General features: G+C 48.3%; 1 protein-coding gene across 2 annotated transcripts; it reads right to left on the minus strand.

Annotated features, from left to right (window-relative positions):
* Window positions 1–6,019: 6,019 nt before the first annotated feature.
* Window positions 6,020–120,901, minus strand: LOC147097028 (transmembrane protein 198-like). 2 transcript variants are annotated; one of them, XM_085972767.1, is made up of 6 exons: window positions 120,243–120,901; window positions 116,354–116,463; window positions 32,424–32,655; window positions 17,286–17,861; window positions 15,806–15,954; window positions 6,020–12,100 (listed from the first exon to the last, which is right to left on the minus strand). In XM_085972767.1, exons 3-6 carry the CDS (start codon window positions 32,578–32,580, stop codon window positions 11,957–11,959), a joined length of 1,026 nt encoding a protein of 341 aa, XP_085828893.1. In that variant the 5' UTR covers window positions 32,581–32,655; window positions 116,354–116,463; window positions 120,243–120,901; the 3' UTR covers window positions 6,020–11,956. The 2 variants fall into 2 exon arrangements, with proteins under 2 accessions (XP_085828893.1, XP_085828892.1); XM_085972766.1 differs by lacking the exon at window positions 116,354–116,463.
* Window positions 120,902–144,179: the final 23,278 nt, after the last annotated feature.

Here is a 144,179-nt window from a genome sequence, read left to right on the forward strand (position 1 = left end):
TACATGCAGTCTAAGGATGGAGCCCTGCTATAGTATACAGAACATGGACAGGGTACATGTAGTCTAAGGACGGAGCCCTGCTATAGTTTACAGCACATGGACAGGGTACATGCAGTCTAAGGACGGAGCCCTGCTATAGTGTACAGAACATGGACAGGGTACATGTAGTCTAAGGACGGAGCCCTGCTATAGTGTACAGAACATCGACAGGGTACATGCAGTCTAAGGACAGAGCCCTGCTATAGTGTACAGAACATGGACAGGGTACATGCAGTCTAAGGACAGAGCCCTGCTAGTGTACAGAACATGGACAGGGTACATGCAGTCTAAGGATGGAACCCTGCTATAGTGTACAGAACATGGACAGGGTACTTGCAGTCTAAGGATGGAGCCCTGCTCGTGTACAGAACATGGAGACGGTACATGGAGTCTAAGGATGGAGCCCTGCTATAGTGTACAGAACATGGACAGGGTACATGTAGTGTCCGTGTGTAGATAAAGACACTGAAGACAGGAGTTGGTTCATAGGTATTTACTAAGCAAGTCTGGCGGGGTGTTCTAAAGGATATACACAATACACAGGCTTATATAGCCCAAGTGGCAATTACCGGCATTACGCACACCTGGGGCTCTTAAAGGCACATACACCACAATTCCTCCCCTTCTAGCTAACTAGTACATCATATTTTAAGTAATTATTAATTACATGTTATATGCAAAATAATATAAATTGCTGTATTAATTAATTATAAGTTAGTCTCTCAGGAGGCTTCCTGACTCGGTCCGGATAACGCCTCGGGGGTGTAGTAGTTTCTGGTGGTGTAGTAGGTTCTTCTGGCAAGGCTGATTCGGCTTGAAGGCCAGTGTCGGGTTCATCGGGCTCCAGTTTCACCGGATCGGAGGTAGATATGGGTATCTCTACTTCATCGTTAGATGTATCGAGTGGTGGTGTAGGTTGTCCCTTTTCGGATGACTTGATGATTTGGTCAGCATGGCGCCTTATTATGCTGTCTCCGATGTCCACGGTATACATCAGTGGTCCTAATCGTGTGCAGATAGTTCCAGGCTGCCATTTCTCGGTACGGTAGTCCCGGGCCAAAACCGGTTGGCCTATCTGGAAGGCCCTAGTTGGCCTTTCATTCATGCCCTGAAACTACCGGTTCTCCACGTCCCTTCGGATGTTGGGCTTGACCAAATCCAGCCGGCATCTTAGGTTTCTATTGTAGAACATCATGGCGGGAGTTTGGTTAGTAACCATATGCGTTGCATTCCTATATGCAAATAAGAAGTTATCCACCTTGTGCTGAAGTTTTATGTCTTCATTACCCATGGCCTTGATGGCCTTCTTGAAGGTCTGGACAAACCTTTCAGCCAATCCATTGGTGGCGGGATGGTATGGGGCGGACGTGTAGTGCTTTACCCCATTGTTCTTTAAGAACTTTCTGAATTCTTCGGACACAAATTGCGGTCCATTATCAGAACATATCTGCTCCGGCAGCCCATTCCTGGCAAATATGGTCCTTAATACTGTGATGGTTTTTTCCGTGATGGTGGAGGACATCTTTATTACCTCCGGCCACTTGGAGTGTGCATCAACCGCGATTAAGAACATTGAGTCCATAAATGGACCAGCAAAGTCGATGTGCACCCTTTGCCAGGGAGTTGAGGGCCACTCCCATGGATGTAGAGGGGTCTGTGGCGGAGCATTTTGGACCTTCTGGCATCCTAGGCAGCTCTTGGTTATGCCTTCGATGTCTCCATCGATACCTGGCCACCATACAAACGCCCTAGCTAGGTTCTTCATTTTCACTCCACCCAGATGCCCCTCGTGAAGCTCCTTTAGCACTTTATCCTGGAGTTTGGGTGGAATCACCACTCTGGATCCACACATCAAGGTTCCTCGGCACACTGACAGCTGTTCTCTTCTTTGCGAGAATGCTGGCAACAGTGGTTCGCCATGTGCTGGCTATCCCTTCATTGTTAAATCGTAGACCCGTGAGAGAGTAGGGTCATTTCTGGTCTCCCTTTCAATGGCAGAATTTGTCACCGGTAGACATTCCACTATGGTAGAGTGGAATATCTCTACTGGGTCTACTGTTGGTGCCTCTTCTATCGCTGGCAACGGTAGGCGTGATAAACCGTCAGCATTCCCATGCTGTTTTGACCCTTTGTATTCAATGTTGTATTGGTGTGCACCTAGAAAAAGGGACCACCTCTGTAGTCTTTGTGCCGTCATAATGGGGACACCTTTTTTAGGGTTGAATATGGAGATGAGGGGTTGATGGTCAGTCAGCAAGGTAAATTTTTGTCCATGTAGGTAATGGTTGAATTTCTTCACTCCCCATACCAGGCTGAGTGCTTCCCTGTCTATCTGGGCATAGTTACGCTCAGCTGAGTTCAATGAGCGTGACGCAAAAGCTATCGGCCGTTCCGAGCCATCAGGGAATCTATGGGACAATACCGCTCCTATGCCGTAAGGGGATGCATCGCATGCCAGTCTGATTGGTAGTGATGGGTTGTAATGAGCCAAAATTTTCTCGGATGTGATTAAGTCTTCACATTTATGGAAGGCACGTTTACAGTCTTCGTTCCATTTCCAAATCACTCCTGTCTGTAGAAGATCATTAAGAGGGTGTAGAATAGTTGATAAGTTCGGTAAAAATTTATGATAGTAATTTATTAATCCCAGGAATGACCTTAATTGTGAAACATTTTCAGGTGCTGGGGCTTTTATAACTGCTTCAATTTTTTCAGGTGACTTATGCAACCCTTCCTTATTAATTATGTGGCCACAATATGATATCTGATTTTGGAAAAATTCGCACTTGGGGCGATTTGCTCGCAGGCCCCGTTCTTTCAGACTAGTGAGCACCTGCTCCAAATTGGCAAGGTGCTCGTTGTCGTTTTCTCCTGTTATAAGGATGTCGTCTAGGTAGCATTGAGTCCCCGGAATCCCTTGCAGGACTTGCTCCATAGCTCTTTGCCAGATAGCTGGAGCTGATGCTATTCCAAAAACCAGTCGATTGTACTGGTACAGGCCTTTGTGTGTGTTTATTGTGAGATACTTTTTAGAGGTCTCCTCAACCTCCATCTGTAGATATGCCTGTGCCAAGTCAATTTTTATGAAACGTTTCCCTCCGGATAGTGAGGCGAAAATATCTTCTATCCTCGGAAGAGGATACTGTACCGTGTGAAGGACCGGGTTTACAGTCACCTTAAAGTCCCCACAGATGCGAATTTTTTTCTGTTCCTCAGAATTATTTTTCAATGTTTTTTTCATGACTGGAACGATGGGTGTTGCCCATTCGCTCCAATCTATTTTGGATAATACGCCTGCCTTTTCCAAATTCTTCAGCTCTGCCTCGACTGCCGGACGTATTGCGTATGGCACCGGTCTTGCCTTAAAAAATTTTGGAATTGCTGTATCTTCCACTTTTATTGAGGCGGTGATGCCTTTCAAGGTTCCTAGTTTCTCTTGAAACACTTCTTTGGCGTTGGCCAAGATGTCTTTTAATCGTTCAGGTATGATGTCATCATTGTATTTTTCCTTACTGGTCACCGTCAGTGCCTGAATGGAGTGCCAGTCTAAACGTATCTTCCTTATCCATTCACGTCCCAACAACGGTGGACCACCATCTTGTAGAATGTATAAATACAACTTTTGTATTTCTTTGCCGTTGTATACCACAGGCACCCTTATTTTTCCTTTGGGGTAGACTTTCTGCCCCGTATATGTTTTTAAGATAATGGATGTGTCTTTTAGAGGTATATGCGAAAATAGCCTCTCGTAATCTCGTCGATTTATTACGGTTAGAGCTGATCCTGTATCTAGCTCCATTTTAATTGGGGACCCTGCTATTGTGAGGGTAACCCAAATGGTTTGGTAATCCTCTTTGGCAAGTACATTATGTAATTTGAGACAGCTTAGTCTCTTGTTTCCGGAGTCGCTATCGCTATTCTGGTCTTCGGAGCTATTGTCCGTCATCATTTGTACCTTCCTGTACTTTTCTTTATTGATTTTTTGTTTTCTGTCAGTGGATTTATTTTGTCCAGATTGGCATACCCGTGCAATGTGTCCAATCTTACCACATTGCCTGCATGCTTTGCCCTTGAACCAGCAGTCCCTCTGGTTATGGGTGGATCTGCCGCAGCGATAACATCTTCCGAACTCCTGTGTCATTTTATGGGTGCCGAAGTCCTGTGTCTCTTGTTGTATCTCTGCAGCTCCTTTTGCTGCTGCTTCGTATGATACAGCCATACTGAAAGCTTTGTCCAATGTTAAATCTTTTTCAGAAAGCAGTCTTTTTTGTGTTCCTTCACTTAAGAGACCGCAAACAAATTTGTCTCGAAGATAATCCGATAGTCCTGCTCCGAATTGGCAGTACTTTGATAGCTTTCTTAATTCGGTTAGGTAATCAGCGTTACTTTCATTCTTGTGTTGATTTCTCTTGAAGAACTTGAATCGTTCCGCTATCAGTAGCGGTGTTGGGTTTAAATTCTCCTGCAGGGTATCAACAATTTCTTTAAAAGTCTTGTCCTTTGGTTTGGCTGGAGTGATTAAATTTCGTAACAGCCCGTATGTCTTCGCGCCCATTAAGTTCAGAAGTACTGAAGCTTTTTTTTCATCTGTTATTCCATTTGCAGTGCAATAAACCTCTATTCTTTCCACGTATGTGGTCCAATCTTCTATTTCGCCATCAAAAGCCTCAATATTACCAGATTTAGGCATTTCAGAAAAGATATGGCACTTCCCGCGCTTTTTTTTTTCTCTCTGTAGCAACGATATGGCGCTTCCCGCGATTTTCCGCCGCTACTACCGATAACAACGCTGTTTTACTGCGGTTTCCGTTTATTCACTGTTGGAGACTCGTTCCCGATGGAGGTCTAAACGCTGACCTGCTTGCCGCGCTGGCCGTCTCTCGAGTGCACCCTCCCAGTCCGTTATTGCTTGCCTCCGATTTCGCTGCCTGTCTCAGCTGTAGAGCCCGCCGCTGGAGCTCCAGCCTGACGCCCAGGAAGGATTAGCGCAGTACCTGTCACCAGCTTGGCCAGCTGGTGAAACCACAGTTTCTCTTACTTCCTTGAGTCTTCTGGACGCTGGAGGAATCGATGTCCTTGAGGTGCTGCCGAATTGCAGGTAAGTCCGTTTCCACTTCGTCGCCACTGTAGTGTCCGTGTGTAGATAAAGACACTGAAGACAGAAGTTGGTTCATAGGTATTTACTAAGCAAGTCTGGGGGGGGTTTCTAAAGGATATACACAATACACAGGCTTATATAGCCAAATGGCAATTACCAGCATTACGCACACCTGGGGCTCTTAAAGGCACATACACCATAATTGCTCTTAAAGGCACATACACCACAGTACATGCAGTCAAAGAATGGAGCCCTGCTATAGTGTACAGAACATAGACAGGGTACATGCAGTCTAAGGACGGAGCCCTGCTATACTGTACTGAACATGGACAGGGTACATGCAGTCTAAGGATGGAGCCCTGCTATAGTGTACAGAACATGGACAGGGTACATGCAGTCTAAGGACGGAGCCCTGCTATAGTGTACAGAACATGGACAGGGTACATGCAGTCTAAGGATGGAGCCCTGCTATAGTGTACAGACCATGGACAGGGTACATGCAGTCTAAGGACGGAGCCCTGCTATAGTGTACAGAACATGGACAGGGTACATGCAGTCTAAGGATGGAGCCCTGCTATAGTGTACAGACCATGGACAGGGTACATGCAGTCTAAGGATGGAGCCCTGCTATAGTGTACAGACCATGGACAGGGTACATGCAGTCTAAGGACGGAGCCCTGCTATAGTGTACAGAACATGGACAGGGTACATGCAGTCTAAGGATGGAGCCCTGCTATAGTGTACAGACCATGGACAGGGTACATGCAGTCTAAGGACGGAGCCCTGCTATAGTGTACTGAACATGGACAGGGTACATGCATGGTGTGGAGATGCCGGTGTTGTACTGGCGTGGACAAATGTAAGAAGTCACACAACACCAGGTTATAGTCCAACAGTTTTATTTGAAATCGCTAGCTTTTGAAGCGCTGCTCCTTCGTCAGGTGAAGTGGAGAGATGCATAAAGACACAGCTTATATAGTCAGAGAATAATGCCAGATGATTACAGGTAATCTTTCCAACTGCCATTTATCACACCTTGGCAGAGAGATAATCACAGCAATCAAAGGTGTGAATGGTGTCCAAACAGGTTAGTCAGGAAAACATTACATCAAAGAACAATGAGGTGGGGTCACAAGGGGTCAAATGTTGCAGATGCTGGGGTCTGTATGAAAAATGAAAAGCAGACAAAAAAACATTTTTTTTGCTGGATATCACAGCAGGTCCGGCCGCATATGTGTAGAGAGAACAAGCCAACGACGACTCGAGTCTGGATGACCCCACGTCAGGTGGGGTTACATGTAGCGTGACATGAACCCAAGATCCCGGTTGAGGCCGTCCTCATGAGTGCGGAACTTGGATATCAGTTTCTGCTCTACGATTTTGTGTTGTCGTGTGTCTCGAAGTGTACAGAACATGGACAGGGTACATGCAGTCTAAGGATGGAGCCCTGCTATAGTGTACAGAACATGGACAGGGTACATGCAGTCTAAGGATGGAGCTCTGCTATAGTGTACAGAACATGGACAGGTTACATGGAGTCTAAGGATGGAGCCCTGCTCTAGTGTACAGAACATGGACAGGGTACATGCAGTCTAAAGACGGAGCCCTGCTATAGAGTACAGAACATGGACAGGGTACATGCAGTCTAAGGATGGAGCCGTGCTGGTGTACAGAACATGGACAGGGTTCATGCAGTCTAAGGATTGAGCCCTGCTATAGTGTACAGAACATGGACAGGGTACATGCAGTCTAAGGATAGAGCCCTGCTATAGTGTACAGAACATGGACAGGGTACATGCAGTCTAAGGATGGAGCTCTGCTATAGTGTACAGAACATGTACAGGGTACATGCAGTATAAGGATGGATTCCTGCTATAGTGTACAGAACATGGACAGGGTACATGCAGTCTAAGGATGGAGCCGTGCTAGTGTACAGAACATGGACAGGGTCCATGCAGTCTAAGGATGGAGCCCTGCTATTGTGTACAGAACATGGACAGGGTACATGCAGTCTAAGGACGGAGCCCTGCTATAGTGTACAGACCATGGACAGGGTACATGCAGTCTAAGGATGGAGCCCTGCTATAGTGTACAGAACATGGACAGGGTACATGCAGTCTAAGGATGGAGACCTGCTCGTGTACAGAACATGTACAGGGTACATGCAGTCTAAGGATGGAGCCCTGCTACAGTGTACAGAACATGGACAGGGTACATGCAGTCTAAGGACGGAGACCTGCTCATGTACAGAACATGTACAGGGTACATGCAGTCTAAGGATGGAGCCCTGCTTGTGTGTACAGAACATGGACAGGGTACATGCAGTCTAAGGATGGAGCCCTGCTATAGCGCACAGAACATGGACAGGGTACATGCAGTCTAAGGACGGAGACCTGCTCGTGTACAGAACATGGACAGGGTACATGCAGTCTCCGGATGGAGCCCTGCTATAGTGTACCGAACATGGACAGGGTACATGCAGTCTAAGGATGGAGCTCTGCTATAGTGTACAGAACATGGGCAGGGTACATGCAGTCTAAGGTTGGAGCCCTGCTATAGTGTACAGAACATGGACAGGGTACATGGAGTCTAAGGATGGAGCCCTGCTATAGTGTACAGAACACGGACAGGGTACATGCAGTCTAAGGATGGAGCCCTGCTATAGTGTACAGAACATGGACAGGGTACATGCAGTCTAAGGGTGGAGCCCTGCTATAGTGTACAGAACATGGACCGGGTACATGGAGTCTAAGGATGGAGCCCTGCCAAAATGTACAGAACATGGACAGGGTACATGCAGTCTAAGGGTGGAGCCCGGCTATAGTGTACAGAACATGGACAGGGTAAATGCAATCTAAGGATGGAGCCCTGCTATAGTGTGCAGAACATGGACAGGGTACATGCAGTCTAAGGACGGAGCCCTGCTATAGTGTACAGAACATGGACAGGGTACATGCAGTCTAAGGGTGGAGCACTGCTATAGTGTACAGAACATGGACAGGGTACATGCAGTCTAAGGATGGAGCTCTGCTATAGTGTACAGAACACGGACAGGGTACATGCAGTCTAAGGATGGAGCCCTGCTCTAGTGTACAGAACATGGACAGGGTACATGCAGTCTAAGGATGGAGCCCTGCTCCAGTGTACAGAACATGGACAGGGTACATGCAGTCTAAGGATGGAGCTCTGCTCTAGTGTACAGAACATGGACAGGGTACATGCAGTCTAAGGATGGAGCCGTGCTAGTGTACAGAACATGGGCAGGGTACATGCAGTCTAAGGATTGAGCCCTGCTATAGTGTACAGAACATGGACAGGGTACATGCAGTCTAAGGATGGAGCTCTGCTATAGTGTACAGAACATGGACAGGGTACATGCAGTCTAAGGATGGAGTCCTGCTATAGTGTACAGAACATGGACAGGGTACATGCAGTCTAAGGATGGAGCCGTGCTATAGTGTACAGAACATGGACAGGGTACATGCAGTCTAAGGATGGAGTCCTGCTATAGTGTACAGAACATGGACAGGGTACATGCATTCTAAGGATCGTGTCCTGCTATAGTTGTCAGAACATGGACAGGGTACATGCAGTCTAAGGATGGAGCCGTGTTAGTGTACAGAACATGGACAGGGTCCATGCAGTCTAAGGATGGAGCCCTGCTATAGTGTACAGAACATGGACAGGTTACATGCAGTCTAAGGATGGAGCCCTGCTATAGTGTACAGAACATGGACAGGGTACATGCAGTCTAAGGATGGAGCTGTGCTAGTGTACAGAACATGGACAGTGTACATGCAGTCTAAGGATGGAGTCCTGCTATAGTGTACAGAACATGGACAGGGTACATGCAGTCTAAGGATGGAGCCCTGCTATAGTGTACAGAACATGGACAGGGTACATGCAGTCTAAGGATGGAGACCTGCTATAGTGTACAGAACATGGACAGGGTACATGCAGTCTAATGATGGAGCCCTGCTATAGTGTACAGAACATGGACAGGGTACATGCAGTCTAAGGATGGAGCCCTGCTATAGTGTACAGAACATGGACAGGGTACATGCAGTCTAAGGATGGAGCCCTGCTATAGTGTACAGAACATGGACAGGGTACATGCAGTCTAAGGATGGAGCCCTGCTATAGTGTACAGAACACGGACAGGGTACATGGAGTCTAAGGATGGAGCCCTGCTATAGTGTACAGAACATGGACAGGGTACATGCAGCCTAAGGATGGAGACCTGCTTTCGTGTACAGAACATGGACAGGGTACATGCAGTCTAATGATGGAGCCCTGCTATAGTGTACAGAACATGGACAGGGTACATGCAGTCTAAGGATGGAGCCCTGCTGTAGTGTACAGAACATGGACAGGGTACATGCAGTCTAAGGATGGAGCCCTGCTATAGTGTACAGAACATGGACAGGGGACATGCAGTCTAAGGATGGAGCCCTGCTATAGTTTACAGAACATGGACAGGGTACATTCAGTCTGAGGATGGAGCCCTGCTATCGTGTACAGAACATGGACAGGGTACTTGCAGTCTAAGGACGGAGCCCTGCTATAGTGTACAGAACATGGACAGGATACATGCAGTCTAAGGATGGAGCCCTGCTAGTGTACTGAACATGGACAGATCTTCAGTTACTGTGGACGACCAAATGTCTCTCAGCCATCTCCAAGGTGACTTATAACTGATCTACTTGTGAATTGTTTCACTACGGCATAAAAAGGTGGGTGGATTGTAACATACTGTCCTGTATATGTAAGTTGCTTTGGTGTCTAGGCCTCCCCCAAGAGACTTTAATATTAAACCCTGAAAATCATTGACAACCTCTAAAGGAGGCATTTAACCCTCTGAAGACTTCCCCAATATTTATTCATGTTCAAATATGCATCCAGCACTTTCCAGACTATAACCATGTGCTGTGCACTCTCCGAAATAGATCCCAAAGTTGGCAGTGTGCCTTTAAGAGTCAGACGACCGACAGATTCTCCCCACCACCTCTCATTTAAAACCTCCATGTTCCAAACCTTAAATGAAAGGCTTCATTCATTTTGCCAAATTATTATTGCTATCCCTTTGTCAAATGAGTGGCCGTACTAGACACGGTCACGGCCGCCTGCCTATCGGAGGACAGTGTGCAGAGAGCAAGGAACATGGTCAAATTTGGTAACAGAAGTTAGATGGTAGGATTTGTAAACACTCAATCTGTCAAAACAAAAAGTGGCAATCGGGTTTGATGTTTTTCCGTCTGGGCAGTGGGACCCACCTGGGCACCGGGCAAACTGAACCCTTCTCCTTACCCCATGCTAAACCCAGGTCCCATTTGCACATCATAGACGGGAGGGGTGCATTCATGTGCTGGAACACTCTGCCCTCTCACTCTCTGAGCAGGTTAGCTACAGTTCAAAGTCACCTTAAATTGCCCACTTAATTTTCTCACCTATGTTGCGCTGTCAAATAGAAATGAGAGCTTATTTTCTATAATACACATACCTGTAATCTTTTCACTGTGGAGACTTACATTTTCAGCCTCCATCTACCTTATGTCTGGCACATCTTTTGTGTAACGATCTGCGTACATATAAACAACATCAGTCCATCCCCAACAGATTCCTGTACAGAGTTCATCCCAGTGCAGAAAGAATGCGCGTGTCCTTCACCCTAAACCTTCACCAACTGTGAGCTGGTGGCAGCTGTGGTCCAGGGTGTGAGGTCCACTGGGAGGATATCTGCTGGAGATATTTACACTGGTCAAAGAATCGAGGGAAGGACCTGCTCCTTCGAGCAATATTTCAATCCCATGTTTATTGATTCACACAGATCTGGAATTCATGCGGCTTTTGAAAAGGTGAGGACAGGGGAAATGGAAAATACTCATCAACAACAAGAGTTGTGCCGCCAGTGTTAAATCTCTGATCGACTTTAGGTGGAGCACAGCTTAAGAAAGCCGCAGTACAAAATCAAGGGAGCAATTGTGTTTTACATTTAACATTTGGCCATTTACTCTGCTGGATTATAGTTACAGGGGCAGGTTTAGTTGAACAATATTAAAGTGAGACAATTTGTTGCTTAAAGGCCTATTGGACTGAACAACGACACATTAAAAACTACGATAGGCTTAGAAGGGATTTAAGTCATTCTGGCTTTAAAAGCAAACAGTTGAATACTTTATACACAAAATGGCACATTCAAAAGAAATAGTTAAAGATGAGTCTTGGCTGCGTAAAAAGCCAACAACTATAGGTCCATAGGTCCTGCTGTGAGTGTGTGGCAAGCTAATCGGAAAACACGTTGCTAGCACACACCCTGAAACGGGGTGGAATTCAAGAGGTGAAGTCCATCATTTCACAAACGAGCTGTACACTTGTCCTGATTATTCTTCCCGTGCATGGGGCACACGGTTTTATCTGCTGGGTCACCATGGCACACATTTCCCTGGCTGGCGATGTGCCATGTTGGTCCGCTTCCCATGACAAGCCCCTTCCATTAGCAGAGGATGAGGTGGAGCGGTTTGCATTGTGTTCGATGCCTGTTCACTGAGCAGAGGCATCATTTCTTCTGGCCAGCAAGCCCTTTCAGTCAGGCTGCTGAAGAACTATTCAGGCAGGTAACAAACCAGGAGACTTGAGAGATTTCTTCATAGTTGCATTGCAGGAACTGTGATTCCTAGAGAGAGACACAAACAGACCATGGTGTGCAGAGACTTCAGACTAGAGCGCCACATGTTATCTACTAGTCACCTGCTAGGATCTATATAAACTGGTTGTTCACTAATACCCTTGACCAGTACTCGCTGTGCGACGGTGACTAGCTCACGCCGTGACGACTGGGGTTGTGGCTGTGAGTGGGACGGTGGAACCGCAGTCATAATCCAGATCCACGATGGTGTGAATGTTTGTGTTCAGACTGCTCATGGATGTTCCTGTCTGTCGATCTCGGATACTCTGGATGTAGCTCTGGAGGGGAAAGGGAGAAAAATTAATTACTACAGAATCATCGCACAGAAGGAGGTCATTTGGCCCATCGTGCCTGTGCCGGCTCTTTGAAAGGGCGATCTAATTAGTCCCACTGCCCTGCTCTTTCCCCACAGCCCTGCAAATTTTTCCCCTTCAAATATATATCCGATTCCCTTTTGAAAATTACTATTGAATCTGCTTCCGCCGCCCTTTCAGACAGTGCATTCCAGACCAATGCAGCAGGAGTTCCTCAGGGCAGTGTCCTAGGCCCAACCATCTTCAGCTGCTTCATCAATGACCTTCCCTCCATCATAGGGTCAGAAGTGAGGATGTTCGCTGATGATTGCACAGTGTTCAGTGCCATTCGCAACTCCTCAGATAATGAAGCAGTCCATGTCCGCATGCAGCAAGACCTGGACAACATTCAGGCTTGGGCTGATAAGTGGCAGGTAACATTCGCGCCACACAAGTGCCAGGCAATGATTATCTCCAACAAGAGAGAGTCTAAGCACCGCCCCATGACATTCAACGGCATTACCATCGCCGAATCCCCCACCATCAACATCCTGGGGGTCACCATTGACCAGAAACTTAACTGGACCAGCCACATAAATACTGTGGCCACAAGAACAGGTCAGAGGCTAGGTATTCTGCGATGAGTGTCTCACCTCCTGACTCCTCAAAGCCTTTCCACCATCTATAAAGGCACAAGTCAGGAGTGTGATGGAATACTCTCCACTTGCCTGGATGAGTGCAGCTCCAACAACACTCAAGAAGTTCGGCACCATCCAGGACAAAGCAGCCCGCTTGATTGGCACCCCATCGACCACCTTAAACGTTCCCTCCCTCCACCACCGGCGTACCGTGGCTGCAGTGTGTACCATCTACAAGATGCTCTGCAGCAACTCACGACCTCTTCCGCCTAGAAGGACAACGGCAGCAGGCGCACGGGAACACCGTCACCTCCAAGTTCCCCTCGAGTCACACACCATCCTGACTTGGAAATATATCGCCGATCCTTCATCGTCGCTGGGTCAAAATCCTGGAACTCCCTCCCTAACAGCCATGTGGGAGCACCTTCGCCACACGGACTGTAGCGGTTCAAGGAGGCGTCTCACCACCACCTTCTCGAGGGCAATTAGGGATGGGCAATAAATGCTGGCATTGCCAGCGATGCCCACATCCCAGGAACGAATAAAAAAAAATAACTCGCTGTGTAACATTTTTGTTCCTCATGTCGCCTCTGGTTCTTTCTTGTGTGGAAATTGGGATAGTAACCATTTCCCAGAATAAACCGGAGGGATTTCTTTCTTCTTTGCCAGGATTTTTGACTGGAGTTGCTTCTAACTCCAGTAGATGTGGGTGGGAAATTGGTTAAGGAACCATTCCCTTCCCCCCTCCCCTCACCCATCCCCATCCTCCACTCCCCTCCCCATCCCAATCCCTCCCTCCCTTCCCCCATCCTCCCTCCCCATCCACATCCTCCCTCCCCCACACCATTTCTGCGATTTTCCACTGGAAATAAGGGGAAATCCAGGCCGGCAGCAGATATTTTCAAACCCCTCCCCCATCAGGCTTCCCGACAGAGGTGGGTATGCCACCAGGGAATTACCCCGATCGCAGAAAATCGGTTGGGGTCAGGGCAGGCAGAACTCCCGTCCCACTGACGCTGCACTGGGATTTCACCAAAGCGGAAAATTTCAGCCTCGTTGCCTAGGCTCACACATGAAGAATGGCAGAGGACAGTCAGTGTCCATAAGAACATAAGAATTAGGAGTAGGCCATTCGGCCCCTCGAGCCTGCTCTGCCATTCAATAAGATCATGGCTGATCATCGACCTCAACGCCACTTTCCCGCCTGATCCCCATATCCCTTGACTCCCCTAGATCTATCTATCTCAGCTTTGAATATACTCAACGATTCATCATCCACAGCCCTTTGGGGTGGAGAATTCCAAAGATTCACCACCCTCCGAGTGAAGAAATTCCTCCTCATCTCAGTCTTAAATGGCCGATCCCTTATCCGGAGACTGTGACCCCTCGCTCCAGACTCTCCAGCCAGGGGAAACAACCTCTCAACATCTACCCTGTCAATCCCCCGCGGAATCTTATATGTTTCAATGAGATCACCTCTCATTCTTCTAAACTCCAGAGAGTTTAGGCCCAATCTCTCCTCATAGGACAGTCCTCTCATCCCAGGAATCAATCCAGTGAACCTTCGTGGCACCGCCTCTAAGGCAAGTATATCCTTGGAACCACACCCCAGCAAGGAGTCAGCACCTTCAGGGGAGCAAACACTGGGTAAGAGAGGGCTGGATGAGTAGCAGGCATTCTGGTCTATTGTGCCACTCAATCACCAAGGGGCAGCATGTAAATGAGAAATAGGAGGGGGCCAAGGATAGATACTTGTGGGGGGGGGGGTAACAGGACACCAGAGGTAACGATGCGGGAGCGGGAAGAGAAGCCATTGCAGGTGATTCTCTGGCTACGATTAGATAGATAAGAATGGAACCAGGCGAGTGCAGTCCTTGTATCGCGCTCCACCCACATCCCCCTTCACACCCCCAACTGACTTCCTTCTGTGCCCGCCTATACAAAAACTCTCTTCCCAATTCACTTACAACTGCACTTTCAAAATCCCAACTGTCCAGCCTTTGGCCCTCCATTCACCACGACATTTCTTCAGCTACCGATCTGCTCAACCACACCCTCACCACCACCGTTGATGCCCTAGTCCCTATTAAAACAATTACTCTCTCTCACCCTGGCTGTTCCCCCGGTACGGCCCTAATCTCTGCTCCCTTAACCCCAAGGGATGCAGACTCGAACAGATATGGCGGACAACTGGTTTAGCCATTCACTGCCAGATCTGGCTGGACCACTTAAGCATTATCGGGTCCTGCTCTCGTCTGCCAAAATTGCCCACTATTCCAGAATCATTCTGGAATGTTAAGATAAACCCCGGCTTCTATTCTCCACTGCTAGCCGTCTTCTTAAACCCCTCTCCCCTGTCTCCTCCACCCTCACCTCCGACAACAAGTGTGAGGAGCTCATGGACTTCTTTGTCTCTAAGATTGAGACCATCCGTTCAGCTGCCTCTGCCACTTCCCTTCCTTCCCCTAGCCCACCGAGCCAAACTTCCTCTAAGGTTCTCCCCTGCCCTAGCCCAGAACTCTCATCTTTCTCCAGTTTCTCTCCGATCTCCCCTCATGACCTCTCCGCGCTAATCTTGTCCATGAGACCCACTTCCTGCTCCCTCGACCCAATTCCCACCAAACTGTTGACCACCCAACTTCCTTTTCTGGCTCCCATGTTAGCTGATATTGTTAACGGTTCTCTCTCCTCAAGTACTGTCCCCCTCTCCCTCAAATCTGTCGTCATCATCCCTCTCCTCAAAAAAACAACCCTTGACCCCTCCGTCCTTGCAAACTACCGCCCCATCTCCAACCTCCCTTTCCTCTCCAAAGTCCTTGAACATGTTGTTGCCTCCCAAATCCGTGCCCATCTTTCCCTCAATTCCATGTTTGAATCCCTCCAATCAGGTTTCCGCCCCTGCCACAGTACCAAAACAGCTCTTGTCAAAGTCACAAATGACATCCTTTGTGACTGTGACAATGGAAAACTATCCCTCCTTGTCCTTCTCGACCTGTCTGCAGCCTTTGACACGGTTGACCACACCTTCCACCTCCAACTACTGATACTTTACCGGTGAAAGGATGTCTCCCGCGTACCGCTTGACTGGGTACGGCTTCCTGCGGTACGTGCCCTCCGCCTGAGACGCCCGCTGTCGCTTCTTTGCTTCCTTCTGTCGTATTCTCATCAACTGCACTCGTTTTTGTCGTTTACTGATAATAACTACAGGAAGAAGCAAGTATTAGTGATGATCGAATGTTTGAAATAGCTCTAATTCCTTCTCCTCTTCCCCCCCCCACCCCTCCCCTTTACAGGTTGTCTACATCATTGCTCAAGAGTATAACAATTGGGCCAAAGCAAGCTTCTGTTATTCCCATTTTCTTATCCCACTGGATTCAGTACCAAACAATCATGGCAGCAAGAAGTTTGGACCTAGCAATGTTCCTAGGCGAGAAACTGGGCATCAAACAAACAGCAGAACAAATGAGCCCAGGGCAGCATAGTTTGGCTCTCTCTACCTGCTCCCAAAGTGATTCCCACCATGTTGATTACTGGAGATCAGCATCAATGCAGCAACTGGGCAGGACAATATGATGAGTCCATCGAATCCTCAGCCAGATCTACTCCAAAGCACTGACTGTACAATGTGAGAATCTTATCATTCAAATGGTTCAGTGGGTCAAACCATCATCCAGTGTGTTCCGAGCCACACAAATTGCAACGTGTCAGGCTTGATCCCTGCTCTGTGCTGAGTTAAGTGGACACTAGAATTGGTCTCAGGCTAAAGGAAGCGGGGGGGGGGGGGGGGGGGGGAAAGAGGTGGAAATAACCACCAATGCTCCTCCTCCTGATCACTATCCAGTGACCTCTGCTGAAAGGTGCATGCATGCGGGCACTGGAAGACAGCAAGATCAGGCTCACCTAGGTGGCAAGCGCCCATTGACTCTCATTGCCTTGACTTATAAATGAAGAATGGCAAGTTGATTAAAAGTTCCAGAGTTGTCAGCATCCCTGGAAAAGTACCCCAGTGACAGTCTGTTTGATTAGGGAGAGGGAAGGAGGGAATCCTTTCAACAACAGCAACAACTTGTATTTGTCTAGCGCCTTTAACATAATAAAACGTCCCAAGGCGCTTCACAGGAGCGTTATAAAAAAACAAATTTGACACCGAGCCATATAAGGAGATGAAAGGACAGATGACCAAAAGCTTGGTCAAAGAGGTAGATTTTAAGGAGCGTCTTAAAGGAGGAGAGAGAGGTGGAGAGATTTAGGAAGGGAATTCCAGAGCTTAGGACCTAGGCAACTGAAGGCACGACCGCCAATGGTGGAGCGATTAAAATCGGGGATGCTCAAGAGGCCAGAATCGGCAGAGCACAGAGGTCTAGGGATTATAGGGCTGGAGGAGTTTACAGAGATAAAGAATACAAAAAGAAAACTTTAATAGAAGTTTTCCAAATGTCATTAATGTAAAAAAAAATCTCCCCCCGCTACCCCCTTCACAGAGTTGATGCTCACAGGACGAACACACAATTATGGGTTTGAGGTGACCTTACCTTCAGTGTGTGAGTAGCCTTCCGCTGTCAGTTTCCATTGGACCAGGATTCCCAGAATGCTCAGCACCGGCCAGATGCCAAGGATCACCCAACTGTACCAGCAAACGGACAGCGAGGGAGCAATCTTGAGCCTCTCGTAGACGTACTGCGCCAACAGAAACAGCTCAATGAAATAGTCCACAGTCAATGTAATGATGGCGCCACCAAAGACTGCAGTGGAGATAATGGTGAGGAGTTTTTGCCACTGTAAAGTTAAGACAGCAAACAGCATCCCGACGCCAATAAGAAGCCCCACTGGAACCCAGATGGTGTGTGGGTGGTAGAACTGCTCCATCACGATGAGGGTGACAGTTGCTACCAGTAGGCCAAGCACCAGGCCAATCATGAAGAGGCCAACACTGCGGACAAGCATGGTGACCAGTCCGCACAGAATTCCAATGCCTAAACCAATGCCTGCACTGGCCTCCACGCTCAGCTGAATGTCCAGAACTCGCTCCTTATAACACAACAGGAAAATGATGATGGAGCCAAACATCAGGCCACAGAGGAACATGACAGCCTTGAAACAGCGATAACCTGCAACAAAGATTTCAAAAAGTTACATTAATAACTTTTACATTACAACCCAGGGACAGAAACAATAAAAGTCATGTGACCCATTGCTTAATTATGGGTTAACACCTCAGTTACAATAGCAGACAGAGGAATGACTACAACAAATTAAGTTGTTCATTTGTTAATTTTACCAACAGTAATTTCTATCCTTACCATCGGACACTAGCCGCTAACAAGTTTTCTTGTTTTTAAGGCCAGCACAATGGTGGAGATTGGGTTCATTACTACTTAATCATTGGGTTCATTACTATTTAATCATCACGACGAGGCAAGTTTATCAACAAATTCAAAAAACTAGTTGAGAAACTGGTCACTTAAAGCTGCCACTCATGTCCAACAGGTGTTGACCAATCGTGGTTCCGTTTGGGGGCAACCATTCATCACTGGCCTCACAAAGCTCCAGAATGTGTCAATACTCGGAGATACGTCAGAAGCTTGTCAACGTTCTTTCAAGAGTTTGGAATCTTGTCAGATTTAAGGAGAAATAATCTGCAACAACTTGCACTTATATAGGGCTTTTAACACAAAAAGCAACCCGAGGCGCCTCACAAATAGCTGTATGGAAATCAGACAGGAAAGGAGAAGTAGGAGGGGTGACCAAAAGCCTCATCAGTGAGAGATGGGTTTTGAGGAGGTTTGTAAAGAAAGACTTGCATTTCTATAGCGCCTTTCACGACCTCAGGACGTCCCAAAGCGCTTTACAGTCAATGAAGTACATTTTGAAGTGCCAGTGCACTGTTGTAATGTAGGAAAACACAGCAGCCAATTTGTGCACAGCAAGCTCCCACAAACAGAAAAGAGATAAATGAGCAGATCATCAGTTTTTTTGGTGGTGTTGGTTGAGTGATAAATATTGGCCAGGAAAGCAGGAGAACGTCCCTGCTCGTCTTTGAATAATGCCATGGGATCTTTGACCTGAGAGGGCAGACAGGGGGCCTCAGTTTAACGTCTCATCCAAAATACAACACTTCCGACAGTGCAGCACTCCCTCAGCACTGCATTGAAGTGTCAGCCTAGCTTTACGTGCTCAAGTCTCTGGAGTGGGACTTGAACCCACAACCTTCTGACTCAGAGGTAAGGGTGCTATCCACGGAGCAACGGTTAGCACTGAAAATGGCAAAAAAATAACCACTGGCCCAGAAATTCCGTTCACAGGCCTCCCGCGGGCGGAGGGCTGCGATCTGGAAAAATCTGCGCCCTTACCCGAGGGCTCCCAGGACGCACACACTTCCGCTGCTGGGCCTCTCCAAACTGTCGGTGCACAGGGCCCACGTATCCCAGAGGCGCAGGCGGTTCGCAGCGTCCCTGGGATCACATGGGCCATGGGGAGCCAATCAGAGAAGGGAATCTCCCTTCATACACTTGACAGGAAGTCAAGTATGTGAATGGAGATCACCCCCAAAACATAGTAAAACTTTAAATAATTTTTTTTTTTTAAATCACATTTTTAAAATGACTTGCAAGTACAATAAATTAACTATTTTAAACAAAACTTTAAATTTTTGAAAAAAAATTAAAAAATTTTACGGGGCCAAAAATAAACTTACCTTTTTTTTAAAGTAGCAGGCCTTGCGCCTGCTTTTACCAGGCTTAAGAATTGTAAGTGTTTTCTGCGGGCGGAGGGTCTCCAAAAAGCGGAACTCTCCACCCACAGAGGCCCTTCTCCAGGGCAGCTGGAGGATCTGTCAAGAGCATTCTTGATAGATCGGAAATGCTGGTTCCAGCGCATGCGCAGTGCACGTCTGAAACCGGCATTCCCGATGTCCCTACGGGTGGGTACACAGCGCGTACCCACCCGTAGGGATCGGAATATCCGGCCCCATTATTAACTTCACACCAGTAAGATTGATGAACAAAAATCAGCTCCAGGTTGTTTTTTAGTTGTCAGTTCAAAAAAGCACATTGGCAACTTTGGGGCCTGGTTAAAAAAGGACAGTGAGTATGAAAGTGTGGATCAAATCAGTGAAAGCCACAGCATGCACGATGCAAATACAGACAGACAGAATGGGGGCTTGTCTGCCCAACACCCGGCTTCACTCTTCCCAAATTAAAACCATCTTCTGCAGGACCTAAGTTAACTTGGAAGCAGGAGATGTTCTAAGCCCAGTCAGATTCTCGTTAACAATTTTAGCCTCTGGTCCTAGTTTCAGGCCAAGATAGCAGATGCAATTTGAAGCTGCACAAATAATCCCAACGTGGCTATTACCGGCTTTCTTCAACTTTCAATGCCTGTTCTGGATAACAAATGAAAGCCAGACAATATGAATACAGGTAGCCATGCAACCTCCCACAGCGACAGCACAGCCACTTAAAGCATTTTTATAAAGTCATTCAGGCCATCCAGCTCCATTTTGACTCATTTCAATTTTGACTTCAGCACCAACTTTAGTTTCCTAGTTTCTAGCCGCTGTTGGGTGTTTAATAGTTTGCCTGTGGCTGTTATTTGCTTTCATTTTAGGAATTTTAATCGTAACCTTGGAAACCAAACGTGAGCAGGCTAATCTTTTAACACTTCAGCTAACCTACTGAGATGTGTTTAAAGGAAAGAATAATATTTTATTGAAGGCATATTTGCAAAGCAATCTCAAATTTCACAGTCACAGCATTCTTCTTCAAGAATAAGTTTTTTTTGCCAGAATGGTGCGTAGTAAATGGTCTGATGCAAATGGGCTGTGGTACCAAGGTCTATTGCCAGAGGGAGCCAGTGTACCCTGGCCGAAGCTAACTGACCAGCAGGATATTTGAAGCAGGAACACCGTATTGGGTCAAGAACAATGGCGTCCTTAGTGACTACACCGCCATTGAATGTTTTTTGTGAAAACACCTCACCAAAAAACTTGGGCAGCCACCTTAAAAACTCCTGCTTGGCATCTAACTCCGACCTAATTTACTTCATCTTCACATCTGCCCTGTTCAACCATGGTGATATCACATTTTCGGCCCCAGCCTTTCACCTAGTTTTCCCCAATTAAAAACTGACACAGTGCCTCGCTTTGACTGCACGCCATGAAATTCTCCAGTCACCGCACTCTGCTGTGTCCTTTCGTATCGCTGACACTTCTAAAATAATCATCGAGGTTCCTAACGTCACGGCAGCATGGAATATACAGTAACAGCTCAGTACAATAAGAAGCCGTGTAAAGAGCCAAGAGCAGGATGAAGTGGACAGCATCTGCTCTGAAATGGAAAAAAAAGTGTCCAATTTCTGCTTGTAGATAATTCTGGCACATCAGATTGCTCTGCAGCTGTGAATGTTAAAGCTGTTCAACATTATCCACAATTAAGTTCCACATTTTTTCTCTTCCCTTCTACTGCGCCCATATTAATTGGCAGCAATAGCACCTGTTACTATCCCCAGCAGACTTGATCCAGATCTATATGCATCGGACACTGGGCACATAGGGCTGTGGAGCCTTAAGCTTAGTTAGGAATCCGAGAAGATTATATGAATTTCCTCTATTTGGATGGGAAGGGTCTGACCAAGTTGGCTTCCACTGGCTCATTTCTTGCTGGCTTCTTATTTTCATGAAGTAATCGGAACATTTAATCCTTCGCAGTCTCGGCCATTTCAATAAATTAGAGCATCAAACTTCCTGTAACAGGTTTAACTCACAACTGCCATTTTGTAAAGCTCTAGCTTTCAAAATGGAGGCGTTAAACACCACCAATGATTTATTATCCATACCTGTGTGTTGAAAATTCCTTTAAAAAAATGAATCAGAAAACTCCATTTAGAATGTTTAAATGTTTACTAGTGGCTGGTTAGACATCAGTTACAGGCTCAAGTACAGCTGACAATAAACCCTCACACTTGTAAATGTCAACAACCCGACCCTCACTATTGGAGCTGGTTTAGTGTGCCAGTTGACCAATTAAAATGCTCAGACTGAGAAGGAGACCCATACTGACATCATTCTGGCCTCTTGCGCATCCCTGATGTTAATCGCTCCACCATTGGCAGTCCTGCCTTCAGCTGCCTAGGCCCTAAGTTCGGGAATTCCCTCCCTAAACCTCTCTACCTCTCTTTCCTCCTTTAAGACGCTCCTTAACACCTACCTCTTTGACCAAGCTTTTGGTCACCTGCCCTAATATTTCCTGATGTGTCTCGGTGAAAGATTTTGTCTGATATCGCTCCTGTGAAGTTTTACTACGTTAAAGGCGCTGTATAAATACAAGTTGTTGTTGTTACAGGAGTGATTCTATGATCCTCCTGAGAGGACCTCAGTTCAACATCTCATCTAAAAGACAGCACCTCTGACAGAGCAACACTCCCTCAGTAAAGTCCCCACCACTTAAAAACGCCCATGTTTAAAACGGACAGTCACTTATATTGGCCAAAACGCTGTAACCATTAGCCATCTGCATTAACGCCAATTTCAAAGTTGCCGCTTATAGTGGGTCGCCCGAGTCGCTGGAAATCAACAGACTGCGAGACTTTTGTAGCCTGTTGATTTCCAGCGACTCCTACAATAGCGTCTTAAATGCTCTGTTTATTTTGGGCAGAAACAGCTGTGCTTACTCACCTGTGATATTGTAAGAGTGAAGTACACATGACAAACTGATGCTTGTTTTTAAAAATATATTTATATTAGCTTTTAAACAGTTCATTGGGAGAAGTTGCGCTAAACACCAAAAAATGAAGATCAAATCAGGCAACGTATTATCTCAGAGAAATTCTCCAGAGTTTAGCACTTTTACAATCTCCAGAGTTTAGCACTTTTACAATCTCCAGAGTTTAGCACTTTTATAATCTCCAGAGTTTAGCACTTTTATAATCTCCAGAGTTTAGCACTTTTATAATATGCAGAGTTTAGCACTTTTATAATCTCCAGAGTTTAGCACTTTTATAATCTCCAGAGTTTAGCACTTTTATAATCTCCAGAGTTTAGCACTTTTATAATATGCAGAGTTTAGCACTTTTATAATCTCCAGAGTTTAGCACTTTTACAATCTCCAGAGTTTAGCACTTTTACAATCTCCAGATTTTAGCACTTTTATAATCTCCAGATTTTAGCACTTTTATAATCTCCAGAGTTTAGCACTTTTATAATCTCCAGAGTTTAGCACTTTTACAATCTCCAGAGTTTAGCACTTTTACAATCTCCAGAGTTTAGCACTTTTATAATCTCCAGAGTTTAGCACTTTTATAATCTCCAGAGTTTAGCACTTTTATAATCTCCAGAGTTTAGCACTTTTATAATCTCCAGAGTTTAGCACTTTTATAATCTCCAGAGTTTAGCACTTTTATAATCTCCAGAGTTTAGCACTTTTATAATCTCCAGAGTTTAGCGTTCTTACAATCTCCAGAGTTTAGCACTTTTATAATCTCTAGATTTTAGCGTTCTTACAATCTCCAGAGTTTAGCACTTTTATAATCTCCAGAGTTTAGCGTTCTTACAATCTCCAGAGTTTAGTGCTCTTATACTCTGCTGCCGGTGTATCAGCAGGCTGCCGGAACTGGATTCCTAACACGACCCACAGACTGTGTATGTGTTATTCTGACAATTGCATATAACAGGCGAATCGCGTTTATAGTGTCCGCGTATCAATAACACACGGACTGCAGGAGAACGGTAATAACAGGTACTTTACTGAACAGAGGGTATGCTGGAACTGAAACTACAGAAGCCTGCTACGGCTTTATATACAGGTGTGGTCACTGCCGGTACTACAGTATAAAAGCAGTTCTCTCTTAAAGGTACATACACAACAATTCCTCCCCTTTTAGATAAACAGTACATAACATTCATTTAGCAACTAAATAATAACTAATTACAATTACAATTTTCTCTGTACTATATACATCAACTGAAATAGTCATTTATAAGTTCAGTCTTTGAGGAGGCTTCCTGATCCTGACTGGATAGCGCCTTTCTCGAGTATCCTGTTCTGGCGGTGGAGCCAATTCTGGCTCATTGTCATTGGTTGGTTCGTCAGCTTCCAATACCCCTGCTTCTGAGGTAGACGCAATCTGTACTTCGGGCTCATTACCAGGTGCACATCCTTGTGGTACAGGTTTGGCTTGTTCCTGTGACTCTAGAATCTGGTCAGCATGGCATCTCACGATGCTCTCTCCAACGTCCACTGTGTACATTAGTGGTCCCTGCTGTGTGCATATCGTGCCTGGCTGCCATTTTTCTGTTCGGTAGTCGCGGGCCAAGACTGGTTGCCCTATCTTGAAGCTCCTGGTTGGCTTCTCATTTATGTGCTGGAACTGCTTATCCTCAACATCTCGTCTTATGTTTGGTTTGAGCAAATCCAAGCGACATCTTAGTCTCCGGTTGAAAAACAGTACGGCTGGAGTTTGGTTGGTTACTGCATGTGTGGCATTCCGGCAAGCAAACAGGAAGTTATCCACCTTGTGTTGCAGTGGTATGTCGTCATTATACATTGCCTTTATGGCCTTTTTAAAGGTCTGAACAAACCTCTCAGCCAATCCATTTGTGGCTGGATGATATGGGGCAGATGTGTAATGTTTCACCCCATTATTCTTCAGGAACCTCCAGAAATCCTCAGACACAAACTGTGGGCCATTGTCGGAACAGATCTGTTCTGGCAACCCATTCCTGGTGAAGATGGTCCTTAGGACTGCAATAGTTTTCTCCGTGGTGGTGGAGGACATTTTGATGACCTCTGGCCATTTCGAATGTGCATCCACGGCGATTAAAAACATTGAGTCCATAAATGGACCAGCAAAATCAATGTGTACCCATTGCCATGGAGATGAGAGCCACTCCCATGGGTGTAGTGGGGCCTGTGGTGGAGCGTTTTGGACTTTCTGGCATCCTGAGCAGCTCTTGGTCATTTCCTCGATTTCCTTATCGATTCCCGGCCACCACACAAATGCCCTGGCTAGGCTCTTCATTTTTACCCCTCCCAGATGACCCTCGTGAAGCTCATTGAGCACTCTATCTCTCAACTTGGGTGGAATTACCACTCGGGATCCACACATCAAGGTCCCCCGGCATACTGACAGCTGTTCTCTCCTTGGCGAGAATGCTGGCAACAGTGAGTCGCCATGTGCTGGCCATCCCTTCACCGTCAAATCATATACCCGAGACAGTGTCGGGTCATTTCAGGTTTCCTTCTCTATACTTGAGTTTGTAACAGGTAGACATTCGACTATGGTCGAATGGAATATCTCAACAGGGTCCACTGCAGGTGCTTCCTCCACCGTAGGCAGCGGCAGGCACGACAGCCCATCAGCGTTTCCATGCTGTTTCGTGCCCTTATACTCTATGTCGTATTGATGTGCCCCTAGAAAAAGGGACCATCTTTGCAGCCGTTGCGCCGTCATCACCGGCACGCCCTTCTTTGGGTTAAAAATGGAGACAAGAGGCTGGTGATCAGTCAGTAAGGTGAATTTCTGCCCGTGCAGATAGTGGTTGAACTTCTTCACCCCCCACACCAGGCTGAAGGCCTCCCTGTCAATCTGGGCATAGTTACGCTCGGCTGAAGTTAACGAGCGTGACGCAAAGGCTATTGGCCTCTCTGAACCGTCAAGGAATTTGTGCGACAGCACCGCTCCAATGCCGTAGGGAGACGCATCACATGCCAACCGAATCGGTAGTGATGGATTGTAGTGGGACAATACTTCTTTTGAAGTGATTAGGCATTTACATTTCTGAAAGGCAGGCTTACACTCATCACTCCATTTCCATGTTACACCAGTTTGCAGCAGGGCGTTCAGTGGGTGCAGAATTGTGGACAAATTTGGCAAGAACTTATGGTAGTAGTTCACCAACCCGAGGAACGACCTCAGTTGTGACACATTTTCCGGTGCTGGAGCCTTGACTACTGCCTCAATCTTGTCTGGGGACTTATGTAACCCCTCTTCATCAATCACATGGCCACAATACGAGATTTGTTTCCTGAAAAACTCGCATTTGGGGCGGTTGGCTCGTAGCCCATATTCTTGTAATCTAGTGAGCACCTGCTCCAGGTTGGTAAGGTGTTCACTGTCATTTCCGCCCGTAACCAGGATGTCGTCCAAATAACACTGGGTCCCCGGGATCCCTTGCAGGACTTGTTCCATCGCCCTCTGCCAAATAGCCGGAGCTGATGCTACCCCGAATACCAGTCGGTTGTACTGGTAAAGACCTTTGTGAGTGTTTATCGTGAGGTATTTTCTAGATGCTTCTTCTACCTCCATTTGTAGATACGCTTGGGCCAGATCAATCTTCGTAAAGCGTTTCCCTCCAGATAGTGAGGCGAAAATATCTTCTATCCGCAGAAGTGGATATTGTACTGTGTGAAGGACTGGGTTCACAGTTACCTTAAAGTCCCCACAGATGCGAACCTTCTTTGGTTCCCCAGGCGTGCTGCTCAATGATTTCTTCATTACAGGAACAATGGGTGTGGCCCACTCGCTCCAGTCCACCTTGGACAGCACACCCGAACGCTCCAGACTCTCCAGCTCTGCTTCGACGGCTGGGCGGATCACATACGGTATCGGTCTGGCCGTAAAAAATTTTGGGTTTGCGTTATCTTCAATTTTTATCGTTGCCGTTATGCCTTTTAGAGTCCCAAGTCCTTGCTGGAACACCTCTTTTGCGTCAGTTAGAATTTTTGACAGTCGTCCAGGTGTGACGTTGTCATCCTTTTTGTCAGCCACAGTTAGCGCCTGAATGGAATGCCAATCCAATTGTATTTTTCGGATCCATTCACGTCCCAATAATGGTGGTCCTCCATCTAGTAGTATATATAGATACAGTTCCTGTGTTTCCTTGCCGTTGTATTTAACGGGCACCCTTATTTTTCCTCTGGAGTAGACTTTTTGCCCCGTATATGTCTTCAAGACAATGGACGTATCCTTCAAGGGAATGTGTGAGAATAGCCGCTCGTAGTCTCGTCGATTCATGACCGTTAGGGCTGATCCTGTGTCCAATTCCATCTTTACTTGGGACCCTGCTATCATGAGGGTGACCCAAATGGTTCGGTGATCCTCCTTTGCGATCACGTTGTGTAACTTTAGACAACTTAGTCTCCTGCTCCCGGAGTCATTATCACTCTTCTGATCTTCTGAACTACTGTCCGTCATCTTTTGTACTTTCTTGTACTTTTCCTTAGTAGTTCTTTTAGTGTTGGTTTTCTTTCCCAACCTGCAGACTCGTGCTATGTGTCCCATTTTTCCACATTGCCTGCATACTTTGTCCTTAAACCAGCAATCCTTCTGGTCATGGGTTGTTCTGCCGCAGCGATAGCACTTTTCTGCTCCATATGCCATTTCATTGGTGCTATATTCTTGCGGTTTCTGTTGTATTTCCGCAGCTCCCCGTGCTGCTGCTTCGTAGGATACTGCAACGCTGAAAGCCTTTTCTAGCGTAAGGTCCTTTTCCAAAAGTAGTCGTTTCTGGGTTCCTTCACTCTGGAGCCCGCAGACAAACTTATCCCTTAAGGTATCTGCCAGTCCTGCTCCGAACTGGCAGTGTTTCGATAACTTGCGTAGTTCCGTAAGATAGTCAGCATTACTCTCGTCTTTGTGCTGGTTTCTTTTATGGAACTTGAATCTTTCTGCTATCAGCAGCGGTGTATGGTTTAGATGTTCCTGTAAGATATTGACAATCTCTTCAAAGCTTTTCTCCATTGGTTTAGCTGGGGTAATTAAATTCCGCAATAGGCCGTACGTTCTCGCGCCCATCAAATTCAATAATACCGACGCCTTCTTTTCATCGGCCACCTCATTTGTCTTGCAGTACACTTCAATTCTTTCCACATATGTGGTCCAGTCTTCTATTTCGTTGTCGAAAGCAATGATGCTGCCACTCTTCGGCATCTTGGGTGGTTTAAAATGGCGCCCCCCCGCGCTTTTCCTTCTTCCCCAATGGATTAAAATGGCGCCTCCCGCGCTTTTCCTTCTTCCCCCTGCTGCCAATGCTGCTCTTAGCGTTCTAACTAGTAATGGCGGCGCCCCGCGGCTTCCTGCGCGTCTCTCTTTGTTCATTAATTTTTCTTAGTTTTATTCTTCTTCGACGCTGTCCACTGCGCGTCTCTTTTCCTTCCCCTTTTTTTTTTAAACGCTGCCCGACTCTTGAGCACCGGCCGCGCCCTGTGCGCTCCACCCGCTCTCTCTTTTTCTTTCCGACGACGCTGCTCGGCCCCCTTGCAGAGCCGCTCGATCGAGCTCTAGCCCGCTGCAGTCCGGGAAGGGTCAGCGCACTACCTGCTACCAGCCCGATTTGCTGGGACACCTTGACTGGAGAACCAAGCCCAGCTCTCCACAGCTTCCCCTGCGATTCTCTGAACTCCGATGGATCACTGGGCGGTTGCCCACGGTCGACGCCCGTTGCTCTGGCTTCGACCTCCAAGAAGCTTCTTTTCAGGGATGGATCCCCGTGAGGTGATGCAGTACTGCAGGTGAGTTTGAACCTGCTCGTCGCCACTATAGTGTCCGCGTATCAATAACACACGGACTGCAGGAGAACGGTAATAACAGGTGTTTACTGAACAGAGGGTATGCTGGAACTGAAAGTACAGAAGCCTGCTACGGCTTTATATACAGGTGTGGTCACTGCCGGTAGTACAGTATAAAAGCAGTTCTCTCTTAAAGGTACATACACAACAGCGTTCACACGGACGCGTCTGCTACAAGCGGTGGGGCTGGACTGTCAGCCTAGATTTGGTGCTCTCTGAAGTAATAGAACGTGAAGCCCCTGAACTGGGAAAAGATCCAAAGTAAGCAGAGAACAAGTAATTGGATTGAATAAAAAGAGCAGAGGAGAAAACAAGTCTGCAATACTTATTAATGCTTTTTTGGCTCCATGGTGTTGCAAGTTAAATAGAAAGGCAAAGATTATAATGACCGGATAAAACTGTCAACATTCATTTTTTTAAAGTGACAAATGAGTGGAATATAATCCAATAAAACCCTCATTGTGACCTCCGATTACATCAACTCCCTTTATAGAGGGAAAGAGTCCCACACACTGGAACTGAGGGATGGCAGTGATCGACAGTTAGGTCAGAGTTCAGATAATGTTATAAACAGAGAGTTGAGGAAAATCACCTAGAAGTCGACAGGCTGCAGATTATTGGTGGCTGGGTCTCGTGGGCACTGACAGTGATAGAAAGATCACGGAGAGCTGTGGCAATTATTAACATTGATATCACAGGAAGGGGGTTTATACTTACTACCCCCAGTGAACCAGTGAACTGGCTTTACAAGTACAGGAAATAACACCCACGATTAGAGCAAAATTTGACATTTGTGTGTGCGCCTCCGCCCCTGCCTCAGTCCATCTGGCACTGAAACTCTCATCCACACCTTTATCACCTCCAGACTGGACTACTCCAATGATCTCGTGGCTGGCCTTCTATCCTTCACCCTCCATAAACTTCAGCTCATCCAAAGCACAGCTACCCACATCCAAGGTCCACTCGCCAATCCCCCCTGTGCTTGCTGACCGCTCCAACAACGCCACAAATTTAAAATTCTTATCTTCGTGTTTGAATCACTTCATGGCCTCGCCCCCCCTCCCTAGCTCTGTAACCTCCAGCCCTACAACACCTGCACCCCTCCCCCCAACCCCCCTCAACTCTCCATCCTTCTGACTCCGGACTCTCGAGCTTATCCCCTCTCTTTGTCCCACAATTGGCAACCGGGCCTTCAGCTACCTAGGGCTCACTCTGCAATTCCCTCCCCATCTCTGGAATTTCCTCCCTAAGCCCTTCCTACTCTCTCCCTGTCTCTCCTCCTTTCAGACCCTCCTTATTTCCCACATTACAACAGTGACTCCACTTCAAAAGTGGCTGTAAAGCGCTTGGAGACCTCGGGAACAGGCTGCCAGCTAGGAGTCCTTCAAGAGTAAATTGGGCCTGTTCCTGGCTGGGGTGGAGATCACCTCTTACAGAAGGTAAGTACTGTAGGAAATACAGGGACAGAGTGATCTCCTGGACGAGTTTCGATCGCCTAGATGGGTCGGAGAGGAATTTCCCAGATTTTTTCTCCCAAATTGGCACATTGGGCTTTTTATCTGGTTTTTCGCCTCTCCCGGGAGATCACATGGGTTCGGGTGGGATGGAGAGTGAAAGTAGATTTGAGGTTAGGATCAGATCAGCCATGATCTTATTGAATGGTGGAGCAGGCTCGAGGGGCCGATTGGCCTACTCCTGCTCCTGTTTCTTATGTTCTTATGAGACGTCCAGTGGTCGTGAAAGGCGCTGTAGAAATGCAAGTCTTTCTTTCTTACCACCTCTTTCACCATCCTAATATCTCTGAGTTCAGTGCCTATTTTTTCCTTACACCTGTGTGAAGCGCCGTGGGACATTTTCCTATGTTAAAGGCACGATCTAAAAGCAAGTTGTTCTTGACAATTAGCACTATTCCGGTCATACGGAGCAGAATGGTGGTCCGCAGTACTTATGCTTGCCAGGGAAAATCACCGGCGGGCACCAGAGGTGAGTCACTTATATTACAACATGGGAGCCTACAGCTCCAGAGATATAAATTTAGCAGCTGATTTAGAGTCTTTACATTCTGGCTATTGAGTGAGTCTGCAAATTCAAATTCAACTGGCTGTTGACTGACACAGAACTTGAGGCCATTGCTTTTCCAATTGGAAACATGATCCGTCAAGAACAATTGCCCAGTTGTTGATAGAATGACACATCACGGCAAACAACCAGAAAAGGATTGCACTGTTGAGTATGTGCGGAATTCAGTTCACATCTGCTGGGGGAAACATCTCAGTCTGAAAAACAAGTAACTTGGGCCAGTGAGATTTGACAAAATCTCACACCACTGACATGACAAATAAGCATAATGGGCAAAATAAGTGCAGTTAAAAATGAGCTTGGGGTGGGTCAGTGGGAGACGGTAGTGTCTTAGGACACTGTCCTTTCACCTCTGGGGATTGAATCCAGCCCTGGCTGATGGGACTACCTTTTGAATTACATTATGTGAGGTTTGTTTGAGACAAAAAAAATTCTCTTCCTCAAAAACGTGGTGCTACATCTTACTGTTTATCCATTTACTTTTTAACTGCACTTTCCCCACAGGTACTGCCTCAATCCCTGTCTATCAAACCACGGCCTCTTAGCACAAAGGAAGATGGTCGTGGTTGTTGGAGGTCAATCACCTCAGTCCCAGGACATCGCTGCAGGAGTTCCTCAGGGCAGTGTCCTGGGCCCAACCATCTTCAGCTGCTTCATCAATGACCTTCAATCCGTCATAGGGTCAGAAGTGGGGATGTTCGCTGATGACTGCACAGTGTTCAGTTCCATTCACAACTCCTCAGATAATGAAGCAGTCCATGCCCGCATATAGCAAGACCTGGACAACATTCAGGCTTGGGCTGATAAGTGGCAAGTAACATTCACGCCACAGAAGTGCCAGGCAATGACTATCTCCAACAAGCGAGAGTCTAACCACCGTCCCTTGACATTCAATGGCATTACCATCGCTGAATCCCCCACCATCAACATCCTGGGGGGTCACCATTGACTAGAAACTTAACTGGATCAGCCACATAAATACTGTGGCAACAAGAACAGGTCAGAGGCTAGGTATTCTGCGGCGAGTGTCTCACCTCCTGACTCACCAAAGCCTTTCCACCATCTACAAGGCACAAGTAAGGAGTGTGATGGAATACTCTCCACTTGCCTGGATGAGTGCAGCTCCAACAACACTCAAGAAACTCGACACCATCCAGGACAAAGCAGCCCGCTTGATTGGCACCCCATCCACCACCTTAAACATTCACTCCCTCCACCACCGGCGCACTGTGGCTGCAGTGTGTACCATCTACAAGATGCACTGCAGCAACTCACCAAGGCTTCTTCGGCAGCACCTCCCAAACCCGCGACCTCTTCCACCTAGAAGGACAAGGGCAGCAGGTGCATGGGAACACCACCAGCTCTAAGTTCCCCTCCAAGTCACACACCATCCTTAGAAGTATATCGCCGATCCTTCATCGTCGCTGGGTCAAAATCCTGGAACTCCCTCCCTAACAGCACTGTGGGAGCATCTTCACCACACGGACTGCAGCGGTTCAAGAAGGCAGCTCACCACCACCTTCTCGAGGGCAACTAGGGATGGGCAATAAATGCTGGCCTTGCCAGCGACGCCCACATTCCATAAGCTAATTGAAAAAAAACCACTTCAATCCTCAGGCCACCCTACATTTCCCCAAAAGGATGCAATTTCTATGCTTTCCTTTCCCCTCCTCCAGGCCAAACACACACACACACGATGCTCAAGCCAATTTACATCAGTTCAAACAATGCTCCCAACCTCTTCCTCTGTTTTCCCAGGAGGAAGGACTGCTTCAGCCTTCAAAGATTTTTAATTCTAAAAAAAAATGTCCCCAAGATAAGAAACATTTACTTCAACCCAATGAACTATAACACAACAGGGGGGAGGGGCACCAACATTTAAACAAACTTGTGGTATTGAGCAGACCCAACAACACACTTGGGATTTCCCTCATTATGCTCTGCCTGAATAAATCCACTTTAAAATGTGCTATTACTCACAGTGCAGCATCCTCCACGAGTCTCACACACATTTGTCAATACCTCACTCACCAAAGAAGCAGTAGATGACCCCAAAAAGGCAACACATGGCACAAATAATGGATGGAATGAGTTGATATTTCCTTTCCACCTCCAGGTCACAGCGGTTCACATCAATGTCCTCCTGGCCTGTGTCCATGAGGTTAAAGTCCAGCAGTGTAGAGGTCATCGTTGTCCAAAGTTCACAGGAGAAGGAGCAAGAAGGTTAGGTGGGTCTGTCCATTCAATCAGAGCACTGCAAGTCCTGCAAGAGAAAGACACAAAACAAACAGAATTAGATCAAGAGCAAAATACCGTGGATGCTGGAAATCTGAAATGAAACAGTATCAAATTTTCATTAAACCGGTGGCTATTCCATTTTGCCCATGGAAAATCAGGACGGAAGCAATTAAATTTCCCTCAGTGCATTTGTGATCTTGTAGGCATAGGTGTGGGGCTCTGCAGCTTCTGGAGCATATGAAGTGTGTCTAACTGCAGGGCAAATCCAAAGAGACCCCAACTGAATGATTTCAGGCTGATTAACTGATTACACAAATTTGGCCCAATTCAGGATTGGATGCAGTGGCTCTTTATAAATGCGCCAATATGGTGCCAAAATGTCCATCTACAAATGGAGGGACTGTGGCAAAAGTTTTTCCCTCATGTACCTAAAGCCACACTTGCAATAAGGTACAAATAAATCCTTCCTGGCAGCTTGTGTCTTCAGAATTTCCAAATTTTAGGGCATTCAATACAATGCAAAAGAAAAAAAAATCACCCGTTGCCTAAAATCTCACATACTTAGTACCTGCATAAGCGAAGAGACAGGAAAATAAATATGGTCTATTATGATTAATACATAACTAAATGACAGTGACTACACTTTAAAAGTAATCCAATCATTGTAAAGCGCTTTGGGTCGGCCTGAGGACATGTTAAGATGCTACGTAAATGCAAGTTCATTCTTTCTAATATGAACAATTGTACTCATAACACAGGTAATTTGATGAATATATTGGCCAGTAATTTGCGGTCAGCACCGATGCGATGGCGCTCGCCGCTGACCTCGAAGAAAGCTGCCCACCGAGATCTCGCGATCTCTGTGGCGAAAATGTTAGATTTCTCGACGTGTAATTGATTGCAGCGCTGTGAATAGGAGATTCCTAGCGCGATGCAGCGGTGACGTCATCTAAGCAGCCAATCACATTGAAGAATTCTCACAGACGGCAAACCAGGAAATGAAAAGCACTGATTATCTGCACTTTTTAAAAATCTTAGAGAGCGAAATAAAGATTGGGACATAAAGATTGGGTTAAGGTAGAAGCTGAAATATCATGAACAAACTTTTTTTTAATTATTTTTTTAAAATATAGTAATTTTTATCATAATGGAGAAATTTGACACTCCACAAATATAAAAATTATTTTGTCAGGGCCAGAACGGTTGTTTAGCCGTCAATACGCTGCTAAAACACCGGTTGCACCTATTCCAACAAGGCTTAACAGTGATATTAGCGCTGAAAAGCCCAAGTTTTCATCAGTTCCACTGATGTCACTGATTGCTGGCTATGCGGGGGAGGTGTCCACAGCGCAGCCAGTGGCGGAGCAGTGAATGACTGGCCGCAACTTCAGAAATTCCGCGTTTAGATGCGCATGCGCTAAATCCTGAAGTTACAGTCAGTTTCAGCGGGGTAATGACGGCAAACACTGACAGTTCGCCATCATTACCCATCACAGAATCCGGGCCATTAATCAAACATGAATGTCAACTGAGTTGTACAATGCACAAAGGCACAAATTTATGCACAAAACAGAAATTAATTTGCATAGGCAAAGGTTTGGGACCAAAAGGGGATAGTGTTACTGCCGGAACCTCTCAGCCCACATGCTGACACAATTTACTGTAGCAGATCCAGTAACAGAAGACAAAGTCTTGATCTTATTTCTATTACTTTGGAACATTTACACATTGGAGGTGAAGCATGGTTCAGGGTCTAATAAATAAATCTAACTAATTCTATGACTAACAGCCCATATTCAAAGCCTTAATTCCTGATACTGTAGATGGGATTAGGAGTTTTATTAGCTTGTTGAACAACACACATATTGTTGGGGGTCAGAATGATCAGCTCTGAGTCTCAAAAACTGGCCAGCATAGTGAGCAACTAATATCTCTGCTATATAAATGAATCTTAGCCCTAGATACACTGACGCAATTAGCAGCTTTTCCTGCTCTGCTGCTAAACAATCATCTCATTCATCTGGCTGATCTGATTAGTACACTGTGTGCCATCTTGTTATCGCCAGAGCTGTTACACTACACCTTAGTCAAGGCCATGGCCAAGTCAACAAGCTTGTTCCTCAATGGTCTCAATTGACTCTTTTTGTTCCCCTACCCCCAGTCTTCTACCAATGCTGAAGTGTTAGCCTGGCTCAGTCAATAGCACACTCACCCCTGAGTCAGCCATTTTGGGGTTCAAGCCCCACTCCAAAGACTTGAGCGTATAAACTAGACTGACACTAGAGTGCAGTACTGAAGGAGTGCTGCGCTGTCGGAGGTGCCATCCTTCTGTTGAGATGTTTAAAACGAGGCCACTTCTGTCTGTTCAGGTGGGAGTTAAAGATCCCATGGCACTTTTTGAGGAAGAGCCGGGGAGTTCTCCCCTGTGTCCTGGCCAACATGTCCTCCTCAACCAACACCAGAAAAAACCTCGATTAACTGGTCATTTCGTTCATTGCTGCTCGTGGGATCTTGCTGTGTGCAAAATGTGATTGCCTGCACAATAACGGTCACTGCACTTCAAAGTAATTCACTGTATGTGAAGCACTTTGAGAGAGGTTGAGAGATGCGATAGGGTACTGCATGAATACAAGTCTTTTATTCAGTGCAAGAGTGGTCCCTCCTGGCTGGAATTACCTTCTCCCCTCTAACTTTCTCACTTTGAGCTGGCAATACCTACAGAAAATTATGCAAGTGCACGCCAGTCAAATAAGTGTAGATTTTGTTACGTGTAGGTACACAGGGATTTTGGCTTTTGTTCTGATGGGAGATTTGTGCGAGACGGGGATGGCACAGTTTTGACACAAAATTGAATAGACATTTATAATGCCAAGGCATCTCGCATTCCCATTCAGAATGCTGACAGATGCCTAAAACCATTAATAATAAACGAGAGACTATCAGCACAGCAGAAACAAGCAGTTTGACAACGTGGACTCCTCAAAAAACAATGTATGCATGGAATGTTTTGACCTGAAGCAAAGATGAGGGAAAAAAAACACATTGCAATGGGTAGCACTTCCCCAATGAACCCTTCAGGCTCGAGTAACCATTAACTCGATCTCCAGTGAAATCATTATTGAATGATGAATGGAATGTCCAAAAGACACAAAGCTGGATGGGCGTGTGTGCTGCGAGGAGGATGTCATGAAACTCCAGTACGATTTGGACAGGTTAGGTGATTGGGCAGAAACATGGCAAATGCACTATAATGTGGATAAATGTGAGGTTATCCACTTTGGTGGCAAAAACAGGAAGGCAGATTATTATTTGAATGGCAATAGATTGGGAGAAGGGGAAGTGCAACGAGACCTGGGTGTCCTTGTGCACCAGTCACTGAAGGTAAGCATGCAGGTGCAGCAGGCGGTTAAGAAGGCAAATGGTATGTTGGCCTTCGTAGCAAGAGGGTTCGAGTACAGGAACAAGGATGTCTTGCTACAGTTGTACAGGGCCTTGGTGAGACCGCACCTTGAGTATTGTGTGCAGTTTTGGTCACCTTACCTGAGGAAGGACGTTCTTGCCATGGAGGGAGTGCAGCGAAGATTCACCAGGCTGATACCTGGGATGGCAGGAATGACGTATGAGGAGAGATTGGGACGATTGGGCTTATACTCGCTGGAGTTTAGAAGATTGAGAGGGGATCTCATCGAAACCTATAAAATTCTGTCAGGCCTGGACAGACTAGAAGGATGTTCCCGATGGTCGGGGAGTCCAGAACCAGGGGTCATAGTCTAAGGATAAGGGGTAAGCCATTTAGGACTGAAATGAGGAGGAATTTCTTCACCCAGAGAGTGGTGAACCTGTGGAACTCTCTGCCACAGAGGGCGGTGGAGGCCAGGTCATTAAATATATTCAAGAAGGAGTTGGATATATTTCTTAAGGCTAAAGGGATCAAGGGATATGGGGAGAAAGCAGGGACAGGGTACTGAATTTGGATGATCAGCCATGATCGCATTGAATGGCGGAGCAGGCTCGAGGGGCCGAATGGCCTACTCCTGCTCCTATCTTCTATGTTTCTATGTAAGAGGATGTTACAATAAAATTACTGCAACGGGCTTACCCGTCAGCTCAGCGAGTTTGTCCAATGAGTGCCCGAGACCTATAGACCAGGAAGGTTCCATTTCTGATCCCCAGTCCATGCTCAGTTAGTTGCCCTCAGACAAGGCGGAAGTTGGGGTTCTACAACTGGCCTCAGCACCCATGGGCTATTTCAATCCCCTCCGGTGTGCGGCATCACACACAATCCTAATCCTGCGTTTGACCACTGGGGGGCATCAGAGACAAACCTAATCCTGTCTTCACCTGATGTGCACAGATGTGCAAGCTAGTTTTTACTGCCATCAAGCTACTATCTAAATTATCCAAGTTCAAAGGTCAAATGCTAATTTGAAATGAGTCTAAATGGATTTGGGTTGGACTGTTGAGTGTAGAATGAACATTGCTGATGTTCGATCTATAGTTAGGTGTCAGCAAATGTTACATAAGAAGGTAAGAATTAAGATTCGGCCCCTTGAGCCTGCTCCGCCATTCAATAAGATCATGGCTGATCTTCGACCTCAACTCCCCTTTCCTGCCCGATCCCCCATCCCTTGATTCCCCTAGTGATCTCCTTCAGCCCCACAACCCCCCCCGAGATATCTGCGCTCCTCTAATTCTGCCCTCTTGAGCATCCCTGATTATAATCGCTCCACCATTGGTGGCCGTGCCTTCTGTTGCCTAGGCCCTAAGCTCTGGAATTCCCTGCCTAAACCTCTCCGCCTCTCTTTCCTCCTTTAAGACGCTCCTTAAAACCTACCTCTTTGACCAAGCTCTTAGTCACCTGCCCTAATTTATCCTTAAGTGGATCGGTGTCAAATTTTTTGTCTAATAATACTCCTGTGCAGCGCCTTGGGACATTTTACAGTACTATGTTAAAGGCACTATATATAAATACATGTTGTTGTAGTGCCCAAAAATCTATCGACCTCAGCCTTGAATATACTCAACAACTGAGCCTCCACAGCCCTCTGGGGTAGAGAATTCCAAAGATTGTGTTTAAGCATTTGGAAGGTCACATCTAGTCAGGTGGCCTGTGTGATGCTGGCCTTGTGAAGAGTGCATACTGCACGAAGACATGTCCATCTTAAAGTGATGACGCACATTTTGAAATACATTAACATTGAGAAAAGTACCACGGAGTATATTTAAGAAAATGTGTATGTTCAAAATGAATGAAATTCACAGGAGTGCAGAGATCTCGGAGGGTTGTGGGGCTGGAGGAGATTACAGAGATGGGGAGGGGCGAGGCCATGGAGGGATTTGAAAACAAGGGTGAGAATTTTAAAATCAGCCTGTTACAGATGGTTATCACTGTAGAGAGTCCTTTAAACTCAGGGCTTAAGGAAAAAACAAATTCAAATGATCTAAACATTACTCCAGGAGGAGCTCTCTGTGCCAAACCTCTCAGTAAATATCAGTAAATGGGAGGGGTAAACATACGTGTCACACAATCCCACCCTCACTCCGAGTGGGGCAAAGCGGTTCAACCCCCATTTGTTAAAAGCCCCAGGAGATCTACTAAACAAGGGCGCCACGTGTCAGGAGGGCACTCCCTGTGTAGAGTGGATAATGGATTTAGTGCATCCAGTCCATTGAACCCTACCCTGACCTTTATTACTTTGCCATATGTTGGGGTCAGTTTGTATCTCTATTAGTGACAAGACTTTTCTTCTAAAATCACATACCACATGTTGGTCGGTTCACAGCAGGGCTAAACAATAAACCTTTTGAATGCATTTAAAAAAAAATGTAAATTAAAAAAGGCCCGGTAAATGATGACTGTGTGTGAAATGGCGCATGAGCGACTTTACATCCAAAATTCGAGCGCTTCCTCCAGTTACTTTATGTGCAGTTACATACGTAGTTCGCTTCAATCTGCAATGAAATGTACATTTTAGGTTAGCTTATTATTAGTGTACAGGTTGGTTGCTATTAAGGGACCAGTCTTTCGTTAACCAAGACCACATGCTTATTTTAGTGGGGTCCCATTTTACCAGATTGACAGTTTTAAGGGCTTTGGCTAGTTTAGTGTTGCTGGCAGTATAGTGACCACCACAAGGGCAAGCTTGATCTCAGTTCTCTTCCATTTCCTGTCTCTGCTGCCCATTCACCCACACACACAGTTTCTTTTGACTTTAAGGCACGATGGGGGAAAACCTTCCGTGCCCCCCACTCCTGGAGCACGCCGGGGTAGAGTATCGTGAAACTTCCAGCCTGTGATTTTCCGTTCATTAACTTTTATGGATGCAAAATCACAGACAGGGAGTACGCAATCTCCTGATATATCTGGGCAAACAGCCTCAGAGTAGAACTCCTTTTCTTTAAACCTTGTTTGACTCATTGTGCCCTGATTTCTATCCAGTGCCCCCTGCTGGAAAGTGTACGCATGTGCACATGGATGCTGGATGACAAGATCAGACTGCTATCAAGCCCATTAATATACTGTTGTTGAGATACTGCGGCAAACGTGGGAGTCGAGACCAGAGCTATTGAAAACACAACTGCTTTATTCCATCCACATGTCAAACAGGAACTAGAAAAGCCCGCGCATCCACTTAAATACTTCCCAGACAGGAAGTGCTCCCGGCAGCCTGTCCCTGCGGGAAACAAGTTGCTGGAGGAAAGGGCCCCCGGCTGGGGGCTTCTGCTTAGACTGTCTGTGCCGCCGTGAGCGGATTATGTCCAGTGGTGGCGTGTCGCCACAGAGCTCCCCCCAGAATCCGCTTAGGAGGAGTGGACGAGTCGTGACGGTGGTCTAATGGTTCTGCCGCAGCGGCTCTGAGTGGTCGCCGGTCTGGTTGGTTGGGTTGGGCGGTTCGCCGCCGGCTGTGCTGGCTTGCCGGGGGGACGGCCTCTAGCTGGAGGCTGGGCCACGGGGACCTGTTCCCCTGGTTCTGTGTGTGCTGGTTTGAGCCGGTCGATGGAGACTGTGTCGACCCTGTCGCCGAGTCGCAGCTTGAAGACCTTGTCCCCGGTTTGTAGTACCTCGTACGGTCCGTCGTACGGGGGTCGCAGGGGCCCGCGGTGCGCGTCGTGTCGCACGAAGACGAAGCGCGCCTGCTGTAAATTTGGCGGGACGTGAGGTGCGAGTTCGCCGTGTCGGTTGACCGGAAGTGGGGCGAACTGCTGAGCGGAAGAGAAAGAGTTGAGCCGCTGCTGTTCGGCCGACCAAGGCTTGGTAGGCTCCGGAAGGAATTCGCCTGGGACGCGCAGCGGTTGTCCGTAGACTAACTCCGCTGCCGAGGACTGGAGGTCTTCCTTGACCGCGATGCGTAGGCCGAGTAGCACCCACGGCAGGCGGTCAGTCCAGGTACTGTCCTGCAGGCCGGCGCGGAGTGAGGCCTTGAGTGACCTGTGGAAGCGTTCACAAAGTCCGTTGGCCTGCGGGTGGTACGCTGTGGTGCGGTGGAGCGTCACCCCGAGGTTGCGTGCTGTGGCCGTCCAGAGTTCGGAGGTGAACTGGGCGCCTCTGTCGGAGGTTATGTCGGCCGGTACGCCGAACCTCGCAACCCAGGTGTTAACGAACGCCCTGGTGATGTCGGCTGTGGTGGTGGAGGACAGCGGCACTGCCTCAGGCCAGCGTGTGTAGCGGTCGACCATCGTGAGGAGATAAGTTTGGCCTTGCGATGGCGGCAGGGGACCGACGATGTCGACGTGTACGTGGTCGAAGCGGCGGCTGGGTACCTCGAAGTCTCCCAGGGGTGCTTTGGTGTGCAGCTGTACCTTAGCCCATTGGCAGGCGAGGCAGGAGGTGGCCCAAGTCCGAACATCTCTGCTGAGGCCGCGCCAGACGAAGCGCTTGGAGAGGAGTTTGACGGATGCGCGGGAACCCGGGTGAGAGAGCCCGTGGAGCGCGTCGAAGACGCGGCGGCGCCAGGTCTCAGGGACGACCGGCCTGGGGTGGCCGAGTGAGACGTCGCAAGTGACTGCCGTGGCTTCGGGCCCGTGCGCGACCTTGGCTAGGCGTAGCCCTGGCAGGCTGGTAGCCGCCGAGAGGAGGTCTGGGTCCGTGAGCTGGGCCGCTGCTAGTTGTGCGTAGTCGACCGTGAGGTGATTCGCACAGACGGCAGGACGGGAAAGGCAGTCGGCGACCACGTTGTCTCTACCGGAGACGTGCTGAATGTCCGTAGTAAACTCGGACACGGCCGCGAGCTGGTGTTGCTGCCTAGCGGACCAGGGTTCGGTGTGCTTGGCCATCGCGTATGTGAGTGGCTTGTGGTCCACATACGCGGTGAAGGGGCAGCCTTCCAGGAGGAACCTGAAATGGCGGACCGACAGGTGGAGCGCGAGAAGCTCGCGGTCGAAAGTGGAGTATTTGACCTCCGGGGGGCGCAGTTGGCGGCTGTAGAAGGCAAGTGGCTGCCACGCGCCATTGACCCGCTGCTCGAACACGGCCCCGACCGCGTGGTCGGAGGCGTCGGTGGTGAGCGCGACCCGGGCATCGGCCCTCGGGTGCGCGAGCAGAGTGGCGTCGGCGAGCGTGTTTTTGGTGGCGTCGAAGGCGGCTGCCGTGTCAGTGGTCCAGGCTACGTCCATCTTGCCGGATTTTCCTCGGAGGGAGTCGTATAGGGGCTTCATGAGGGCTGCAGCTCTGGGGATGAACCTGTTGTAGAAGTTCACCATCCCGAGGAACTCCTGGAGGCCCTTGATGGTTGTGGGGCGGGGAAATTGCTGGACGGCCTGCACCTTGTTGGGCAGGGGAACGGCCCCAGCAGGGGTGATGTGGTGACCGAGAAAATCGATCTCGGTTAGGCTGAATTGGCACTTCGCCGGGCTGAGGATGAGCCCGTGTTGGGCTAGGCGCCCGAACAGGATGCGAAGGTGTTCGAGGTGTTCCTGTTTGGAGGAGCTGGCCACGAGAATGTCGTCTAGATAGACGAATAGGAAGTTCAGGTCCCGGAGGACTGAGTCCATAAGGCGCTGGAAAGCCTGTGCTGCATTCTTGAGGCCGAAGGGCATCCTCAGGAACTCGAACAAGCCGAATGGGGTGATGACGGCCGTTTTGGGGATGTCCGCGGGGTGTACGGGGACTTGGTGGTAACCGCGCACCAGGTCGACTTTGGAAAAGGCGGTTCGTCCGGCCAGTCGGGCCGAGAAGTCCTGGATGTGTGGCACCGGGTATCGATCGGGGGTGGTGGCGTCGTTGAGGCGGCGGTAGTCCCCGCAAGGGCGCCAGCCTCCGCCGGGCTTGGGGGCGATGTGGAGGGGCGAGGCCCAAGGGCTGCTGGAGCGGCGGATGATGCCGAGTTGTTCCATGGTGGTGAACTCGGCCCGCGCGATTTCCAGCTTGGCCGGGTTGAGTCTGCGGGCGTGGGCTGAAACTGGGGGGCCGGTGGTGGGGTTATAGTGTTCCACACCGTGCTTGGCGGCTTTGGCCGAAAAGGTCGGGTTAGTGAGGGCGGGAAACTCAGCTAGGAGTGCCGAGTAGTCGTCCGTGGCTCTGGCGAGGCAGTAGGTCGTCAGGCCGGCCGAACGGGCCGGGGTAAATGCGCCGGGGATGGGGGCCATAGTGTTGATGTCGACGGGGCGGTGCCTCGGAATGTCGACAAGGAGGCCGTGGGCGCGTAGGAAGTCGGCGCCGATGAGTGGGCAGAGGACCTTGGCTGTGAGGAACTCCCAGCGGTAGCGGCGGCCCGTGAGGTCGAGCGTGACCATGCGGGTGCCATATGTGCGGATGTCAGAGCCGTTGGCTGCAGCCAGTGTGATACCCCGTGTGCCGCGTTGGATCTCGAGGGCGGAGGCGGGGGTGGTGCTGTGCTGGGCCCCTGTGTCGCACAGAAATCGGCGGTTGGTTCTGTCGTCAGTGACGTACAGTAGGGGCTCCTTCTGCCCCGCAGCCATCGCGGGGGCCGGTGCGGGGGGGGGTTTGAAGGTACACGGTGGCATGCAGCGTTGAGCCCTAGCGCCAAAACGGGTGTGGTAGTAGCAGTGACCCGGAGTGGTAGGGCGGTCGGGCCTAGCGGCCCGGGAAGACCGCGTGGTCGTTGCCGTGAGGTCGGGCGCGACGTCGCGAGCGGCCTGTGCAGAGAGCAGCCGGTTGGCCTTTTCGGCTATATCATTCAGGTCCGTGGAGTCAGACTCCACAATGAGCGGGCGGATGCTGGCGGGGAGCTGCCGAATGAAAAGCGTGCGAAAAAGGGCGCCGGGATTTTTGTCGTCTGAGAGGGACAGCATGTGGGAAAGCAGGTCTGATGGTGAAGCGTCACCAAGGCCGGGGAGGTCCAGGAGTTGGCAGTGGCGCTGGTAAGAGGACGTTTGAAATTTTTTAAGTAGCGCAGCCTTCAGATGTTCGTACTTGCCATCCGTTGGTGGATTCTGCAGCGCTGCCCAAACCTTGGGGACTGTAGCGTAGGTGAGCGAGGCGACGAGGTAGTCGTACTTCGTGGCGTCGACTGTAATGCCTTTCAGCCGGAATCTGGACTCAGCTTGAACGAACCAGGCTTCGGCGAGGTTCTCCCAAAAGTCTGGTAATTTAACCGTGACTGCGTTTGTATCCGCCATGCTAGCTTAGGATTCGTCCTGAGCGTCGGGGTCACCAGTGTTGAGATACCGCGGCAAACGTGGGAGTCGAGACCAGAGCTATTGAACACACAACTGCTTTATTCCAACCACATGACAAACAGGAACTAGAAAAGCCCGCGCATCCACTTAAATACTTCCCAGACAGGAAGTGCTCCCGGCAGCCTGTCCCTGCGGGAAACAAGTTGCTGGAGGAAAGGGCCCCCGGCTGGGGGCTTCTGCTTAGACTGTCTGTGCCGCCGTGAGCGGATTATGTCCAGTGGTGGCGTGTCGCCACACTGTCTAGGCTCACAAATGAGGAATGGTGCAAAAAGGGCACCTGGCACCCATTCAACAGGACCCCAGCACCAGACAACGCCTTCAGGAGACATGATTTAAAGTCCATCATCATCATACAATTTTACGGGCACGGCTGCTAGAAATTAAAAGCTTCAAACAGAGAGCACTTAGTGGAGTTTGAATTTATAAAAAGGGACATCAGTTAATTTGAAAGCAACATTGAACATTAACACTGCAAACAGGAACTCTCCTTTACAGTTTGCCATGAAGATTTTGCCCCTTTAAATTGTCAGGTAACTTTTTTAATTGTTGTTTGAGACAAGATACAGAGATATCACAGTGATCTGAGGTACAAGTGATGCAAAGGTGCGTTCTGACACAGCGTGCTGGACTGCGTCATGCATTCGTAAATAATAAAACTTTCCCAAACACGTGGCCTCTGCCCCTTTTCATAGACTGGTTTCAATGAAATGAATCCGGCAAGAATTGGATCTCTATCCAAGAGGATGCCAATGATCATTTCTCAATTCAGAAACCATGTTGACCTTTTCCGCCATAGTCCTGCAAGAGTTAAGGAGGGCTTTCCTGCCTCTCCGATAAGTCTGGCACCCTTCAAAGTTCACAGCACATTCTCCATCAAGACAAACACATCCATCTCTTTCTGCCAAAAAATAAAGGAGGATTCCTTCGGTGACTGGGCTGCCTTACCTCGGAGAGTCGGTGTGTGACATTTCACATGACCTGCGAAATCCTCACAGCCGGCCGAGTGAGTCATTGCAGAAAAATCCTCCCCTTCACATCTGGTTAATAGTCTCCAAATTGTGGCTGCAACAGACTCAGGATGAGGCTGGAAAGTCTGGCAGAGGTCCATGCACCATGTGAGAGACGAGGAGTTTCCACAACTGCTTTCATCCAGATCTCGCCACAAACAAAGTCTGTTTTCCATTTCCCATTTACGGGTCTGTCATGTCATGGAGGGAGTAGGGAAGAGGAAACCAACAGAATTGCTGAACTCTTACCCAACATAATAGTGCCTTGAGTGTCAGTGGGCAGCACATTCGCCTCTGAGTCAGAAGGTTGTGGGTTCAAGTCCCACTCCAGAGACTTGAGCACAGAAATCTAGGCTGACACACCAGTGCAGTGCTGAGGGAGCGCTGCACTGTCAGAGGTGCCGTCTTTCAGATGAGATGTTAAACCGAGGCCCCGTCTGCTCTCTCAGATGGACGTAAAAGATCCCATGGCACTATTTCGAAGAAGAGCATGGGAGTTCTCCCCGGTGTCCTGGCCAATATTTATCCCTCAACCAACATCATTAAAACAGATTATCTGGTCATTATCACATTGCTGTTTGTGGGAGCTTGCTGTGCGCAAATTGGCTGCCGCGTTTCCCACATTACAACAGTAACTACACTTCAAAAAGTACTTCACTGGCTGTGTAGCGCTTTGAGACATCTGGTGGTCGTGAAAGGCGCTATAGAAATGTAAGTCTTTTTCTTTTCTACACAGCATCACAGTGGCATCATCCTATGGAGTATTATTTCTGACAGTGTTTTTCCTAACCCCTTGGCCAATACACCGAGGTGACGTTGCTGTTAGACATCGGATCTTGGAAATCTAACCACAGTTTAACAGAGCTAGATACTTGTGGCCCTTTCTATGTTTTTAAGAACTTGCTGGCTTAAGAATTAACCACAACACACAAATAGGAGCAAAGCTAATTCTACTCGATGAAACACAGGGAACGACAGTCAATGAGTCATGCCCCAATTGTATTTCCATTTGGTCCTATTCATGAGCTAACACTCAAAAATGCTCATCTAGTCACCATTCTCTATACTTTGTGGTTTAACTCACTAGTGCCTTGTCCACCAAAAAGTGCTTTATAGCCAAATGAACACAGGAGACCGTGAATTTGCACCAATACTTCCATATATTTAAATGATAAAACAATGTTTCTTCTTCTGTGAAGGACATGTTTACGATGGCACGACACAGGGCAATTCCACCCCGCAATGTCATCTATATAAGTGCAAGTTGTTCCTCTTTTGATTGGGTGGTTAACAAATCAACTGTAACTTAAGAAAATATCAAACAAAACATAACAAGTCAAATCAAGATATTGTTGGCCGGGGTGATGATGCACTCCAGTCCCCGTGGTGCCCTCCGGTCGCAGAAGGCCTCAAGCGTGCCGGCGGACACCGCGTGCTCCATCTCCAGGGCCACCCGGGCGCGAACATAGCCGCGGAAGAGAGGCAGGCAGTCGGGCCGAACGACCCCCTCAACCGCCCGCTGCCTGGACCAGTTAATGGCCACTTTGGCCAGGCCCAGGAGCAGTCCTGTTGTTGTGACCTCATTCTTTGATGAGAGCAGATGTCTGCACCCATATCCCAGTTCCTTTAAACTATTTCAGTGACTGTCAGATACTTAACCAGTTAAGCCAACAATGCATGGAGCGTTATCATTTCTGACGTTACTCAATTTTGTACATCCAAAGTTTCAATGTTTGACTTTGTATGGTCTGTGCTTACAAGTTGTCCCAGGTACCGCAATTAAGAGCATAATGAGCTCAGCTGCATTTTTACAAATAAATAAAGACTTGCATTTATACAGCGCACAGCAAGCTCCCATAAACAGCAGTGTGATAATGACCAGATTATCTGCCTTAGTGATGTTAGTCGAGGGATAAATATTGGCCAGGACACCGGGAGAACTCCTCTGCTCTTCTTCGAAATAGTGCCACAGGATCTTTTACGCCTCATCTGAAAGACGGCACCTTGGACAGTGCAGCACTCCCTCAGTATTGCATTGGCGTGTCAGCCTGGATTCTTGTGCTCAAGTCTCTGGAGTGGGATTTAAACCCACAACCTTCTGACTCAGAGACGAGAGTGCTGCCCACTGAGCCATGGCTGACAGCAGATTGTACCTGTTGATTATTGTCCCATGACAAAAGTAACAAGCGTACCTCCGCTTTGTCTCCAGAGGCCCAGCCGCATGCGCGTGAAGCAAAAGGTCATGCAGTCATTGGAGGCCAATTACACTGCTGTAAGGGAGTCACTGTCCATTCTGTTGGTCCCAATCTGTTTCAGCACCTTTGCTACCTCACCAGGAAGGCATGTTCCATACGTTTGGAAGCTGTACAAAACTGTGACACAACCAGCATCAGCAGATGCCGCACTGGTCTTCTTAAAGTAGACATGCACCAGTCACAACACTGCAGGCACCAACTCGCACACTTATACCTCAGCACAGTCTGGAGAGAGGATCAGGAAAAATCGCTTAAGTGAGGCATCGAGTGCAAGTGAGGAGGACCAAGTGTGAAGGTGGCAGATGAGCAGCACAAGGGGGACCAGGTACTAGATGTGCGTCTGCTACAGAAGAGGCAGGATGGGGACAGGAGCAGCCAGCCTGCGCAGAGGCCCAAGTGCTGGCAGTCGTTGTAGGGTCTTTCCACAATCCAGCAGGAAGAGAGGAATCGCCACACCCAGGTCAGGAGGTCACGATTGAGGAGCAGGTGTAGCTGCCACACTTGTCCTTCCTGTGGTGTATGTAACTTGTTCCACCTTAAGAGAACTTAAACCTGTTCCACCTTAAGAGATGTACTACTTTCTCTGGCTGCTGTATACGGTAATACCGGTGGTGACCACACTGGTATATAAGTGCTGTGTAGTAATTTGCTGAGTAGTTCAGCCCTGACCTTCGACTAGTAAAGACCTGTTAAAGTTATTCTTGTGGTCTGTGTGCAGTGATTCATATTAACCATAACTGGAACACACAGACTTAACAGTGGCGACGAGTACGATCTTACCCTGTGGCAGAGATACATCCAAGGCAGTTTAACGGGCGTCGAGAAGAGGCATCCGCCCTCATCATCCTGCTGAGAAAAGACTCGGGTCTGAAGAGCAAAGGAAGAATCCTGACACGAAGCCTTCCATCAGCGACAGGCAGTGATCATCCCTTCTACCACGGTGGTGGGTGAGCCGATCAGCGACGAGCAGCAAGTCGGCCACGTTGGCTGTGGAGTAGGGGAGGGAAAACGGAGGATATAAGGGCGGAGAACTCGACCACGGCCGGGGAAAAGAGCCGGACAGAAGTCGGGGCCAGAGGCGCTGAGACTGGGGCAGCGTAAGGCACGGGAGCCGCGGTGAATGCAAACGCAGCCGGTGTAAAAGACCGGGCTGCAAGCGGGCTGGGAGACGCAACAGCGTCGAGAGAGAGCTCGACCGCGACCGGTGAAAAAGGCCAGGCAGCTACCGAGGCCGCGAGGCGCAGCGACCGGGACAGCGTAAGGCGCGGGAGAAAATTTAAAAAAAACGCGGAGAACTCAGCCGCAGCCGGTGGAAAGGACCGGACTGCAAGAGGGGCTGGGAGGCACGAATTGAGAACCGCTGGGGAGGCGCGAACGGCAGCAATACGGCAATCGCCATTACAGCCAGCGGGGGAGAAAGGCAAACGCGGGAAGCCGCCATTTTCGTAGGCGGGGGAAGAAGACAAGCGCGGGAAACCGCCATTTTAAAATAAAAGAAAAAAATAAAAATAAAAGAATTTTTTTTTTGTTTCTCAAGAAGATTGCAAGGATGCCTAAGCGTGGTAACATCAACGATTTCGATGCCGATGTTGAAGATTGGGCCACGTATGTAGAACACATAGAAGTTTATTGTAAAGCAAATAAGATAGCAGATGAGGATAAAGCACTAACCTTATTAAACTTAATGGGTGCGAAGACATACGGGCAATTGAAACACCTTCTATCACCAGAGAAACCGGCGGATAAGACTTTCGCGGATATTGTTACCGTCCTGAAAAATCATTTAAGCCCCACGCCGCTGATGCTAGCGGAACGATTTAAATTTTACAGCAGAAAGCAGCTGAAAGATGAAAGCAATGCTGAATTTTTAATTGAATTGCGTAAGCTAGCAAAGTACTGTCAGTTTGGAACAGGACTAACAGATGCGCTAAGAGATAAATTTGTGTGTGGATTGTTAAAAGAAGAGACACAAAAGCGACTGCTTGAGGAGAATGAGCTGACGCTTGATAAAGCTGTCGCTATGGCAGCATCGCACGAAGCCGCAGCGAGAGGCACGGCGGTAATGCAGCTACGGTCACCAGAACTCAGCACAAATCAAATGGTCTTGGGTACAGTAAAATGTTATCGTTGTGGAAAGACAACGCACGATCAGAACCAGTGCTGGTTCAAAAATAAGGAATGCAGAAAATGTGGCAGGCTTGGTCACATAGCTAAAGTATGCCGGTCAGGAGAGAAGACCAGCAACAAAAAGTCACCGCAGGGAAAGTACAGAAAGGTACACAAGGTGACAGAGAACAGTTCGAACGAACAGAAGTCAGATTCAGACGCCAGCAGTAATGAACTGGGTAGCTTAAGAGTACACAACGTTGGTAAGGAAGCAGACCTCCAGACAATTTGGGTCACACTTCAGATAGCAGGAGTCCAAGTGAAGATGGAATTGGACACTGGATCGGCATTGACGGTCATGAATAAGAAAGATTACAAAAGGTTATTCCAACATATTCCCCTACGGGATACGGAGATTGTATTGAAAACATACACGGGGCAAAGAGTATACCCCATCGGAAAGATAGAGGTAAAGGTGGTCCACAAGGGCAAAGAAAGCCGAGGAATGGACTTATATGTGCTACCTGAAGGAGGTCCACCACTACTGGGACGGGAGTGGATTAGAAAAATGAATATGGACTGGCATTCTTTAAAAGCACTAACGGTAGATGCCAGGGAAACAGATGTCAAACCTAAACGATTGTCCAGAATATTGGACGATGCTAAAGAGGTGTTCCAGCAGAGACTGGGAACACTGAGAGGAATTACGGCAAACATCAAGATTGAAGAACATGCACAACCAAAATTTTTCAAAGCCAGACCGGTACCCTATGCGATACGACCTGCTGTGGAAGCGGAGCTGGAAGCGCTAGAACGTTCAGGAGTACTGTCTAAGGTAGACTGGAGTGAGTGGGCTACGCCCATTGTTCCCGTGATGAAACGTCCTTCGAGCAACAAGCCGGGAGAACCAGGGAAGGTTCGCATCTGTGGAGATTTCAAGATCACTGTTAATCCGGTGCTTCACACGGTGCAGTATCCGCTTCCGCGGAGTGAGGATATCTTCGCTTCATTGTCGGGCGGGAAACACTTCACCAAGATAGACCTGGCGCAGGCGTACTTACAGATGGAAGTTGAGGAAGAGTCACGCCAGTACCTCACGATCAACACGCATAGAGGCTTGTACCGGTATAATAGACTGGTTTTTGGAGTGGCATCGGCTCCAGCAATTTGGCAGAGGGCCATGGAGCAGGTATTACAGGGAATTCCAGGCACACAATGTTACCTGGATGATATTCTGATTACAGGAGAGGGTGACGAGGAACACCTCGCAAATTTGGAACTGGTGCTCATCAGATTGAAAGAATATGGACTTCGAGTTAATCGGCAGAAATGTGAGTTCTTTCAGAAGCGGATCTCGTACTGTGGCCATGTCATTGACCAGGAGGGACTTCATAAGTCTCCTGACAAGATCGAAGCGGTTGTGAAGGCTCCCGCTCCGGTTAATGTATCTCAGTTGAGGTCGTTCCTAGGATTGATTAACTATTACCATAAGTTTCTGCCAAATTTATCCACGGTACTGCACCCGCTGAACGCTCTTTTGCAGAAGGGAGTACCATGGGAGTGGAGCGAGGACTGTAAGAAGGCCTTTCGCAAAAGCAAGGAATTGATAACCTCAGAGGAAGTGTTGGCTCACTTCAACCCAACACTGCCTATTTGTTTGGCTTGTGATGCTTCTCCATATGGTATTGGGGCAGTACTCTCACACAAGTTGCCAAATGGCACGGAGAGGCCAGTCGCGTTCGCATCCAGATCATTGACCTCCGCTGAGCGCAACTATGCTCAGATAGATAGGGAGGCTCTCAGCCTTGTGTGGGGAGTAAAGAAGTTTAATCATTACCTGCAGGGCCAAAAGTTTACGCTTCTGACAGACCATCAGCCGTTGGTATCCATTTTTAACCCTAAGAAGGGTGTGTCGGTGATGACAGCACAGAGACTCCAGAGATGGTCCCTTTTCCTAGGGGCACATCAATATCAGATAGAATTCAAAGGTACAAAGCAGCATGGTAATGCTGATGGGCTGTCGCGCCTGCCACTACCTGAAGAAGAGGAGACAACGAAGGTTGACCCTGTTGAGTTATTTCACTCGACCATCATCGAGTGTTTACCAGTCACCAATGCAAGTATTGAAAGAGAAACCAGGAACGACCCGACACTGTCCCGAGTCTACGAGGTGACAGTGAAGGGATGGCCAGCACATGGTGATTCTCTGTTACCGGCATTCTCGGCAAGACGAGACCAGCTGTCCGTCTGTCAAGGAACATTGATGTATGGAACGAGAGTGATTATTCCTCCTAAGTTAAGGGAAAGAGTTCTAAAGGAACTGCATGAAGGTCATCTGGGGGGAGTCAAGATGAAAAGCCTTGCTAGGGCTTATGTGTGGTGGCCGGGTATCGACCAACAGATAGAGGAGCTGACGAAAAGCTGCTCAGGGTGCCAAAAAGTGCAAAATGCACCTCCGATTGCACCGCTGCATCCATGGGAATGGCCTTCAGCCCCATGGCAACGCGTACATATTGACTTTGCTGGTCCATTCATGGACTCCATGTTTCTAATTGCGGTGGACGCACATTCTAAATGGCCAGAAGTGATCAAGATGACTACCACTACTTCAGAAAAGACAATTGCGGTGTTAAGAACGATATTCGCAAGGAACGGATTGCCAGAACAAATATGTTCCGACAACGGACCACAGTTCGTGTCAGAAGAATTCCAAAAATTCTTAAAGAAGAATGGGGTGAAACATTATACCTCTGCCCCATATCATCCGGCTACAAATGGGTTGGCCGAGAGATTTGTACAAACATTCAAAAAGGCAATAAAGGCCATGAGCGAAGATCAGATTCCACTACAACATAAGGTGGACAATTTTCTACTGGCATATCGAAACGCCGCTCATGCAGTGACAAACCAAAGTCCTGCCATGATGTTTTATAACAGGAGGTTGCGGTCCAGGTTGGACTTGTTAAAACCAAATGTGCGGAGGGAAGTTGAAAACAAACAGTTCCAGCATATAAATAACAAGACCACTCGGAGTTTCGAGGTAGGACAACCAGTGTTGGCCAGGGACTATGGAAACGAGAAATGGCAATCCGGAACAATTCGGGCCAGACAAGGACCCCTGATGTACACGGTAGATGTTGGTAAAAATGTAATACGGCGTCATGCTGACCAACTGGTGGAATCGAGAACAAGGGTCGAACCCATGGTTACGACAGAGACAACCGTGGAAGAAGTTAGTGAACCTGAAGCATCTACCTCGGCAGTGAATGTACCTGATGATGATGTCCAAGACATAAGAGACCAACTAGAGGAGTCACCTCAGCAACAAGAATCAGAGACCCCTGAAAGGCGTTATCCAACTCGAATCAGGAGGCCTCCTGAGAGACTGAACCTTTGAACTGTTTCTACATGAAGTTGTATATGTATATATGTTATTATGTTATGTTAAATGGGGATATAACTGTTAAGCTAAAAAGGGAGGATTGTGGTGTATGTAACCTGTTCCACCTTAAGAGAACTTAAACCTGTTCCACCTTAAGAGATGTACTACTTTCTCTGGCTGCTGTATATGGTAATACCGGTGGTGACCACACCGGTATATAAGTGCTGTGTAGTAATTTGCTGAGTAGTTCAGCCCTGACCTTCGACTAGTAAAGACCTGTTAAAGTTATTCTTGTGGTCTGTGTGCAGTGATTCATATTCACCATAACTGGAACACACAGACTTAACACTTCCCCCATCCACTGAGGGGGCGCTTTGAAGGAGCACAGGACTAGAAAGTAGGCAACACAAGCCCCTACACTCTCACCGAGGGCAAGCAGGAGAGAACCAAGCATTGAAATAGAGAACTTGGGTACAGAAATAAATGGTGTTGATTTATTGTCAGATGGGTCTTATGAATGTTGCAGGTGGTGGGCTAGAGGCTAGGATAGTGGCACAGACAGAGGGTGTTGTTAATGGGGCTGGTGTAACACAGAGAGCACCATAGGGCTGTTAATGCAGGGCTACAAGTGGAGCTTTTAAGCCTAAGTCCTGTCAATCACACCTTTAAAAGCCTCCCCCTTTGCTCCCTGAGGAGCAGTCAAAAGTTTCCACTGCATTTTTTTGCAGGCCCATCCTGAGCTTCGAATTCCCTGACAAGAGCAGCACAGTGCCACTCTGACCTCGAGCACCTCGTCAGGACGGGTGCTTCTGACCTCTACACGTGCGGGCCACCCACCCAGGGCATGCAAATGACCCCATCCTGCGATTTGGGACTGGGTCAACGGCCTGCCAACATCAAAGGGCGAAAGTCTCGGCCTGCTGCCTTTCCACTCCCTTACAGGGGTCTGCAGCGTTTCAGGCCCTTTGTGGTTGCTCCTGAGGTATCGCACGTTATGTTCCTATGGTCTGACACCACCTGAACGTTGATGGAATGGAATGAAAGGCTTTCCTCGTCAGGAAAGGATATACTTGCCTTAGAGGCGGTGCAACAAAGGTTCACTGGATTGATTCCTGGGATGAGAGGGCTGTCCTATGAGGAGAGATTGAGTAGATTGGGCCTATACTCTCTGGAGTTTAGAAAAATGAGAGGTGATCTCATTGAAACATATAAGATTCTGAGGGGGGATTGACAGGGTAGATGCTGAGAGGCTGTTTCCCCTGGCTGGAGAGTCTAGAACCAGGGGTCATAGTCTCAGGATAAGGGGTCGGCCATTTAGGACTGAGATGAGGAGGAATTTCTTCACTCAGAGGGTGGTGAATCTTTGGAATTCTCTGCCCCAGAGGGCTGTGGAGGCTGAGTCTTTGAGTATATTCAAGGCTGAGATCGATAGATTTTTGGACTCTAGGGGAATCAAGGGATATGGGGATCAGGCGGGAAAGTGGAGTTGAGGTGGAAGATCAGCCATGATCTTATTGAATGGTGGAGCAGGCTCGAGGGGCCGAATGGCCGACTCCTGCTCCTATTTCTTCTGTTCTTATGTCTTCTATACCATGGGATTGATGCCAGAGCTTCAATGGCTACTTGTGTGCCATCAATGAGGCCCTGCACTTCAAAGGAGCCTGCCGCCTTGTAAAAGGTGCTGCACCCTCATGTGCTGTTGCCTCCGTTCCATGGGGAAATGGACAAAAGTGTTTCCCCCATCCCGGCAAACAAGGCTTCTGTCACCTGCTTGGTGCATCGGCGATCGAAAGCCTGAGTACTGCGGCAAATGTCACCACTGGTGGATTCGGTTTTGTAAAAGTTCAATGCTGCAGTGACTTTCCGAGCAATGGGCAGGGCTGTCCCTGTGCTAGATCTCATCTGCAGGCTTCAGGCGAAGGCGCCCCAGCCTCCCTGGTAAAACAAAGATGGCAAAAGGCAGGTCTCCTCAGATGGGCCCAAGCAGCTATTCCGGGGTGCGAAAACATTGATTCTTGGGCCAATTCGGAATGGCACCAGACACCCGAGGGACAAGCGCGCCTGCTCGTCTTCCCTCGGCCTGGACTCGTCTAACCTCCTTCAAATTCAGGACAGGTGTTAAGCAGCAGACCCTATGGAATGCCCAAGCTGAGCAGTGTGGTTGGAGCGGAGGTTGGCAGTTAGCAGCAGCAACAATCCTGTGGCTCGAGATCTTTGCAAAGAGACCCGCAGGGGCAAAAATTCAGCAGCAAACTGCTGGGGGGGGGGGGGGGTGCGGGATGGAGAATATGATGCGGAATAAAGCAGCACAAACCAACCAGCAAAAAAAAAAACCCATAAAGTCCCAGCTTTAAGAGTGGAAGTCCGGTAGCGAATAGCTTGGAAGCTGAGAAGTGCCCATTTTATAGCAGCATACAACAACAACAACTGGCATTAATATAGCAGCTTTAATGTAGTAAAACAGCCCACGGTGCTTCACAGGAGTTTCATAACGAGTGAGGAGCCAAGAAAACAGACATTTTATGGTGGGGATTATTTACCTTAATGTGCATGAACACCAGGGATATAATGAGGCCTGCGCGCGCTCTCAGCACGGCCCGTGAACATTTATTAATATTTAGTGACTACAGAATTGGGAATGTGGTGTTGCTGCCACCTGGGTGCATTCATTTCTTTTAGCAGAACCAATCCTCTGACCTGCACTTTACCCCTTGAAAGGCTTTCAAAATACACTCTGAACTTGGGACCTTTCTACTTCTGTTTCACGTCAGCCATTTTCTTTCAGAACGTTTGGTAAAATCTTCTGAAAGTGAATGAGCGGAATGCATTTTTCCAATTACCTTTGGCTCTATTTGCTCAGTACAGTCTGTGCTATTATCATTGCCTTAACAATAGGGAGTTTAACATGGCGCGTTACATTAGACTGGGTGAATTCAGCCAGCACAAAAGGAGACACTGTCCGACCAGACCAGCAAGAATTACCCATTTAATGTGGCAAGAATTCCTCTCGTGTCAAGCCAGGGCAATGCTCAGTATTAATTAGAAACAATAGGAGATCATTGCAATTCTTGCAGAGCATGGGATTCTTTTCTTTCGAAACAAAACCTGACATTACCATCAAGGCAGACATTCATGCCCACGTATTTCACACGGGGCCATTAGGACATGTCAGAGCGTCATCGGGTTCCATTAAGTCATAGATTCTACTCTCAGCATTGGGGGCTATGAATACATTCAAACTTGTTTGCTATTCATTCATGTTAAATAGATTTCCCCTGCTACCCCTCTTAAAATGAGGCCTCTACATTTAATCCTCTGACTGGAGCTGGAGCCTTCCAAGCCCCTGGTGTTCTCTAAGAGCACCACCTCTCCTTGACCAGGTGGTGAGATAAGATTTTATCTTCAAAATATTGGAATGCTCCTCATATTCCAAGAGTCCAAGATCGTCCTGATTTGGAGCTTTGGCTGGGTTTTCCTCAGCCAGCAATGTTTCAACATCCATATCAATAATAAATAAAATTGTGCGTTGGTCGCACACTTCCTGTCCATAAACCTTATTTCCTGTTATGATTTTTGATCACACTTTTGGGCCAACATTTACCATTGTAAATTGCTATGTAAACAGTCACAACATAGTGGCAGGCTCTGGTCACTAAGTGGCTCTGTGGAGGGAGTTTTTGAAGTCATTCTCTCAACTTTGTGTGGCTCAGTTGGCAGCACCCTTGCCTCTGAGTCACATTGTGAAGGTTGTGGGTGACGTCCCACTCCAAAGACTTGTAGCACAAAAATTCTAGGCTGACACTCCAGCAGAGTGCTGCACTGTCGGAGGTGCCGTCTTTCAGATGAGATGTTAAACCGAGGCCCCGTCTGCTCTCTCAGGTGGATGTAAAAGATCCCGTGGCACTATTTCAAAGAAGAGCAGGGGAGTTATCCCCGGTGTCCTGGGCCAATATTTATCCCTCAATCAACATAACAAAAACTGGTCATTATCACATTGCTGTTTGTGGGAGCTTGCTGTGCGCAAATTGGCTGCCGCATTTCCTACATTACAACAGTGACTACACTCAAAAAATACTTAATCGGCTGTAAAGCACTTTGGGACGTCTGGTGGTCGTGAAAGGTGCTATAGAAATGCAAGTCTTTCTTTAACTCCACTGCCATCTTTAGATTAAACAATTTAGATTCATCAATTGACCGTGGGCAATTCACTAGTTTACGTTAGATTACACAGTTTCAGGAACAACCCATGACTGTCTGGTTGGGAACCACCCCATGAAAATGGACACTCCAAAATGTTAAGACCTATTCTGTCGCAGATTCCAGACAAATGGAACGAAACACTGAGGATTAAAATGTATTGGGCTCAGTCTATAATTAGTATGCCAGTTGCTACAGAACTATATACTGCATCAGCGCTCTATAATAAACTCAATACCACCACAGTGAGGGGCAGGGCTGTTCAAAAAGGAACCATTAACAAATAGCTCATGAGCACTGAAGCTAGCTATAGGTATAGGAGTTCCAATAGCACAGTTAATTCAAGTGTATAACATAAAACTCATCAGTTCTGCAGACAAATATGCTACTCCTGGTCTCACAATGGTCTGGCACTAGTCCATTCCACCCGAAGGCTACAGGATTGGCATATGTCAGCTGGCTGGCCATGGCAGCAGGATCAGGTGGGTAGGCATCAAGTTGTGCGCCTGGTGCAATTGAGCAGATTGTCCTGCACTTCCTGGGACTGTAACCATAGCTTGCAACCCTCTGGAAAGTCCTCACACTAAGTAGGGAAATCTGTGGAAAGGGTTTCTAAAAGGTTCGAGGTGCAGCCGCAGCAGAGGGAAACTGTTAACACTGGTTGAGGAGGAACAGGAGATGTTCTTCTTCAAAACACTGATGGTATCAGTGTCAGTGAACACGAAATGCATGTGAAGCTATACACGGAGGTCACATCCAAGGCAAGGACTGAATGAAAAAACAACAGAAAATGCTGGAAAAAACTCAGCAGGCCAGGCAACATCCGTGGAGAGAAAATAGAGTCAACGTTTCGGGTGAAAACCCTTTGTCAAGGCTAAAGAAGCACAGGAAATGAAGTAGATTAAGAGGCCAGGCTGGGAGGGAACAAAAGAGAAGAGACATGAAGAGGTATTCAAAACGAGATGAGATGGTGATAGGACTAGTGGAGACAAAAGACGGCTCTAGATTAGGTGTGAAATGTGCTGGCAGAATGGGAGACAGCTGCCATGTGGGAGAGAGAAAAAAAGGAAAGGGGTGGGGGGAAAGGGCCAAAACAAAGGTGTGGATAAAAAATATAAGTAAAAATGTAATAGAGGATAGGGGCCGAGATTATGATCTGAAATTGTTGAACTCGATATTGAGCCCGGAAGGCTGTAAAGTGCCTAATCGGAAAACTGAATGAGTTTTGTTCTTCATTCTTGAATTAACTGCGGTATTGGAACTCTTATACCTCTATCTAGCTTCAGTCTTCATCGTAGATTAGAACAGGTACAAAATATCAAGTCTTTTGATCGGCAGAAGTAATCCAAACCAAAGATTAGATGCCTAGGAGAACAAAAGTGGAATGGATTGACCTTACAAGCATCAACATAGTCTTAAAAAAAGATGACTAGCAAAGCTAAAGGAGAAAAAAAGTCCACATTTCATGAGTCTGTCAACATTAAATTTGAGCCATGGTCACCCCATTACAATGCACATTAACCTCAAAAATACATTACAGTCATAAGAAACATGCAACAGTAGAAGGCCACAGTATCATCAGCCCCCCTCCTTCCACAGACCATCTATGATCTACTCTGTCATTGGTCTCCACCCATCTAGTCAATCACCCGAGGACAAGACCTGCATAAATATTCCCTGATCCACAAAAGGTAATGAAGCAAGACTCCAGAATGTACACCCCCCATATCTCCATTATTCATTCCTTGCTCCCGGGATGGAGTTTTCGACCCCAACAGCCCCCATTGTGGCCCATGAACAACTGGTGGCACACCCGGTGATATCTCCTGCTAATGCCATGGGTTTGTTGCAGTGCACCCCTTTCCCCCAAAAAAAGGAGAAAACCTAGAACCATAAGTTAGGAACAAGAGTAAAACATTTGCAATTGGCAGGGACACAAGAAAATCAGGGAAAAGAAAAGGCCGTTTGACTCGTTGCAACTCATCCTTCTAGTGCTCTCACTCTCCTATCAGGCCATCCGATTGTATTTTGATCATCCCCAATGTTCTTGGCTCTACAACCCTGCCTGGCAGATTAATCTAAACACCTGAACACCTGGCTTACAGTTCATGGTGTACTCAAGTGCCCTAGCTAACTCGGGGTAGGTCTCTACATTATACCCAACAAAGTGTCAGGGCTGCTGTGGCCCCACCACTCCAAGAGGTCCTGCGTTTAATGAGTCGAAATGATGAGTGGCACCAAGTTGCGGTGGGGCGGCTGGCGTGAGATGTTGGGAGTCCATAAAACAGGCTCCTTAACCCACTGTTGAAACCAGATGTCCCAAATGCCACTTTGTAATGGAGACACTACAGCCATGGTCAGTGTTTCCAGGGACTACAGTATTAACTAGGTCCACAAAGTCACTTTCCAAAACACACCATCAACAAAAGCTCGGTGACTCTGGATTTCTGATAGATTGTACCCAGTACTGAGAAATTATCTTCATTTACTGAGGCTCCCAGTATACCTCAAGTCCCTAAAGAGACACCTCAATCTCTCAGCGAACTCACTGAAGCAAATTACAACATGAGACAAGAAAAGAAAGACTTGCATTTATATAGCGCCTTTCACAACCACAGGACGTCACAAAGCGCTTTACAGCCAATGAAGTTCTTCTGAAGTGTAGTCACTGTTGTAATGTGGGAAACGCAGCAACCAATTTGCGCACAGCAAGCTCCCACAAACAGCAGTGTGATAATGACCAGATCATCTGGAGAGATCCAGGCTATTTGTCTACAGAGGGGAGATGAGGAGAAATGTTTTTACGCAGCGAGTTGTTGTGATCTGGAATGCGCTGCCTAAAAGGGCAGTGGAAGCAGAGTCAATAGTAGCTTTCAAAAGTGAATTTGGACCTCTGCTTGAAAAGGAAAAAAAATTGCAGGGCTATGGGGAAAGAGCAGGGGAGTGGGACTAATTGGATAGCTCTTTCAAAGAGCTGGCACAGGCATGATGGGCTGAATGGCCTCCTTCTGTGCTGTATCATTCTATGATTCTAAGGGTTACTTTCTGTTTTCAGCGAATGCATTTGGATCAAAGGATCTGCCTTTCACCCACACTAACCTGACCTCCAATTCTTACTTACTAATGACATCATCTCATTTTGGAGTTGGAGAAGGAGGCTGTTGTTGACTCCCCTATACGGGGCTGTCATCCCGACCCCACACACTTCTGACTTCGGACACTGTAAGTCAAGCCTTTGTTAAAGGAACTGTATCCCTTTTGTTAGTGAATGCTGGCTCCAATCTAAAGCGATTGAGCTAACCACTCAGTTCTGAAGATCCTTACAAATTTCATTTTATTAATAGTCTTTGAAAGGTTGTCTTCAATGAAGCAGTGTTTACTGAAAAGCCTTGTTTAGGCTGTCACATTCTGTCTGAAATAAGGTTGCATTTGAAGTTTACCCTTTAATATTTATTGAAAAATGAATATTTAAAAGCACATTCTTTCCTAAATGGGTTTGCAGACATTAAGATGATATTGTGTGTAATTTAGCATTCTCACAATAACATATTATCCACTACAGTAAGTAAAAATGCTTACACTCCCTCGACACCCCTGGGCCTCTTGTTCCGAGCACAGCCTGTCATCAAGGCCAGCTTGCTCGGTATTCAAGGAGGAATCGGGAGCCCATTTCAACAACTGTCACTTGCTGCTTGTGGCAAAGTCAGGACCTGGAGCCAAAATGGGGGGGGGGGGGGGTGGGGGCGGGATTGAAGGATGCACCACATTAAATAGGCTTACATAACTTTCACAAAATCCAAAGCAGGTTTTCATTTAGGGCGCTTTACAAAGCCTTGGGAATTGGGGAATAGATTACAGTGCATTGGAGCGTTTTCACACAGTAATCAGAAGAGGATGGCTAGGAGCTAACGAGTTCAGTCTCCAGTGTCCACCGACAGCAGCAGACAGAATCTGGGCTCGGGACACCTCAGCAACTCTTGAACATACCAAGAGTGGCCCACACAAAAAGCTCTGAGCACTTTTGTCTGCTGTGATGGTGGATCATTAACTTTGCTTTCCGATGACCTCAAAATCCTTCTCATTTGCATATAGACAAGGGAACACTGTGAGAGAAGCAAAAAATGCTGTAAATCAGAGATGAATTGATTGGGCCAGAAATCAGAGCCAATTCAAAGTGGGTCACTAGTACTGTGCCAAAGCAAAGTTTCACTTCGGGCTCATACTTCCTGCTTTCAATTATTTTTTTTCCCTTTTCTTTCCAACTTTCTTGTCTCCTTTCCTACAGGCACCGCTCAACCTTCAGTTCCTCTCCCAAATGGCTACTCCTCATAGAATCATAGAATAGTACTGCACAGTCTGTGCCGGCTCTTTGGAGGAACAATCCAGTTAGTCCCACTCCCCCGCTCTTTCCCCATATCCCTGCCATTGTTTCTCCTTCAAGTATTTATCCAATTCCCTTTTGAAGGCTACCATTGAATCTGTGTCCACCATCCCATCAGGCAGTTCAGCCGTGGCTAAGTGGGTAGCACACTTGCCTCGGAGTCAGAAGATTGTGGGTTCGAGTCCTATGCCAGAGACTTGAGCACAAAAATTCAGGCTGACACTCCAGTGGAGTGCTGCACTGTCGGAGGTGCTGTCTTTTGGATGAGATGTTAAACCTCAGGTGCACAAAAAAGATCCCAAGGCACTATTTCGAAGAAGAGCAGGGGAGTTCTCCCCGGTGCCCTGGCCAATATTTATCCCTCAATCAACATCACTAAAAACAAATTATCTGGTCATTATCACATTGTTGTTTGTGGGAGCTTGCTGTGCGCAAATTGGCTGCTGCGTTTCCTACATTACAACAGTGACCACACTTCAAAAGTACTTCATTGGCTGTAAGGTGCTTGGGGACATACTGAAGTTGTGAAAGGCGCTATAGAAATGCAAGTCTTACTTCTTTTCTTTTTAAACTTACTGAGCAATTGGAGAGTCCACACTATTCCACATAAATCACGCATAAGCTTACGCTTTAGCTCATAGGAGGTTGGCCTTTGCGTTGATCATGAGTGAACAGTATTAGGAAGAAATCCAAACCATAGTCCCACCCCCAAGTAATTCTTCTTAACTTGTCGAATTATCCATTATACAAAAAGTACTTAGAGCAAGGATTAAATTTATCAAGAATTTATGATGGCACCAAGTTTTCTTTTGCACCAAGCTACTGATACCAGTGATCTGGATCAGAGGGAGCTGTCAATGGGTTCGAGGTATTAAATGGAGCACAGTCGACCCTCTGGATGGCCACCATCTTACTTCTGCCCAGTGTAAAACAAATTGCACCATGCCATTTGTGTGGTCTTCATTCACAGAATTACAGAACGTTTGGACTCTGCCAAAATAGCCATCTGGAATCAAAATTAGAGCTGCATTTGATTGTGGATAATCAGCATCTAGTTGAGCAGAGCTGCCAATGTTAGCAACCTCATCCAACTGCTTTTGTGTGACATGTGGAAGCCATTTTGCCTCTCTGCTATCCTTGGGGAAGATTTTTTTGCATCACTTCCTGCATCAGAGTCCAGTTGCATCTTTTTCTTCCAATTCTTTTTTAAAAATAAATTCACAAAATGCTATTCGCTTGGTTATTGCTAAAACCAGAATTGATGTAATAGCCACTGTTGGGCACAGTCTGACAGAGAGTCAAAATGGCTTCTTTGCGACCAATCCCTGGAGTGAGCACTTCTACATAGAATGATAGAGCACAGAAGGAGGCCATTGAACTCATCGTGCCTGTGCCGGCTCTTTGAAAGAGCGATCCAATTCGCCCCACTCCCCGGTTCTTTCCCCATAGCCCTGCAAATTTTTTCCTTTTCAAATACATATCCAGTTCATCTTTTGAAAGTTATTATTGAATCTGCTTCCACCACCCTTTCAGGCAGTGCATTCCAGATCACAACAACTCCCTCAAATCTGCCGTCATCAGCCCTCTCCTCAAAACACCAACCCTTGATCCCTCCATCCTTGCAAACTACCGTCCCATCTCCAACCTCCCTTTCCTCTCCAAAGTCCTTGAACGTGTTGCCGCCTCCCAAATCCATGCCCATCTTTCCCGCAATTCCATGTTTGAATCCCTCCAATCAGGTTTCTGCCCCACCACAGTATCGAAACGGCTCTCATCAAAGTCACAAATGACATCCTTTGTGCTGTGACAAAGGTAAACCATCCCTCCTTGTCCTTCTCGACTTGTCTGCAGCCTTTGACACGGTTGACCACTCCATCCTCCTCCAACACCTCTCCACCGTCGTCCAGCTGGGTGGGACTGTACTCGCCTGGTTCCATTCTTATCTATCTAATCGTAGCCAGAGAATCACCTGCAACAGCTTCTCTTCCTGCTCCCGCATCGTTACCTCTGGTGTCCCTCAAGGATCTATCCTTGGCCCCCTCCTATTTCTCATCTACATGCTGCCCCTTGGCGACATCATCCAAAAACACAGCGTCAGTTTCCACATGTACGCTGACGACACCCAGCTCTACCTCACTACCACTTCTCTCGACCCCTCCAGTCTCTAAATTGTCAGACTGCTTGTCCGACATCCAGTTCTGGATGAGCAGAAATTTTCTCCAATTAAATATTGGGAAGACCGAAACCATTGTTTTCAGTACCCGCCACAAACTCCGTTCCCGAGCCACTGACTCCATCCCTCTCCCTAACATCTGTCTGAGGCTGAACCACACTGTTCGCAACCTTGGTGTATTATTTGACCCTGAAATGAGCTTCCGACCACATATCCGCAGCATAACTAAGACCGCCTACTTCCACCTCCGTAACATCGCCCGTCTCCGCCCCTGCCTCAGCTCATCCGCTGCTGAAACCCTCATCCATGCCTTTGTTACCTCTAGACTTGACTATTCCAACGCACTCCTGGCTGGCCTCCCACATTCCACCCTACATAAACTTGAGATCATCCAAAACTTGGCTGCCCGTGTCCTAACTCGCACCAAGTCCCGTTCACCCATCACCCCTGTGCTCGCTGACCTACATTGACTCCCGGTTAAGCAATGCCTCGATTTTAAAATTTTCATCCTGGTTTTCAAATCCCTCCATGGCCTCGCCCCTCCCTATCTCTGTAATCTCCTCCAGCCCCACAACCCCGCCCCCCCCCCCCCCCCGAGATAACTGCGCTCCTCTAACTCTGCCCTCTTGAGCATTGCTGATTATAATCGCTCCACCATTGGTGGCCGTGCCTTCAGCTGCCTGGGCCCTAAGCTCTGGAATTCCCTCCCTAAACCTCTCTGCCTCTTTCCTCCTTTAAGACGCCCCTTAAACCTACCTCTTTGACCAAACTTTTGGTCACCTGCCCGAATTTCTCCTTACGTGGATCGGTATCAAATGTTTTGTCTGAACGCTCCTGTGAAGCACCTTGGGACGTTTTACTACGTTAAAAGCGCCATATAAATACAAGTTGTTGTTGTTGTGTAAAAAAGAATTATCCTCACCTACCCTCTGGTTCTTTTGCCAATTATCGTTAAAAAAATCATGAATCATTAAAGTTTTATGCGGTTCAATAAATAGAACAATATAACCGGCCACCCGACCCCACCTCCGCCCCCTCCACACCACAATGACCCGATTGCAATGGTAAACTTGAACAGGCAGGTCCTCTAATGCTATCCTGGAGACTTCTTGTTAAAACTGAATGCTATATAGGTGCATTGTATAATAATATAGTTCAAAGTATTGGTGTCAAATTCTGTTTGATAATCGCTCTGTGAAGCACCTTTAGAGGTTTTACTGCATTAATGGCGCTATATAAATGCACGTTGTTGTTGTTATTATTTACCGTGCCTATATTACAACAGTGACTACACTTCAAGAGTACTTCATTGGCTGTAAAGCGTCCTGAGGTTGCGAAAAGTGCTGTAGAAATGCAAGACTCTCTTTCTTGCTAGGCGCGACCTCTGCCCTGGATGCTGTAAGCGGAACACCAGCCTCGCTGGATCTCTGCCAGGGTTAACCTGCCCTCACTGTTGTCACAGTAATCCCTAGTTTCCCACTTCAGTAGTCATGCAGAAAGAAAAATCAAGGTCAGGAGTTGGCAGCCAGCTGAAGGCACCATCGGGTGCGGCTCGCAAATCAACTCTCAACTTTGACCCCTGGTCTGCCCCGGGTTTACTGATCTTAGCCAGGATAGCAGTTTGGACGGCTCCAATTCGCTCTGCCAAACACTTGCTTGGGAGACTGGGCAGTTCAATTCGCTCTACTTGGGAGACTGGGTAGTAGAATTGTACCCCAGCAAGAAACAGCGCCAGGAGAGAAGGGAACATTTTAAATGAAGATTAACACGGGGGTAAATAACTTGTCAGCCATGGCTCAGTTAGTAGCACCTTCGTCTCTGAGTCAGAAGGTTGTGGGTTCAAGTCTCCCACTCCAGAGACTTGAGTACAAAAATCTAGGCTGAAACTCCAGTGCAGTGCTGAGGGAGAGCTGCACTGTCGGAGGTGCCGTCTTTTGGATGAGACGTTAAACCGAGGCCCCGTTTGTTCTCTCAGGTCGATGTAAAAGATCCCACGGCACTATTTTGAAGAAGAGCAGGGGAGTTCTCCCCGGTGTCCTGGGCCAATATTTATCCCTCAATCAACATCACTAAAACAGATGATCTGGTCATTATCAGATTGCTGTTTGTGGGAGCTTGCTGTGCGCAAACTGGCTGCTGCGTTTCCCACATTACAACAGTGACCACACTTCAAAAAGTACTTCATTGGCTGTAAAGGGCTTTGGGATGTCCTGAAGTCATAAAAGGCGCTATAGAAATGCAAGTCTTTTTTTTCCTTTCAGTGATTAAATAGCGGGGAATGTGAGGTCAACTTGTTAAATGTGTGGCTGTGGCCTAATTAGGGATTTATAAGTCACATAGATGGTGCGTCAAGGGTTTAAAACAATTGTAAAAATTAAATTAAAACCATGCACTATAAAAAAAACCTTCCAGTTTGTATTGTTTTGCTAAACTCTGGTCAAAAATCATCCAAGTAATTGAGCACAATAATTAAGACTGAGTCATATTTTTTATAATAAACGTCAAGTCGATCGTCAAACCTGTTCCAATATATATATATACACAATTAGTCGATCTCCCGCAGTGTTGCAGACAGGCCGAAGCAGGGTTAGAAGGCGGGGGATAATGACCAGGGTGTGCAGATATAACCTTAAAGTCTTACATTTGGTCCTTATTTTTATATATATTTAGGAACATTAGGAACAGGAGGAGGCCATTCAGCCCCTCGGGCCTGTTCCACCATTCAATGAGATCATGGCTGATCTGTACCTCAAATCCACTTACCCACCTTTGCTCCATACCCCTTGATATCCTTACCCAACAAACATCGATCGATCTCGGTCTTGAAATCTCCAATTGTCCCCCAGCATCCACGGCCCTTTGGGGAGAGAGTTCCAGATTTCTACTACCCTTTGTGTGAAGAAGTGCTTCCTGATTTCATCCCTGAACGGCCTAGCTCTAATTTTAAGGGTATGCCCCCTTGTTCTTGCTTTCCCCCACCAGAGGAGATAGTTTCTCCGTATCTGCCCCCATCAAATCCTTTAAGCACCTCAATCAGATTTCCATGATAAACTCCTGTATGAATCGATGAATTTCCATGTACAGGAAACTCTTTTTTACCCGGCACCGACGGGACCGGCGCGGTGCCGGTTGATCAAAAAGTCCGGATTACAGAGAGGTATACTTAGTAAGGTACGAGAGCCCCGTACACGGCCACAGATCCAGGAGTCCCTGTTGCACGGCCACAGGTGCAGGAGTCCCGGTTACAAAGCCACAGATCCAGGAGTCCCTGTTGTACGGCACTTGTGCAGGAACCCCGGTTACACGGCCACAGATCCAGGAGTCCCTGTTGCACGGCCACAGGTGCAGGAGTCCCGGTTACAAGGCCACAGATCCAGGAGTCCCTGTTGTACGGCACTTGTGCAGGAACCCCGGTTACACGGCCACAGATCCAGGAGTCCCTGTTGTACGGCACTTGTGCAGGAGTCCCGGTTACACGCCACAGATCCAGGAGTCCCTGTTGTACGGCGCTTGTGCAGGAGTCCCAGTTACATGGCCACAGATCCAGGAGTCCCTGTTGCACGACCACAGATGCAGGAGTCCCGGTTACACGGCCACAGATCCAGGAGTCCCTGTTGTACGGCGCTTGTGCAGGAGTCCCAGTTACATGGCCACAGATCCAGGAGTCCCTGTTGCACGGCCACAGGTGCAGGAGTCCCGGTTACACCGCCACAGGTGCAGGAGTCCCAGTTACACGACCACAGATCCAGGAGTCCCTGTTGCACGGCCACAGGTTCAGGAGTCCCTGTTGTACGGCGCTTGTGCGGGAGTCCCAGTTACAAGGCCACAGATCCAGGAGTCCCTGTTACACGGCACTTGTGCAGGAGTCCCGGTTACACGGCCACAGATCCAGGAGTCCCTGTTACACGGCACTTGTGCAGGAGTCCCGGTTACACGGCCACAGATCCAGGAGTCCCTGTTGTACGGCACTTGTGCAGGAGTCCCGGTTACACGGCCACAGATCCAGGAGTCCCTGTTGCACGGCACTTGTGCAGGAGTCCCGGTTACACGGCCACAGATCCAGGAGTCCCTGTTGCACGGCACTTGTGCAGGAGTCCCGGTTACACGGCCACAGATCCAGGAGACCCTGTTGCACGGCCACAGATCCAGGAGACCCTGTTGCACGGCCACAGGTGCAGGAACCCCAGTTACATGGCCACTAATATGAAGTAAAACTTACCTGAACCTACTCCTGAATTTTGCCGGTTAAGAGAGATTTCCGGATGTTTAGGTGCCGGTTAAAAATCCTGTAGATTGGAAACTGCCTGTGTTAACTTGTCATGCTGCAAGTATGCTCAGTGGAGGCGCTGAACCACAATTCCTATTGTGCCTCCAAAGGGAACTGGCAATACGGTGCGCCAGTAAAAAAGAAGAAAGCCAAGCTACAGACCGCGAGGCTCCACTTCAGTGCTAATCTCTTGGGCATCCCAGCACCAATATAAACGCTCCTTGGGCGTAAATGTCGATTTGGTGCTAAATCTAAATTTTAGTTGATTTAGCATTGGCACCGCAAGGCCAACTCCAAACCTCATCAGCAACCCCTTGAAACACGAGTAAGAGATTTATCCAAATTGGATTCGAGCCCACTTATTCCAGGATATCGCACTGACGCGACTCACATCCTTTACGTGGCACCGAAGACTTATAATAGCAATTGGGGACTGCAGGCAACGCTGGGAGTTGGGATCCTTCCAAGTGACCAGAATGAGGAGCCAGGAGAATGACCTCCCAGTCATTGTTTAATGACAGGATTTACCAACCAGTCCTGCCAAAGTTCCAGGAGTTTATACAGGAAACTCTCGATTTACCGGCACCTAAATAACCGGAAATCTCGGTTAACCGGCAAAATTCAGGAGTAGGTTCAGGTAAGTTTTATTTCATATTAGTGGCCGTTCCTGGATCTGTGGCTGTGTAACCGGGGTTCCTGCACCTGTTGCTAAGCAACAGGGACGCCTGGATCTCGTGGCCGGGTTCCTGCACCTGTTGCTAAGCAACAGGGACGCCTGGATCTTGTGGCCGGGGTTCCTGCACCTGTTGCTAAGCAACAGGGAAGCCTGGGTTTGTTGCTGTGTACGGAGCTCTCGTACCTTTAACTATACCTCACTGTAATCCGGACTTTTTGATAAACCGGCACCACGCCGGTCCCGTCGGTGCCGGATAAAAAAGAGTTTCCTGTAATCACTGCTGCCTCGAGTGGCTCAAACCATTCCGTGCTCCTCTTAGAAGATGGACGCTCCCAGGAGCGAGAAGTCTGCTGCAACTGATTTCTTTTCGACGGTGAAAAAAAAAATCTTTTTGGGGGCATTATTTTTTTTTTTCCACGGGACCCCTCGTTAAATAGTCACAGCGAAGCTGCAGCAGTGGAGCTGAGCGCGTCCAAGGCCAAATGATCATTCACTTACCCCTGCTCAGAAAGGCTGACAACGGGCCTTGTATTCTTGCCCAAGGTAGCCACAAAAAAATGCTTATTTAAAAAAAAAAAGCCAATTACCAAGGTCCCTGGAATGTTACAACAGCAAAGATTTCCCTGCCAAAGATTTTGGAATTCTGTGGTGCATATTTAAAAAGTATATGAATGTAAACCAATGGCATGTTTTTCTTCTACCTCAAGTATTCATATTTGCTTCCGATACTTCAACCTGTACTTCTAAAAATTATTCTTCAGACTTCTCTCGCTGGGTAAATACGGCAGGCCAGTGGTAGTCGAGCCATCCCACACCAGGCAAGTTCCAGGATCAGGCTCTAGTCTGTGCTGAGTTAGATGAATCTCAGCGGAGGTGACAGTAGAGGGTGTTACAGTTGGCCTCAGTACCTCTCGGCTAACCAGGTCGCGGGGCGGCGGGGGTGGGGGGGAAGAGGAGCTGGAATAAATCAGCTCCCATTCCCGATCGCTACCCGGTGACCCGTACTGGGAATATGTGTATGTATGGACATCCGAGTGAGGACAGGATTGAGCCCTGTAGTCGAATAGCCTGCCAATGCTCACTGTCTAGTCGTACACATGTAGAACGGCCATGTGGCTGAGGTATCAGAGGGCCTGTACTATAGTATGAGAGCAAGAGTAAACTACATTCAGAAGAGGATAAACAAAAGGGGCGAAAAGGTAATTAATTCTAAGACAACATGAGGGGGGGGAACGAGTTTCGAATACACTTACAATATCACTATACATAGAAACTAAAGCAATTCTCCAACTCCCCAAGGTGGTGATGGAAATGACAAAACCGACACACCTTTCTAGTTTTGGACTATCAGTGATGGCTGTACACTCAATTTCTCCCATTTCCCCACTCCCCAAAATGCAGATCATTTTCTCCCTGGTCAAGCAGGCGACCTCCTCCTCAACCACCGCTAATCTGCTGGTATGAAACCCGGGACTGATCTGCCTGCTCGTTATCTCCTCCTCCTTGTGGCAAGGTGCCAACTCCTCTCTCAGCATCTTCCCAATGGCATGGAAGAGATAGGGGGTCACCGCGAGTCATGGGCCACGTGTGCTTTACCACTCCATGGCACAGTGTGTCCCCAGCATCGAAGCTTTGACCACGCTCGATCAGCTCCGATGGACGGGTCACATCGTCCACATGCCCGATACAAGACTCCCAAAACAAGCGCTCTACTCGGAGCTCCGGCACGGCAAGAGAGCCCCAGGTGGGCAGAGGAAACGCTTCAAGGACACCCTCAAAGCCTCCTTGAAAAAGTGCAACATCCCCACCGACACCTGGGAATCCCTGGCCCAAGACCACACAAAGTGGAGGAGAAGCATCCGGGAAGGCGCCGAACACCTCGAGTCTCTTCGCCGGGAGCAAGTGGAAGCCAAGCGCAGGCAGCGCAAGGAGCGCACGTCAACCCAAGCACCCCACCCACCCGCCCCTTCAACCACCGTCTGCCCCACCTGTGACAGAGACTGTAGGTCCTGCATTGGACTCATCAGTCACCTGAGAACTCATTTTTAGTGTGGAAGCAAGTCATCCTCGGTTCCGAGGGACTGCCTAAGAAGAAGTATTGGTGTGCCAACATGCATCCCCCTTCCCTTCGCCCCACCATTGGCGGCCGTACCTTCATCCACCTAGATCCAATTCTCTGCAAATTCTCTCCCGAAACCTCTCTGCCTCTCCACCTCCTTCAAGGTTCTCCTTGAAAACCACCTCTTTGACCAAGGTTTTGGTCGCCCCCCTCCTAATATCTCCTTCTTTAGCTCAGCACCCAATTTTTTTGATTGCGCTTTAAAGGCACTATACAAATGCAAGCAGTTGTTGTAGAAAATAACACCACAAAGCACATCACAAGAGGAATCTCAGCAATCACCTCTATTAAATTCTGCACCAAAAACTCTATTGCTGGATGGGAGATAACCTGCTCAGTAAGTGTCACTTTGTTTAACAGACTTGCTGTTCAACTTCATCTGGTATATCCATTTTCCTGATTTCAGGACGAATAAAAAAAAAATATCCAGTTGTGTGCCCCTGTGCTCTGGGTTGTCAGAGCTCCAACTTGGGAGACCAAATTAAAACCTGCCGGGATTCACGATTCATCAACCTTTCTACACACCAGCCAAAGCCAACATCGCTAAAACAGATGATCTGGTCATTATCACATTGTTGTTTGTGGGATCTTGCTGTGCCCAAATTGGCTGCCACATTTCCTACATTACAACAGTGACTACACTTCAAAAAGTACTTCATTGGCTGTAAAGCGCTTTGGGACGTGCTGAGGTGGTGAAAGGCGCTATAGAAATGCAAGTTCTTTCTTTCTTCAAGACTTCACACAGAATCACAGAATCCCCACAGTGCAGATAGAGGCCATTTCGGCCCATCGAGCCTGCACCGACACATATCCCACCCGATCCCCGTAACCCCACGTATTTAATCCCCTAACACTAAGGGTCAATTTATCCTAGCCAAATCAACCTAATCCGCACATCTTTGGACTGTGGGAGGAAACCGGAGCACCCGGAGGAAACCCACGCAGACACGGGGAGAATGTGCAAACTCCACACAGACAGTCGCCCGAGGTCGGATTTGAACCCGGGTCCCTGGCGCTGTGAGGCAACAGTGCTAACCACTATGCCACCGTGCCTTAGAATATTTCTTTCATTTTACATGCAGAGTCAAATATACCCCAATATTACTTTGACCTGTCCTGGCCAACATCCCTCCCCTCGATCAACACTGATGAAAAACAGATTCATCGGCCATTTATCTCATTGCTGTTTGTGGGATCTTGCTGTGCACAAAATGGCTGCCACAACTGCTTACAAAACAACAACTTGCATTTATATAGCGCCTTTAACATAGTAAAACGCCCCAAGGTGCTTCACAGGAGTGATTATCAGCCCAATTTGACACCAAGCCACATAAAGAGATCTCAGGACGGGTGACCAAAAGCTTGGGCAAAGAGTTAGGTTTAAGGAGCGTCTTAAAGGAGGAAAGAGAGGTAACGAGGTTTAGGGAGGGAATTCCAGAGCTTAGGGCCCAGGCAGCTGAAGGCACGGCCGCCAATGGTGGAGCGATAAAAACCGGGGAAGCGCAAGAGGCCAGAATTGGAGGAGTGCAGAGATCTCGGAGGGTTGTAGGGCTGGAGGAGGTTACAGAGATAGGGAGGGGCGAGGAGCCCATAGAGGGATTTTGAACACGAGGATGAGAATTTTTAAATCGAGGTGTTGGTGGACTGGGAGCCAGTGTAGCTCAGCGAGCACAGGGGTGATGGGTGAACAGGACCTGGTGCGAGTTAGGACACGGGCAGCAGCGTAATTCACTGTACATGAAGAAGGCAAGAGATATTTCCGATCGGTGTGAAAGGCGTTGTACAAGTGCGAGTCTTTCTTACTTTCTCTGACACCGAAAACCCGTCATGGCCTACATTTATGGGCAGCATGTGTACACTGTACAGTACCTACAACTTCAAAAACCTCAAGCAACTCTCACCGTCTCGTGAAGCAGAGACCCAAAGAAGTTGGAAGTGTGGCAATGCTTCGTTGCAGAGGTTCCGTGCCGATCGAACGTCAAGAATGAGTCGCACAAACGAAATCCCTCTTGTCCCGCTGATTAAACAACTGCCCCGCTTACAACTAACCAGCTTCCAGTTTAATTAAGAGCTCTGACTGGATTAGATGGCCACCTGCTAAACACGGTCAGACGCCCCGCTGTAACGAGCAGTTTACAACAGCCCAGGACTTGGTAATGTGAGCCACTCTTTCACACACGCGCTTTACAATTACTCGCCTCCCTTTGTACCTGAGTCAACAGCCACCTGCCCAGCACCAGCAGAACACCACATTGCTCAGCAGGTTTCTGCGGTCTCCCCCGGGCCATGCTATACAACGTCTCAATTTTGTGGTTAAAAAAGATCCTCATTCCCCTGAGTCTTAATAGTTTTCCAGTGTGTCAGCAATAGAGTACTGAGCAGCTGTTATCTATAGTAACTTAAAGCTACGGGGCACTGATTTTAAAATACTTTTAACACTGTAAATCTATAAGCCAAGAAAATGGAAACTTGATGTTGGTCGTATTTTCTTTTTTCTCCATGTCCCCAGTGTAACAAATTTAAAGTTCTGATTCTTGTGTTTAAATCACTCTCATGCCCTCGCCCCTCCCCATCACTAGAACCCCCTCCAGCCCTACAACACCCTCTCGCTCCCCCAGTCTCTGCAATCCTCTGACTCTGCCCTCTCTTCGCCCAATCATTGGGGGCCGTGCCTTCAGCCACCTAGGCCCCACGCTCCAGAAATCGCGCCCTAAACCTCTCCACTTCTCCGCCTCCCTCTCCTCCTTCAGCGCCCTCCTTAAAACCCATGTCTTTGACCAAGCTTTCGGTCAGCCCTCCTAATATCGCCTTCTTTGTCTCAGCGTCCATTTTGCGAAGCACCGCAAGACATTTTCTTTATATACGGTAAAGGCTCAATATGAATAAATGTAAGTTCTTGTTGGTCTGTTGTCCCAGAATAAAAAGGGAAATGTTACTTGAGAAAAAGATTACAGGTGGGATTGCAGTGGCAATAAGTCTTTTTCCCTCACGTTTCGGGTCAACATTGCGCCCTCACCACTGAAACCAGATTAACTGGACATTCACCTCATGGATCAGCAGCATAGGTTTCACCAGTGGCAACGGCCTTGTGATGACCACGTGGCCATTAAATATATAAGAACATCAGAATTAGGAGCAGGAGTCGGCCATACGGCCCCTCGAGCCTGCTCCGCCATTCAATAAGATCATGGCTGATCATCGACCTCAACTCCACTTTCCCTCCCGATCCCCATTTCCCTTGATTCCCCTAGAGTCCAAAAATCTATCGATCTCTGTCTTAAATATACTCAACGATTCAGCATCCACAGCCCTCTGGGGCAGAGAATTCCAAAAATTCACCACCCTCTGAGTGAAGAAATTCCTCATCTCGGTCTTAAATGGCCGACCCCTTATTCTGAGACTGTGACCCCTGGTTCTAGACTCCCCAGCCAGGGGAAACAACGGCCCAGAACTTGGTGTCGGGGGCTTGCCGCGCGTGCAAGCCCCCGATCTGCACTCACCCTGCGCGCTGACATCTGAAGCCCGGGCCTGCTTGCATTTCCTGTCACAGGCCCGGTTCAGATGTCAGCGCGCAGTGCTTACCTGATCCAGCGGCGTAGTTAGTGCGATGTGCCGGCTGGGATCAGGTGAGCACTGTACAACCAATCAGGGGAGGGGAAGGTTCATTCATGAGTTTGAGAGTAAGAACTGTCAAACTCATGAAAACTACGGGGGCCCAAAACACTATTTAAACTTTAAATAAAAATTTAAAAAACATCCCAATCATTAAATTAAGTATAAATAAGTTTAAAAAAATAATTTAAACAATAATTTTTTTTTTTTGAAAAAAATAAATTTTTAATAAAAAGGGTCTAAAACTAAACTTACCTTATTGTAGATTCTTTAAAATAATAAACCTGTGAAAAAAAAATCTAAATTACACTAAAACACCACTTACCTGTAAAAATAAATACTTACGTGTGCTTTTTACAAGCGTAAAGACCGGAGGCCTTTAGACATGCGCAAATCCCCCAAAACAGAGGAAATCCAAGACGCACGCGCTGCCCCCTACAGCGCACGCGCTAGCCTCTTCACCTCTTGGGTTAGAGGAGAGGAAATGCCGGTTTTCAGCGCATGCGCTGTGCATGCTGAAAACCGGCATTTCCTCCGGCCAGACGCGTGGGTACCCCTTCCGTACTGACGCGTTTGGGGAGGAATTACTGCCCCAACCTCTCAGCATCTACCCTGTCAAGCCCTGTAAGAATTTTGTATGTTTCAATGAGATCACCTCTCATTCTTCTAAACTCCAGAGAATATAGGCCCAGTCTACTCAATCTCTCCTCATAGGACAATCCCCCCATCCCAGGAATCAGTCTGGTGAACCTTCGTTGCACTCCCTCTTAGGCAAGTATATCCTTCCTTAGGTAAGGAGACCAAAATTACAGCAAGACTTCCTTACACTTATACTACAACCCCCTTGCAATAAAGGCTAACATATGATTTGTCTTCCTAATTACTTGCTGTACCTACATGTTAACTTTCTGTGATGTCATGCATGAGGCCAGAGCATTGACATGCGATACAACGGTGAGGAGCCCAATTCCATCCACACACACACATCTGTCAACACGTAACAATCAGGATGGGACCCTGGATGATTTTCTCCTCCCCTTCGCCCCCAAGACCACCTGTAGCACCCCACAGCCACCATATCCAAGATATACTCCACACAGCACAGGCTAGAAATTGAGCCTTCCTGTTCTGTGTGGCTCAGCCTTTTCTCTCCAGGGGAGTGACTATATTACAGGAGACTTTGGTTTATCCGGAGGTTGTATGTCCGGAAACCTCGATCTACCGGCAGAAATCAGGAGCCGTTTTGTTAGGTTTTTTTTCTTCTCGTGGCTTTTTTTTCCCCAACAGTCAGGCTCTGGAAAGTCTCTCTGAAGCTGTTGCTAAGCTACAGAGACGCTTCCAAGGTATGGGCCGACTGTTTGAAGCTGTTGCTAAGCAACAGTGTTTGTTGTCAGATACGGAGATGAAAACCTCCGTATGCTTCAACATTAACGCTGGTATGTCCAGCAGTTTTGATAGATCGGCAACAGCTCGGTCCCGTCGGGGCCGGATATCACAACGTTTCCTGTACATCGAATTTACAGCACAGAAACAGGCCATTCGGCCCAACTGGTCCTTGTGCTCCACACGAGCCTCCTCCCACCCCTCTTCATCTCACCCTATCAGCAGATCCTTCTATTCCTTTTTCCCTCATGTGTTTATCTAGCTTCCCCTTAAATGCATCTACGCTGTTGGCCTCAACCACTCCCTGTGGTAGCGAGTTCCACATTCTCACCACTCTCTGGGTAAAGAAGTTTCTCCTGAATTCCCTATTGGATTTATTAGTGACTGTCTTATATTGATGGCCCCTAGTTTTGGACTCCCCCCACAAGTAGAAACATCTTCTCTATGTCGACCCTATCGAACCCCTTCATAATTATAAAGACCTCTATTAGGTCACCCCTCAGCCTTCTCTTTTCTAGGGAAAAGAGTCCCAGCCTGTTCAGTCTTTCCGGATAGCTATACCCTCTCAGTTCTGGCATCATCCTTGTAAATCTTTTTCGGAATTTCTCCAGTGCCTCTATATGCTTTTTTATAATATGGAGAGCAGCTGAACCCTGAGGGAGGAGGGTGAAACGGAGGGAATACAGGAATCCTCGTTCACCCACTGCCTGCACTCCGCACCCATCACACACACAAGCTGTTTGGGAGTCTTTGTCCAGCGCATATAAAAAAAACATAATCTGTAAGAAATCAGGGACAGCATGAGAGCGAACGGAAACAGACCCCCCTCAAACACACGCTGGTGAAATACCTACCGCCTCACAACTGTGCCCATCAATGCCGATCTCACCCCTGGGCAACACCTCCGCTCGCCCCACAAGCTCCTTTGCAAATGAGCAGGAAAAGAAGATGGCAATCGGCTGCTGAGCTACGGAGACAGGAGGACTGTGGAGAATCTGCAGCAGATGCAAGCTTTTTGCAATGTGCAAAACAAGACTGGCGACATATGGTTCCCATTTTTTTTTTTAAAAGAGAGACAAGGGTTTAATTTTAAAAAGACACTTTATTCATCAGTGGAAGAACTCTGCAGTATCTCAGACCAGACTTTGCACGTCTTCCCGTTCCACGCACAGCCAGTGAAACAGTCTCTACAATCTAATGGTTCCCCCCGGCTCCCCTTACACCCCCGCAACGCCCCACCCTCACCCAGGGTTTAGTTGACAAATGCCCTGCCTGGCGAGGCACTGAGCCATGCAAAGCAGGCGGGTGGCAGCTTTGATCCCCAGATTCTGATGGGTCAACCAGCGCAGCAGCTGAAAGCCCTACATTGACCCGAGCATCCCTGGGCTGCCGGGGATGTGGAAACATCAGCCAGCGTTCCCCCTCCTGCTCACTAGCCAGCAACCCCTTAATGGTAAGTGTGGATACGGAGGCCTCAGGAAGGAACAGAATTGGGTTTCAGCTCTTGGTCAGCCTGCTAACACTCACCGTCTAGGTTCACACCCGTCATGGGAACGGTAGCATAGTGGTTATGTTACTGGACTAGTAATTCAGTAGGCCTGGATTAATAATCTGGCGACAAGAGTTTAAATCCCACCACGGCAGCTGGGGAATTTAAATTCAGTTAATTAAATAAATCTGGAATAAAAAAAAGCTAGTATCAGTAATGGTAACCATAAAACTACTGGATTGACATAAAAACCCATCTGGTTCACTAATGCGAAATCTACCGCCCTTACCCGGTCTGGCCTATATGTGACTTCAGACCCACAGCAATGTGGTTGACTCTGAAATGACCTAGCAAGCCACTCAAGGGCAATTAATGCTGGCCTTGCCAGCGACGCCCACATCCCATGAACAAATTTTTAAAGAATGACAACAACTTGCATTTATATAGCGCCTTTAACATAGGAGCATTATCAGGCAAAATTTGACACCGAGTCACATAAGGGGGTATTAGGACAGGAAAGAGGTAGGTTTAAAGAGCGTCTTAAAGGGGGAGAGAGGGGTGGTGAGGTTGAAGGAGGGAATTCCAGAGCTTCGGGCCTAAGCAGTTGAAGGCACGGCCGGCAATGGTGGAGCGATGGAAATCGGGGATGTGCAAAAGGCCAGAATTGGAGGAGCGCAGAACAATGTTCCCTGTCATTTTTTGGGGGTCGCGCGGCCCCTTTAACGGGTTTTTCAGTTTAAAAACCAACTCACCAGCTGCACAAGACCCTCAGGGCGCTACATGGCCGCGCAGCTTAAAGGGAACATCGGCGCAGATATCTCGGGGGTGGGGGGGGGGGGGGTTGTGGGGCTGGAGGAGGTTACAGAGCTAGGGAGGGGCGAGGCCATGGAGGGATTTGAAAACAAGGATGAGAATTTTGAAAATCGAGGCGTTGCTTAACCGGGAGCCAATGTAGGTCAGCGAGCACAGAGGTGATGGGTGAACGGGACTTGCTGCGAGTTAGGACACGGGCAGCCGAGTTTTGGATGAGTACACAGGACGAATGGCCACTTGGGTGAGGTACTGGAAGGATGGGGGCAGCTATGGCACCTCTAGAGTCAGCACCTTCAGGGCAGGAGGGGGCGAAAATAATACCCAAGTGAATGACCTTTGGTGACATATTCAAGATTGGGATTACAATCCTTTATTGGCACCCCACATCCACAGTGCGTACCGATGATCTCAGCTTCCCGGCATTCCGACTGCTCCGGGGGACCAGACAGCGATGCCCCCTGACCTCCTCCCCCCCTACTGTGTGCCCTCGCCATCGAACCTCTGGCGACATGAATCAGAGTGAACTGAGACAGGCACAGAGCACAGGCAGGAGGCAGATGGCCGTTGTGCGAGCCTTCACGGTGAGAGCTGGCGAGCTATTTGACCATGGGAGCATCACAGCCAAACCCAATCTTGCCCTCAGCCAATGTCCACACATGCGGGGTGGGGGGTCACTGGTTCATTTTTACAGTTGCCACTGAAATGTTAAGAGTCTAAAGGGTTAAAGAGTCGTGGAGGAAGGATTGTGACTGCAGGTATTGTTATCTGCGATAAACAGTCACATCCTGTTTATCTTTCTCCCCTACTTTCAGCAACAGAGCTGGTGCTGCAATGATTCATGAACTGCACCTGGAATCAGTTGTAAGTATGAACTCTGACCCTTGACCCCCTCAAAAATCAAGAAAAAAAATGCTACTTTGTGTCGTCGCGAGCAGGTTTCCAGGTCAGCGACACAATGGGGAACTCTGCAGAAAACAGGAAGTTTGGGCCGATTTCTGCAGAACCATTTTCCTTTCACCGTTTCGGGCAGGGAAAATAAAAAAAGGTTTGAAAATAAAAGAAATCCAGCGGCGGAGAGGCTTGACAAGTTTGTAAGAGCTGCGTGGTTTAGCCTCCTGGTGATTAAACGCCAGGGCGGATTCAAGTTGGGGAGGAGAAGAATTTGCTTCAACCGCAGCCAGCGTTTCACTTTATGCCGACTGGCGTTTATTCCCTTTCCAGCACATCTGAGCTTCATTTCAGCAATTCTGACAAAAATGTAAACTTCTGACGTTATGTTTTATGTCAGGCAACTTAGAAAGCACCGATTCATGGAGGTTTTAATTACATTGAGGATGTGTTTTTTTAAATAAAAGAAACATTTATATCCTGGAATTTAAAAAATTTTTATACTGCCCCCTCTCTCTCCAACTCCCTCACTCCCCATCTCCCCTTCCACCTCCGTCTCCCCATCCCTCTCTCCCTCCCTCCCTCTCCTTGCCGTTCCATCCCTCTCTCTCCCTTCCCTCCCTCCCCCCACCTCCTTCCATCTCGCCATCCCTCCCTCCCCCACCCTCTCCCCTCTCCTTGCCCCTCCTTCCCTCCCTCCCTTCACCTCCCTCCATCTCCTTTTCCCCCTCCATCTCGCCATCCCTCTCTCCCCCACCCTCTCCCCTCCTTGCCCCTCCTTCCCTCTCTCCCTTCCCTCCATCTCCACCTCCATCCCCCCTTCATCTCTCCATCCCCCCTTCATCTCTCCATCCCCCCTTCATCTCTCCATCCCCCCTTCATCTCTCCATCCCCCTTCATCTCTCCATCCCCCCTTCATCTCTCCATCCCCCCCTTCATCTCTCCACCTCCATCCCCCTTCATCTCTCCATCCCCCCTTCATCTCTCCATCCCCCCTTCATCTCTCCACCTCCATCCCCCTTCATCTCTCCATCCCTCCTTCATCTCTCCATCCCCCCTTCATCTCTCCATCCCCCCTTCATCTCTCCATCCCCCCTTCATCTCTCCACCTCCATCCCCCTTCATCTCTCCATCCCCCCTTCATCTCTCCACCTCCATCCCCCTTCATCTCTCCATCCCCCCTTCATCTCTCCACCTCCATCCCCCTTCATCTCTCCATCCCCCCTTCATCTCTCCATCCCCCCTTCATCTCTCCACCCCCCCTTCATCTCTCCACCTCCATCCCCCTTCATCTCTCCATCCCCCCCTTCATCTCTCCATCCCCCCTTCATCTCTCCATCCCCCCCTTCATCTCTCCACCTCCATCCCCCTTCATCTCTCCATCCCCCCTTCATCTCTCCATCCCCCCTTCATCTCTCCACCTCCATCCCCCTTCATCTCTCCATCCCCCTTCATCTCTCCATCCCCCCTTCATCTCTCCACCTCCATCCCCCTTCATCTCTCCATCCCCCCTTCATCTCTCCATCCCCCCTTCATCTCTCCACCTCCATCCCCCTTCATCTCTCCATCCCCCCTTCATCTCTCCATCCCCCCTTCATCTCTCCACCTCCATCCCCCTTCATCTCTCCATCCCCCCTTCATCTCTCCACCTCCATCCCCCTTCATCTCTCCATCCCCCCTTCATCTCTCCATCCCCCCTTCATCTCTCCACCTCCATCCCCCCTTCATCTCTCCATCCCCCCTTCATCTCTCCACCTCCATCCCTCTTCCCCCTCCATCTCTCCCTCCCCTCCCTCCCCTCTCCCCCATCCCCCTCTCCCTCCTTCCCTTCCCCTCCCTCCTCCCTCTCCTCTCCCTCCCCCCTGTCCCCCACCCCCTCTCCCTCCCCCCTCCTCCTCTCCCCCCCTCTCCCTCCCCCTCCTCCTCTTCCTCTCCCTCCCTCCTCTCCCTCACCTCCCCCTCCCTCCCCCTGCCTCCTCTCCCTCCCTCTTCCTCTCCCTCTCCCTCCCCCCGCCTCCTCTCCCTCCCTCCCCTCCCTCTCCCTCCCTGTCCCCTTCCCTCCCCCCACCTCCTCTCCCTCCTCCTCTCCCCCCCGCCTCCTCCTCTCCCTCCCTCCTCCTCTCCCTCCCTCCCCCTCTCCCTCCTCTCCCTCTCCCTCCCCCCCCCCTCTCCCCCTCCCTCCCCCTCTCATCCTGCTCTGGAACACAACCGGATAGGTGGCGAGACTATTGGCAGAAACTGGGCAGGCGAGCCGTTAAAATGGCCGCTCTGCCTTACCCGCGGTTTGTAATCTTAAGCTGCTCTTTTGAGCAGGCGAGAGGGACACCTCTAAAACGTGGTTTAACACCTTCCCCCAGCCACTGGAAGGCAAACGGACTCCTCATTACCCGACTGGCTGATTCTTGACTGCATCAAACTGCCTTTTTTTGAATCTCCTATATTTTTACAACGAATAAATGAAAGTGTTGAAAGAAAATGAAAGAAAAACAGTTTTTTTTTAAAAAGCCCCAACGATTTTACTCCTGGGTTACTCATGATGTTAGTCTTGGGTTACTCGCGGTAGTATTCTGGAGATTAATGTTTAATTCCTGGAGACGCCAGGGCAATCCTGGAGGCTTGGCAACCTTATCTGGGTAGGGTAGTGAAGACAAAGGCTCAGAAGTAATTCAGGGGGCAGTTACATGCTCTGATTGTAGGCTTCTATGGAAGGAATGCCTCCCATCTTCTGTACTTATCTTTGTGGTCACACTCCCTGTCCCCCATCCCATATGACAGCATCCTCATTGCAGTATCATTTGTCAATATGGTCGGCGCAGCTGAAAAATCGCCTTCCGCTGCGATTTGCTCATTGTTCAGTATCCTTGCCAGGGCTGTGCACCGCACTTCAGAAAATGGCCTACAGACTGGTTGGGTTTACCCTGCAAACTAGCAACACCTAGTGACAGACAATAATAAACAAACCTAGCTCTATGGAGCTCACAGATCAGCCTTTTCGCTGACAAACAAGACTCCATCTCATGTTGGCCTAAAGGAAGGCTTTTAAAACTAAAGTTACCTCAGGAATGCGCATCCTTCGTGTTTTAATGCAGACGGCTTCGACTTTCACTTCCAAATGTTCTCGCGTCCTCGCTGTCTGGGACCTCGCCTTGTGCGTGAGTGCCAGTAGGCTATTCGGCCATCACAGGCACCACAGCAGACTCTGATTTGCTTCACCTCAACATCCTCACGCACAGCAGTGGGAAGCCTGTCTGGGGGTGACTGACAGTCCAGGAGGGTTTGAACACTATGCCGGCCGGGAAATTTCCCAATCTTTTAACTTGTAAACTAGATATCCATTTAACCCCCTTTTGTCTGAGTCCCATGATATGGCGATATTCGTTAAGATTTTTGAATTAAATTTCATCGACAGCAAAACCACCACCAGAAGTCAAGGGGCTAAAAATTGAGTAGCACCCCATTTGGGGCGCTAACTTCGCCGGGGCGCTACATTTAGCGCACTGGAAAAATTAGCGCCCCTGCGCCGGAACTTGAGTGGTTGCGCCCTGTGGTGTATGTAACCTGTTCCACCTTAAGAGAACTTAAGCCTGTTTCACCTTAAGAGATGTACTACTTTCTCTGGCTGCTGTATACGTAATACCGGTGGTGACCACCGGTATATAAGCACTGTGTAGTAATATTGTATTTAGTATAGTCCTGACCTCCAACCAGTAAAGACCTGTTGAACTTTAATCTTGTAGTCTGTGTTAGTAATTACAACTAGAACACACAGACTTAACAGTGGCGACGAGTCCGATTCTTACCCTGCGGCAGTTTATATCCACGGCGGCTTCGTCCACAGAACGGACGTCGAAGAGAGGCTTCCACCCTCATCACCCTGCTGGAAGACACGTCGCGCGGCAGACATCGAGAAACCAGAGTGCAGAAGACATCCTGAACTCGAAGCCTCCATCAGCGGCTGTCAGCTATCTTCTTTCTTCCTCGGTGGTGGGTAAGCCGGGCAGCGACGCGACCAGAAAGTCGGCCGCGTTGGCTGTACAGACGGGGAGGGAAGACGGAGGAATAAGGGCGGTGAGATCGATCGCGACCGGAGATAAGGGCCGGGCCGCATTCGGGCCGAAAGGCGCAGCGCGGGGACATCGATCGCGGCTGCTGATAAGGGCCGGGCCGCATTCGGGCTAAAAAGGCGCAGCGTCTGGGGCAACTGAAGGCGCGAGAGCCGCGGTGAAGCGGAGACAGCGTCGGGGGACGGGTGAAGACCACCAAGCGCGGGAAAACCGCCATTTTGTAGGCGGAGGACGAAGACAAGAGCGGGAAGCCGCCATCTTGGATAAAAATAAAAATAAATTAAATTGCAACGATGCCTAAACATGGGAACATTAATACCTTTGATAGCGACATCGAAGATTGGGCCATGTATGTAGAACGCATACAAAATTATTGTAAAGCAAATAAAATTCCAGATGAAGAGAAAGCACTAACATTATTAAACTTAATGGGTGCGAAGACATACGGGCAATTGAAACACCTTTTATCACCAGATGAACCGGCGGATAAGACGTTCGAGGAGATTGTTACTGTCCTGAAAAATCATCTAAACCCCACGCCACTGATGCTAGCGGAACGATTTAAATTTTACAGCAGAAGGCAGCTGAAGGATGAAAGCAATGCTGAATATTTAATGGAATTGCGTAAGCTAGCAAAGTACTGTCAGTTTGGAACGAGACTGACAGAGGCGCTACGAGATAAATTTGTGTGTGGTTTATTAAAAGAAGATACACAAAAGCGACTGCTCGAGGAGAATGAGCTGACGCTTGAGAAAGCGGTCACTATGGCAGCAGCACACGAAGCCGCAGCGAGAGGCACGGCAGTAATGCAGCTACGGTCACCGGAACTCAGTACAAATAAATTGGGTTTGAGTACTGTAAAATGTTATCGTTGTGGAAAGACAACGCACGATCAGAACCAGTGTTGGTTTAAAAACCAAGAATGCAGAACGTGTGGCAGGCTTGGCCACATAGCTAAAGTATGCCGGTCAGGAAAGAAGACCAGCAACAAAAAGTCACCGCAAGGAAAATACATAAAGGTACACAAGGTGACAAAGAACAGTTCGACCGAACAGAAGTCAGATTCAGACGCTAGCAGTAATGAACTGGGTAGCTTAAGAGTACACAACGTTGGTAAGGATGCAGATCTCCAGACAATTTGGGTCACCCTTCAGATAGCAGGAGTCCAAGTAAAGATGGAATTGGACACTGGATCGGCATTGACGGTCATGAATAAGAAAGATTACAAAAGGTTATTCCAACATATCCCCCTACGGGATACGGAGATTATATTGAAAACCTACACGGGGCAAAGAGTGTACCCCGTCGGAAAGATAGAGGTAAAAGTGGTCCACAAGGGCGAAGAAAGCCAAGTAATGGACTTATATGTGCTACCTGAAGGAGGTCCACCACTACTGGGACGGGAGTGGATTAGGAAAATGAATATGGACTGGCACTCCTTGAAGGCACTAACGGTAGATTCCGGGGAAACAGATGTCAAACCTAAACGATTGTCCAAAATATTGGATGATGCTAAAGAGGTGTTCCAGCAGGGACTGGGAACACTGAGAGGAATTACGGCAAACATCAAGATTGATGAACATGCACACCCAAAATTTTTTAAAGCCAGACCGGTACCCTATGCAATACGACCTACTGTAGAAGCGGAACTGGAAGCGCTAGAACGTTCAGGTGTACTGTTTAAGGTAGATTGGAGTGAGTGGGCTACGCCCATTGTTCCCGTTATGAAACGTCCTTCGAGCAACAAGCCAGGAGAACCAGGGAAGGTTCGCATCTGTGGAGATTTCAAAATCACCGTTAATCCGGTGCTTCACACGGTGCAGTATCCGCTTCCGCGGATTGAGGATATTTTTGCTTCGTTGTCTGGCGGGAAACACTTCACCAAGATAGACCTGGCGCAGGCGTACTTGCAGATGGAGGTTGAAGAAGAGTCACGCCAATACCTCACGATCAACACGCATCGAGGTTTGTACCGGTACAATAGGCTGGTTTTTGGAGTGGCATCGGCTCCAGCAATTTGGCAGAGGGCCATGGAGCAGGTATTACAGGGAATTCCAGGCACACAATGTTACCTGGACGATATTCTGATTACAGGTGATGGTGATGAAGAACACCTCGCAAACTTGGAACTGGTGCTCAACAGACTGAAAGAGTATGGACTTAGAGTTAATCGGCAGAAATGTGAGTTCTTCCAGAAGCGGATCTCGTACTGTGGTCATGTCATTGACCGGGAGGGGCTTCATAAGTCTCCTGACAAGATAGAGGCAGTTGTAAAGGCTCCTGCTCCGGATAATGTCTCTCAGTTGAGGTCGTTTCCAGGATTGATTAACTATTACCATAAATTTCTACCAAATCTATCCACGGTACTGCACCCGCTAAACGCTCTTTTACAGAAGGGGGTACCATGGGAATGGAGCGAAAACTGTAAGAAGGCATTTCGCAAAAGCAAAGAATTGATCACCTCAGAGGAAGTGTTGGCTCACTTCAACCCGACACTGCCTATTCGGTTGGCTTGTGATGCTTCTCCATATGGTATTGGGGCAGTACTCTCACACAAGTTGCCAAATGGCACGGAAAGGCCAGTCGCGTTTGCATCCAGATCATTGACCTCCGCTGAGCGCAACTATGCGCAGATCGATAGGGAGGCTCTCAGCCTTGTATGGGGAGTGAAGAAGTTTAATCATTACCTGCAGGGCCAAAAATTCACACTTCTGACAGACCATCAGCCGTTGGTATCCATTTTTAACCCTAAGAAGGATGTTTCAGTGATGACAGCACAGCGTCTCCAGAGATGGTCCCTTTTCCTAGGGGCACATCAATATCAAATAGAATTCAAAGGTACGAAGCAGCATGGCAATGCTGATGGGCTGTCGTGCCTGCCACTACCTGAAGAAGAAGAAACGACGAAAGTTGACCCTGTAGAGTTATTTCATTCGACCATCATCGAGTGTTTACCAGTCACCAATGCAAGTATTGAAAGAGAAACCAGGAACGACCCGACACTGTCCAGAGTCTACGAGGTGACAGTGAAAGGATGGCCAACACTGGTGATCCTCTGTTACCGGCATTCTCGGCAAGGCGAGACCAGCTGTCCGTCTGCCATGGTACTTTGATGTACGGGACAAGAGTGATTATTCCTCCCAAGTTAAGGGAAAGAGTTCTAAAAGAACTGCATGAAGGTCATCTGGGGGGAGTTAAGATGAAAAGTCTTGCTAGGGCTTATGTATGGTGGCCGGGTATTGACCAACAGATAGAGGAGTTGACGAAAAGCTGCGCTGGGTGCCAAAAAGTGCAAAATGCACCTCCGATCGCACCACTACACCCATGGGAATGGCCTTCAGCCCCATGGCAACGCGTACATATTGACTTTGCTGGTCCATTCATGGACTCCATGTTCCTAATTGCGGTGGACGCACATTCCAAATGGCCAGAAGTGATCAAGATGAATACCACTACTTCAGAAAAGACAATTGCGGTGTTAAGAACAATATTCGCAAGGAACAGATTGCCAGAACAGATCTGTTCGGACAACGGACCACAGTTCGTGTCGGAAGAATTCCAAAAATTCTTAAAGAAGAATGGGGTGAAACATTATACCTCTGCCCCATATCATCCGGCGACAAACGGGTTGGCCGAGAGATTTGTCCAAACATTCAAAAAGGCAATAAAGGCCATGAACGATGATCAGATTCCGCTACAGCTCAAGGTGGACAATTTCCTAATGGCATATCGAAACGCCGCTCATGCAGTGACTAACCAAAGTCCTGCCATGATGTTTTATAACAGGAGGTTGCGGTCCAGGTTGGACTTGTTAAAACCAAATGTGCGGAGGGAAGTGGAAAACAAACAGTTCCGGCATATTAATAACAAGACCACTCGAAGTTTCGACGTAGGACAACCAGTGTTGGCAAGGGGCTATGGAAACGAAAAATGGCAGTCCGGAACAATTCGGGCCAGACAAGGACCTCTAATGTACACAGTAGATATTGGTAACAATGTGATAAGGCATCATGCGGATCAACTGGTAGAATCGAGAGCAAGGGTCGAACCCATGGTTGCGACAGAGACAACTGTGGAAGACGTTAATGAACCTGAAGCATCTACCTCGGCAGGGAATGTACCTGATGATGATAACACCCAATGCATGGGAGACCAACTAGAGGAGTCACCTCAGCAACAGGAATCAGAGACCACTGAAAGGCGTTATCCAAACCGAATCAGAAGGCCTCCTGAGAGACTGAACCTTTGAACTGTTTATACCTGAAGTTATATATGTTATTATTATGTTATGTTAAATGGGGATATGACTGTTAAGCTAAAAAGGGAGGATTGTGGTGTATGTAACCTGTTCCACCTTAAGAGAACTTAAGCCTGTTCCACCTTAAGAGATGTACTACTTTCTCTGGCTGCTGTATACGTAATACCAGTGGTGACCACCGGTATATAAGCACTGTGTAGTAATATTGTATTTTAGTATAGTCCTGACCTCCAACCAGTAAAGACCTGTTGAACTTTAATCTTGTAGTCTGTGTTAGTAATTACAACTAGAACACACAGACTTAACACGCCCCAAGAGGGAGGCGGGGTGCTACTGGAAGCGCCCCGCATCCCTCTTGGGGCGCTGCGAGTGAATATCGTGGCGCTACGTGCCGCGGTATTGCAGGCCTTCCTCCCCTTCTTAAAGAGGAGGGGCCTTGCGCAGCGCGACCTGGAACCCAGCTGGGTCACCAGGGATCGGGAGTGCCGGCAAAAGAGCCCGGCACTCGAGAGAACAGCCGGGCTCACGGAGCGCAGCAGGCACTCCGCGGGGGGGGGGGGGGGTGGGTCAGGAGGCCGGGGACGGGAGCGCAGGCAAGTGCTGGCAGGTGGCCAGCAACAAAAATGGCCGCCCTGCACCTCGCCTTTAAATGCGCCTCCCCGGCCGCAGGTAGACCCCCTGACCCCGTTGGACATAGCATCCGGCGGTAAGTCAGGGGGTGCTCCCGAAGATCGTGGCCGGGGCGCTGCGATGACGTCATCCCCGGCGGCACAGTGCCCCGGGGCGCTCCCGGTTAGCGCCCACACACTAGTTGCTTTGCGCCCCGTGCTAACGGAAGGCGCAAAGCAACCCAATTTTTCCCCCAAGGTCTTTTGTTCCATCTCCGGCTTTGATATTCCCAAAACATGGACACTAACCCTGGCTGATGTTTTGCCCCTCCCACCGTAGTCCAGGGGTGCTGAGGCCAATTATACCAGCCCTAGTGCCCCCATGGTTGGGACCAACTAACGCAGTGCAGGCCGGGGATTGAACCGGGGGACTTTTGTGGCCTGTGTGGCCCCAAGAACCACATTCAACCGGTGCACTTACTGTGGGAAAAGAGCAGGACTAATTGGATCGCTCTTTCAAAGAGCCGGCACAGGCACGATGGGCCGAATGGCCTCCTTCTGTGCTGTATCATTCTACGAGGCATCAGGGGCAACCAGCATCATTTTTTTCCCCCAACACCTTTCTACAGTACAGTGAAGACATGATGGGATAGACATGTTGGAGCCAGGATTCCAAAATGACAGCCTGGTCACGTCAGGGTGAAATTTAAGCCATGGAGACTTAAAAGAGCTACTGTAAGTTAAAAATAATTTGACAAGGGTGTTCAGGCAGAGTCCAGACATTCAGTCCTGAAGTTTAGTGATCTCGGTGATTGATGAGTTGGGCTAGTACTCCCTCAGACGTATTCTGGAGAGATCGTCTGCAGCGAGTAGTAATCTGCTGGGTGAGCCAGCTGAATCGTTTAGAAGATGCCGCACTGAACTAATGCCTGCAGCCTCTTCTAAAAAAAGAATTCAAAGTTAAAACCCAGGCCTTGCAATTCGTGCCTGTAATAGCCATGTGTGAATACATGGTCTCAACCTGGTTAAGCACTATTGCAACCCAAGTGAACAGCAAGGGTTCATGCCTGGAAACCCTCAAACGTCAAGCCACACAGCAGCCTCCTAATGCGGAAGTCACACCCCCATCCACATCCATGGGGCTGTGGTGGAAAGGGTGGACAGCTTTAAGTTCCTCGGAGTCCACATCACGGAAGACCTCTCCTGGTCCCTCAATACCTCCTCTCTGGTGAAGAAGGCCCAGCAGCGCCTATATTTCCTAAGGAGGCTGAAGGGATGTAAACTGTCACCCCTGATCCTCTCTAACTTTTACCGCTGCACTATAGAGAGCATCCTGACAAACTGTATCACAGTATGGTATGGCAGCTGTAGCTACTATGACCGGAAAGCCCTGCAGCGGGTAGTCAAAACTGCCCAACGCATTACCAGCACCCGGCTACTGACCATAGAGCACATATACCAGAAACGCTGTTTACGGAGGTCACGGACCATCATCAAAGACCCTACCCACCCCAGCCACAGTCTGTTCGCCCTCCTGCCATCTGGGAGACGCTACAGATGCATTCGCACCCGTACGACCAGATTTAGGAACAGCTTCTTTCCCAGGGCTGTCATCCTACTGAACTCCACAAATAAACTCTAAAGCCTGCACATCTGCCAATGCACTTTATTATGGTTATGTTTATGTTAATGTATTACAAGCCAAATGAATGTTGAATGTTTAAATGTCTTAATCTAAATGTACACTCTCGGGAGCCGCAAGCCTACATTTCGTTGTACTGCACTTGTGCACTAACAATGACAATAAAGTTGATTATTATTATTATTACAAGTACACTTTCAAGCAGGGATCACTGAGTGGCCACCATGAGCAGGAACCCTGGCTGATATTCCCCTCCCTCGGCCAGGGGTGCTAAATCCCTACTCCTGGTCCAGATAATTTAGCACAAAGAACCCACGGCCTTGTGATTCAGAGGCAAAGGTGCATTTCTATAGCACCTTTCACAACCAGCAGATGTCCCAAAGCACTTTACAGCCAATGAAGTACTTTTTGAAGTGGAGTCACTGTTGTAATGTAGGAAACGCAGCAGCTAATTTGCGCACAGCAAGCTCCAACAACAGCAATGTGATAATGACCAGATAATCTGTTTTTAGTGATGTTGGTTGAGGGATAAATATTGGCCAGGACACCGGGGATAACTCCCCTGCTCTTCTTCGAAATAGTGCCGTGGGATCTTTTACATCCACCTGAGAGAGCAGACGGGGCCTCGGTTTAACGTCACATCCGAAAGACGGCACCTCCGACAGTGCAGCACTCCCTCAGCACTGCACTGGAGTGTCAGCTTAGATTTTTGTGCTCAAGTCTCTGGACTGGGACTTAAACCCACAACCTTCGGACTCAGAAACGAGGGTGCTACCCACTGAGCCACGGCTGACACATACTGAATTGCTGGCGTGACCAGAACTAGGGGCCATAAATAGAAGAGTCACTAATAAATCCAACAGGGAATTCTGGAGAAACTTCTTTACCCAGAGAGTGGCGAGAATGTGGAACTCGCTACCACAGGGAGCGGTTGAGGCGAATAGTATAGATGCATTTAAGGGGAAGCTAGATAAACACATGAGGGAGAAAGGAATAGAGGGTTACGCTGATAGGGTGAGATGATGAGGGTGGGAGGAGACTCGTGTGGAGCTTGGACCTGTTGGGTCGAATGGCCTGATTCTGTGCTGTAAATCCTTTGTAAGGCTGGGAATCAAGCCTGCAATCTCTGTGGTCTGTGTGTCTCAGTAATAAACCATGTGGTGCCTTTACCCGCCAATCGTTCTGGGACTGCCATAATCCCAGAATTCCCCACCCAGAGCCTTTCCCAATGCAGTTTTGACTTTTTTTTATTTGTTCCTGGGATGTGGGTGTCGCTGGCAAGACCAGCATTTATTGCCCATCCCTAATTGCCCTTGAGAAGGTGGTGGTGAGCCACCTTCTTGAACCGCTGCAGTCCATGTGGTGAAGGTGCTCCCACAGTGCTGTTAGGGAGGGAGTGCCAGGACTTTGACCCAGCGACGATGAAGGATCGGTGATATATTTCTAAGTCAGGATGGTGTGTGACTTGGAGGGGAACTTGGAGGTGGTGGTGTTCCCATGCACCTGCTGCCCTTGTCCTTCTAGGTGGAACAGGTCGCGGGTTTGGGAGGTGCTGCCGAAGAAGCCTTGGCGAGTTGCTGCAGTGCATCTTGTAGATGGTACACACTGCAGCCTCGGTACGCTGGTGGTGGAGGGAGTGAATGTTTAAGGTGGTGGATGGGGTGCCAATCAAGCGGGCTGCTTTGTCCTGGATGGTGTCGAGTTTCTTGAGTGTTGGAGCTGCACTCATCCAGGCAAGTGGAGAGTATTCCATCACACTCCTGACTTGTGCCTTGTAGATGGTGGAAAGGCTTTGGGGAGTCAGGAGATGAGACACTCGTCGCAGAATACCTAGCCTCTGACCTGCTCTTGTTGCCACTGTATTTATGTGGCTGGTCCAGTTAAGTTTCTGGTCAATGGTGACACCCAGGGTATTGATGGTGGGGGATTCGGCGATGGTAATGCCATTGAATATCAAGGGGCGGCGGTTAGACGCTCGCTTGTTGGAGATAGTCATTGCCTGGCACTTGTGTAGCGCGAATGTTACCTGCCTATATCAGCCCAAGCCTGATCATCGTCCAGGTCTTGCTGCATGCACTGTGGCTCAGTGGGTTGCAGTCTCATCTCCGAGTCATAAAGGTCATGGATTGAAGTCCCACTCCAGGAACTTGAGCACATAATCTAGGCCGACACTTCAGTGCAGTACTGAGGGAGCGCTGCACCGTCGGAGGGGCAGTACTGAGGGAGTGCAGCACCGTCGGAGGGGCAGTACTGAGGGAGCGCCGCACTGTCGGAGGGGCAGTACTGAGGGAGTGCAGCACCATCGAAGGGGCAGTACTGAGGGAGCGCTGCACCGTCGGAGGGGCAGTACTGAGGGAGTGCAGCACCGTCGGAGGGGCAGTACTGAGGGAGCGCCGCACTGTCGGAGGGGCAGTACTGAGGGAGTGCAGCACCATCGAAGGGGCAGTACTGAGGGAGCGCCGCACTGTCGGAGGGGCAGTACTGAGGGAGTGCCGCACTGTCGGAGGGGCAGTACTGAGGGAGCGCCGCACTGTCGGAGGGGCAGTACTGAGGGAGTGCAGCACCGTCGGAGGGGCAGTACTGAGGGAGCGCCGCACTGTCGGAGGGGCAGTACTGAGGGAGTGCAGCACCATCGAAGGGGCAGTACTGAGGGAGCGCCGCACTGTCGGAGGGGCAGTACTGAGGGAGTGCCGCACTGTCGGAGGGGCAGTACTGAGGGAGCGCCGCACTGTCGGAGGGGCAGTACTGAGGGAGCGCCGCACCGTCGGAGGGGCAGTACTGAGGGAGCGGCGCACTGTCGGAGGGGGCAGTACTGAGGGAGCGACGCACTGTCGGAGGGGGCAGTACTGAGGGAGTGCCGCACCGTCGGAGGGGCAGTGCCGAGGGAGTGCTGCACTGTCAGAGGGGCAGTGCCAAGGGAGCGCCGCAATGTCGGAGGGGCAGTGCCGAGGGAGCGCCGCACTGTCGGAAGGGCAGTACTGAGGGAGCGCTGCACTGTCGGCGGGGCAGTACTGAGGGAGCGCTGCACTGTCGGCGGGGCAGTACTGAGGGAGCGCCGCACTGTCAGAGGGGGCAGTACTGAGGGAGCGCTGCACCGTCGGAGGGGCAGTACTGAGGGAGCGCCGCACCGTCGGAGGGGCAGTACTGAGGGAGCGCTGCACCATCGGAGGGGCAGTACTGAGGGAGCACCGCACTGTCGGAGGGGCAGTACTGAGGGAGCGCCACACCATCGGAGGGGCAGTACTGAGGGAGCGCTGCACTGTCGGAGGGGCAGTACTGAGGGAGCGCTGCACTGTCGGAGGGGCAGTACTGAGGGAGCGCTGCACTGTCGGAGGGGCAGTACTGAGGGAGCGCCGCACCTTCGGGGGGGCAGTACTGAGGGAGCGCTGCACTGTCGGAGGAGCAGTAGTGAGGGAGCGCCGCACTGTCGGAGGGGCAGTACTGAGGGAGCACCGCACTGTCGGAGGGGCAGTACTGAGGGAGCGCCGCACCATCGGAGGGGCAGTACTGAGGGAGCGCTGCACTGTCGGAGGGGCAGTACTGAGGGAGCGCTGCACTGTCGGAGGGGCAGTACTGAGGGAGCACCGCACAGTCGGAGGGGCAGTGCCGAGGGAGCGCCGCACTGTCGGAGGGTCAGTACTGAGGAGCGCCGCACTGTCGGAGTGTCAGTACTGAGGGAGCGCCGCACTGTCGGCGGGGCCAATTTTCAGAAAAGACGTTAAACCGAGGCCCTGTCTGCTCTCTCAGATAGATGTAAAAGATCCTATGGCACTATTTCAAAGAAGAGCAGGGGAGTTCTCCCAATATTTATCCCTCAATCAACATCACTATAAAACAGATGATCTGGTCATTATCACATTGCTGTTTGTGGGAGCTTGCTGTGCACAAATTGGCTGCCGCGTTTCCTACATTACAACAGTGACTACACTTCATTGGCTGTAATGTGCTTTGGGACATGAAAGGGGCTATAGAAATGCAAGTTCTTTCTGAGGGAAGCAAAGGGAGTTGGATTCACGCTCGCACTGCTGAAAGTATTTGCAGATCCTTAAGGACGAACAAAGCTGATTGAATAATATCCTGTGGCCGACAGCAGGTAAAAATCAGTGCAGATTTCCATTAGGAAATGCAGGCCTTCTGATTTGCAATGCAGTCGAATTCCTACAGGATCAGTCTGGGATTGACTCAGAGAACTGCTGTGTCTCACTCGAATGAAATGCTGGCAGAGCGCGCAGCTGTACTGTGCACTCCCTTCCGTAGCGAGCCATGCATTTCACTGAAACGTTACTTTAACATCGAACCTACAGCAGAGGAACAGGCCAGTCAGCCCAACTGGTCTATGCCAGACTTTTGGAAAGGGAAACTAAAAATGGCGCAATCTTATTGGAAGGTGAGCTATAACCCCCCTGGTCAGTGCGGAGTCACATGAACTCGACTGGGGCCACAGGAGGGGAGGCTACAATTGGCACACGTGCAGATGTCAGGGTCAGGCGCCGCTGCGATTCCCCCCGTGGTCGAATAGCCTGCCAACACGCTTTGATACATGAACAGTAGCCACTTGGCCGAATGTACTGAAGAGTGACTGAAGCCCGTAAGTATACCTCAGTCAGAAATCACCGCCTGCGGGAGGGGAGAAACTGGCAAGCAAAAAAAATTAAACACAGTTGGCTACAGCATTATTGTAAATGCAGGTGAAGGTGACTGCATTTTTCGGGTGGTTTCAAATTTCAGCATAGGTGAACAGAACACCAAAGCAGGTCAATATTTACCTATAAACAAATCAAGGAACCAATTTCTTTTCATTTAGCTCTTTGTATTCCTGCACTAGTCAAATGTGTCATTTAAAGGGGCACTTTCTTCACGATTAAGTGCTTGGCAAACTTATTATTTGGGGAGGGAGAACAGTCAGGCGAGCCGTGTGTCATATTAACGATGACATCACTTGCAAGAGACGCCATATCGATTGCTCCCCCAATTCCTGCTCAGTGCCTGATTTTCCCCCTCGTGTCAAAAGTGCCTCGAGACATTACGCTGCATTAAAGGGGCCGCGCGGCGCCCAAAAAAGAGGGAACATTGGTTCCTGCTGCTGATTGCTACCTAGTGACACCTGCTGATGAAGTGCGGTATTGGCTGCGATGCACGCCACAGTCGAATAGCCCACCGGCGCTCACTGTCTAGGTTCGTGCATGAAAAGTGCTCACTTGGGCGACATACCGGAAGGCCATTGGCACGCCTGTGGAAACGTACACCAATCAGCATCAAGCGTGGAGGGCAATGCAAAAATGCGCGATTGCAGCCCCAAATCATCAGCATCCAGGAGTGATGGCCGGCCTCAGTGGCGTCTGGGCAGCACTGAGGGTACCCCCCTCTCTGTTGGAAACCGAGCCATTCTGTGTTTGAGGCAGGGCAGTGTGCTCAGGGCTAAAAAGGAGCACGGCTTTCATAGATACTGCCGGATACACTCAGCAGGTAGCCCACACCTGAAACATATCTGTCCATTCTCTCCGCAAATTCTGATCCGGACTCTTTCCAGCCATTCCCACTACAGGACTGATTTTAGTTAAATGATAAAAGGGATTGAGTTTTTTGGGCTGGGAAAGAAAATACTGCACAAAAAAAATTCAAAGACAATCATATCTCTACAGGCTGTTTATCCTGAAGTACTGTGTCTCCCTCACTATCTCGTTGCTTCTGTTAGACTCCAGACAAGCAAGGACCCTGTTACCTTCGTCTGGCTCAATGCAAATCCCAACAGATTCATTACACAAACAGTCAATCAAATCTCTCTTCAGTGTCCAGCTCACATATCCAGAGTTACTCATGGGTCCCACCATTTGGCACAGAACTCACGGGAGGTAGCTAGGGAGCAGTAACAGCAGAGCAGCACTTAGATGGTGGGGGGCGGTAGCTGAGTGGTTATGGTACTGGACTAGTGACCAGGGGTCCCAAGTTCAAGGCGTGTTAATAAACCTGGTAATTTGCTGGGAATTGCTGCAAATGCACTGTCAGCTGTGGCTCAGTGGGTCGCACTCTCTAGGTGGGAGGGGCTAGGAGTGAGCCAGGTGTGACTGGTTGTCTAATTGCAGCTGAGTGTTGGAGGGAGTTTTGTAAAAAGTTGGTGGTGGGTTTTGGGGTGTTGTTTTCAGGTTTTAGGGCCTTTTTGGCCCACAAAAAACAGCCAGATGGCTGCTGAGGGGTCCGGAGTGCCGGGCCCCTCAGAGGACAATATTCCTGAGAGGAATTTAATTAGGGAAGAAACTGTGGTGGGAAGGGGAAAAAAAGGCCCAAAGATTTTGGCCGGGACCTCAGGAGGTTTGGTAAAGAAAATACAGTGGTGGTGCAATGTGAAGATAAGAAGATTCGAGCCTGGGATATAATCCAGGCGGTTCATGAGGACTGTGGTGAGGGAAGCTGTTTTGCCTGCCGACCAAAGCCGAATGTGGGATTTGAGGTGACGGTCAGTGGCCGTGAGGAGGTGGAAAAACTGCTGCTCAGTCTGAAAGTTGGTGAGAAATTCTTGGCAGTGACTCTGCTATATTCAGAGGAGGTGGTGGTTTCATTTTTGAACTTGCCAGTGTACATTGAGGACGAAGTGCTGAGCAAAAAGTTGGAGTCGTGGGACATTAAAATCTGTTCTGAAATAAAGAGGAGGTACTATCCGGGAACACGGGTAGCAGACAGAACCCGGTATGTAAAGGTGCGGTTCCCAGAGGGGGTGAGGTCTTTGCCGTACAGTATGAAGTTCGAGACACTGGAAGGAGTGCAGTACTTTCGTGTGCTGCACGATAACCAAGTAAAGGTGTGCTACTATTGTCTGGGACATGACCATCTCGTAAGAAACTGTCCAGATTTGTATTGTTACAATTGCAGTGAGTCGGGACATATCGCTCGGAGCTGCAAGGCGGAGAGCTGTGGGGTGTGTCACAAAGACCCCACCCGCTGTGAGTGTGTGGCCGAAGGGAGCGATATGAGTGATGAGATGGGAGAAGGAGAAGGCGATGAGAGTGGAACGGCCGGAGGAGCAGTGCAGTCAGAGGACACAGCCGGTAAAATGAAGGAGAAAGGAGCACAGGAAGAGGCAGAGGATGGCGGAGCGGAGGACGGGATGGAGATGGCGGAAAACACGCCGAGTGCTGTGGAGGGGAACAAAGACAGCAGCGGGCAGCGAGGGTCGAGTGCAGACTCGAGCCTTAGTGCGGTTCGGCTCCCCCTGGGGAGTCTGGTGTCTGCGGGGGGAGAGGAGGCAGGAGCGGGGTGTGTGGTGGAAGTGAGTGCTCCGGGGAGAGGCGGGGAGTCGGATATCTTGGTGAGCGGGAGGGGGCAGGGCGGGGAGAGGGTGCAAGAGGCAGGAGCCTTAAAGGGGCAGTAGAATGGGATCGGTGAGATAGAGACGTCAGAAGGGAACAATTTAGGTGCACCATTGTCCCATGGAGAGAGGGAACAGGTTGCAAGGGTCAGAGGTGGAGATGTGGTCGAAGGGAGCGGCACAGTGGGAGAAACTGCGATAGCAGGAAGACTCTCTATGGGAGAGGAAGTATCTGACGGGGAGCAGGATTATGTATCTGACGGGGAGCAGGCACAGGGGGTTGCAGAAGAGCTCGAGTGTGAGGAATTAGAGGGGGACAGAGACATGGAAGACGAGGGTGGGGTGGCATCATGTGAAAAGGGAAAGGTTAGTGAGGGGCATAAGGAGGGACGAAGGGCAGTTCCTGGGTCCAAACTTAATGCAAGGAAGAGACTGAAATAGCAGGGAAAGTTTAAGCAGGAGGGGAAAAAGAGTCGGAGGCTGCAGGAAAAAGCAACAGCTGCCCGAGAAGTTGGGAAGGAGCATGTGAGGAGGGAAGGGCCAGAGATTAAATGATGGGGAGATTATCAGGCATACTTCCCTTCTTTGGAGCCATGATTACATTGGTCTCGATTAATGTGAACGGACTGAGGGGTGAGAAGAAATTGCAGCAGTTGTTGCAGCGTTTTAAAGGCACGGACTTGTTGTGTCTGCAAGAAACCTTTTGGGATGAGGATATCCTAGAAAGAGTTCAGAAGGTTTGGAAGGGAGAGGTGTTTGCGAGTTGTGCAAACAATAACCGTAGAGGGGTGGCTGTTTTGGTGAGTCCGTCCATAAAAGAGAACGTTGCCTTGATGGACAAGGACGCTGAGGGGAGATTTTTACGGCTAAGGGTAAAAATGGAGGGATTTAATTGCGATCTCTTTAATAGCTATGCACCGAACGACCATTGCAAGCGTCGTGAGTTTTTTTGGGGGTTATTCACTGAAGCGGCAGAGGTGGAAAATCCTTGTATAGTGGGGGATTTTAATGTATTTTTATCTCAGATGGACATTTCAGCCCAGATGACCTTTAAGGATGATAACTCCAGAGGGATGATTGTAAAAATGATGGCAAATTTAAATTTGAGAGACTTATGGAGGGACCGGAACCCCATAAAAAGGGAGTTCTCCAGATCAGGTTGGGTGGGTGATGTTTTAAAACAGAGCCGAATAGATTTTGTGTTAATGTGGGAAGGGTTAAGTTCTGAGGTGATGGAGATTTATTATAAAAAAGTATTTTTTAGTGATCACTCGGCTTTGGTTCTTAGAATTAGGAACAGCAGAGTTAAGATTGGTTCAGGGGTGTGGATTTTAAACAATCAATACCTGAAAGAAATTGCTTATAAAGAAGGGATTATAAATATAATAAAGGATGCTCGGAAGGAACCTTTGTTCTTGAAAGAAAGAAGAGTTTGGTGGGATAATTTCAAATATGAGGTAAAAGTTTTTTCGGTACGTTATGGGAAAAAGAGGGCGGCAGCTAACCGGCATCGAGAAGAGAATATAAACAAAAGGTTTACAGATGTCTGTAAAGCAGTTAACGGAGGGGATAAGGGAGCGGAGACTAAGTTCCGGGTGCTAAAGGAAGAGTGGGAATTATTGCAAGCTGAAAAATGCAAGGGGGCCATTCTCCGTGCAAAGGCTAGAGATCCATTGGAGGGCGAAAGATGCACTAGATATTTTCTAGAGCAAGAAAAGCTGCGACAGAGATTATCGTTAATTGAAGAGTTGAAGGTAGGGGAGAAGATCATTCGTGAAAGTGGGGAGATTTTAGAGGCGGCTAGCAGCTTTTATCAAGAGTTATATACAAAAGAAGACATTTCCAATTTGGCGATGGAGAAGGTTACTGCTTTTATTGAAAAGGGTTTAAAGGAGGATGAGAGAAGCATGTGTGACAAAGAAGTAGGATTAGCAGAAATAAAAATAGCAGTAAGTGGAATGAAGGGAGGGAAAAGCCCAGGGGCCGATGGACTAAGTGCAGAATTTTATAAAGAATTTTTCGAGATTTTAAGTCCATTGCTCTTAGAAGTTTTTAAGGAAATTAAAATTGAGGGAAGCCTGGCCCCATCTATGAGAAGAGGGATCATAAGCTTAGCTTATAAAAATAATAAAGGGGATAGACGGGATCTGAAGAATTGGAGGCCCATCACACTATTAAATGTGGATTATAAGATCTTGGCGAGGGTTATGGCAAATCGTTTGAAGGAGGTGTTACCGCAGATAGTTTGGCCCTCTCAGTCCTATGGAGTCATAGGCCGGGACATCGCAGACTCTGTGGTCTCAATCCAAGATGCGATAGAGCTCATGGAAGAGAGTGGGAGGGAGGCTTAGGTATTAAAGAGAGATCAAGAGAAAGCCTTTGATAGGGTCTCTCATGCGTTTTTATTGAAGGCTTTAGAAGCATTTGGTTTCAAGGAAAATTTCATTCAGTGGATAAGGATTTTTTATTCAAACATATTTAGCTGTGTTAAATGTAATGGTTTTTTATCTAAGTATTTTCCGATACAGAGATCAGTGAGACAGGGTTGTCCCCTGTCCCCATTGCTGTACACATTGGTAGCAGAACCATTAGGTTACATGATGCGAAAGAAACAAGGTGTAGTTGGGATTGTGGTCCCCAGTTCTGGGCTGGTGTCGGTGATACACCAATATGCAGATGACACAACCTTAACATTGAGAAATGGGGAGTCAGTGAGGAAAGCTATGGATGTAGTGGAGGAATATTGTAGAGCTTCAGGTGCCAGAGTGAATTATAGTAAGTCCCAATGCCTGGTTGCAGGGAGGGGTAGGGGGGAATGGTTGGGGGAATGTCCCTTTAAGGTGGTGGAGGTTTTGGAAGTTCTGGGGGTGCATATGGGGTGCAAGAAAGACAGGGATGAAGTGGATCAATTAAATTGGGAACCGAAGGTTATGAAAATTAAAAAGATTTTGGGAAGATGGGAAAGAAGGTGGTTGAAAGTGCAAGGAAGAGCGACAGTGGTGTCTGCCCTCCTGCTATCTAAGCTATGGTACTTATTGACGGTGGAGGATATTCCTGAGTGGCCGGAAAAGTCCATCCGAGAGGCTTGTGTGAGGTTTTTATGGGAAGGGAAACCAGCCTTGGTGGCTTACAATACCATCATTGGACGGAGAAATCAGGGAGGACTCAATTTCCCAGATATTGATTTGAAGAAAAAATCCTTTAGAATCAAATGGGTGAAGAGATTTCTTCAGAAGTCAAATACAAGTTTTTGGAAGAGTTGTTTGGAGCATTTTTTTAAATGAAGTGGGATAGGAGGGCAGGGGATATTATATATGGAATACAATAATATGTTTTTGAAATCGATTAAACTTCTCCCTAAGTTTTATAAGGGGGTTGTAGAGACTTGGGCCCAATTTTTAAAAAGTGTGCAGTTTATGCCCAAGGGGGCTGAGGAATTTTTAGAACAGCCCTTATTTTTGATTAGGTGGGTCAACATCGAAGGAGAGGTTTTATTTAATCAAGCTTTTATAAAAGCTGGGATTATATCGTTGAAAGATGTATTATACGAGGTGATTCCAGGTTGGTTGCCGGAAGTGATAGTGAGGGACATGGTGTGGGAGGAGGATCAGGAGGTAGAGGAAAAGCAATAGGAATCATGTATGAGAAGATTGTGAGGGCAATGCCACAGGATTGGATGGAAGAAATAAATGCGGAAATCTCCAAAGGAAGTAAAATGCGTCCTGCTTGTCCAAGCTTTGTACTGGAGAAAGGGGGAGAGTTGGTCCAATTTGACAACTGTAATACTCGAGATTTCTATGAGGTATTTAGAGAATGGAGATTCAAGACACCTGCTGGTCAGGAGTTTTGGCAGAGTATATACCCACAGCTGGACTTCAACAGGATTTGGAAGGGAGTGTGGGCGAATTTTAAATGTCCAGAGTGGATTGAACTGGATTTCAAATTGGCTCATAACCGGATTTTTACCATGACGGTCTTGTGCAAGATTGGACAAGTGGAGGCGGCAACTTGCCCAATGTGTGGGACACGGGATGAGACTCTGTCCCATTTACTGGTGTTATGTCCGCAGTTAAATGACTTTAAGTACTATGTTCGACAGTTGTGTGAAGTTTTTTTGCTGGGTGGGGACCGAAGAGCGAGAATGGGAATCCCGTGGGACTCAATTTTGAGATGGGGCTTGCAGGAGAGTCTGCCAGAGTCTAGCGGAGCGGCAATTAATTTAATGTTCAGTTTGGCTAGATTCGTGATTGTGTAAAGAAGGAATGCTCTGTTTTTTAAGGGGAGGAGAATCAATCTAAAAGAGTATTTTAAATATAAGCTAAAAGATCATTATAAGGCTCTGTGGATGTTTTATTCAGAGGAATTTAAGGATAGTATTTTACAACCAATTTTTAAAGTACAATCGATTAATATATGTTAAAGGAGACAAATTAAACTTCAGGTTTTGATAAAATGTGGTGGCAGAATGGCTGTGCAGAGCGGCGGAATTGATTTGTATCATACAATGAACTGATCAAGATGTTGTAAATGTTCTTAATGTTCAATAAAGTATATTTATAAAAAAAAGTGGGCAGCACTCTCGCTTCTGAGTCAGAAGGTTGTGGGTTCAAGTCCCACTCCAGAAACTTGAGTGTAAAAATCTAGGCTGACACTCCAGTGCAGTGCTGAGGGAGTGCTGCACTGTCAGAGGTGCCGTCTTTCGGATGAGACGTTAAACCGCGGCCCCGTCTGCTCTCTCAGTTGGATGTAAAAGATCCCATGGCACTATTTCGAAGAAGAGCAGGAGAGTTCTCCCCGGTGTCCTGGGGCCAATATTTATCCCTCAACCAACATAACAAAAACAGATGATCTGGTCATTATCTCATTGCTGTTTGTGGGATCTTGCTGTGTGCAAATTAGTTGCCACGTTTCCCACATTACAACAGTGGCTACACCTCCAAAAGTACTTCATTGGCTATGAAGCGCTTTGGGACATCCAGTGGTTGTGAAAGGCGCTATAGAAATGCAAGTCTGTCTTTTTAAATAACCTAACTGGTTCACTCACTAATGTCCTTCAAGGAAGGGAGCCTGTCTCCCCAAACTGGTCTGAGCCTACGTGTGATACCAGTCCCACACTATATGCTTGACTATTAACCAGAGCAACTCGGGCTGGACAGTAAAACACTGGCTTGCTAATGTCACCGACATCACAACGACAATTTTTTTCTTTAACAGATCTCTGAGTAATAGAGAAAAGCTGTCAAGGTGGACTGAGCAGCGGGAGAGGATTTATTACAACTACACTCCCCCCTATAGGCTTGGCATGATAAATGGTCTGCAGCTGCTGAGCACGGGGTAAATTCCCCCTGTTTCGGCATGATCCTCCACCATAATTACACCAGATTTGCTCGAGTGAGATTCCAACAGCTGTTTCCACTCAAATACGGCCGTGTTGGGAATTTTTCACCTCATTTCGAATTTCTGCGACAGAGAGCAACGAGATTGCCAGAAGGAGAGAGAAACCAACAGCCCCTGCCGCAGATTATTCAGCACGGACTTGGCTCTCTCCCAGCGATGGGCACCAGAGATTTCTTCACATGACCTCCTGCCTCCAACTGCCCCACTCGGCCAAACAGCCTTTTCTTCCCCCCCCCCCCCCCCCCCCCGCCAATATTTTTTAAACTATTAAAACAGAAGGGTTCAAAGAATATTTGAAAAACAAATAATTTTTGAATGCCCTTATGCATTTTTCTCCCGGGTTTTTGCGCACTGTGAGTGCTCGTGACATCGGTCTTTAATTCCTTGGCAATCCCTAATCGCACTGGAGGGGGTTCCACCAGACCCGCAGTGCCGTCACCGATCTCAAATCGAGCCAGGCACTCGATCAAAGGCCAGTGCCCCCATTGAACTGTGCCACCCAGCCAAGGCTGGTCCCAACTTCAGTGCCAGTGCAGCTGGTGCCACCGCCTCCGGGAATGCCAAGAGCTGCCTGGAGAGACGGGTCTCACCAGCACCTTTTGGAGTCTCCAGGAATTAAAGATTGATCTCCTGGCTACTGCTTCCAGCAAATCTGGAGAAAACTCATAGGGGTGTCAAAATAAATGTGGGTTTTATTTCGATTTACTTTGTTCATTAGTTATAAAAGCATTGGAGATGGGGGGGGGGAGGCTGTTTGACTGACAGTCAAGAATCATCCAATCAGGTAACAAAGGGCTGGATTTTGTCAATGGGGGCGGGACTGCTGGTAGTCGGGTTTCGGTCAACCCAATTTGGAGGGAGCGCCGTTCCTGGCGGCCACTGAACATTGCCGACGGAGGCAACTGCTCAGCTAGCCCTTTTCGGCCACTGAAACCAGCTTTCTTCCGATTGCTGGCTCGTACATACTTTCTCTAAACCACCGGGGCAGGTAGAGAGGCTAGAAACAAAGATCACAAGCCTCGACTTTAAATCAACCGCCCCGGTTTTCTTTCCGTTGCTCCCTCAACAACACCAACTTGCATTTATCTAGCACCTTTAACGTAGTAAAACGTCCCACGGCGCTTCACAGGAGCGATTATCAGACAAAATTCGACAGCGAGCCACATAAGAAGATATTAGGACAGGTGACCACGGTGGCATAGTGGTTAGCACTGTTGCCTCACAGCGCCAGGGACCCGGGTTCGAATCCGGCCTCGGGTGACTGTCTGTGTGGAGTTTGCACATTCTCCCCGTGTTTGCGTGGGTTTTCTCCGGGTGCTCCGGTTTCCTCCCACAGTCCAAAGATGTGCGGGTTAGGTTGATTGGCTATGATAAATTGACCCTTAGTGTTAGGGGGATTAAATACGTGGGGTTACGGGGATAGGGTGGGATATGTGTTGGTGTAGGGGTTACGGGGATCGGGTGGGATATGTGTCGGTGCAGGCTCGATGGGCCGAAATGGCCTCTATCTGCACTGTGGGGCTTCTGTGATTTCTGTGATTCTGTGACCAAAAGCTTGGTCAAAGAGGTCGGTTTTAAGGAGCGTCTTAAAAAGAGGAAAGAGAGGCAGAGAGGTTTAGGGAGGGAATTCCAGAGCTTATGGCCCAGGCAGCTGAAGGCACGGCCGCCAATGTTTGAGTGATTAAAATCAGGGATGCGCAAGAGGCCAGAATTAGAGGAGCGCAGAGATCTCAGAGGGTTGTAGGGCTGGAGGAGGGCAGAGATAGGGAGGGGCGAGGCCGTGGAGGGATTGAAAACAAGGGATGGGGACCCTCGCTGCGGGGTCCACCCCTGCAATTGAAATGGGGCAGATTCTACACCACAGAAGCCTTCAGCAACACTGTGGATCTGCACCGCTCCTCTGTGCCACTTGTATCGGCCGGCAGCAGTTTTTGAGCCTTCTCCAAAAGTAAGGTTGCAGCCCGTCAAGGAACACATCAAATTACAATCGAGGAACGTGTGAAGCTCCCTGGAGACACTTGCCATATTAGGGAGAGAACAGATGGTTGTGGAGGCACCCGATCCCGGAGCAGATGCCAGACATATTTGACACTGGTAGTTGCTAGGAATACAGAACAACTTGGAGAGACTGTGCTCTGGGTGTCAACAGTCAACTAAGAGTTCCCGCAGCTTAACGCACACTCAAAGAAGCCCCAGTTCAAAAAGTGATCGCACACGTGTCAACCTAGAAAACTAGCAAAAGTTTCAAAAAAGTGAACAACTTAAAAACGCTCCTAAATACAAGCCTATAGCATGCGCAAACAAGTAAGTGCATTGAAAGTGCAGTGGGACCTGGGCTTGTAACTTAAGCTGCAGGGAAACCCAACGTTCCTCTGCAAACGTATATACATGAAAGCTGGACGGAGGATCCAAGTGTTGAAGACAAACGGTTTGTTTTAGGAACATAGAACAGGAGGAGGCCTTTCAGCCCCTCGAGCCTGTTCTGCCATTCAATTAGATCACAGAATCATCACAGAAACCCCACAGTGCAGATAGAGGCCATTTCGGCCCATCGAGCCTGCACCGACACATATCCCACCCGATCCCCGTAACCCCTACACCAACACATGTCCCACCCTATCCCCGTAACCCCATGTATTTAATCGCCCTAACACTAAGGGTCAATTTTTATCATAGCCAATCAACCTAACCCGCACATCTTTGGACTGTGGGAGGAAACCGGAGCACCCGGAGAAAACCCACGCAAACACGGGGAGAATGTGCAAACTCCACACAGACAGTCACCCGAGGCCGGATTCGAACCCGGGCCCCAGGCGCTGTGAGGCAACAGTGCTAACCACTATGTCACCATGGCTGATCTGTATCTTAACTCCATCGACCCGCCTTGGTTCCGGAACCCTTTATACCCTTGCCTAACAAAAATCTACCAATCTCAGTTTTAAAGCCTCAACAGCTTGTTGGGGGAAGAGTTCCAGATTTCCACCACCCTTTGTGTGAAGAAGTGCTTCCTGACATCACCCCCTGAACGGCCTGGCTCTAATTTGAAGGTTCTGCCCCCTTGTTCTGGTCTCCCCCCTACCAGAGGAAATTATTTCTCACCATCTACCCAATCAAATCCTTTAATCATCTTAAACACCTCAATTAGATCACCCCTTATTCTTCTATACGCAAGGAAATAAAACTTGCATTTATATGTAGTAAAACGTCCCAAGGCGTTTCACAGGAGCGATTATCAAACAAAAATTGACACTGAGCCACATAAGGAGATATTAGGACAGGTGACCAAAAGCTTGGTCAAAGAGGTAGGTGACATGAATCAGTCATTCATGAAAGAAAGACTTATGAAATAATACTGAGCGGCCTGCGGATGGCGCTGTCCAGGGAGAGAATAAATACTCGGGCACGGGCCCAGCTTGCGCAGGACATTCTTAACAGGAACTAGTGAAGGACACATGTTGTAAAACAGTTGATTAAAGCTTTGTTTAACGCTTAGACCAAGTGCCTAGTAGTTTTCTTACGTCAGAAGGTGTTAAGGAGTGTCTTAAAAGGAGAGGGAGAGAGGCGCAGAGGTTTAGGGAGGGAATTCCAGAGCTTAGGGCCCTGGCAGCTGAAGACACGGCCGCCAATGGTGGAGCGATTTAAAATCAAGGATACACAAACTTGTAGATCCTGCGACTTGCCGATAACCTAGAAGATACCTATGATGCAAATCTATTATCTGAAGGTATCTTCTATAGGCTGACAGTGTGCAACATTGAGGAAGAAGACGCTCCGTTTTTTTTGAAAGCTCTATAGATACACTCCGTCTGTGGCTGTTGTCAAGGAAGGAAATTGCCTCTCGATTCAAATCACTGGAGTTTGTTAATATTCGGGCACAAGGCCTCAAATTTGTAGCAAACAGGAATGGAAAAAACTCCTGAGGGAAAAATAAACCTTTTCCGTGCTTGCAATAATACTTTCCTGCATGTTTACTGCCCTGGCATTTTTTGTATTTGTCACAGTCTATAAATTTCCCTGACCTCTCTTGGAATCTGAGATCGGGGGGAAAGGGGGGAAATTAAGTGTTTCTTCATGTTGTAATACTTCGGATAGTTTTTTGGATTACACCAGTATTTAAAAATCACGCCACTACACTCTCAGATTGTAGCTTTATTTGGCAGCAATAAAATTGTCACTTTTCAACTCTAAAAGAGCTTGGCCCTAAGTGGTGTTACCACAGGCGCAAAATCAGGAAGCATTTTTTTCCACACAAAAGGTAGTTGAAGTCTGTACTTCTCACCCCCTAAAGGCTGAGGATGCTGCGGGACAATTGGAGCTTTCAAGCCGGAGATGGATAGATTTTTGTTGGGTAAGGATATCAAGGCATATGGAGCCAAGGCGGGCAAATGGAGTTGAGGTACAGATCAGCCATGGTCTCATTGAATGGTGGAACAGGCCCGAGGAGCTGAATGGCCTGCTCCTGCTCCTAAAGACTCCCCTTTAGTTCATCACTTCTAATGTGGGCTCTTCCGATGGGCTAATGGGTAAAGGAGCCACCCTGTGTACTACTATGCCATTGGCCAGCACGAGTCAGGGGTGGTGGCGAGAAAATTGGAGGGGAAAGGAAGAACCACTTGGGGGAACAAGTAAAAGCTGCAGTTCAACACGGTTCTTGAGGGGGGCTGTGAACGTACAGCACTAAATGTCCCTCTACTTTGGCACTCAGTGAAGCCACAGGAGTCACAAGATAAATACAGACGAGGCTGACCTTAGCTTCATCAATCTAGAATAAAAGACTTCCCAATCAAGTCATCTAAATGCCAGTTCATGAGTCCAAGGTTTGCACCTCCACTCCCAGCAGTTTTAACCCTTGACATACCCTGAAGAAGTACGATCTCTTTCAGAACACTAGGAGGTGACTATGGGCTTCGTTGAAAGGGGACCCACGAGACCATTGCCCAAACATCCTGCCTCGGGGTTTGGAGTACAATCCAGCCTGCGCAGATTATTCATGACTCAGTAAAGCCATTCGATGGGTTCCGACTGAATGGTTCGATTTTGTTTCTAGTTTCCCAGGGGCACCAAACCTCAACCTGACCTAGTTGGGTCTTCGATTCTTCACGGGCTCTTGTTGCACGCAGAATCTATTAACCTTGCCCATTTTGGATTAATTTTGTGACTTTTTTTTTCCTCTCAGTTTTTATCTCTCAGGCGGGTGTTGCCAATGTCGACCATTTTAGAATTGCAGCGGTCGCTGATAGGTGGCAACTTTTTTTTAACGGTTATGAACATCTTGAAATAAATGCGTTTAAAAAAGATGATACTACACAGGAAATATCACCCTGTTACTGTATAGAAACCAAAATAACAACTTACTCCTGTCTCATAATACTGAAAAATGTGACGACGAAAATACAAGATTAAAATGGGCTGGGTGACCCATTCTTTTTTGCACATCTGGAGAGTGATACTGGGGTACGTTAAACCTGGACAGTGAGTGTTGGTAGTCATTCAACCAGGGGGTGCATCATTGCAAAGCCTGATCCTTGGACACAAAGGGAATCAAGGGATATGGGGATAGTGCAGGAAAGTGGAGTTGAGATCGATGATCAGCCCTGATCGTATTGAATGGCGGAGCAGGCTCGAGGGGCTGAATGGCCTACTCCTGTTCCTAATGCTGATGTTTTTATAAGATCCACGAATGTACTACCCAGCAGGAGCGGGCACCCTGGCTGATTTCCCCCGCCCCCTCCCCTAGCCCAGGGGTGCTGAGGCCAATTGTAGCATTCCTATCATGGTGTAGAAAACGTCAATTCAGTGTTTAACTGTTAAAGTCCACAGTCCATTGGAAATTTTATGATGTTTTTACGCAGATAAGACATGATCCTGTACTTCAACAGAATGTAAAAAGTGTACGCACCACTGCAGCGTTCAAACTCCTCAGAGTGGGAGAGAGTTATTGTTCTGCTCTCACATGACCACTAGAACTGGTGTACACATGGGACCCATTTTGAACCCACATACACATATGGTGCTCCTACCTCTATAAAGGGAAGCTCACATTACGAAAGGAGTACATTTTACACGGGGGTTGGGGTGAGGGATCAAAATGTATCCAGATGCCAGCCCAAAGTAAATAAGGTTTCTAAAGCGTGTGCATTCGGCAGCTCTGTATCAGAGATGGGAAAAGATAAAAATGTAAAACCTATATTGTACTGAGTTTGGGGATCAGTCATCAAACATGATGGCAGAAAGGTCACATACACCCCACGTGAACAGAATATGCCAACATAACTCACAACAATCAGTGGCCCAACGACTGAGATAACTGCAGGACTTTGATATAGCCAATGAAAAACACAGGGACTACTAAGGGTTGATTTGGGGCCTAGTAAGGGCTGAAGTGGTGTGAGGCCTGACTGGAAGGTCACAGATGAATATTTTACCTCCATTTTTTAACATATTAAAATAGGACTAATATTTTCTGAGGTAAATTGAGACATGGTTACCGCATGCAAGGTCACTGAAAAGTGGATAGCAAGGTACTGTACCATAAACATCTGTGTTCTCTCTCCTCAGATACTGTCGCCCTCTCCCTCAAATCTGCCGTCATCAGCCCTCTCTTCAAAAAAACAACCCTTGACCCCTCCGTCCTTGCAAACTACCGCCCCATCGCCAAACTCCCTTTCCTCTCCAAAGTCCTTGAACGTGTTGTGGCCTCCCAAATCCGTGCCCATCTTTCCCGCAACTCCATGTTTGAATCTCTCCAATCAGGTTTCCACCCTTACCACAGTACCGAAACGGCTCTCATCAAAGTCACAAATGACATCCTTTGTGACTGTGGCGAAGGTAAACTATCCCTCCTCGTCCTTCTTGACTTGTCTGCAGCCTTTGACACGGTTGACCACTCCATCCTTCTCCAGTGCCTCTCCACCGTCGTCCAGCTGGGTGGGACTGCACTCGCCTGGTTCCATTCTTATCTATCTAATCGTAGCCAGAAAATCACCTGCAACAGCTTCTCTTCCCGCTCCCGCATCGTTACCTCTGGTGTCCCCCAAGGATCTATCCTTGGCCCCTCCTATTTCTCATCTACATGTTGCCCCTTGGCGACATCATCCAAAAACACAGCGTCAGTTTCCACATGTATGCTGACAACACCCAGCTCTACCTCACTACCTCTTCTCTCGACCCCTCCACGGTCTCTAAATTGTCAGACTGCTTGTCCGACATCCAGTTCTGGATGAGCAGAAATTTTCTCCAATTAAATATTGGGAAGACCGAAGCCATTGTTTTCGGTCCCTGCCACAAACTCCGTTCCCTGGCCACTGACTCCATCCCTCTCCCTAACATCTGTCTGAGGCTGAACCACACTGTTCGCAACCTTGGTGTCATATTTGACCCTGAAATGAGCTTCCGACCACATATCCGCAGCATAACTAAAACCACCTATTTCCACCTCTGTAATATCGCCCGTCTCCGCCCCTACCTCAGCTCATCCGCTGCTGAAACCCTCATCCATGCCTTTGTTACCTCTAGACTTGACTATTCCAACACACTCCTGGCCAGTCTCCCACATTCCACCCTACGTAAACTTGAGGTCATCCAAAACTCGGCTGCCCGTGTCCTAACTCGCACCAAGTCCCGTTCACCCATCACCCCTGTGCTCGCTGACCTACATTGGCTCCTGGTTAAGCAGCGCCTCGATTTCAAAATTCTCATCCTTGTTTTCAAATCCCTCCATGGCCTCGCCCCTCCCTATCTCTGTAATCTCCTTCAGCTCCACAACCCGAGATATCTGCACTCCTCTAATTCTGCCCTCTTGAGCATCCCTGATTATAATCGCTCCACCATTGGTGGCCGTGCCTTCTGTTGCCGAGGCCCTAAGCTCTGGAATTCCCTCCCTAAATCTCTCCGCCTCTCTACCTCTCTTTCCTCCTTCAAGACGCTCCTTAAAACCTACCTCTTTGACCAAGCTTTTGGTCACCCGCCCTAATTTATCCTTATGTGGCTCGGTGTCAAATTTTTTGTCTTAAAATATTCCTGTGCAGCGCCTTGGGACGTTTTACTACGTTAAAGGCACTATATAAATACAAGTTGTTGTTGTTGTTGAACCAAATGACAAGGCCATTGAGGAATAAAGTAGGATGCCACCTTTTGACTGGTCCAAAGTGGAGTGGGGGTGGGGGCAGTTTTAAAAAAGGCTGTGTAGATGTGGGAGAAGTGTCCAATTGTGTTTGTACAAATGTAGGAGTGGGAATGTGAGCTAGCCCCACCCCCCACCTCCTCACACTCACAAATGTTAGATGGGGCCACGTCAAAAAATAGTTGGCCATTTATCGCACCCTTGAAATGAGACTATCCTGGAATAAATTCAGCATTTATTGTAACTGCTTATTTTTTTTTTAAAGACTACTGGCTTAGTGTAACACACCTATGATAGTTCACAATGTGGTGTGGTACTGAGCCATCCAGTCGGAGAAGGTCCCAAGTTTAATCCTTGGTTTGTGCGGAGTTAACTTATACAGCACTGGGCAGGGATGAGGAATCTACAATTGGCCTTTGTGTCTCCAAGCTAGGAAAGGATTACATAGGATATTCGGCACAGAAACAGACCATTCGGCCCAACCAGTCCATGCCGGCGTTTATGCTCCACTCGAGCCTCCTCCCGTCTTTCCTCATCTAAATCTATCAGCATAACCCTCTATTCCCTTCTCCCTCTTGTGCTTATCTAACCTCCCCTTAAATGCATCGATACTATTCGCTTCAACCACTCCCTGTGGGAGCGAGTTCCACATTCTCACCACTCTCTGGGTAAAGAAGTTTCTCCTGAATTCCCTATTGGATTTCTTGGTGACTATCTTACATTGATGGCCTCTAGTTATGCTCTTCCCCATGAGTGGAAACATTCTCTCTGTATCCACTCTATCAAAACCTTTCATAATTTTACAGATCTCTATTAGGTCACCCCTCAGCCTTCTCTTTTCAAGAGAAAAGAGACCCAGCCTGTTCATCCTTTCCTGATATGTATACCCTCGCATTTCTGGTATCATCCTTGTAAATCTTCTCTGCACCCTCTCCAGTGCCTCTATATCCTTTTGATAATATGGCGACCAGAACTGTCCGCAGTACTCCAAGTGTGGTCTAACCAAGGTTCGATACAGGTTTAGCATAACTTCCCTACTTTTCAATTCTTGCCCTCTAGAAATAAACCCTAGTGCCTGGTTTGCTTTTTTTATGGCCTTGTTAACCTGTGTAGATACTGGGGAGAGCAGGTCAGAAAGATGGTCACAGGGTAGCAACTCCCAATCTCTGGCCCACACTCCCTGTGAGGCTGGCTCCTCTCTGGGAGTGTGGAATTGGTGAATTTACCCATGGGTGCACCAATACCATGCTTTCTTCACCTGCCAAGGCTATTCGACCATGGGGACATCATAGCCATGCCCAAACCCGCCCTCACCGGATATCTACGTGTGCTTTCAACAGAGGATCCTCGGATAATAATCTGGAGCGAGAACCTTGGCTGATTTTCACCCCGCCTTCAAGAATGATGAGGCCGCCAGCTGCCCAGGCTGAGATTGGTTTCGGCAAGCCCAGATCAGGGACTGAATTTGGGGCCTTCCTTGCCGGTATGAGTCGATACCACATCACACGGTGTATTCGCCCACTGAGCTATCCTCGGTGCACCCCTCGATCAATCAACGCTCATATTATTGTAGTCCCCAGCTTCAGGCAGTGAGATGTAAGAGCGTGTTTCTTGCGTTTGTGCAGCCAGCATCATTTACCAAACTGCTCCAGTCTACACAAACCTCAGTTCAAATACAGTTCCTCAGGATGAAATGAGTTATTAAAGGCTGAACATCCTTTGTACTTACTCAAACCAAGGCATCAAACATTTACTAATGCTCGCCCTTAATGAGCTTTGCAAACAGGACTAAAGCCACATTACAGCATGGTGGCATAGTGGTTAGCACTGTTGCCTCACAGCGCCAGGGACCCGGGTTCGAATCCGGCCTCGGGTGACTGTCTGTGTGGAGTTTGCACATTCTCCCCGTGTTTGCGTGGGTTTTCTCCGGGTGCTCCGGTTTCCTCCCACAGTCCAAAGGTGTGCGGGTTAGGTTGATTGGCTATGATAAATTGACCCTTAGTGTTAGGGGGATTAAAATATGTGGGGTTACGGGGATCGGGTGGGATATGTGTCGGTGTAGGGGTTACGGGGATCGGGTGGGATATGTGTCGGTGTAGGGGTTACGGGGATCGGGTGGGATATGTGTTGGTGTAGGGGTTACGGGGATTGGGTGGGATATGTGTTGGTGTAGGGGTTACGGGGATCGGGTGGGATATGTGTTGGTGTAGGGGTTACGGGGATCGGGTGGGATATGTGTTGGTGTAGGGGTTACGGGGATCGGGTGGGATATGTGTCGGTGTAGGGGTTACGGGGATCGGGTGGGATATGTGTCGGTGTAGGGGTTACGGGGATTGGGTGGGATATGTGTTGGTGTAGGGGTTACGGGGATCGGGTGGGATATGTGTCGGTGCAGGCTCGATGGGCCGAAATGGCCTCGATCTGCACTGTGGGGTTTCTGTGATTCTGTGATTCTGTGATACAGCCCTCACCCCAGCACAGGGCAGTTACTGCTGTCTGGGTGCTGCAAAGATGTCACAGTACTTCACCCTGCCCCCCCCCCTTCACCTGTATCAACAACAACCTGCGTTTATATAGCGCCTTGAACATAGTAAAACATCCCAAGGTGCTTCACAGGCGTGTTCTCAGACAAAATTTGACATCTCTGTCTCCTCTGCAATTGGACAGAATGGGACAACATCAGACGCTGTTCGGCTTAACAAAAAGCAAACTACTGCAAATGAAAACAGAGAATACTGGAAACGCTCAGGTCGGGCAGCCTCCGCGGAGAGAGGAAAGTAAGGGTCATCGTTTCAGATCGATGACCTTTCGTCAGAAGATGTTACAGATGAACAGCTTATACAAGAAGGAACAGAGCCAAGGAAAAGGGAGGCAGGGAAAGATTTTTTTTTTAAAAGGAGAGGTATGTGATTAGGTGGAGGACGGTGAGGTGATTAAATAACAGAAGTGGTGATGGTGCAAGACAAAGGGAGGTGAGAATGGGAGAAATCAGAGAAACAATCGATGTCTCCGTGACCCAGAGGAGGTGTGAATGGTTACAGCAGAATAGCAGAGGGAGAGGGAAGCATGGAAAAAGTGGAGAAGGTCCCAGTGACCTGGGAGTGTGGTGGAAGTAAAAAGCAGGTAGACCCCAGGGGTGCAGACCACCCCGCTGGCCGTGTATTGATAAGGGATCCCCCTCACAAGCACCTGTCCACAGCCTCCGTCATCCCCAGCAGCACTGGTGCACCCATCCTAAATTACCAGCGCCTGTTGTCCGAGAGAAAGTGGGAGCGGTGGTTAAGGTCTGAAATTGTTGAACTCAATGTTGAGGCTGGAAGGCTGTAAAGTGGCCAGTTTGAAAGCTGAGGTGCTGCTCCTCGAGCTTGCGTTGGAACAGTGTAGGAGGCTGATGTCAGAGCAGGAGTGGGGCGGAGAATTCAAGGGGCAAGCGACCGGAAACTCAGGGTCGTGCTTGCAAAGCAATCACCCAATCTGAGTTTGGTCTCCCCAGTGTAGAGGAGACCGCACTGAGAGCAGCAAATACAGTATACTGGGTTGGAAGTAGGACAAGTAAATCGCTGTCTCACCCGGAAGGAGTGTTTGGGGCCCTGGACGGTGGTGTGGGAGGAGCCGAAAGGGCAAGTGCTTTCATCCGGTCAGTCTGCAAGTGCGACCCTGAGCTTCCGGTCGCTTGTCACTTGAATTCTCCGCCCCACTCCCATTCTGGCCTCGGCCTCCTACACTGTTCCAATGAAGCTCAACGTAAGCTCGAGCAACAACACCTCATCTTTCAATTAGGCACTTTACAGCCTTCTTAACATTGAGTTGAGCAACTTCAGACCTTAACCACAGCAAAGGGGTAGTCTGCACCCTTGGTGTCTACCTGTCTCAATTGCACCCCTACAATCCACCCGTGAAGACTTCAAATGTTTACTTCCGCCAATGGCTTAGTGGGTAAGCGTATCACCTGATGCAACGCTATGCCACCCTGACCCAGGTTTGAACACCAGTCTGCTCCTGATCATGATTCAGTGATGAGGACATGGTGTGGCGAGGACATGGATCTGGCATATGCGCGATTTACCCTGCGGGCGAATAGCCCGACCACACTCATCATCTAGGCTCGCACAAGAAGGCACAAGAGTGTCAGCCGTGGCTCAGTGGGCAGCACTCTCGCCTGAGTCAGAAGGTCACGGGTTCAATTACCCACTCCAGAGACTTGAGCACAAAAAGCTAGGCTGACATTCCCAGTGCAGTGCTGAGGGAGTGCTGCACTGTCGGAGGTGCCGTCTTTTGGATGAGACGTTAAACCCAGACCCCGTCTGCTCTCTCAGGTGGACATGAAAGATCCCGCAAAACTATTTCGAAGAAGAGCAGGGGAGTTCTCCCTGAAGTCCTGGCCAATGTTTATCCCTGGACCAACATCAATAAAACAGATGATCTGGTCATGATCACATTGCTGTTTGTGGGAGCTTGCTGTGCGCTAATTGGCTGCTGCGTTTCCTACATTACAACAGTGACTACACTTCAAAAATTGGCTGTAAAGCGCTTTGGGATGTCCAGTGGTCGTGAAAGGCACTATATAAATGCAAGACTTTCTCTTTTTTCTACTGGAGGATAGATTGATTTTTGGACTCGAGGGGAATCAAGGGATATGGAGATAGGGCGGGACAGTGGAGCTGAGGTCGAAGATCAGCCATTGAATGGGGGAGCAGGCTCGAGGGCCCCTATGGCCGACTCCTGCTCCTAATGCTTATGTTCTTACGACACCATGTGATTTCACCCTGGCGACTGTAATCACCCCGAGGGAGGGGAGAAATAGGAAGAGTGGAAAAAGAATGGCAAAAAAATAGAATTCTTTTCTGAAACAATGCAGCTTCGGCCAAAGGCTCAGGAACAGAATTTTTCGTTGCAGCTTTGAAAATATGCACGTCATCCACCGAACAGAAAGTTTTCTGTACGCCGCTGATGCTGATTACAGAGTCGAAGTTAAGAACGACAAAACCACAAACGTTTTGTCTCTCGAAGTGTCTCTGCAGAAATCTTCGTGCCAGATTTTTTTTAAATGTCTTGGCACGTAACTGTTTCCATAGTCGTCGGAAGGGTTTATCCTGGTACTCATACAGCAAACAGAACACAACTGTTTAACCTGAAGGGACTGAGGTCACCGGGGGAATGAGCCGCTGTCTGAAATCAATTAAAAAGCACAAGGTCCTCCATATGCTTAATTTCCTTTCCCCGTCCCCCCCCTCACCCCCCCCCTCAGCCCATCCCCGATCTGGAGTCTTACAGACATTCCCACATGTTCAAATTGAAACACTTGGTGCAGTAAAACTGGGGCATTGCTGAAAATGAGGCAATTAAGCAATGGAGCAACACAAATAAATTAGCAGTTGACAGAAAAACTACCTTCAAAAATGACAACTACAATTTGTATTTATATAGCGCCTTTAATGAAGTAAAACGTCCCAAGGTGCTGCACGGGAGCGTTACCAGACAGAATTTGACACCGAGCCACATAAGGAGATATTAAGACAGATGACCAAAAGCTTGATCAAAGAGGTAGGTTTTAAAGAGAGTCTTAAAGGAGGAGAGAGAGGTAGCGAGGGAATTCCAGAGCTTAGGGCCCAGGCAGCTGAAGGCACGGCCGCCAATGGTGGAGCGGTGAAACCTGGGGAGGCGCAGATGGCCAGAATTGGAGGAGCGCAGAGATCTCGGAGGGTTGTGGGGCTGGAGGAGGTAACAGAGATAGGGAGGGGCGAGGCCGTGGAGGGATTTGAACACGAGGATGAGAATTTTAAAATCGAGGCATTGCTTAACTGGGAGCCAATGTAGGTCAGCGAGCACAGGGGAGATGGGTGAACGGGACTCGGTGCGAGTTAGGACACGGGCAGCCGAGTTTTGGATGAGTTTATAAGTTTACGGAAGGTGGAATGTGGGAGGCCAGCCAGGAGTGCGTTGGAATAGTCAAGTGTAGAGGTAACAAAGGCATGGATGAGGGTTTCAGCAGCGGATGAGTTGAGGCAAGGTTGGAGTCGGGCGATGTTACGGAGGTGGAAACAGGCGGTCTTGATGGAGCTGATATGTGGTCGGAAGCGCATCTCGGGGTCAAATACGACACCAAGGTTATGAACGGTGTGGTTCAGTCTCAGACAGTTGCTGGGGAATGGGATGGAGTCGGTGGCCAGGGAACGGAGTTCGTGGCGGGGACCGAAGACAATGGTTTCGGTCTTCCCAATATCTAGTTTGAAGATACAGGTCTGGGCTGACTTAGCTGATATCAGCGAGAGCAGCCACGGTTTCCTGCTCCCAATTGCTAGCCAGTGATGCGCAATTGGGAAGTGCGTATATATGGAAGTTGGGTGAAGGGGGTTGAAGACTGGCTGCCTAGGCTCACCCATGAAGAATGGCCCACCTGGATGAGGTACTGTGGCCGCTGCCTGTGGATCTGGAGCCCAGCGCCAGTCAGTGGCTTCAGGAGAGGAGAAGAAGATCGGCACAAACAGAATGGGAGGGTCGTGTTTATTAAACTTGGTCACACAAGTGCCTGGCAATGAGCTGCAGACTATCTGAACGCATTTGCAGTAATGATGTCAGAACCTCCCCCAATAGTGTAAATATCACAAATCAATGACATGGAAATCAGAGACAGCTGCAACTGGCAAAGAACAAAGTAACTGCAAGGCAGTAATCCAATCCCAACATACAGGGGACTGTTGCACAGGCCTCGAGGTCCCATCTTGTGCTTTTCTGCCATTAAAACCTCTCGATCAGATTACAGTTTTGCTTTTCCTACTCTTGATCATTCTCTTTTTTAAACAGAACTTTAATTTCAATGCCAAGTGCTACTTTTGATGTGACGTTTTAATGTTAATGGTGAAAATATATGAAAATAGCCTTTGAAACACCAAAACCAGACAATTTTTTAACCCACTACCTGGCATTCTGTGCCAAAACAGACCTGTTTTACCCTCATACACGTTATTGTCCCAGTTCTGGTGCAGTCCCTGGTCTGTGCTGTGTTAACTGATCTCAGCAGTCGGGGCCGCTGCTCTTGGCCTCAGTGCCGCTCTGCTCAGCGAAAGAATAATACAAAGAAGATTAGCCAGGGTTCCCTCTCCCGATCACGGTCATAGAATCATTGAAAATTACGGCACAGAAGGAGGCCATTCGGCCCATCATGTCTGTGCCGGATGAAAGAGCACTCCAGCCTAATCCCACTTTCCAGCTCTTGGTCCGTGGCCCTGTAGGTTACGGCACTTCAAGCGCATATCCAAGTACTTTTTAAATGCAGTGAGGGTTTCTGCCTCTACCACCCTTTCAGGCAGTGAGTTCCAGACCCCCACCACCCTCTGGGTGAAAAAGTTCTCCTCAAATACCCTCTAATCCTTCTACCAATTACTTTAAATCTATGCCCCCTGGTTATTGACCTGCGCCGGAAAGCACATCAGCTGAGGTCAGGATCGGTTGTGATCCCCTCCTTGTGGAATAGCCTACATGAAGGACGGCCACTTGGGTGAGATACCGATGAGTGCCTGGCACTCGCAGGACCGTAACCTCCCTCCACCCACCCACCCACTCTGGCACTAGTCAGCACCTTCGGGGAAGGAGGGGAGACAAGGTTAAGACACTGGCGGCGGGGGGGGGTGGGGGGGGGGTGTGGAGGGAATTCAAATGCTTTAACTTGAGCATATAGAACCAAAAAAAAAGTAGGTGGCTACTTAAAGAAGTCAGACTACAGTCAGCAACAACTTGCATTTATATAGCGCCTTTAATGTAATAAAACGTCCCAAGATGCCTCACAGCAGCGTCAGACTAAATTTGACACCGAGCCACATAAAGAGATATTGGGACATGTGACCAAAAGCTTGGTCAAAGAGGTAGGTTTTAAGGAGCCTCTTAAAGGAGGAGAGAGAGGTAGCGAGGTTGCACAGTCCACGACAAGCTTATTCGCACCATTTATTATTGCAGAAAGTGATCGGAAATGCTCACTAACTGCATGGACGGCTTCTAATCTGGCCAGTTTGCATAACTGCAGTGAAAATGTTCCAGGGATCGGGTTTCCCGTTAAACGAATCAGCAGCTACATGATCACAATCCACTTATTGAGGCGTTCCAGACTCTTAGTGACTAACTGAGCTTCATGTCAAAGCCTGGATGTGCATCTTTGTGTTATAAAAGTATTTGACCTACCAGAAGCTTTTTTAAAAAAGTTCCAGTTAACATCTTTTTGTCTTCTCTCCATTTAGCTTTTCAAAACCTGGTTTAGGCGACAAGTGCGGATATCAGAGCAAGGGATACTGTGCCCGACAGTGCGAGGGAGCTGAGTGAACAAGCTCTGTTAATGCTGAATAATCACTGGCTCCATGACTGTACGTCTGTTAATGTTAGTTCACTTGCCCAACAGTCATGCCCACTAACCGCTGACTGACTGAACAAAAATCTCCTCACAAAATTGACAGAAGAGGACAGAACGAACTGTTAATCGGGACATTCTGCAAGTTTTATTTTTCAATGGAGTCCTTGACAGCGAGACATTTTAAAATGGGCACGTTTTGTTCTGTTGGCTGGGCTCAGTTGCTGCACTTGCCCGAATGCGCCAACACCACCGCCAACACCACCGCCGCCATGAAGGCCACCACAGCCGCCAACATCACTGCCAACACCACCACTGCCAACATCCCCACCGCCGTTACCACCACCGCCAACACCACCACCGCCAACACCAACACCCCCACCACCGCTACCGCCACCACCAACACCGCTGCTGTCAACACCGCCACCAACGCCACTGTCACCACCACCATCACCGTTGCCAACACCACCACCGCCGCTACCACCACCGCCAACACCATCACCGCCACGAACACCACCACAACTGCCAACACCACCACCATATCAATTACTGTGCTGGAATTCCTGGTTTACTTGCCCTCTCAGGTGGACGTAAAAGATCCCACGGCACTATTTCAAAGAAGAGCAGTGGAGTTATCGCCGGTGTCCTGGCCAATATTTATCCCTCAGTCAACATCACGAAAACAGATTGTCTGGTCATTTATCACATTGCTGTTTGTGGGAGCTTGCTGTGCGCAAATTGACTGCCGCATTTCCTACAACAGTTACTGCACCTCAAGATAATTAATTGGCTGTAAAGCGCTTTAGGACATGCGGAGGTCGTGAAAGGCGCTATAGAAATGCAAGTCTTTCTTTTCTTTTCTGTACAGTGCTCTGATCAGGCAGTCCCCTGAGCACTGTGTTCATTTCTGGTCACCGACGGCACAAGGGAAAAATCGAGGCCCTTGAATAGGTGCAGAGAAGGTCCATGAGGCCGAACTGATAGAGGAACCGAGTTCTGAGAAGAGGTTAGAGAAACTTGGAACTCTTCCACTTTTAAAAGGAGAAGAATGAGAGAGGTCCATATAGAGGGATACAAGAATCTCGAGGGAATAGAAGGGGTTTATCCCGAGCACCATTTCAGGTTAAACCACAACCGCAGGACAAGGGACATAGGCACAAATTGACAAGCTCAAGGACTGATGTTAGGAAGCACGTCTTCACGCAAGTGATCAGTACCCAGACTGGTATCCCAGAGGGTAAGGGAGGTAAGAAAGTGTCAGCTGTGGCTCAGTGGGCAGCACCCTCGCCTCCGAGTCAGAAGGTCGTGGGTTCAAGTCCCACTCCAGAGACTTGAGCACAAAATTCTAGGCTGACACTCCAGTGCGGTGCTGAGGGAGTGCTGCACTGTCGGAGGTGCCGTCTTTCAGATGAGACGTTAAACCGAGGCCCCGTCTCCTCTCTCAGGTGGACATAAAAGATCCCATGGCCACTATTTCGAAGAAGAGCAGGGGAGTTCTCCCCGGTGTCCTGGCCAATATTTATCCCTCAACCAACATCACAAAAACAGATTATCTGGTCATTATCGCATTGCTGTTTTGTGGGAGCTTGCTGTGCGCAAATTGGCTGCCGCGTTTCCCACATTACAACAGTGACTACACTCCAAAAAAAGTACTTCATTAGACGTCCAGTGGTCATGAACTGTGCTATATAAATGCAAGTCTTTCTTTCTTTAAAAAACGATTGAGAGGAGGCAGTTAGACGCTGCGATATTGGTTTTTTACAAAAGGATGACCTAGATGGGCCGAATGGTCCCCCTCATCTTTGTGAACTTGACCTTAAATCACATCCGACGGAATTAACCCTGTCGCTAATCTACTGAAGAGACAGCAAAGGGAGAGAACAGAAGCGTTTGCAGCAACCCATCGTCTGCATTCATCGCGTGTGTTGCTTAGAACACGGGCAGTAAAACAAATGAATGCAATTCAATATTTAGAGCAATCTTATTTTAAAAGATTTCCAAAATATTCCTCTTAAAAACAACCCGCACGCCCATTCCCTTGTACCGCCCTCGGCTAAATGCCAGATACAGGGATACTTCATTGGAGGATAGGGCAAAGAGTCCTGAATCGCCTTTATTCCCACGAGTAAGAATGACCCAGTCGCTCACAAGTGACAAAGTCGCTGCACTAACACAAAAATGTGAAGCACCTTTTGTTGTGGCTTTTCTACCAGCCGCATTGACTTATTGTGTAAGTAGGATCTATAATAGGAGCTCCCCTTCCACAGTCCCCTCCCTACTCCCCCCAATAACAGGGCTTTCCTCCTTCCTAGAGGCCCTGGGCAATGTACTGAGTAAACAGAGTAAAGCCCAGAACTCCATGACTTCAGGGCTGTCCAGGGAACAACAAGCCCTCGCTGAAGAGATTCAAGGTTTCATCTGTCACCCCTGCCCCGTGCAAAACTGCTTAACAAAAGCCAAGTCTTCAAGCAAATGGACAACACATGGTACTCACCCTTGAATCCAGCAGCCTCTTAACACTCGTGTGCTGAAGCCGTTTCCTCTGGAGTGGTGTAAAAATATCTCTCAAAGTCTGCAGAGAAAGAACAAAAACAACTCCCAAACTCTTCTTGAGCTTCTCGTGGACCAGGTACCAGAATCTGTGGGTTTCTGGGATACTGATACACACACACACAGGGAACAGGCTTTCAGAGAGAGAGAGACACACACAGCAAAGTAAGCTGCCCTGTCTTGTCTGGGAATCCCTCAGTTTGGGTCTGGCAATAAAACCCAATTAACTATTTCCTCTCTCACTAAATTTGAATGTCAGTCCCTCTCTAACTATCCCGTCTCTCTCTCTCTCTGTTGGAATGTCTACAATCACTAACTATTCTTTGTCAGACTTGAGTTTCACTGTAATAACAACAGAAAATGCTGGAAAAATTCAGCAGGTCAGGCTCACTAACTTCCTCTCTCACAAACTAAGTTTGAATGTCTTTGTCCTTCACTAACTTCCCTCGCTCGCTCTGTTTTAATCTCTCCTTCACGAACTGCCCCCTCTCACACAGTTCCACTGCCTGCCTGTCCCTCGCTAACTGTTCTCCCTGGCAGATTGAATTTAAATGTTTCTCTCCAAACTCAGCTAGCAATGACCTCACTTCCAGACTCTACCAATTACGCTCACCAGCGAAGGGAGAGAAAGAAGAGCTTCATTTATGTTCACCGCCAGCTGGTTTAAGATTAACTCTAAAGTGGGAAATTCCTGTAATGCAAGCTTTCAAGTTTGAATTTTAAAAAAAATCAGGTGAGATTGCTTTGCACGAATTTAACCCACTTTCCCAGTTCCTATTTAACAGGGATAAACTACCCTGCATTCTAATTGCAGATAATTACAGTACTAATCTGTAGCCGTTTGTGTCCTTGAAGGAGCTCTCTGTGTCTGGCATGTTTAGGCACTTCAGAACAAGTGGTCTCACAGGGGCTAATTCCCTGTTTTACAGGGGTGGTCTGATTCATCGCACCCAGTCAGTTCCAGGCGAGGAATGGGTTAATGGTTCTCCATTCATAGTTACAGTTACTCCTCAAACATTATTGCTTGTTGGAGACTGAGCTTTATTCTTAACTCTTCTTTCTTAGGCAGTCCCTCGGAGCCGAGGATGACTTGCCTCCACATTAAAAATGAGTTCTCAGGTGACTGAGTCCAATGCGGGACCTACAGTCTCTGTCACAGGTGGGGCAGACGGTGGTTGAAGGGGCGGGTGGGTGGGGTGCTTGGGTTGGCGTGCGCTCCTTGCGCTGTTTGCGCTTGGCTTCCGCTTGCTCCCGGCGAAGAGACTCGAGGTGTTCGGCGCCTTCCCGGATGCTTCTCCTCCACTTTGTGCGGTCTTGGGCCAGGGATTCCCAGGTGTCGGTGGGGATGTTACACTTTTTCAAGGAGGCTTTGAGGGTGTCCTTGAAGCATTTCCTCTGCCCACCTGGGGCTCTCTTGCCGTGTCGGAGCTCCGAGTAGAGCGCTTGTTTTGGGAGTCTCGTATCAGGCATGCAGATGATGTGACCCGTCCATCGGAGCTGATCGAGCGTGGTCAAAGCTTCGATGCTGGGGATGTTGGCCTAAGCGAGAACACTGACGTTGGTGCGCCTATCCTGCCAATGGATTTGCAGGATCTTGCGGAGGCAGCATTGGTGGTACCTCTCCAGTGCTTTGAGGTGTCTGCTGTACATGGTCTATGTCTCTGAAGCATACAGCAGGGCGGGTATCACTGCTGCTCTGTAGACCATGAACTTAGTGCCGGGTTTCAGGTCCTGGTCTTCAAACACTCTCTTCCTCAGGCGACCGAAGGCTGCACTGGCACACTGAAGGCGGTGTTGGACTTCGTCGTCGACGTCTGCCCTTGTTGACAGTAGGCTCCCGATGTATCTCAATCTCAATATTAACACTATCTCAGTGAATATCGTGTTTCAATCTCAATCTTTAAAAAAAAACTCTACCTGATCTCCCACCTCAGGTAAGACAGCGACTCCTGTGGAGTTACAGTGCCATCAGTACTCTGATCCATCTCGAAGTGTCAGCTTGGCTCAGTGGTAGCGTTTCTCACTTTTGAGTCAGAAGGTCGTGGGTTCAAACCCCACTCCAGAGACTTGAGCCCATAATCTAGGCTGACAGTCCCAGTGCAGTACTGAGGGAGCGCTGCACTGTCAGAGGTGCCGTCTTTCGGATGAGACGCCAAACCGAGGTCCTATCTGCTCTCTCAGGTGGACATAAAAGATCCCATATCACTATTCAAAGAAGAGCGGGGGAGTCCTCCTGGTTTCCTGCCCAATGTTTATCCCGCAGTCAACATCACTAAAAACAGATTATCTGGTCATTATCACATTGCTGTTTGTGGGAGCTTGCTGTGCGCAAATTAGCTGCTACATTACAAAAGTGACTGTACTTCATTGGCTGTAAAGCGCTTTGGGACATGGTAGTTGTGAAAGGCGCTATAGAAATGCAAGTCTTTACCTCTTTGGCCAAGCTTTTGGTCACCTGTCCTAATATCTCCTTGTGTGTTCTCGGTGTCAAGTGTTGCTCCTGTGGGACGTTTTACCACGTTAAAGGCACTACATAAATGCAAGTTGTTGTCGTTATGGGCGAAGCGTGTGAAATAGCGCGGCCCCATTGTGAACAATCTCCAATTACACTGCTAAACTACGCGGCTGGAGATCTCACTGCAGTCAGGGAGTGGTGGAGACAGAGATGCACTTCCTCACAGCTTGTGGAAACTATCAGGACATAAGGGGGAATTTCTACCCAAAATTCATAAAAATATGCCCTGAATTCAAAAATTTGAATGAAGACCAAAAACTCCCATACCTATTAGGGGAACAGAGAAATTGCGTAACCTTAGCAGCAAACTATGTTACAGCTTGCCATAAGCAGAGGGACAACCACTAAACCTAAGAAAAGATTCTATGCAAATTATATGAGTGTATATTTATACACTGTATGGATAGATCTGCGTTTATTTGTTCAACCATAAATGTTTTTTCGGTGCTTTGGCAACATAAGATGTACCTTGTCATGCCAATAAAGCAATTTGAATTGAATTGAATTGAATAGTACAGGATGTTGCCCTGCACTCAATTCCATCCCAAGCCTGTACGTTTTCGAAAATATTCCTGGCTGTTCCTTTATCTCATCTGATGATTTGGGTTTTTTTTGATTGACAGTCGACACTGATCGCAGTGGCCTGCCGTCAACAGATGGGGGTACTGCATCTTTCATCTCAGTGCCTCTCTGCTCCCGCACACACAGACACGCAAGCCCGCCTGCTATTACAGACTCGGCGTCAGGTCACAGTGCAGCGTGTCCCTCCGGGCCATGGCTGGGCTAGCGGAGTCTTGTTATTCTGTCGGTTATTGGGGTCCAGCAGCTGGCAGCAGCGACACTGGGAGGTCTGTAATGCTGTAATTGGATTTAATCACTCTCCTTCCCCCCATGGCTGGGACACTAACTCCGTCTGTTTAATAGACAATTCCAGTTGGTTTGTTGACTATTGAAGGGCGAGGAGCCTCTGATTCAGCTTATACTTCACTTGTATTTCATGTCGATTACCAAATCCAACCCTGCTTCCTCCTCTAATTAGGCTTCCTGCTCGGGGAATGACGGTAAATATATACCTGCACCTTCTGTAGCACTTTTCATGTGGGAATATCTCAATGCACTTGCAAAATGAGTCACTTTTTTCAACTGTAGTGACTGTACACAGTGCATACATTCAGCTACTGCCTGGAACAATGGCTTGGCAGCTCCCTGTTGTATAATTAAGGGCCCCAAGTTATCCTGTGGGGTGTTTACATCACTCCTAGAACAGCGGGAGTGTCCTTTGACCCACTACAACATGAGGATGACTGTGCAGTAGGTGATATCATATCAGTCCCATACTGGCACTATCTTATCTCACTTCTCACCAGCACCATTCACACTCAGGCTAGAACCTCTGAAATCTGCCACCCATTTTTTAAAAGATGTCTTTCTCTCAAATTGCTCCCTCCCTTGCCCGCTTTCTCCTGAGGCGATCATTCTTGCCCTGGTACCTCGCCAAGTGCCTGTTGGTCACACGTGAGTGGCATGAGGGCATCACAGCCAACCCTCACCTGGCCCTCAATCGATGTGCCGACGCATGCACTTGCCAATAATAGCGGGTGAGCACCTAACACTTTCGGATGGCATTCCTCTCTCTGCTGTTTTAATGGAGGAGTTAACCCATTTAAAAAGGAGGCTCGTGCCTCTGCTAAAATAGCCGAGGAATGTCATATTGAATGAATCAAGCATTTGCCCGCTATGTTCATTTCTAGCCTTATATTTCTGATATACCTCACTGTGGTGGAGACTCAGTCACTGTCTCACCTCTTTTCGAACAATGCACACTTTATATAAGTGGATCCCTCGTGGGAGCATATGGTCGCTCTCCTACATGTCTTCCTGTTACTGTTATTGTTTTTCTCTCTGTCTCTCCTCTTCTCTCGTTCTCTTCCCGCCTGCTTCTCTCCTTAACTCTGCTTTTTACTTCTCTGTCTTTTCCTTCGGGTGAAACGTGGTGGTGACGTAAAGGAGCCAATGAGGGCTGCAGACTGCACTGTGGGGGGCGGGGGGTTGCATGGAAAGTGTACTCAGTAGCCCTCAGCAGCTTCCTCCCTCCTCCCACCCATCACTTGTACTTTCCCCACCCTCTCTCTCCCATCATGTCCCCTTCATCTTCCCACTGCCCCTCCCTTTCCTACCAGTCCCTCACTTCCATCATTACCCCTACTCAATCCCATTGGTAGCCTACCACTTTGCCTTTGAACTACCCACTCATTCCCTGTGTGCTCCCCTCCCTCTGGCTCTGCTACCATTCACTTCACCCGTAACTCTCCACCCACTGCCCTCTCATTACCAATCACTCCCCTCCCCAAGGATGGTGGGAGGCCAGAGGTTTCCTCACCCTCAACCTGTTTCCCTCCTCCCTCCCTGTCCTATCTGCTTCCTTCAAAGAGTCTTTTGTTTACTATCAAAATTAAATATGGTGGGAAGGGAACTCAAATTAGATGAGGAAAGGCACTCTAACTGCTTCTCTCTCTCTATGTGTGTCTCTCTCTCTCTCTCTCCCTTTCTGTCTCACAGGTGTCAGTGATTAGAACATTTATTAACTGTTAAAACACAGGCGATAATTAGAGGCTTTTTGTGGGGTCATGTTTGAATGGTACTATTTGAGGACAAGCAGGGGAGTTCTTCCAGTATCCTGGCCAACATTTATCGCTCAACCAACACCTAAAATATTTATTTCATTGCTGTTTGTGGGAGCTTGCTGTGCACAAATTGGCTGCCGCGTTTCCTACATTACAACAGTGACTACACTTCAAGAAGTACTTCATTGGCTGTAAAGCGCTTTGGGGCGTCCTGAAGTTGTGAAAGGCGCTATATAAATGCAAGTTCTTCCTTCTTTTCTTTCCAATAAGGGCGGGTTCTTAGGTATACACAAGCGGGCAGCGTGACAATAGAATCCCACCAGACCCGCGCTCCTAGTTTAGTGAATAGTAACTTAAATGAAAATGATGGGATTTGCCCCAATCGGTGCTGACCCATCATCTCACTTGCAGACAGCCCCATGTGAATATGTAAGGCAAATGGTACATTTTTGATTATGTTCCAACATTGATTCACACCCCCCCCGTTCCGCAACTACCCTCAAAACGTTTTAAGATCTCCCCTTTCCTGGGCCATCGATATAAGATAGTCACTAATAAATCCAATAAGGAATTCAGGAGAAACTTCTTTACCCAGAGATGGTGAGAATGTGGAACTCGCTACCACAGGGAGTGGTTGAGGTGAATAGTATAGATGCATTTAAGGAGAAGCTGGATAAACACATGAGGGAGAAAGGAATAGAAGGATATGTTGATGGGGTGAGATGAAGAGGGGTGGGAGGAGGCTCGTGTGGAGCATAAACACCGGCATAGACCAGTTGGGCCGAATGGCCTGTTTCTGTGCTCAATCTAACTCTGTGTAACAAACCTTCATTTATTCAGCTTAATATGAGATATGAGTACGTATTAAGGGCTTGTATATTTCAAACTGTAGGTGGTTGCTCAGAAATGAAGGCGAGTTGGAAGGTCTGAAACCCTCCAAGTTCAAGGCTGCCCCACCTATCTTCAGCTGTGCAGAATGGTTCCTAAGGTAAATCCAACAGAGCTTAAAGAAACAAGTTATACTGTATTGAAAAACTCAAACTCAGTCCTTCCCTATCCCGAGGGAAGGCAAAGGCCTGTTTTCGTTAATCAGAATTGGTGGTCCTGCCATATGGAGTTCAATTTGATGGAAAACCTCACACTTTGGTGTTGAAAGTAATCTGACGCTCTCCCCAGCCATTTGTTTTCGAACCATTTGTTTTCAAAACCAGACTCTTTCTACTCAAAACGTGGCAAATCCTTGGCTTTCAGTCACCGCTTAACTTGATCCACAAGATAGTTTCCAGATATTCTTGTTGAAGTCACTCGTTCTCACCAAGATAAATACTGCAGCAGAAATCGGGACAAAAACCCCATTTGTTTTGCGATATTAGAAGTTTTCGGGAATGGATTTGAAGGAATACTGCAGCATAAAACCCCACACTGCTTTTATTGTGGAACGTCTTGATGTCTAACACAGTCCTATAATGTGTTCATTTATGTTTCTAAAACGTACTTTTTTAAAAGGTCAATCAGTGCCTCATCATTTTGCCACTTGTAGTACTTTGTTGTGGAATTATATGTACATAGGGACAGGAGGAGGCCATTCAGCCCCTCGAGTCTGTTCAGCCATTAAATTACACCATGGCTGATCTGTATCTTAACTCCATCTACCCGCCTTGGTTCCATATCCCTCAATACCATTACCTAACAGAAATCTATCAATCTCAGTTTTGACATTTTCAATTGACCCCTCAGCCTCAACAGCTTTTTAGGGGAGAGAGTTCCAGATTTCCACCACCGTTTGTGTGAAGAAGTGCTTCTTGACATCACCCCTGAACGGCCTGGCCTGGAGGGTGTTGCACGGAGCAGTCCCGTGCAATAAGTTTTTGAGTAGGTTCACGGACTCCCAGGCCGCCTGCCTTTTTTTGTGGCCTAGAGGAGTCCGTCTTCCATGTTTATATAGAGTGTGAGAGGTTGCAGCCCCTCTTCCATTATCTGAAGGGGCAGCTCCTCGATTTTTGGCTGCACTTCAGTCCCACGCTCCTGATCTTTGGTCACCCGGTGCGGAGGGGAGCGGGCGGGTCGGAGGACCTTCTCGTAGGACTGCTCCTGGGCCTGGCCAAAGTGGCCATTAACAGGTCCAGGCAGCGGGCGGTCGAGGGGGTCGTCCGGCCCGATTGCCTGCCTCTCTTCCGCGGCCACATTCGCGCCCGGGTGTCCCTGGAGACGGAGCACGCGGTGTCCGCTGGCATGCTCGAGGCCTTCCGCGACCGGTGGGCGCCGCGGGGACTGGACTGCATCATCACCCCTGGCAACCAATTTTTAATTTAATTTATTAAGTTTTATTAAAATTTTATTAATTTACAGTCAATTTGTTCTAACCAAAAGAGCACCCCTGAACGGCCTGGCTCTAATTTTAATGTTCTGCCCCCTTGTGCTGGATTCCCCCACCAGAGGAAATAGTTTCTCTCTATCAACCCGATCGAATCCTTTAATCATCTTAAACACCTCAATTAGATCACCCCTTAATCTACTATACTCGAGGGAATACAAGCCTAGTCTATACAACCTGTCATCATAATTTAACCCTTTTATGTAAAGAGGCTCTCGGATAAGTCTGTTTTCGCACCTTATCTTAGTGCATTCCTATAAAGGAATTTTCGTTTTATTTCTGTCCTCCTCACGCTCCACTGTCAGCGATGTCAATCCCCAAATGGATCAGAACCACTATATAATGTTTTTATTTACACTGAGTTACACACACTCTCACACACACACAATCTCACACACACTCTCACACTCTCACACACACACAGACACACACACAGACACACACACACACTCACACTCACACACAATCTCACACACACATTCTCACACCACACCACACACAGACACACATACTCACACTCACACAGACACACAGACACACGCGCACCCCACACACTCACAGACACACACACTCACACAGACACACACACACACACACACACACACAGACACAAACACACACCCCACACACACACAGACACACCCCACACACACACCCCACACACATACCCCACACACACCTACACACAGACACACACACCTCACACACACACACCTCACACACAAGCACAGACACCCACACCCACCCACACACACTTTCCAATGGGGACCATGCACAGTGATCATGAGCAGGAACCCTGGCTGATTTTTTTTCTCTTCCTCTCAGTAGCCATGGACACTGAGGCCAATTTTAGTGCTCCAATCACAATCCTGACTGAGACCAGCTAAACCAGCACAGTCCAAGGATTAAATCTAGATGCTTCCTGGAATGCGGATACAGTGGGGTCGATTTTAACTCGGGTGCGGGGAATTGGCGGGTTCCTCGAATTTAGTGTTTCCCACACGAATCTAAATGGGTCTGTGAGATTGATACAATTTTAACTCAATTGGCCAATTGATTTCCAACGTGTGGGAAGCCTTGGCAATTGAGTATTTCCAGTCAGAAAGTCGCAGAATATGATGTCATCATTGCTGCTGCTTTTAAGGTCCACAGCAAGCCATGCTTCTTCTGCAGGCTCCCAAACTTCACCATTAAGATGGCACAGGAGCCTGCAGGAGCAACGGCCAGCGGGAGGGCAAGTGCTGCCCCCAAATTTGATGAGGCTTCACTGCAGGCATTACTGGATGGTGCTAGGGCCCACAGGGCGGTCCTGTTCCCTTCTTCAGGGAGGAAGAGGCCTCCCAGTCAGACCAAGGCTGTGTGGCTACAGGTGGTAGGTCAAGTCAACTGCTTGGGGCTCACACGGCGCACCTGGATGCAGTGCAGGAAAAGATTCCATGACCTTCATCGCACTGGAAAAGTAAGTACTGTATGAAGTTTCCATCACCCTCAATCTGATCCCCATTGCCTTTCCTCACCAGCACTCAGCTTTAGCAATCTCTTCTTCCACATCCCACTAGACACTCACATCCATGCACCCTTACCCATTCCCTCTCTCTCTATGCTCACATTCACATAACTATTCCACCATGCAGCCCTCACACTCCCTCTCACTCTGATGCTTTGAACACAACTGACAACACACAGGGAGGGCCCTTGGTCTTGCAACCTCACTCCATCTTTGTCTCCTAAGTATCTATGCTATGCAATCTCTGCACTCACTCCTTCATTCTCACTCAACCTCCACTTGTCTCCCTCATTGCAGGAGAAGAGAGCTCACAACAGGAGAGAGCGAGCCAGGACAGGAGGAGGCCCACCCTCATTAGCCCAGCTCACCCCCTGGGAGGAAGGCGTCCTGGAGATTGTCGGGGCTGACAGAGATGCAGAAGTTGGGGAAGGACAGACAGGTGCATCCCCGCAAGCTGGTGACAGAATAGTTTTCCCTCTCTCTCATTGGCATTGCATGAGTCGCTGATAATGATTCTGAAGCTACATCATATGGACTTATGATCATCTGCAAAATGCAATGTGCATGTAACCTTAGCATCACATCTCTAACTTTTTCCTTGACTCCCCCACAGGACCATCGAGAGCCCCCATCCCCAGTGTGCAGGAGGAAGAGCCTGAGCAGCCAGACTCCTCAGAGGAATCTGCAACCTCTGAGGGCGCAGCGTCAGCAGAAATAAGCGCACCCAGCACCAGCGCAGACACTCACACCTCGGTGGGACCTTCGGGACATAGAGTAGAGTTGCCACCTGGTGTATCACAGCTCAGAAGTGAGCATCAGCAGATTGTGGGGACAGGGACAGCAGTGGAGAGTCCTCGTCGGAGGGCGCAGGACTCTGCCAGCTCGGCTCAGCTGCATGTCGACCCTCTGCCTCTGGGTCCATCCGTAACATCAGAAGTGATGGAACTCCATGCACAGATGCAGGAGTCTCTGGCAGGTTTTGTCTCCAGGGTCGCTGTGAGTGTGGAGCGAATGGAGGAGTCCATAGCGAACATGAGCAGAGCCTTTGTGGAGTCAGTGGCGCATGAACGCATCAACACGGAAAGGATGGCTACCTACGTGGAAATGATTGCTGCCTCCATGGTAAGGCTGCCTATGGTAGAGGAGAGGATGCCTATGGTAGAGGAGAGGAGGGCAACGGTAGAGGAGAGGAGGGCTACGGCCATGGAGGAGGTTAGTCGCCAGGGTATGGAAAACATGGTGAGTGTTCAGAATAGAATGACATCTCTTGAGGAGCGATGGGCATCTATTGAACAGAGAAACCAGACCTTCATGGAAGTCCTTCTGAGTAGGACTGCCATTGCAGATACGGGTCCCCATGGCCCCCCTGATGTGCAGCAAGGTGCTCTGAAGCCACTTGCAGACACTGAGGGGGACCTGACCCATGAGAGGGAGGTTGGTGGCAGACCTCAAGGAAGTGGGGGCTCCTCTCCAAGCACTCACACTTCCATGCCACTGCAGAGCCCTCGGTCAGAGCCCCGCCGGAGTCCACACCCAATGGAGATAGAGGTCTCAACTCCTGCACAGCCGCAGGAGCAGCAGACTGCTGACGAGCTCTCACAGGCTCGCCACCCCAGAGGACGCCCGCCAAAAGTGTCGAGACAGGAGCAGCAGGAAAGTGAGCAAGGGGCCTCCACATCTGCTGAAGCCACAGGGGAACCACTACGTAGGAGCACGTGTAAGAGAAAAATAAAACACAAATAGTAACAAGGGTAGTCACTTGGGTGAAATGTGTATTTTGTAAAAATGCCATCAGTTGTTTGTTTTGCATAAAAATTCTGATGGCAACTTCTGCAGTTGTGGCGTGTGTCATTTTGCGAATGGGGCTGGAGGTCCTCTAATGCCAAGAAGGGAAGGCAAAAAAGGCCTCCCATGCTTCTGGTAGATGCCTCAGTTGAGGAAGCGCTGAGTGAGGCTGGTGAGAGGGGTTTCGCAGGAGGTCACACTGGAGAAGTGTGTGAGGCTCCAACCTTCCACAGGTGTGGTTAGGCCTGGTAAAAGTGCCCCAGGCCTGAGACAACAAAGTCCTGACACCTGCAAATGATGACTGATCAAATCTCCTCTTTAATGGTTGACCTGCAGCTGATAGTCAGCAAGCCAATAGTGTTCATGCCAGGGTTCACAGGCGTGATCCCCACCAGGTGTGTTTTACGTGGGAAAAGGGTTAAACAGGCAAGGGCCTGTTAAAATGGGATTATAAAGGCCAATGAGTGCTGTTTAAGGGTCCTAAAGATCAGACACACCTGGGTTAAAATGGCTAGGTGTTGGGAACCAGGCCGGGGGGGGGGGGGTGGTCCCGACCCCCAGGTTTTGCGATTTTTAACCCCCCACACGCCTCAAAGCCCGCCTGACAGCCGAGTTAAAATTGAGCCCAGTGTTTACCAACCAGGCCACGGGAGGCACCAAATTCGGTAATTTTCTAAGTAACTTCTGTTTTCTAGATCAGCTCTTACCACATTTGGTCTGGATTCAGCTGATCAAATATTTTGCTGCTTTAAAAGACAAAACGTCTGTGACTGTGGATCACAGTGTGACATGATCACTGAGGCACGTATGGTGCCTCAAAATTATTGGAGTGGTGGTTGCCACGGGAACTGCAGTAACCATGCAAGCATCACAGAGAGCTTTACTCATTGGCAGTGGCCCTTCCTAGTTTGGACTAGAAAGAAAGAACTCGCATTTATATTGCACTTTTCACAACCTCAGGACATCTCAAAGTGCTTTACAGCCACTTTTTGAAGTGGAGTCACTGTTGTAATTTGGGAAACGCAGCAAGCTCCCACAAACAGCAATGTGATAATGACCAGATCATGTGTTTTAGTGATGTTGGTTGAGGGATAAATATTGGCCCCAGGACACCGGGGAGAACTCCCCCTGCTCTTCTTCGAAATAGTGCCGTGAAAACATTTCCGACAAACTGAGAGAGCAGACGGGGCCTCGGTTTAACGTCTCATCCGAAAGACGGCACCTCCGACAGTGCTGCACTCCCTCAGCACCGCACTGTGGAGTGTCAGCCTAGATTTCTGTGCTCAAGTCTCTGGAGTGGGACTTGAACCCACGACCTTCTGACTCAGAGGTGAGGGTGCTACCCACTGAGCCACTGGCTGACAATCTTCAGAATATGGACTTTTGATTGGCTAGAAAACTGATCCTTAAAGCTAGTTTTCAGCCAATGATAATCCTTTTTTTAAAGATCCCCCCCATTTCCAAAATGGATGGCAATGTAGAAGGGAGTTAAAAATTGGTGAAAAGTCGGTTAATTAGAAAAAGCGTCCAATTAAAATTAAATAAAACTGAGAAATAAAAGAGTAAAGAGAGCAGGAGAACAATGGAACAACAGGTAAAGTGTTCCTTTTCTTGTGTTTAATTTAGTGGTTTAAAGTTAACATGACTGTAGTAAATTGATTCCTGGATGTTTAAGTAGCTTTATTACAGTGTCGCAGTGAATGAGCTGAAAACAAACAAACAGGTCAGTCCAGAGAGTGTCCCTGAATCTGCTGGCAGGATATGGTGGGGGGGGGGGGGAGGTGGGGGAGAGACGGAATGATACATTGAACGCCACAAAACACACAGCATTCGTGCAACATGAGTATTGCAAATAAAAACAGAAAATGCTGGAAACACTCAGCAGGTCAGGCAGCATCTGTGGAGAGAGAAACAGAGTTAACGTTTCAGGTCGGTGACCCTTCGTCAGAACTGGAAAAAGCTGGAGATGGAACAGGTGTTTAAGCAGGTGTGGGGGCTGGGAAAGGGGGGGAGGGGAGGAAAGAACAAAGGGGAAGGTCTGTGATAGGATGGAAGGCAGGAGAGGCTGCCATCCGTGGCTAAGTAAAGAAATTAAGGATAGTATTCGACTAAAAACAAGGGCATATAAGGTAGCCAAATCGAGTGGGAGGATAGAGGATTGGGAAAACTTTAAAAGACAGCAAAAAATAACAAAAAGATTGATTAAGAAAGGGAAGATAGATTATGAAAGTAAATTAGCAAAAAAATATAAAAACAGATAGTAAGAGTTTTTATAGTTATATAAAAAGAAAAAGGGTGGCTAAAGTAAATGTTGGTCCCTTAGAGGATGAGACCGGGAAATTAATGGTGGGAAATATGGAGATGGCAAAAACACTGAATGAATATTTTGTATCAGTCTTTACAGTAGAGGACACTAAGAATATCCCAACACTGGACAAACAGGGGGCTATAGGGGGGGAGGAGCTAAACACGATCAAAATCACTAAGGAAGTGGTACTCGGTAAAATAATGGGACTCAAGGCGGATAAATCACCTGGACCTGATGGCTTACATCCTAGGGTCTTGAGGGAAGTGGCGGTAGGGATTGTGGACGCATTGGTAATAATTTTCCAAAACTCCCTGGACTCAGCAAAGGTCCCGGCAAACTGGAAAACTGCTAATGTAACGCCCTTATTTAAAAAGGGCAGTAGAAAGGGCAGCACGGTGGCATAGTGGTTAGCACTGTTGCCTCACAGCGCCAGGGACCCGGGTTCGAATCCGGCCTCGGGCGAATGTCTATGTGGAGTTTGCACATTCTCCCCGTGTTTGCGTGGGTTTTCTCCGGGTGCTCCGATTTCCTCCCACAGTCCAAAGATGTGCGGGTTAGGTTGATTGGCTATGATAAATTGACCCTTAGTGTTAGGGGGGTTACAGGGATAGGGTGGGATATGTGTTGGTGTAGGGGTTACGGTGATCGGGTGGGATATGTGTCGGTGCAGGCTCGATGGGCTGAAATGGCCTCTATCTGCACTGTGGGGTTTCTGTGATTCTGTGATTCTGTGATAGACAGAAGGCTGGAAACTATAGACCGGTTAGCCTAACATCTGTGGTAGGTAAAATTTTGGAGTCCATTATTAAGGAGACAGTAACAGGACATTTGGATAAACATAATTTAATAGGACAAAGTCAGCATGGTTTTATGAAGGGGAAGTCATGTTTGACAAATTTGCTGGAGTTCTTTGAGGAAGTAACATATAGGGTGGATAAAGGGGAACCAGTGGACGTAGTGTATTTAGACTTCCAAAAGGCATTTGACAAGGTGCCACACAAAAGATTATTGCTTAAGATAAAAAATCACGGGATTGGGGGTAATATTCTGGCATGGATAGAGGATTGGCTATCTAACAGAAGGCAGAGAGTTGGGATAAATGGTTCATTCTCAGACTGGCAATCAGTAACTAGTGGTGTTCCGCAGGGGTCAGTGCTGGGTCCCCAACTCTTTACAATCTATATTAACGATTTGGAGGAGGGGACCGAGTGTAACATATCAAAGTTTGCAGATGATAGGGAAAGATGGGAGGGAAAGTAGTGAGTGAGGAGGACATAAAAAACCTGCAAGGGGACATAGACAGGCTAAGTAAGTGGGCAGAGATTTGGCAGATGGAATACAATACTGGAAAGTGTGAGGTTATGCACTTTGGCAGGAAAAATCGTAGAGCAAGTTATTATCTTAATAGCAACAAACTTGAAAGTACTGAAGTACAAAGGGATCTGGGGGTCCTGGTGCACGAAACTCAAAAGGTTAGTATGCAGGTGCAGCAAGTGATTAAGAAGGCCAATGGAATGTTGGCTTTCATTGCTAGCGGGGTAGAATATAAAAATAGGGAGGTATTGCTTCAGTTGTACAAGGTATTGGTGAGACCGCACCTGGAATACTGCATACAGTTTTGGTGTCCATACTTGAGAAAAGACATACTTGCTCTCGAGTCAGTACAAAGAAGGTTCACTCGGTTAATCCCGGGGATGAGGGGATGGACATATGAGGAGAGGTTGAGTAGATTGGGACTCTACTCATTGGAGTTCAGAAGAATGAGAGGCGATCTTATCGAAACATATAAGATTGTGAAGGGGTTGGATCGGGTGGATGCGGGGAGGATGTTCCCGATGATGGGTGAAACTAGAACTAGGGGGCATAGTCTTAGAATAAGGGGCTGCTCTTTCAAAACTGAGATGAGGAGGAACTACTTCACTCAGAGGGTGGTAGGTCCATGGAATATGCTGCCCCAAAAAGCTGTAGAAGCTACATCATTACATAAATTTAAAACAGAAATAGACAGTTTCCTAGAAGTAAAGGGAATTAAGGGTTACGGGGAGCGGGCAGGAATTTGGACATGAGTCTAGGTTCGGATCGGACATGGCCCTGTGGGTAGCGGAGTGGGCCCAGGAGCCGTGTAGCCTGATCCTGCTCCTATTTCGTGTGTCTAATTCTGTTAGATTCAGGAGATGGTTCTGTGATAGTAGATTGGCGGTTAGGATCAGATCAGCCATGATCTTATTGAATGGCGGAGCAGGCTCGAGGGGCCGATTGGCCTACTCCTGCTCCTATTTCTTATGTTCTTATGTTCTTATGAGAGATTAAGAGACAAAAGGGATGATGGGGCGAGGCAAAAGGAGATGGTAATGGGACAAGTTAAGACACAAAAGATGGGTCTAGAGGAGGTGTAAATGGCAATGGCAGAATGATCGACAGCTGCCATGTGAGAGAGAGAGAAAAAAATGGAAAAGAAAGGATAGGGGCCGAGGTTATGATCTGAAATTGTTGAACTCGATGTTGAGTCCAGAAAGCTGTAAAGTGCCTAATCGAGAGATGAGATGAGGTGCTGTTCCTCGAGCTTACGCTGAGCTTCATTGGAACAATGCAAGAGGCCGAGGACGGTGAGGTCTGAGTGGGAGTGGAGCGGAGAATTAAAGTGACAGGCCACCGGAAACTCGGGGTCCCCCTTACGGACTGAACGGAGGTGTTCCGCAAAGCGGTCACCCAATCTGCGTTTGGTCTCCCCAGTGTAGAGGAGACCGCACCGTGAGCAGTGAATACAGTGTACTAGATTGCAGGAAGTACAAGTGGAAGGAGTGTTGAGGAGCAATGCGAATTGCACCCTTGGTGTCTTCACTTTGACGAGTTTCCAGGACCTCCCAGGAAAAAAACTGGAAGCCTTGGCAGGGTGGGGCAGATTTCTCCCTAAAAGGGGGTGAGGGGGAAAGAGATGAATCTTTGCTCCTTTTCTTTCATGGTCCGTGGAACTGCAGAAATCAGACATAAGGAAACTCGCTTGTTTGTGTCTGTACAGAAGGGACGGTAGCTGCAGATTCTAACAGCATGGCCTGCCTATTTTTCCTTATATAAGCAGCGAACCAACTTGCATTTATTTTGCGCCTTTAAATGTAGCAACAATGTCCCAAGGGGTTTGTGACGCACCAGGTGGGGAGAGGGAGGGGACCTCCAGAGCTGATGGCACAGAGGACGAATGTCACCAAACAAGTGACCTTGATGGTTGCTGACAGCGCAGAAAACCTCGTCGACTCGTGTTATGACAGCAATGGGAAAGGCACAGGTTTCTCAGAGTCGAATCATGGGCGCTCCAGCAAGCCGAGGGGGGCCCTGGTTTTGAAAACAATAACAACAACCTGTATTTATATAGCGCCTTTAACGTAGTAAAACATCCCAAGGCGCCTCACATTACCATTATCGAACAAAGTTTAACACCGAGCCACATAAGCAGATATTAGGGCAGATGGCCAAAAGCTTGATCGAAGAGGTAGGTTTTAAGGAGCGTCTTAAAGGAGGAGAGAGAGGCGGAGAGGTTTAGGGAGGAAATTCCAGAGCTTAGGGCCCAGGCAGCTGAAGGCACGGCCGCCAATGGTGGAGCGATTAAAATCGGGGAGGAGCAAGAGACCAGAATTGGAGGAGTGCGGTGAGCTTGGAGGGTTGTAGGACTGGAGGAGATTACAGAGATAGGGAGGGAGTGAGGGCCACGGAAGGATTTGAAAACAAGGATGAGAATTTTTAAATCGAGGCCTTGCCGGACCGGGAGCCAATGTAGGTCAGCGAGCAACAGGGGGTGATGGGTGAACGGGACTTGGTGCGAGTTAGGACACGGGCAGCCGAGTTTTGGATGAACTCATGTTTACAGATGGTGCAAAACTTGACCAGCCAAAGTGCTAAGGTACTTTTGACAGCCAGAGTTTGAAGGAGCCTCCCTTTTTTAACTCTGCTTTTCCACTCTGTGCTCCAACACAGTGACAAGACGTCAAACACAGGCCGTTCAGTTCACTGCGACAGTGCAAGTGCATCAAGTACAATACAGCATTTCAGAAAGTAGCCAAGTAACATTGTATTGTTATGTAACAATTCGGCAATTCCCCGAATAGTCAGTGACAGCATGTAAGAACACGAAGGACCAAATGTTTCTTTTTAAATGTTATTTTTAGTGCATAGCGGAAATGATGAGATGCTCTGGGTTTTAGAAGATTGAGTTTAGAATACTGTAATACTCAGCATTAGGAGGATTTTTTTGCTTCGGTTTTTTCTCCCCTTGCTGACTCTTACTGGGCACAGTTCCACAGGTGCCAGCAGCTTGCCCGGATCTCACCCAAGTGCCCGCCCCACTCTGAGCCATGGAATCTCCTGGGGGAGGTGAAAAAACAGCTAAAATCCCAGGGCCAATTAGGGAACTAAATCTGGAAGATTCCTCTCCTGACCCCTGAGGCGATCGAAACTAGTCCAGGAGACCACCAGGGCCTGGTTAATGTGTCAGCCATGGCTCGGTGGGCAGCACCCTTGCCTCTGAGTCAGAAGGTGGTCAAGTCCCACTCCAGAGACTTGAGCACAACAATCTAGGCTGACACTCCCAGTGCAGTGCTGAGGGAGTGCGGCACTGTCGGAGGTACCGTTTTTCGGATGAGACGTTAAACCGAGGCCCCGTCTGTTCTCTCAGGTAGGCGTAAAAGATCCCACAGCTGTACTTGAAGAAAAGCAGAGGAGTCCTGGCCAGTATTTATCTCTCAACCAACATCACTAAAAAACAGATTATCTGGTCATTATCTCATTCTGTTTGTGGGAGCTTGCTGTGCGCACATTGGCTGCTGTGTTTCCTACATTACAACAGTGACTACACTTCAAAAGTACTTCATGATGTTCCTCATGGTTACTCTGGTCTCCTGAACTCCTTTTGATCACGTTCGGGGGGCGGGGGTGAGGGCGGGCGGAGAGGAATTTCCCAGAACTCCTTGCCCTGATTAGGCCGAGGGTTATTTTTCTCCCTGTGTTATTTGTTGCCTTTCCCAGCAGATTAAATGGCTGCCATATAAACAAAAAATGCTGGAAACACTCAGCAGGTCAGGCAGCATCTGAGGAGAGAGAAACAGAGTTAACGTTTCAGCTGGATGACCTTTCGTCAGCAGTTCTGATGAAGGGGCATCAACCTGAAACGTTGGGGTCGATTTTCAGTGTGCCGTGAGGTGGGCTTTTAGGCGTGCAGGGGGCTAAAATCCCGAATTCGAGGGTCCCGACACCATCCTGCCCAAAACCCGCCTTCATGTAAGTTTCAGGGGAGGCGGGTACCCGCCCCGCACTGGGACCCGCCGACCCGAGGCGGGAAGGGATTAGTGCCAATTAACTGCCTGTTAACAGGTAGTTAATGGGCAGTTTTTAGCCTAATCCCTATTTTGAAGGGTGTCGTGTGGGATTCCCGACGGCTCCAAACCACGCCAGGTTAGAGCAGGCGGGCCGTCGGGTTGAAGGAGTTGGAGTGGTCGAGATGTCGGTGTTCAGGTGAGTGATGTGTGCATGAGTGCAAAGGTAAGTGTGTTTGGTGTGTCTAAAGTGTGTAAAGAAGTTTAAATTACCTGTACTTACCTTTACAGCCTTCCTTCCTCTAGGTTTTGGGAGTCCATCATCTCACCGGCACAGAAAGCAGAATGGCTGCGATCTGTCAAAAGTGACAGCCTGCAGCTTTCAGTGCCGGCGAGATTTCTAACTGAGTCTGCGTAGAAGGACTCAGGTTAGAAGTCAGACTGTCAGTGTTTGACAGCTTCAAACAGCTGTGAAACACTGATATTTCATCTGTCAACACGTCTTGACAGATGAAATTTCAGTCTGTGACGTCACCTGTTGCCGGGTGGCCCTTAATTGGCCTGCTGAGCCCGCTGGGCGGGCTCAACAAGGTCAATCAAGGGAAAATCGAGTGGATTGGCTGCATCTCGATGGAGGCGGGACTACAACCCGAAAGTTGTAGTCCCGCCTCCTTCCCGACTTCTGAATGAAAATCCAGCCCGTTAACTCTTTCTCTCTCTCCACTGACGCTGCCTGACCTGCTGAGTATTTCCAGCATTTTTTGTTTTGATTTCAGATTTCCAGCATCCACAGTGTTTTGCTTTTGGATTAAATGGCTACTGTTGGGAACATCAGGGGTCATAAGAACATAAGAAATAGGAGCAGGAGGAGGCCATTCGGCCCTTCTCCGCCATTCAATGAGATCATGGCTGATCATCCAAACCCTAGCACCCGGTCCCTACACCGACAGCCATCCCACCCAAGCCCTATCCCCGTAACCCCACATATTTAATCCCCCCTAACACTAAGGGCCAATTTTTATCATGGCCAATCAACCTAACCCGCACATCTTTGGACTGTGGGAGGAAACCAGAGCACCCAGAGGAAACCCATGCAAACACGGGGAGAATGTGCAAACTCCACACAGACAGTCGCCCGAGGCCGGATTTGAACCCGGGTCCCTGGCGCTGTGAGGCAACAGTGCTAACCACTATGCCACCGTGCTGCCCTCTTCTGCCTCAACTCCATTCACCGGCCCTATCGCCATATCCCTTGATTCCCTTAATATTCAGAAATCTATTGACTTCTGTTTTGAATATACCCAATGACAGCCCTCTGGGGTAGAGAATTCCAAAGATTCACCACCCTCCAAGTGAAGAAATTTCTTCTCATCTCAGTCCTGAATGGCCTACCCTTTATCCTGAGGCTGTGGCCCCTGGTTCTAGACTCCCCAGCCAAGGGAAACATTCTCCCAGCATCCACCCTATCAAGCCTTGTAATAATTTTGTATGCTTCAATGAGATTCCCTCTCATTCTTCTGAATTCAAGAGAATACAGGCCTAATTTACTCAATTTCTTCTCATACGACAGTCCGCCATCCCAGGAATCAATCTCGTGAACCTTCGTTGCACTCCCTCCATGTCAAGTATATCCTTCCTTAGGTAAGGAGACCAAAATTGTACACAGTACTCCAGGTGTGGTCTCACCAAGGCCCTATATAATTGCAGTAAGACTTCTTTACTCTGTACTCATGTGGTTAATTGTAACATGACTGCATGGGACAGGCTTGATGGGGCAGATAGTCCTTTCCAGTCCACTGTTTCTAAAGATTGTAATGCAGGCAGGGACCACCCTCTGATTTTCCCCACCCTCCTAGGGCAAAAATGTCTCTCATTTGGTTGGCACTGCACCCCCCAACCCCCAACCCCACTAACAACCCATATAAGGTCGCTAGTTCAGGCTCACCTGATGGCTCAGTCAGCTTAGCCACTGAAGAGCTGAACCATATATACCAGGAAAGTCCAGGATGCCAGCTCTAGTCTGGGCCGAGCTGGCTGATCTCAGCCAGGGTGGCAGGAAGGACCCTCGAATTGGCCTCGGCGACCTCCGGGCTAGGGAGTGGGGCAATCAAGTGGAGTTCCTGCTGCTAAATCACAATCCATTCACTCCCTCCACCACCGGTGCACTGTGGCTGCAGTGTGTACCATCCACAAGATGCACTGCAGCAACTCGCCAAGGCTTCTTCAACAGCACCTCCCAAACCCGCGACCTCTACCACCTAGAAGGACAAGGGCAGCAGGCGCATGGGAACACCACCACCTCCAAGTTCCCCTCCAAGTCACACACCATCCTGACTTAGAAATATATCGCCGATCCTTCATCATCGCTGGGTCAAAATCCTGGAACTCCCTCCCTCACAGCACTGTGGGAGTACCTTCACCACAAGGACTGCAGCGGTTCAAGAAGGCGGCTCACCACCACCTTTTCAAGGGCAATTAGGGATGGGCAATAAATGCCGGCCTTGCCAGCGATGCCCACATCCCAGGAACGAATATTTTTTAAAAATCCAGTGATATGTGCTGGAAAGTGGGTGGACTCGGCCGCGACGCCTCCCACCGCCCAATAGCCGACTGCCGCTCACTGGGTTCACAGACGAAGAGTGGCCGCTCGGGACGAGGTAGTGCCAGCTGCTGCGGAACGGTAACCCCCGGCGCACATCAGTGTCTATAGGAGAGGAGGGCAAAACGAATTATTAGCGAGCAGTTGCAGCTTTTTTTTTTTTAAATAACGTGCCCTAGGGATGGTGCATTTGTGCTTTATGTGAGATCTGTGGCGTATTTGCATACCATTCCGCCTGGAAACAATTGGCAATTTTGAATCCTGCTTCCAGCAATCTGTCGTCCTGCATGCAACAAAATATACTGGTATGCAAAACTTGGCAATTTGATTTAATTCAGAAATGTAACAAGGGTGCCCTTTCCTCCCCATCTATTGTAAGGCAGCAATTACATTCTTGAAAGCACGAACTGCTCAAGAAGGCAGATAACAGTACAGCACTGTTTATGCTGCTGCAATTGTGCCTTTTTGCCCTGATTCTTTCCTGTATCAGCTCCTTATAGAAACATAGAAGATAGGAGCAGGAGTCGGCCATTCGGCCCCTCTAGCCTGCTCCGCCATTCAATGAGATCATGGCTGATCATCCAAATACAGTACCACGTCCCTGCTTTCTCCCCATATCCCTTGATCCCTTTAGCCTTAAGAAATATATCCAACTCCTTCTTGAATATATTTAATGAATTGGCCTCAACTGCCTTGTGTTAAGTATGTGTATTGTATTGAACAATTAACACAAAGACTTAAACGTATAACTCAAACAGGTCTTTACTGGTTGGAGGTAGGGACTATACTGAATACAAGATTACTGCACAGTGCTTATATACCGGTGTGTTCACCCCCGGTATTACGTCTACAGCAGCCTGAGAAAGTAGTACATCTCTTAAGGTGGAACAGGCTTAAGCTCTCTTAAGGTGGAACAGGTTACATACACAACACTCCTCCCTTCTTAGCTTTATAGTCATCCCCCCCATTTAACATAACGTAATAACATATATACATATATAACTTCATGTTTAACGTAACATATCACAGATTCAGTCTCTGCGGAAAACAGTTCACAGATTCAATCTCTACGAACAGTTGCAACATACTCTTAGTGGGAACAGTTTACAGGTTCAGTCTCTGTGGGAACAGTTCGTAAATTCAGTCTCTGATCTTAATTCGTTCCAGACAGCATCTTTTCGTAGTGTTCGGCCGGAGGTAGTAGAAGTAACAATATTTTAAACAATTATTATTTTCGGCCTCTTCTTTTTCTTTTCTGCCTTTTTACAACTCTTGTCGTTCCCATCTTCTCGGCGGACAGCTGTAATGCTACCAACTCTCTATGTTCTTTAGACCTTAAGTGCTTCCTCCGGATTTCAGCACTTTGGGAGTTTCCAGATATTCGGAGTCGTCCGACAGGTCATGGTAATATTCGGTGTCGTCCTGAGCTAGGCCAGCGAGAGGGTCGTCTATTTCCTCCATACCCAGCTGGACGTTAGCCAGCTCTTGTTCCAAATCCAGACATCTTTCCTGAAGAGACTTCTTCATGTGTACCTCTGCATCCAGCTTTTTCTGGGCTTTCAGCAAGTCGTTTACTAGTGACCTCATTTGTGATTTGAATACTTCAACTTCCTTTGGAGATTGATTGCTCGGACTATGCAATCCCTCTACCGGAGCAGCTGTTTCAGCGGTCTGTTGTTCTACATTGACGTGAGTCAGCGTACTTTTGGCATCCAATGGCTGCTCTGTTGCAGTCGTTTCAGTCTGTGTCGTCACATCAGCCATCTCAATGACTTTTGAGAGCTCCGAACCCTTTTCCTTTGAAGATCGCAGCTCGTGTTCAAGTTTTTCCCATTTCAGAGTCTTGTCCCTCAGCATATGAAGGAATTGGCTGACCGTTAACTCTTCTGACACCAGATTATGGCACGCACCTTCAGAACCTGAATCAGCTTTGATTCGTTCGGCCTCCTCGCGCAGATGGTTGGTGTGCTCCTGCTCCATTTTCTCCATCAGTTGCTTCTGTTGCCTTTCCAGATTCTCCCACTCTGTAACAAAGAACTTTTTTATTTCATTCATCTCTTGCTCAAAACGGCGAATCATTTGTTCTAATTGCTGTTGTAGTTTGAAATGGAGTTGAGTTCGAGCCCAGTGTCCCTCAAAAATGTGCATATCAGTAGACTTGACAGACTCAGAATTCTCTGTTAAACTATGTTGTTGTTGCTCAGTGGAATTCTGTGCTGAAACTTTGTCTTTTGCACATGGGTTGGTCTTACCATCATCAGTTCTAGAGTCTGGGCTGATTATCTGCACCGAGTTCTCACTCTTTATGGCTTTTAGCGAATGCCAGTCCATATTTATGTTTCTAAACCACTCCCGGCCTAGTAGTGGTGGACCTCCCTCCGGTAGCACATATAAGTCCATTATTTGACTTCCTTCGCCCTTGTTGGCCACTGCAACCTTTATTGTCCCGATGGGGTACACTCTCTGCCCCGTGTAGGTTGTCAATATAATCTCCGTATCCTGTAGGGGAATATGTTGGAATAACCTTCTGTAATCTTTCTTATTCATGACCGACAATGCCGATCCAGTGTCCAATTCCATTTTTACTTGGACTCCTTCTATCTGAAGAGTAACCCAAATTGTCTGGAGGTCTGCACCCTTACCAACGTTGAGTACCCTTAAGCTAGCCAGTTCATTACAGCTTAAGCCAGCCAGTTCATTACTGCTAGCGTCTGAATCGGACTCCTGTTCGGCCACCTTGTGTACTTTTGCGTATTTCCCTTGCGGTGACTTCTTGTTGCTGGTCTTCTTCCCTGACCTGCATACTCTAGCTATATGTCCAAGCCTACCACAAGTTCTACATTCTTGGTTTTTAAACCAACACTGG

This window comes from Somniosus microcephalus, chromosome 33 (genome assembly GCF_052327205.1).
Source record: "Somniosus microcephalus isolate GS21.2 chromosome 33, FLI_Smic_1.0, whole genome shotgun sequence".
Classification (NCBI taxonomy): domain Eukaryota; kingdom Metazoa; phylum Chordata; class Chondrichthyes; order Squaliformes; family Somniosidae; genus Somniosus; species Somniosus microcephalus.

Bases quoted from the DNA above. Each gene is read 5' to 3' on its own strand.
- LOC147097028 (XM_085972766.1), bottom strand. From the start codon at position 32,580: ATGACCTCTACACTGCTGGACTTTAACCTCATGGACACAGGCCAGGAG. The intron at 17,862-32,423 runs GTGAGTGAGGTA...TCTTTGTTGCAG, and splicing joins GGTCATCTACTGCTTCTTTG to GTTATCGCTGTTTCAAGGCT. The intron at 12,101-15,805 runs GTAAAGTATCAG...TTTCCCCTCCAG, and splicing joins CGGGAGACATCCTTTCACCG to AGCTACATCCAGAGTATCCG.